At 39.9% G+C, this 144,179-nt stretch overlaps 4 protein-coding genes and 1 long non-coding RNA gene across 5 annotated transcripts; 2 read left to right on the top strand and 3 right to left on the bottom strand.

The window, feature by feature from the left end:
- Nucleotides 1-27,683: 27,683 nt before the first annotated feature.
- Nucleotides 27,684-35,352, top strand: LOC104086895 (uncharacterized). Its single transcript, XM_009591242.4, has 7 exons — nt 27,684-28,929; nt 31,191-31,430; nt 32,088-32,177; nt 33,945-34,094; nt 34,210-34,334; nt 34,753-34,882; nt 35,018-35,352. Exons 1-7 carry the CDS (start codon nt 28,243-28,245, stop codon nt 35,141-35,143), a joined length of 1,548 nt encoding a protein of 515 aa, XP_009589537.1. The 5' UTR covers nt 27,684-28,242; the 3' UTR covers nt 35,144-35,352.
- Nucleotides 35,353-37,578: 2,226 nt separating this feature from the next.
- LOC104086896 (NAC domain-containing protein 96-like) lies at nt 37,579-40,865 on the bottom strand. Its single transcript, XM_009591244.4, has 3 exons — nt 40,712-40,865; nt 38,977-40,593; nt 37,579-38,010 (listed from the first exon to the last, which is right to left on the bottom strand). Exons 2-3 carry the CDS (start codon nt 39,466-39,468, stop codon nt 37,807-37,809), a joined length of 696 nt encoding a protein of 231 aa, XP_009589539.2. The 5' UTR covers nt 39,469-40,593; nt 40,712-40,865; the 3' UTR covers nt 37,579-37,806.
- Nucleotides 40,866-41,180: 315 nt separating this feature from the next.
- LOC138896463 (uncharacterized) lies at nt 41,181-42,612 on the bottom strand. Its single transcript, XR_011409635.1, has 2 exons — nt 42,474-42,612; nt 41,181-41,839 (listed from the first exon to the last, which is right to left on the bottom strand). It is a non-coding gene; the product is annotated as an uncharacterized lncRNA (long non-coding RNA).
- A 29,122-nt stretch (nt 42,613-71,734) lies between these two features.
- LOC138895493 (uncharacterized) lies at nt 71,735-76,097 on the bottom strand. The gene is made up of 3 exons (XM_070180184.1): nt 75,847-76,097; nt 75,603-75,687; nt 71,735-71,746 (listed from the first exon to the last, which is right to left on the bottom strand). Exons 1-3 carry the CDS (start codon nt 76,095-76,097, stop codon nt 71,735-71,737), a joined length of 348 nt encoding a protein of 115 aa, XP_070036285.1.
- Nucleotides 76,098-134,425: 58,328 nt separating this feature from the next.
- On the top strand, nt 134,426-135,079 carry LOC138895492 (secreted RxLR effector protein 161-like). Its single transcript, XM_070180183.1, has one exon. It carries the CDS (start codon nt 134,426-134,428, stop codon nt 135,077-135,079), a length of 654 nt encoding a protein of 217 aa, XP_070036284.1.
- The last annotated feature ends 9,100 nt before the right edge of the window (nt 135,080-144,179 follow it).

The following is a 144,179-nucleotide window of genomic DNA, read 5'->3' as shown; positions in this document are numbered from 1 at the left end:
ATTTGCGAGTGGAGTATTTTCTTAAATTTATATTTGACTGCGTCGCATGTATGATTCGCGAGCGGGAAAATTTATAGATGCATCTATGGTTCGCGTCGTTCGACCCTCGATAGTGCACAGTTTATTTTTATTGTTGGATCGGGCCATACAACCTCGGCATGACTTGCGCATGATTGTATTAATTGCTTCGGAAATTATAATAATTGATATTGCCTCATTGGCCTGAGATACAAACTGTTAAAATGATGAAAATGAATTTGGGAAAAACTTTTTGTTAACAAAAGAATTGTTTACTTACTTCATGATATCAGGCTTACAGTCGTTCTACGTGATCCATGCTTAATCATATCATTGGTATATTAATTATAGCCCATAGTAAGTATTTGAGTCGACCCCTTGTCACTATTTTTTCGAGGTTAGGCGGGATACTTACTGGGTACGCGTTGATTTACGTACTCATGCTACACTTGCTGCACATTTTTGTGCAGGTACACATATGTTTAGCGGCCTTGTGGGCGCAGAGGCGCGATTATGGCGGGGACTTAGGTGAGCTGCATTCTATACGGCGATCCGTAGCCAACAGAGTCTCCCTCAGAGTACTTACATTTTTCCTATCCAATTTGTATTCCGGACAGCTGTTGTATTTTATTCTACATTCCTAGTTAATGCTCATATACTTGTCACACCTGGTTTTTGGGTGATTATGGGTTGTCTTGTATTGAAATTGTTGAAAATATTATTATTTACTTTGTAAACTCTATCTTTTACTATTTAATTGAAGGAAAATATGATTTCAAAAGTAACAAAAGTGAGAACCCATTTAAGTATCCATTGTTGGCTTGCCTGACAGTGGTGTCCAATGCCATCACGACCTTTATGGATTTTGGGTCGTAACAACATGGTATCATAGCACTAGGTTCACTTAGGTCTCACGAGTCACGAGCGAGTCTAGTAGAGTTTTGCGGTTCGGTACAAAGACGTCTGTACTTATCTTCGAGAGGCTACAGGGCTGTTAGGAGCACTTCACTTTCTTGATTCCTCATCATGCGATTTGATTCCTTTGAGGATTATGTCTTCATTTCCTTCCTATTCGATCTTATGCGACGTGAAGCGCTGGTTATAAATCGGGAATTGAGGAATTTTAATGGTACTACAGATGTGGTGCAGGATATTACTCCCTGCGTAATTGATTGGGCTATTGTTGCGTCTTGTGGAAGGATATTCTATCAATTCAGCTCAATAGTTGTACTTGTGAGAACTTTGAGGCTATGCACAGGTTGCTATGATGCTCATGAGTTGTTATCGCACAGTATTGAGGTGATGGTAGGATGCTTGCCTATGTCTTGGGGCAGAGTATTATAAATGGTGCCGAGAAAGCGGTTGTCAGAGATCGCAGTGTGCAGTGGATCAGGATCGGATCGGCATTCCCGGTATTGATGGCTCGAGAAAGATGATTTTCGGAAGGGTTTAAAGTTGGTAGCGACCTATCGGTTCAAGTGATACGGAGGTAGATTTTGATTTAAGGAAACAACTAGGCAGCGAAGGATGAGGAAGGACATGTGGGAGGTGTATTGTGGTGGTTAAGTTCCTAGAAGACCATGTGTGAGAAACAGAAGTCGAGTAGTTGCTTAAAGGAGAGGGTTTGACCAAAGTGGGAGAGTGGCAAGGTAGCATATGGGTTACGGGGTAGGATAGCTACACGTCTTTAGGAAAGTTTGGAGTGATTTGGGATTTATGGTGGACAATGACTAGGTCTACAGACTTAATTTGGAATGTTGGCTGTTATACTGGGGGAAGATTGGATGCAACAGAAATGAGTTTGCCGATATGAAGAGGGATACAACATGACTTTGGATTGGAATGTATTGTCGCACCTTTAGTTGATGTCCATGAGGAGTGAACGGACTTGTACAGCTGGTGAACGAGCACGAGCTAAGGGTGGTTTATTGGCTTCGTGGTTATTGTACTCGGTGCAGCGTTGTTGGAGGATGTCGGTATAGAATTTCCACGGGTGGGTTATCTCCTGTGAGCGGGTTAGCGGTTGCGTGGTGTTGACGAAGCTCCTACGGAGAATTTCTACTGACTATCCAGGAAGAGGTCAAATATGTGCACGTGGCTAGTAATTCAGAGTATTCATGAAGTGTTTAACAGAAAGGATTTCGAGGAATTTGGCAGGTTGATTGTGCTAGATCATGTCGATGAAGGAAGAATCTTGGTGGGTTCCAGGTTTATGCAATAGTAGCTTCAAGATAAGTGGGAGAGTCCCACCGCCTACAGTTGGATTACATAATCGTCTATTTGTAAGATTTTTGGGGTATCGGCATATTGATGGGTTGTTACGACTAAGGAAGGAGAACATCGGTGGCAATTTGAGCAAGCGATTTGAGGAATGTGTGCTATAGTTGGCCTTATCGATTCATGCTCAGACTTTGGGAAGACTCAGGATTTATGCTTCGTGTAGAGGTGAGTTACAAGGAAGATGATTCGGCCAAGTGCTTCTTTGAGAGGGCATCCATGTGCTAGTGGAGCCTTGGAGTTGATTATATTCAGGACCAAGTCAAAGTGGGTGACTCTCAATAACGGCCCTAGTAGATTCAAAAGTTAAGGTGTGATGTCTAAGGATTTCGAGTCCATAGTATGGTTGAATATCGAGCTTTTGCAGCTGATTTTGATAAAGGAGTCTGGAGTGTTCTGTGTTATCCTTGGTCTATGGGGTATCATGAGAGGAAGGGGTACATGTAACTTTAGATTTATAGAAGAGTCATCAAAATGGGTATATCAGTTAAAGACACGATTATGCGCACAATGAGGGTATGAAATGGTTCGTGGCTTTTAGGGACAATGTGGTCTCGTGAAATGGGGTCACTCAGGATGAGTGCGGATTGAGTTCGTTATATTGATAAAGGAGCTGTTATTATTTCTAAGGAAGATCCAGAGTAAATTAGGAGAAGTCGGATTTGGTTAGTAATGGTTGAATTGGCATAATGATGGCAATGATCAGCTCCTTTGAAGAATTTAAGATTTAAAAGGTTTCATTTGAACTTCGTAATTTCGAAAAGAATTGAGGAATATTATAATAGCTTAAGAAATCTATATGTAACCGCGTCGCAGGTATGATTCGCGAGCGGGTTAATTTCCTTAAAACGTTTCAAGTTGAATTTCTATTATTTTAAAAAGAATCAAGAAAGAAATATGATTTAAATGTTAAACTTCTATTTGGCTGCGTCGCATGTATGATTCGTGAGCGAGGTATTTTCTTAAATTTATATTTGACCGCATCGCATGTATGATTCGCGAGCGGGGACCGTGTCGCATGTATGATTCGCGAGCGGGGAAATTTATAGATGCATCTATGGTTCGCATCGTTTGACCCTCGACAATGCATAGTTTATTTTTATTATTAGATGGGGCCGTACGACCTCAGTATGACTTGCGCATGATTGTATTAATTGCTTCGGAAATTATAATAATTGATATTTCCTCATTGGCCTGAGATATAAACTGTTAAAATGATGAAAATGAATTTGGGAAAAACTTCTTGTTAACAAAAGAATTGTTTACTTACTTCATGATATCGGGCTTACAGCCATTCTACGTGATCCATGCTTAATCATATCATTGGTATATTAATTATAGCCCATAGTAAGTGTCCGAGTCGAACCCTCGTTACTACTTCTTCGAGGTTAGGTGGGATACTTACTGGGTATGCATTGATTTACGTACTCATACTATACTTGCAGTATATTTTTGTACATGTACACATATGTTTAGCGGCCTTGTGGGCGCAGAGGCGCGATTATGGCAGGGACTTAGGTGAGCTGCATTCTATACGGCGATCCGAAACCAACAGAGTCTCCCTCAGAGTACTTACATTTTTTCTGTCCAATTTGTATTTCGGACAGCTGTTGTATTTTATTCTACATTCCTAGTTAATGCTCATGCACTTGTGACACCGGGTTTTGGGGTGATTATGGGTTGTCTTGTATTGAAATTGTTGAAAATATTATTATTTACTTTGTAAACTCCATCTTTTGCTATTTAATTGAAGGAAAATATGATTTCAAAAATAACAAAAATAAGAACTCATTTAAGTATTCATTGTTGGCTTGCCTGACAGTGGTGTCCGGCACCATCACGACCTTTATCGATTTTGGGTCGTGAAACCAGACTTCAGCAATTTTCAACATTTCCTCAAATCCAAATTTCAATCCAATTTCAATCTGTTTCAAACCCGAGGCCCCCGGGACCCGATCCAAACATACCAACACATTCCAAAATATGATACGGACCTAGTCGAAGCCTCAAATCACGCCAAACAACATCAAAATTACGAATCGACGATCGAAACTTTTCTTTAAATTTTCAAATATTCAAACTTCACCGAACGCGTCCGAATTACACTTAAACATTGCGGAATGACACAAAGTTTTACGCACAAGCCACAAATCACGATACGAACCTATTCCAAAGCTCGGAATCCCAAATGGACATCGACAATATCAAAATTCACTTCAAATCAAACTCAAAAAATCCTTGAACTTTAAAATGCCAACCTTCCATAATAAGTGCAGAAATGCTCCCGCACTACTCGATACTCAACCCGAACACACGTCCAAGTCCGAAATCATCATACGAACTTATTGGAACCTTCAAATCCCGATTTCGAGGTTGTTTACTCAAAAGTCAAACCTTGGTCAACTCTTCCAACTTTAAACTTCCAAAATGAGAATTTTCCTTCTGTAACCCCTCCGAACTTCCCAGAATTCAATTCCGAACATTACAAGTCATAAAATATGAAGTAAAGCTACTCTAGGCCTCAAATCGCCAACGACGCGCTAGACCTCAAAATGACCGGTCGGATCGTTATAAAAATGCACGACAAAATATAATTATATCCGATTAAATAACAAATCCATGTTTAAATCAAATCTAGAGCAATATCGTCACTCATAAAGTAATTTTCAGTTATAAATTGACTTATTATCACGTTTGTTACCGTTTCCAATAACAACTCAAGCTGCGTAAGAGTTAATATTATTGAAATTTCTCGATGAAATTTCTCCGGCAGCCTCTTGGCTCTTGCTGGAATGCAGAGTAAGGCTGCGTACAATATACCCTTGTGGTTTGGTCCTTCCCTGAACTCGCATAGCAGGAGCTTAATACACCTGGCTGTCTTTATAGTTTTCAAAAAGAAATTTTTACCTATATATACTACATTAGAACTTATTTACTCTCGCTGTTTAGATTTTAACTTATTTACAAGTTGATATACTGTCACACTTTCTTTTTTACCGGAGAATGGGCCAAATAAAGGAGTTTTTCTAATTTAAGTGATATTATTTAAAAATGGATTAATTTATTTTATTTTAAAGAGTCGCCACTTCAAATAAATATTTATGGTGTCCCGAGTCACTATTTATTTAAAATCTCAATTCAAGGAAATTGACTCTATTTAAGTATGCGAAACACAAAAGATCGGGTAAGAAATTTTATTTACCAGGGAGAAAGTGTGAGGCACTCCCGAATTCCGTGATTTTATCACGGTCGCTTTAATAGTTATACCTGACTTAACTAATTCTTGATATTTTATGTTCTAGGAAAATTTATGCACTTTTGCCTTAAACCGCTTTTAGTTGCTTGATAATTTGTAATTATAGAATTATCTTGAAACGAATCACGCGTACGTACATGTATTCATTTTGTTTGGTGTGTCAAGAATCATGTCACACGTACGTGTATAAAATTAATAATACTTTATTATTTTAAGATTGTTTTGTCAAAGTCGTACGAATACATACTTTGCCTTTAATTTGAGAAATCATAACTATGTCACGCGAACGTGTACATAATCACGATAATTAATTGTTTAACACGCACCTAGAGCATACTAGTGTATTCAGACTATTCCATATATTTTTCCTTTTAGATCCAAGACATTTATTTGTATATCATTACTTTTACCTATTACAATGACTCTTAAATTAGTTCGTGATTCATCTCTCTCCCTCATAATTGTTAGCACTCTTTTTATTTCTTGTAACGTTCTTGAATTAATTAGCAACTCGCATCACTTCCTCACTTATAATTATTTCTTGCTAATAGGCATAAAAATGTGTCTAGGCCTAATGAGTATACTTCTCGCGAACCCTCTTTGTTAAAATCGACATATAAATGCGAGCAGCAATTCGGCCAAAAATTCAGCCATGACATTTGTAAGTAATTAATGCAAAAAATAAGACAATAAATTGAAAATACAGTCATTTAACGATCACAGTCATAAAACCAATTCTTGACTCTAAAATAGGAAGCAGCAAACTAATCCAATTCTTGAAACTATTTCAAACAAAAATTATCCTAACATTATTTCAAGTCATTAAGAACTCACTTAAAGCACTAGTATAATATTCTACACATGAAGGATGTTAGCTTTTAGAAAAGAAATTCTCACATACTTCTAACCACATATCACAATACAATAAGTCAACTTAACTTACTTAAATGCCAAAGGCAGTAAGTAATCTTAACTAAAAATAATTAACGTAACTGTAATCACTCTCTTTTTACTTTTTTTTCTTAAGACTAAATAACTGACCCAATTAACAAGTTACAGAAGTGACTTAAGCTTACAAGAATATCTCTTTTTAAAAAACATAATAAAATTTTAAAAAAAAAACTTTACTAACAGGGATGAAGGATTTTCGACAGAAACTTAAGACCGACATTCACTCTTTGAGTTGAAATGCATTTTTATTTGAACCCATAAACATAATTTACTGAAAAATAAAAAGAAATGTATTTCTTTTTACATCACACCAACTTTATGTTAGATCTCAGTTTATGTTTGAATCAAAGGTGAAGAACAAGAGACGTGTGGCATTAGACAATTATTAAATACCAACTGTGATAAAGAAATGGAGATCCAAATAAAATTATTTATACTCCAGAAATTTTGCTAGAGAAAAATAAAGAAGACAAGGACATCAACCATATTTATCAGAATACTCGATCTCTTTTAATGGCTCTTTTTTCAAACCTTTACTTATAATAAACAATATTAAGAACGCCGAAACTAAATGTTAACACGACTAGAACTTCTCAAATTCTTATACCATAAAAATATTTTAAAAGATAATAGTAACATATCTAGCAATATATATAAGTCAAATATTAAAGAATCGGAGAGGAACCTTTTGCAAAGATCAACAAGATAACAACTACAATTAACTGATTTCAGAGTTAAAAGATGCTAACTCTTCAGCGACCTCAAACGAAAACCTCGACGTCAAAACTTCTTCAACTTGTTTGAACAATTAAAATAGAGAAAAGATCATGGGAAAGATAAAGGAATTCTAAAAAGAAAATTAAAGAATAACTCTTTCAAAATAAAACTTTTTTTTTACTGCAGGAATACTTCCGATCTCCCTCCCCCTCCTTTTTTCCTTTTCGATCGGAAAATTTATTTATTTAATTATTTACTATTTAATTTTCTGACCGAATCGGTCAAAAAACTTAATTATTTTATTATTCAAATTTGCGACCTATTCGGTCGAAAAATTACCTACTAAATCAATCGCAAATACCTAAACATTCAATGCGCCCCAGATTATCCATTTTGCGACCAATCCGGTTGGAAATTTTTGACTGTTTCGGTCGTAAATTGTTTGCGACCATGTGCTTTCCGATCGATCGTTTTCAGTCAGAAATCTGTCTGAAAAGCTCGATTTCCGACTGTAATGACCCGGTCGGTTATTTTGAGAATTTAAATCCAGTTCGGCGGCATAAAGTCTTGAGCAACTTTGTATTATGTGTTATAACTTGCGTGCGAGGTCGAGTTCAGTTACCGGATGATTCGGAGTCGATTTGGAAGAAGGATTCTAGTTTTATGAGCTTAAGCGGTAAGAGTTGACTGGAATTGAATTTTGTGTAAACAACTCTAAAATGAGGTTTGGATGGTTCTGACAGCTCTGTATGGTAATTTTGGTCTTAGGAGCATGTTCGGATGTTGAATCGGAGGTCCGTAGGTCATTTTAGTGTCAATTGGCGAAACTTGGAAATTTGAAGAAATTTAGAAAGTTTGACCGGGAGTGATCTTTTTGATATCGGGGTCGGATTCCGATTTTGGAAGTTGGAATAGGTCTATAATGTTAATTGTGACTTGTGTGCAAAATTTGTCGTCATTCCGGGTTGATTTGATTGATTTCGGCTCGAGTTTTAGAAGTTGAAAGATTTGAAAGATCCTAAGTTCGATTCTCGATGCGATTTATAGTTTCGATATTGTTTGATGTGATTTGAGACCTCGAGCAAGTCCGTGTTAGGTTATGAAACTTGTTGGTGTGTTTAGACGGGGTCCCGGGGGCCTCGGGTGTATTTCGAATGGGCTACGGGCCATTTCCTTCTATTTTGGGACTGTTGTTTTGCTGGTACCTGATTTCCTTAATTGTGTTCGCTTTAATATCTCCGTGTTCGCGTAGTGTAATTTTGGGGGATGAAATATTTACTCTTCGCGTTCGCATGCTTCTGTCCGTGATCGAGTAGGTCTGAAATCCCGTTCTTCGCGTTCGCGTAGCTCAGTCTTTGGGCCATCAGAATTTCCTCTTCGCGATCGCACATGTCTATTCGCAATCGCGTAGCATATTTTGGGTAGCCTTCATTTTTATTCTTCGCGATCGTGAGTGGTGTTCTGCGATCGCGATGCATTAATCACTGGGCAGAATATAAAAGTACTCTATTCCGAGGATTAGCCATTTTCAACATTTTTGGAGTTCTAGAGCTCGGTTTTGGGCGTTCTTTTTGGTTTTTCGAAAAAAATCAATTGGGTAAATGTTCTTCACCTAGAATTTATTATATTTCATGATTCTATCTTTATTTTTATCATTAAATTAGTGCTTTGAGTTGACGAAAAATGGAAATTTTCAAGAAAACTTTCAAAATGTAAAATGATGATTTGAGGGATGAATTGGTATCAGAATTTGATAATTTTGGTATGGTTGAACTCGATATCGAATGGGTGTTCGATTTTTATAATTTTGGTCAGGTTCCGAGATGCGAGCCCGGGGGTCGACTTTTGGGTTATTTTTAGTTTTGATAAAAAATTGAAGCTTTATTATCCGGAATAGTGTCTTATGAGTTTTATTTATGCTTTGAAGTTATTTTGGTGAGATTTGAGCCGTCCGGAGGTCATTTCACTCGAGAAGTTCATTTTAGAGTGTCGGCCTATCTTCTTTGAGGTAAGTATGTTGCCTAACTTTGTGAGGGGGGGGAGGGGGGGACTATCACTTAGGATTTGAGTCTTCTATGCTAATTGTATAATGTAAAATCCGTGTACGTGAGGTGACGAGTACGTGCCCGGGCTTATTTTTGGAAAGTTGACCTTTTAGGGCTCTTAGGTCCTTATGTTCACTAGATATGAAGTTGTTTCGCCATGATTGAGTTCCCTATTTACTAGTTTCACCTCTACGTGTTTTAATTGGAATTAATTGCTTCATGATCCACCCTTATTGCCTATTTGGCTCTTATGTGCCTTAACCAAAGTTGTTACCTCTTCTATTGCCATGATATCCCTCCCTAATCATTTTTTCTTAATTGAAATTATAATTATGTCTTATATAATTGTTCATCCTTAATTGAGGTTATAATTATATTTCTGTTGCGTACCCTTAATTGAATTTGCCGTATCTCTTTCGTAATTGCTCAACCCTAAAAGAAGTTTAGCTATCCTATATCTTTGTTAACTTATCCTTATTTGAAATTATTGACCCGTGATATCTCCCTTGTTGTTGAATTGTACTTTGTAGGATCGTTGTTTCATATCATCTCTCCCTTGTTGAGCTATTCTTATTGTGACTAGTATTCTCTATTGTATTTATTCTTTGTGAACTCGTTCTACCGTTTCTTTGAGATCAGAAGCTCTTGAGTTAGGTTACTTGCAGTACTTTTGTGTTATTGTCATTGTTGTTGTTGTACTCAGTATTGTGATGCACGAGGTCTCTGTCGTGCGGGTGCGGGTGTTATTGTGTTGCACGAGGTTTCTGTCGTGCTATTGTTACTATTGATATGTGCACATGCGGCGTGATAAGGCGGGCTATATATGTGGGTTGTGCATGTGGAGAGACAAGGTGAGAATATTATTATGCACGTGTGGCGAGACAAGGCGGGCATTTATTTATTTATTGCGCACGTGGCGAGACAAGGTGGGCTATGTCAGGGATTGATCTGTGATGACTTGTGATGGCTTGGGGGCGTTCTTGTGGTTTATATTTGTGTAGCGGCGTACCTACCTGTGTGAGCTTTTATCTTGTGAAAATTTGTGGGGAACATTCCTACGTGTTGTTCATTTCTCTATACTTACTAGTTGGCCTAAACTGTGTTAGAACACTTGCACAAGCATACACATAGTTAATCACTCCTATCGGTTTAAGAAGATGGTTCCTGAGATTATTGAGTATTTATACACCCTTCGTCTACTTGCCTTCTATGTGAGAATGGCTCTATTGGCACGTGAGTCGTCCGTGCAGTTACTAGTTGAAATGATGGCACAAGATGCCAAGTGTTTAGGGTTCACAAAGTTGGACCCGTGACTTGTGAATATTTTGAGGTATGGTACCTCGTGGAGATTATTGGATAAAACCTGATGTGAAAGTGGTTATTCTCATCTAGTTGCTACATGCCCTTCTTTAAATTGTGTTCACCGGATTGAGACTGTGTTCAGCTTACCCTACTGCGTTATTACTTGTTGTGTTCCGCTGCTAATTGTTGTTTCTATTTCTTATTGCAAGTACCATATTATCGTTGTCATTATGCGTAGCTTTATAGATATATCGTATTTTGTTAGTTTTACACTTATACTCGCTTAGGTTATTTAGTCCAGTAGGTGTCTTGACTGTTCCTCATCACTACTTCACTGAGGTTAGTCTTGATACTTACTGGGTACCGCTGTAGTGTACTCATACTACGCTTATGCACAATTTTTGTGCAGATACAAATATTTCGGAGTCAGTCGATTCGCTAGTTAGTTGTACGGATCTTGCTGCGGAGACTCAAGGTAAACCTGTTGCTACGTTCGCATGCGTCGGAGTCACCTTCTGACATTGTATTTGCACTATTTTATCTTTATTTCGAAATAGTTGTATTTAGAGATTTATTTTCTAGCAAACTCAGTAGAGTTTATGACTTGTACTACCGGTTTTGAGATTATAAGTCTTGTATGGAGATTTCTAATTTGCATTTGTCAATCATTATTTATTATTGTTGTTAAATGTTAGGCTTACCTAGTCCCTAAGGCTAGGTTCCATCACGACCTCCTATGGAGGGAGATTTGGGTCGTGACACCGCCTGATTTCCGGCCGTTTTAACTGTCGGAATTTAGTCATTTTCTAGTACACTCCTTACTTATATATAAAAACAAAATGATGGCTATCTAGTATGTTACGCGGTGCCTTCCTAAGATTCTTTAGAAGGGCGACGTAAGGCTAAGCAATCGACATCAGTGTGATTGTTATCCGCCAACTGAGGGGCCCTCCGTACGCTAGATTAGATTGTCAGTGTCGTACGGGAAAACCAATGTCATGAGAAACTGAGAGAGCAGAAAAGAGAATTTAGAATGAAAGAAAGCTTGATTGCATTAATGAAAGCTATTACAGAAAAGCAATACGGTGTCGGGGGGAGAGACACCAGTACAGAGAATGTTTTACTTGCTAGAAAGTTTGATTGCTTGATCCCCTTTAATAATGCTTAAAAAAATAAACCAAAGTTACATAACTTGACCTAAATAAGCTGTAGAAGCACACTTAAAGAAAATGCAGTAAAACTACTATATATTTATAATGAAAAGGACTTAGTCTTCTACAAGGTAGAAACAGGTCCGTTGGTAGCAACTTTGTCTGTAGCATCAGGGTCTGCGCGCGTGGCGCGGTTGGCGTCTGCCTGTGGCTGGGCGCTGGCGATGGCTAGCGGTGGGGCGACAGAGGCACATGCGCACTTGTCACTTGGAGCTGCCGAGACCACGGGGCCGACCGTGGCGCTGGGCGTTAGGAGGCTTGCCAGGATGCCACAGGGCGCGTCCAAGGAGTCATGGGGCATGGCTGGAAAGCTGCCCATGACATTCTCCCCCACCTGAGTTGGTGATGTCCTCGACACCTTACTTGCAAGATAATCATCAAGTAGGCTCTTGTAGGCTTTGAGGTTTGTTCCCCTCTCCCAGGTATTCTCCTCTGCATCACATCCCTTCCATTTCACCAAGAACTCTTGGTGATCTTTCCTTGAGGCGTGAATCACTCGATCATCAAGAATAACTTCAACACGCCTTTTCCCAGTTGAATTGGGGACTCGAATACTGGGTACTGTGAGTTGGATCCGTGAAGGATCGTCCATATCTTCCCGAAAAGGTTTCAAGAGACTGACATGGAAAGCGGAATGGATTTTCCACCAAGCTGGGGTATCCACCCGGTATGTAACTTTTTCAATACGCCTTTCAATGGACAATGGTCCAATATATTTTTGCAATAGGCGAGGGTCATGGACCCCTGCAAACAAGTACCGCTTTGGGATTTTGACCATCACTTTGTCTCCTACTTGGTATTCAACAAAGCGACGATTTTGATCAGCATACCTCTTCATCCGCTTTTGGGCTATGACAAGATAGCTCTGCACTATCTCCAAATTTTGCTTCCATTCTTTTGAGAAGCTAGCAACTTGAGGAGATTTTGACATGTTTGGTGCATTCACGGTGTGTGGGAGTAGCGGTTGTTGTCCGGTAACAATTTCAAAAGCGCTTTTGTTGGTACTAGAGCTCTTTTGTGAATTGAAACACAACTAAGCAGCATCCAGAAGCTTCACCCAGTTCTTCTACGATCCGGTTATGAAGTGGCGGAGATATTCCTCCAGCATGCCATTAAATCGCTCTGTCTGGCCATCAGATTGCGGATGAAAACTTGAGCTATGACTCAATTTTGACCCGAGACACTTAAAGAGTTAGGTCCAAAAGTTGCTAGTGAAGCGTGAGTCGCGATCACTAATGATGTCTTTAGGCAGGCCCCAATATTTGACGACATGAGAGAAGAAGAGTCGAGCTATTTCTTCTGCTGATATATATTACGGGGCTGCTATAAAGGTAGCATACTTGGAAAACCGATCCACCACAACCAGGATAGTTGTGAGATCTCCAACCTTGGGCAATCCGGTGATGAAATCCAGGGAAACACTTTCCCAAGGTCTTTTTGGGACAGCTAGTGGTTCCAAAAGTCCTGCTTGCATCAAGTGGTCCGACTTATCCTTCTGGCATACTAGACAAGTCTTCACATACTAAGCAAAGACATCTGTCATTTGAGGCCAATAATCTGCACAGCGAAGTAATGCCATGGTGTGTTCTTCACAGGGATGACCGGACCACAAAGTATCGTAGCATTCTGCCAGAAGATTCCTTCGCAAATCTCCTCCTTTAGGAACATAAAGTCGGTTCCCCTTCTCCTTCAGGAAACCAACTTCTATGTAGAACTGGCGAGTCTTGCCCTGTCCTACTAAATCAACCAAATACTGAGCAGCAGGATCCTTGATGAGTAGATCCTGTATCTGTTCTTTTATGGTGGTGGTTACTTTACTCCCTCTTAGGGTGGCGAGTAGGCACACTGATGCTAGATCAGCTCTCTGACTAAGCGCATCAGCAACATGATTAGTCTTCCCACTTCGGTACTCTAGGTTGAAGTGAAATTCCACTAGGTCTTCCTGCCACCTAGCCTGTCGACTATTCAGCTTCGGCCGGGTCATGAAATGGCTAACAACTGTGTTGTCTGTCTTGACCATGAACGGGGTTCCCAGTAGATAATGCCTCCAAAGGCGTAAACAATGAACGACAACCAATAATTCTTTCTCATGGGCGGCATAGCGCCTCTTTACATCCTTTAGTTTTCGGCTCTCGTACACTACGGGATGCCCTTCTTGTAGCAAGACTCCACCAAGGGAATAGTCGGAGGCATCCGTTTGTATCTTGAATGGCTTGGCCAATTCAGGGAGAGCCAAGACGGGGATACTAGACATAGCCGCTTTCAATGCGTTGAAGGCCTCTACTCGCCTTGGTCCCCAATCCCAGGGTGTGACCTTTTTGAGAAGTTCTATCAGTGGTACTGCAATGAGGGAGTAATTTTTCACAAATCGCCGATAGAAGTTGCATAGGCCAAGGAACGACCTCAAGGCGTGTATATCGTTAGGCGACGGCCAATCTGTGATGGCCTGAATCTTTTGATGGTCCATCTTGATATGCCCTTCCGCGATGACATGTCCGAGGAAGTCAATTTGTTTCTGAGCAAAGGAGCACTTGGATAGCTTCGCATATAATTCGTGCTCCCGCAATCGGGCTATGACCTTCTGTAAGTACTCCAGGCGTTCTTCCAGTTTCTGGCTATATACCACAATGTCATCCAACTATACTACCACAAATTCGTCAATGTATTCTCAGAAGACTTGGTTCATCAAGGTGCAAAATGTGACTGGCGTATTAGTTAAGCTGAATGGCATAACCAGGAAGTCGTACGACCCATATCTTGTCATGCAGGTCGTCTTATATTCATCACCTTCTACAATCTGAACTTGCCAATAACCCGTCCTTAGGTCTATTTTGGTGAACACTGTCGCACCACCCAGTCTGTTGAATGAGTCTACCATTAGCGAAATAGGGTACTTGTTCTTCATGATGATTTTATTTAGAGTCCGATAATCCACATAGAGCCGTAAAATGCCATCATGTTTCTTTTGGAATAGCACAGGGGACTCGTTTGGGGACTTAGAGGATACTATGATCCCTGTGTCTAGCATTTCCGTCAATTATCTCCGAAGCTCGGTGAGTTCGAGGTGTGACATTCTGTACGGAGCCCAGGCAGGTGGCTTCGCACCCTACACTAACTCAATCTCATGGTCCATAGTGCGCCTAGGCGGGAGTCGCTTTGGCATATCTTGTGGCATGATGTATTCAAATTCCAGTAGCATCTCCTTCACTGGTGCAGGAATGGGACCCGAGGAGGGTTCTATATATTCAATGCAGAGGGTAGCCAGGAATGTGGGTTCATGTCTTTTGACCCCCTTCTTCAACTGCAAGGTCGAGATGTTCTCGGCGGCCAGCTTCATGGGCATGCACGGAATAATGCAGGGCTTGCCCCATTTGTTCCCATTATCAGTAGCATGTCTGCATACGGTACGGGCATGGTGTTGGTTTGCCTCAGGAATTCCAACCCCACTATCAACTCGAAGTCATCTATGATCACCACGTGCATGTTGAATTTTCCTTCATAAGGGCCAAGCTTCACTGGTACTTCTTTGGCTATTCCACCCTCTGGCTAAGGAGGTGAGTTGATAGCCTTGACATGACCTCTGCCCTTTCCTACAACTAGGCCAAGGCGCTCCACCCGAGTCGAGGCTAAGTAGTTGTGGGTAGCACCCGTGTCTATCATCGCCCGAATGGGCTTGCCATTTACCTTCATGTCGACGAACATTAAGGTCCTCTCTTGATTAAGAGGAGTCCTCTCATTTGCCTTTTTTTTCCCCTTTCTTGGCGATTGGGCAGGGGTCCTTCTTCTTACGGATAACAACACTGGTTCCCGCTAAGGACTCAGAAATAGAGCCAACAATTACATTAAATACAACTACTGGTTCGGTCTGGTCTGCATCATCTGCGTCGTCATCCGTCCCATCATCAAAAGCTTGATGAGCGTTCATCTGTGCATGTGGGCATTCATTATTCCAATGTGGTCTGCCACAATGACGGCATCCTGAGGGGGGTTTCCTCCCCCGATCGTTGTTGTTAGATGCAGTGTTAGTACTTCCTGAGGAGGGAGCCTTAGATTTGGTTGCACTACAGTCTCCTCCACTTCTGCTAAGGCCACCACTGTTCGGCTGACCCCCTTTGTATCCTCCTCGGATAGGTTGTTGAGGCCTGTCCTTCCGGGCTTCCACTTTATAATTCTCAAGGCACTCTGCTACTTGGATCGCCTTAGGTAACGTGTCTACCCTTTGTCTTTACAATTCCATGCGGGCATAAGGTTTCAACCCTTCCAGGAAGGTGAAGAGTTTGTCTTTGTCCCCCATGTCACGGATGTTCAGCATAAGCGCAGAGAATTCTCGCACTGATTTGGTCTGGCGGAGCTCCCGTAGCTTTCTCCTTGCATTGTACTCAACATTTTCGGGGAAGAACTTTAGGCGTATGGTTGCCTTCAGTTCTGCCCCTGTCTCGAGGGTATCTTCACCGACCTTGATGGCTTCATATTTCACCCGCCACCAGAGTTTGGCATCGCCCTGAAGATACATGGCAGCAGTTGCTACCTTCTTAGCTTCTTCTAAGCCCCCCACGGCATCGAAGTACTGTTCGATATCGAAAATGAAGTTTTTCACTTCTTTGGCATTCCGAGCTCCACTGTATGGCTTTGGCTTAGGAATTTTTAGTTTTTGTGCCACAGGGGCGAGGTTCACAACACCCCCGATTTGGTTTCCGCCTCCTCCAAGTAAGCCTTGTAAAGCAGCATTCACAACGTTGAGCTGGCCTGTCAAGTTATCTATAGTTTGTTACATGGCAGTCACCTTGTCTGCCTCTTGTGCCTTGTGGGCTAAATCCTCGGTACGCTCCTGTTGGAGGACCTCGAATTTACCAAAAAATTTGGCTGCCTCTATGGCTGCCGTGTGCCGATCTCCTTCAGAGTCGCGACTGATGTTTTCTATGTCAACTTCGGCCTGGAGCAATCTGTGGTCTAGGTCATCCAAACTTTGCACTAGGTTGGTCTTTAGGTCAGTCACCATTTCCACGATGGGTCGTAATACGTCAACCGTCTCCTCAAGGATCGCGATGCGATCCCCATGATTCACCATGGTCAGAAATGGTGGTAATTGCAATGTAATCCATCGTGTGATGTCGAGCCTAGGCTTTGATACCAACAGTTATGCGACGCCTTCCTAAGATTCTTTGGAAGGGCGACGTAAGGCTAAGCAATCAATGTCAGTGCGATTATTGTCCGCCAACTGAGGTCCCCTCCGTACGCTAGACTAGATTGTCAGTACCGTATAGGAAAACCAATATCATGAGCAACCGAGAGATCAAAAAAGAGAATTGAGAATGAAAGAAAGCTTGATTGCATTAATGAAAGCTATTACAGAAAAGAAACACGGTGTCGGGGGGAGAGACACCAGTATAGAAAATTATTTGCTTGCTAGAAAAATTTGATTGCTTGATCCCCCTTAATAATGCTTAAAAAAAAATAAACTAAAGTTACATAACTTGACCTAAATAAGTTGTAGAAGCACCCTTAAAGAAAATGCAGTAAAACTACTCTATATTTACAATGAAAAGGACTTAGTCTTCTACAAGGTAGAAACAGGTCTGTTGGCAGCAACTTTGTCTTTAGCATCAGGGTCAGCGCGCGCGACGCTGTTGGCGTCTGCCTCTGGCTGGGTGCTGGCGATGGCTAGCGGTGGGGCGACAGAGGCACATGCGCGCTTGTCACTTGGAGCTGCCGAGACCACGGGGCCGACCATGGCGCTGGACGTTGAGAGGCTTGCCAGGACGCCACGGGGCGCGTCCAAGGGGTCATAGGGCATGGCTGGAAAGCCGCCCATGGCATCTAGTCTTATGCAAAGATCTGACATGGGGAACGTGGGATTGAGGTCAAGTAGAAAAATTAGAACGTGAGGGTGTGTTGTTGGTGTAGAGTGATGTGAGGGGAGTGAGAATCATGGGTGAGTGAAATCTCTTTTGGGATGAAATTTGTTGCAAGTTTTTGTGGAAAAGTGGCATGAATTTAATTGCCTCTTCTGTCTTTTTTTTTTCTTTTTTCTTTTTTTAATAAGTAAAGTAAAAATAAAATTCTAAGACAAGAATATTATTCAACTAACTTTAATAAGAAATCTAATTATTTACATATAATTTAAATAATACTAAGAAAAATACAATGACTTACTTATTAAAATTCTAATTAAAAGAAACCAAATATTTTTTTTTTTGTAAATTTTCTTCTATTTGAAAAAATAGGAATAAACTTATACTCTAAGAATGTGAGTTTTGTTTTTTGTAGTTTTTTATAAACTCTACTAAAAGTGAGATAAAAATTTAAAATATCAAGATTAGACATAAAACATATATTTACACTAAAATAGTATAGAATTTGGGTGTGGTAAAAATTAGTTGTTCACATATACAATTTATTAATTATATAAAAATTAGTATTAATGAGTATCCCTTTATATTAGGAATTGAATAGAGAATATTAGTTATTTTTCCGTCCCTTTATACTTGCTCTCTCTCTCTCTCTCCAATTTTTCTTGCTTCAATGTTCTCTACATTTTATCCTTTCATATTGTATTGAGTTTTAATGGAATTCATCAATGGATTTTAATCGTTTTATTATAGAATTTTAACTTAACAATTTTTTTTTCATGTTGCACTATTGGTGTTCATTTGGAATTTGTTAATAAATAAATTTTGAATGTGTTTGACTCTCCATCATTGATAGCGAAGCTTTGAATTCGGATTTGGAGTTTTAAAAATATTATTTGTTTGGATTGAGTGTTGTTGCAAACGATCAGGAATATTCTTTAGAGTTTTATAACTTAATTTTGATTACGGTTGGTGAAGATTAGAATTGATTTTGGTTGGATTTTAGATTGAAACCCAGAGAAGAAGAAGAACACGTGACATACAAAATTGTATTAAAAATTTATTAAAGTTGTATGTAAATTATATTTAAATTATATTTTATTGTAGTTATATTTTTTTTATTTGAATGTTGTATGAAAGTTGAAAAGTAGTTGCATAATATATAATTTGTATTTAAGTTACAATATATTTTACATAAAATTATTGATATATATCAAAATTGTATTAAGAGAGAAAGTTTTGATTGAAATTTCAGTGAGTAAGAAGAACACACCACATACAAAAAGATATACAAATCATATAAAACCAACATACAAAAGACATATTGTATACAAATTTTATGAAAATTACATTTAAGTTGTATTATAATTGACAAAAATAATATATAAAAATTATAAATAAATTATCAATAAGTTGTATATTATATAATTAGTTAAAATTTAGTTTATATGTTGTTGTAAAGCGTACAATCCCTATTCAAGAAGTATCCGTGCCAAATTTTACTTACATTAGTACTCAAGATTATGCCAAAACACTATTCTTCTCATATCTTAATTCTTATCCTACATCTCGCAAAGTTACCTATATCACCAAATTTTATATCCAATCAAACGCTGGAAAATGATTCCAAAAAACATTTCCCGCTAAAAACGTCCATATCAAATGCACCCTAAAGGTAGAACATTAAGGGTGTGTTTGGTACGAAGAAAAATATTTTTCGAAAATGTTTCTCAATATTCTCATATTTGGTTTGCTTAAATATTTTGAAAAATATTTTTCTCATGAACTCATTTTTCTCTAATTGGAGGAAAATGTTTTCCCTATCAAGAGAAGGAAAAATATTTTCCAAAACTCTTTTTCAACATTCCCCACCCTATTTCTCATCCCACCAACCCACACCCCCACCCACCAAGTCTGGTCGTTAAAGCCAACCCACCCACCCCTATCCCCCACCCTTAATAAAAATATTATTAATAGTACTTTCTTTTCGTGTTATAGATAGATTTTTTTTTTCATTTCAACAAAAGAGTATTTTTTTTCATGATATAAAAAAGTATTTTTTTTTTCATTTTAACAAAAAAGTACTTTCTTTTCACGATATAGAAAAAGTATTTTCTTTCATTTCAACAAAATAAGTATTTTCTTTTCATGATGTACAAAAAGTATTTTCATTCATTTAAACAAAAAAATATTTTTTCCATTTCAACATTTGAGTATTTTCTTTTCATGATGTAGAAAAAGTATTTTTTTTTATTTCAATAAAATGATTACTTTATTTTTATGTTGTAGAAAGATTACTTTTGTTTTCAATCAAAAAAAGAGTATTTTTTTTAGTTATGGGGCATAAATTTCAATCTTGCTTTGGGTAAAAAAATAAAGCAGCACATTAGTTCCTTTGGGTTTGTGTGAATTTTTAGAAGATAATTAAATTGATATAGAAAATAGAGTCCTGAAAACGTTGGGTATTTGGGGAAGGGGGTGTCACGGCCCGAAATTTTCACCCTCGGGACCATGATGGCGCCTAACATTTCGCTTTCTAGGAAAGCCAAAATTTCTAGCCATTTTGTAACAATACAAATTAAATAATAATCAAGAACTAAATAAATTGATATAGAGTGAGAAAATCATACAACCGCGATATCTAAATACAATCCCAGAACTGGTGTCACAAGTGCACGAGCGCTAGAATAATACAAATAATAGTCTGAATGAAAGTACAATTGTCTGAAATGGAATAACAGCTAGAATAAGGTAGAAGGGGACTTCAGAGTTGCGAACGTCGTGCAGCTGTACCTCAAGTCTTCGAACCGGCAATCAATCCGAGTAATCTACTGACCGCCGCTAGGACCGACTCCAAAATCATCACAAGAAGTGCAGAGTGTAGTATGAGTACAACTGATCACATGCACTATGTAAGTGTCGAGCCTAACCTCAACGAAATAGTAACGAGGCTAAGGCGGGTCACTTATAATAACATGTACCCAGTATAATAATAATAACAGGAAAGGAACACATGAAAGTAAGGCAGTTAAGTTATGAAAATAAATTCAATCCGCGAAATCGGTAAAACCAGAAACACCAGTACTCAGAATATCGTATGAAAGCACAGAAAGCTAACAAAATACAACAATGATGAATACAAAAGACACAATCCGTTGCAGCGCGCAACCTGATCTCACCGTACAAACACAATCCTCCCTTATTTCACCATATCAATATCAAGAATAACACGTAAAATCCATTACGGCGCGCAGCCTGATCCCACCATATAATCAGAATCAATATCATAATCCTCCCTTATTTCACCATATCAAATCACATATAAAATCCGTTGCGGCGTGCAACCCGATCCCACCATATCAATATCAATCCTCCCTTATTTTACCCGTTGCGGCGTGCAACCTGATCCATAAACAAAATCAATAAATGTAATCAACTCAATAACTCAAATCATAAAAATCTCTACGATTAAAGAATATGAAAGCAACGCCATAAAGGAACCTCGTACCAAATCAAGAGATGCTATAATTAACACAAAGTAACAAGGCAAGCCAAAGATATAACAATTAAAGTGTACAAATAAGACAAGTAAGGCAAGTAGCAATTAATCATGGAACCATGGAAGAAACAAACATTTCAATACAAGAGTACTAGATGACAAGTAACATGTTAAGGCATAGAAAGGAACTAAGACATGTAACAGTTAAGGCATGGAATGAGATAATTAATGAAATATGGGAAAGCATGAAAACAATTATTTTGACGGCGTATATACACTCGTCATCTCGCATATACATCGCTACACATGTAACTTACATAGCACATAGCTCAAGGGTTACTGATTCCCTCAAATTAAGGTTAGACCCAACACTTATCTCGCTCCGCAATTAAATCAAAGCTCAACCGGGGCCTTTCCTTTAAAATCTGCCTCCGAGCCAACCAAATCTACCCAAAATCGACTTAATATCAATAAAACATGCTAGGGAAATCAATTACAATACATAAACTTAAGATCTTTACACTTTTCCAAAAAGTCAACCCCAGGCAGGCTTGGTCAAACTCGAGATTCGGACCAAAATCTAATTACCCATTCACACGAGCCAGGTTATATAATTAGTTTCGAAATCCGACCTCAATTTGAGGTCTAAATCCCAAATTTACAAAAATCCCTAATTCTACCCAAATCCCTAATTTCTACCATGAAAATCATAGATTTGATGTTGAAATCTTATGAAATGTAATAGGTAATTGAAAAGAAATAGATTAACGTCACTTACCAATACATTTAGGAAGAAAGTCTCTTAGAAAAATCGCCTCTAGGGTGTTTAGGGTTGAGAAAATGTGAGAAATGAGCTAAGTCCCGTTTTTTCCTCTTTTACCCACTTGCGGATGTCGCAATTGCGAAGAAGAGGTCGCAAATGCGAACCCTTCTCAGAAAGCCAGTCGTCGCAAATGCGACACTTTTGGTCGCAAATGCGAACTTAGGTCCCTCGCATATGCGACCAACACTTCGTAAAAGCGAAGCAGTATCCAGTAGCCAGTGGTCGCAATTGCGACCATAACCTTCGCAATTGCGAAGATGTAGAGTCCACAAATGCGAAGAACTTCTCGCAAATTCGAAGTGTACCCAACCCAGCCCATGCTCGCAAATGCAAATCATTGTTCACAAAAGCGAGGCTTGCATTTGCGAGCCAAACCTCTCAATTACGAGATATGCAGATCACAGAAACAAAAGATGCACCAGCTATTTCCAAAGTCCAAATATCGATCCGTAGCCTATCCGGAACTCACCCGATCCCCTATGGCTCCAAATCAAACATGCACACAAGTGTGATAATATCATACGAACTCGCTCGCATGATCAAATTACTAAAATAACACCTAGAACTATGAATCGGACACCAAAATGAATGAAATTTTCAAAGAAACTTAAGAACTTTCCATTTTACAACTAAACGTCCGAATCATGCCAAATCAACTCCGTTTTACACCAAACTTTGTAGACAAGTCATAAAAACTGAAATGAACCTATACCAAGTTCCGGAACCGAAATTCGAATCCGGTAGCAACAAAGTCAATTTACGGTCAAATTTATGAATTCTTTAAACCTTTAAATTATTAGTTTTCAACAAATTATATTAGATCAAGTTAGGGACTTTCGAATTCGATTCCGGACATATGTTGTCACGCTCCAAACTCAGGGAGCGCGACCGACGATCAACCGAGTGAACCCGGATGAGCAAGCCTATTAGATTTCCTTCTACCCAAATTCATGCATGAATAAGGATAATACATATTTTCGTTAATTAGACAGTAGGGAAATCATGTACACAATACTAAACCATTTCATTAGTTACCTTATTTAATAATTCTCAAAAAAAATACACACACACCTTCATGGTTCAAAGTGGAACTAGTGATTTGATCATAACACAACTTATTTAACATTCCCAACACCCATATGCAACCCACACTTAGTCTACGGAGCCTCTAAAAATACCAAAGAGTACAATGATATTGTCGGCAACAAGGCTCCGGCTATACCTCAAAACATGATAACTCATACGAAACAAGAGATGCACAACCCCAGAATGAGATAGGGCTCACCAAGTCAGCTGGGAAGAATGAGCACTGCTATCACTGGTCAATATCCTCCGTTATGGAATCACCTGCATCCATTAAAGATGCAGCGCCCCTGGCAAAAGGGACGTTAGTACATATCGAATAATACTAGTATGAAAACCAATCACTAATTTAAGAACTCGAAAATACAATATGAACATGATGAACCAGGGTGACAATAGAATAGCATAGGTAGCCGGTTAGCCCAAATCAAGCTTATCAAGAGCTGTCATTAACATTTATAGAATTCAAGATGAGATCCTATGTAACCATTTTCACACAAAGCGATCGTGCCGCCTTACTCCAATGTATGCGGGTGGAGGTGTAAATACAATACCCATTTTTACACAAGAGGTCGCGCCGCCTCACCCCAATATATGCGGGTGGAAATGCATCAACGATACTAATACCTATACAAAGTGGCCATGCCGCCTCACCCCAATATATATATGTGGGTAGTGGTGCAATAATAATACCAAAATCATACACAAAGCGGCCTTGCCGCCTCACCCCAATATATACAGGTGGAGGTGTAACCCCAATCACATTCTCTACATAATTTGGCATAATAGTTTTCCACATAAATCACGACTTGAAATCATAACACGTAGATACACAATCCATAGTGTGGAACAAATCTTCAATTTATAATACAATATCATGAGAGCATTTGAAACGCAAATTAAATATATATCTTTGTCACAAAACTTATTCAGAATACTCAACTTGTAATAAATATCTTGGAACTTATAAGGATATTGGGGTTCCAATTCTTAAAGAAAAGTTTAGCCAACATACATCAATTGAGCTTCCTTAAACTCTAAAATGATCCGGAATTTTTAGTAACTTCAATCTATTTTAGAAATATAACAAATTGAACCAAAATTAGGAAGATGATCACGGTTCTAGCTCGTTTGAGCATTTTATCAAACACTAGGTGTGCATTAAGATTTCAAGGTCTTTTTATGGAGGATTCAATCATCCCACAACCCACTCTTTACTATTTTTATCTCACAATCTTCCTACACCCTTGATAACACATGCATGCAAAATAAACAACTCCTATACTCAAGAATTATCTTGTTAATTACCCATTCTTATGTAAATTTTGAAATTAAGGACTAGGGTGTAGAATCTTACCTCTAGGATGAAGACCTAGTGAGTTTTCCTTGTTAATCTTCAAAGATTTGAGCAAGAATTTATGGATAATTTGTTGAAGATCACTCTCCCACTCTAAGAATCTCTCTCTCTCTCTCTCTCTCTCTCTCTCTCTCTCTCTCTCTCTCTCTCTCTCTCTCTCTCTCTCTCTCTCTCAAAATGTCAGGTTTTAGCTCAAAAATGGACTATGACATATGTTTTAACGAAATAGGATCGGGTTTAGAAACCCTAAAAATGAAGCCCCGGGACAGGATCTGCTATGCAACCGCAGAATGGATATGCGGTCCGCATATCGGCCGCACAATTTGGTGCCAAAAACTGAAAAAAAACTGCCTGGGTCTGCGGTCAATATGCGGCCCGCATACCTATTCTGCGGTCGCATGATGCGCCGCAGAACCTCCCTCCATAAAAACTCCAAGGCTGATTGTGCGATAAAAGTGTGGCCCGTAAAATGGTTGTGCGGTCGCATAACTCGCCGCGAAATTGACATAAAAAATGGCCCAAACAGTTGCTTCACTCTGCGTCCATTCTGTGGCCGCATAATGGGCTGCAGAAATGCCCAACCCTGCAAAATATTTTCCTTCAACTCCCCAGCACACTGTTCAATCCAACTCGCCGCGAAGAATTTCTACTATTATTAACCTCTACGCCTACCCCAGCATCACGGAACCCTATTTCTTTTGGGAAAAATTTCACGGGGCCTTACATACGTCCAACTCCCAAATCACAATACGGACCCATCGGGACCGTTAAAATACTGATCCGGGTCCGTTTATACAAAACGTTGATCGTAGTCAACTCAAATGAATTTTAAAGCACGATTTCACATTTTCATATAAATTTTTCCGGAAAGAGACAGGGATTGCGCACGCAAATTGAAGAAGGCTAAACAGAGCTATTCGAGGTTTCGGAACACAGATATGAAGGGTAAAACTATAAATTACCTATCGGGTCATCACAGGGGGAGCAAGGAAACATGTGGACTTGGAGGAAGGGGATGCGGAGAGTAGCATAAAAAAATATTTTTCTAAAAAAATATTTTCTACTATCTAACTAAACACTAGAAAATATTTTTCGAAAAATATTTTTCACTCACCAACCAAACAAGGAAAAATAAGTAATAAAACCACTCATTTTCCATAAAAATATTTTCTAGTCCTTTGTACCAAACACACCCTAAGTAATGTTTGCGGTCTATTTAGCAAGAACCATTTAATTTATTTAGCCCCCCGCAAAACTTCAGTCCCTTTGCAGTTTGCACTATTGACAAAAACCATCAAGATAATATGATAATCAGTAAGTTTTATGCAATAAAAATCCAAACTTTGAAGCTAAACGTCTAATTTATATTAAGAGTGATAATCCAAGATGATTAAATACCTTAGAACAAGATATGATCAATTGAAATGCCAAATTCTTAAGTGTCTAACTAAATCTTTTAATTTAAGATACTAATAATGAATTATACATGGAGAGAGACGGCGGAAAATAGGGAAAGAGGAGAGGAGAGGGAAAAAAAAAGTTGTAACTGAATCCCCTATTCAAGACACTGATAATAGATTGTATATAAATTGTAAGCAAACCTTATTTCGGGCGGATAATATACAAAATTAGGATAATGTTGACACTGTATAGCCGCTCTCAAAATAATAGCCGACAAATATAAATTATATATATATATATATATATATATATATATATATATATACAAAAATTATATAAATTTTATATACTTTTTTTGCTACCAAATCTAAATAGTTTGTGGTGCGGCTTAAAAGTGAAAAAAGCGAAAGAAAAAATCCCTTCCAGAAAAAAGCATAACAAAGCCTGCGTTGTTAGCAATCCACGGTTTTTGACTAAAAATGGCGTGGGGTAGCCACTATTTAAGGTGGTATTTATTTTTTATCCAACAATTCTAATGTTGAACAAAAATAGCCACTACTCTATTAAAATTAATATGAAAAGATATTTTTATCCTTTTTTCCATTTCTTTTCTTCCCAAACCCTCGCTTCTCTCTCGATTAAGGACAGAGAGGTTGAAAATGCACATGATAATGTCCGTCGGCATGGTTCAGGAAATAGGAGAAGTGTTGGTCTTCTTGATGCTTTTCTAATACCAGGAGTGATTCCATTTGCACTGTGTCTTTTCTTCTCAAAGTTGGTAGCATACACATTTTTGTACTGGTTGCCGTTTTACCTTAGTCAAACAGGTATACCAATAGAGAATTATACCAATAGAGAAACTTATATCATTAGAATTTGGAGGTACAAATTCAGATTGCGGAGTTAGATGTGTCAAGGACAGTTGGTCTTGAACTTAGAGTTGGAAGTTCAAAAATTAAGGATACTTGGTCCTTAACTTAGAGTTACAAACACAGAAATTAAGAACAGGCAGTCCTTAACTTAGAGTTACAAGCACAAAAATTAAGGATAGCTAGTCCTGAACTTCGAGTTCCAAGTTCAAAAGTTAAGGACATGTAGTCCTGAACTTAGAGTTACAAGTTCAAAAGTTAAGGACATGTAGTCCTAAACTTAGAGTTACAAGTTCAAAAACTAAGGACAAGTAGTCCTTAACTTAGACTTACAAGCTCATAAATTAAGGACAACTAGTCCTGAACTTACAGTAACAAGCTCATAAGTTAAGGACATTTGGTCCTGAACTTAGAGTTGGAAGTTCAAAAATTAAGGACACTTGGTCCTTAACTTAGAGTTACAAGCACAGAAATTAAGGACAAGTAGTCCTTAACTTAGAGTTACGAGCACAGAAATTAAGGACAGGTAGTCCTGAACTTCGAGTTTCAAGTTTAAAAGTTAAGGACATGTAGTCCTGAACTTAGAGTTAAAAGTTCAAAAGTTAAGGACAAATAGTCCTAAGCTTAACTTAGACTTACAAGCTCATAAATTAAGGACAGCTAGTCCTGAACTTACAGTAACAAGCTCATAAGTTAAGGACACTTGGTCCTGAACTTTATGAACAGAAGGGTATTTTCGTCCGGACGGGTAAAGTTTATTAAAGTAGTGGCTAAAGTCTAAAGACATTTTAAACAATGGCTTAAAAGTAAATACATGTCTTATTAGTGGCTAACTGTGCACTTTCCCGGTTTTTGACTACGGCCCAATAGAAAACTGTAGGAAGGCCGGATGACGACATTTGGGGCCCATAAGGCCCACCTCGAAAGGATATTTCTTTCAGAACCACAAGGCATTATCGCCACCGACGTGGCATTAAACAGTGAAGGGTGTGCGCACTACGCACCCTATTAGCTACCAAAACCCCAAAACATATCTTCCCACTGGCCACGGCCTTTTAAATTTTACACTCTTCAAAGCTAAAAGAATAGTATCAAGTTTTCACACGTCTTTGATGAGCTCATACTTGTCATCTTTACGTTTTTCAATTATCTCCGTCAAACCCTAACAACTTCTATTCCGTCCCCTTATCTTTAATCTCAAATTACGAATCCGCAAGTTTTAGTCATTTGTGGGTCCTAATTTGCAAATTTTACTATTTGGGAGCATCTCCGCGGTTGAAAACGGTTCAATTTGAGCTCATGAGCTAAAGCTGAGTTCTAGAAGCGTCGCTGTTCCTGGTAACTTTCTGGAATCTTCTATTGATAGTTGGTAAAACCTGAGATATACTGTTACTTATGGAATCTAAATTACTACTTATGAATTTGATGAGTAATCTAGGTCAGGCGAACAACGTGATTGTTTAAGTTGTTCTAGATGCTTGTTACAGTTGTACTACCGTTTGATATACCGCTTTCTTATAGAGTGAAATTTTAAGGGCTAATTTGAATATCCAGAAGAAAATTTATTTTGGTGAAGTTTTGGAAATGATGTCTGTGGAGAGATCATTTGAAGCATGGGAAGAGGTGCAAAGACATGGGCAAGACTTAGCTGATAAGCTTGCGCAAGGAGTCACTGGTTTGATTCAGTCGCATATTAGTCCTCCATCGTTTTCGTGGCCTGATCCACAAAGTTCCAAGCTTTTTGATGTAGAGTTGATTAGTCAAAGTTTCATTCCGAGGGATTTTGGGATAGCTGTGGATAACACTGCAATTTCAGGGGTTTCCGCGATTTTTGATATTGGGAACAGATTAGGGCAGGCTACCAAACTTTTTGATGTCGAGTTGCCAAGTCAGAATTTCATTCCAAGGGATTTTGGGATCGGTGTTGATAATTCAGCGATTACAGGGGTTTCATCAATTTTTGATATTGGGAACAGAATAGGACAAGCTGGAGCAGACTTCGGGGCTTGCTTGAATGGAATGGTTCAGCAGTTTGTCAGGAAGTTGCCAGTGCCTTTTCGGCAAGACGAGAAATTAGGGGTATCTATGATGGCGGGGACGGATAGCCATAGAGCTGATCTGGGTATTACATTGCAGGAGGATTTGGGGTCGTTGGCCGAAAGATTTAGGGGATATGGGAATGCTGAAAAGGATTCAGCTGATGATAGGCCAGGCGAAGAAGAGTTTTTTGGTGTTAATTTGAAGGCATTCAAAAATTTTGGCAGATCACAGGTAAATTTTAGTGAAACACAAAAGGTTTATGTTCGTGTCAAGTCACGTATATGAATTTCTTGCTTTGCAATTATAAACATTTGGTTGATGCAAGAACCTAACAAAGACTTTTGCACTTAGAAGCTACTTTTGCTGCAGTATTTAAAAATATAAGTTTCCATATGTTTGTTCATTGGTAAAAGCTAGTAAATGTAACATAGGTTTTGCACTTTGAAGATGCTTAAGCTATAATGGTGTGGGAAAATGAAGATCTCAGGATTTTTGTACTTTGAATACAAGCATTAGGAAATGTAAGGTGTCTTACGCATAATTAGGCTTTCAATTTTCCGAAATGTTAGTGAGGTGGTCCTCTTTTAACATATAGGTTAAGTGCTAATAGTGAATATGATAAGGCACGAGACCTATAGAAGGGGTTTTATGTTTTCCTAGTTTCTCCGAGGAAAACCGCGGAAAATCCTATGAAAGGAGCTAAGAGCAAACCCTGAAAGTTCTGTAAAAAGAACATGAAACCAACGGCAAAATATTATGGAGAATAACAGGTGGATAGTTACATACTGATGTTTCCAATTCCATTTGAAAAAAAAAAAGGATTAAGGAGCTCTAGTCCTAACCAAACAAGGAATCCTTGTAAATCAAGAAACAATTTAAAGGGACAAAAATAGTTTAAATAAATGCTAAAATGATTTTAAAACAATCATCGAGAGGTTATATATAACAGATAAAACGAAATTTAAAACCTTAGGTGATGTTTGGTTGGGAGTTAAGTGGAAAAAATAATCCCTAGAATCCAGATAAAAGTTCAACATTGTATATAGAATGTTTGGTTTCATTTTTTCTTTCTCCATAAAACTTAGCATTATTTATACAATGTTCTATTGTAAGTGTTCTTTTCTGCATAACTATACTTGCATAAGTCATGTGGAGATATATGTAAGAATGTGGAACTAGAGCTTATGAACTAGTGAACTATAATCTCTGCTAATTTGCGTTTGTGGCCTCTATTACTCTTTTACATGTTTATTGGTTTGCTTGCGGCTCACGGCTGGAAGTTTGTCGCATGTGGCCAATGACTCATGTGTTATCCACATATAGCCAAAAGTTTTATTGAACAAAATTTATAAATGTCTACAAGTCGTCGGACACAAAATGTGAGAACTAGATAATGAGGTATAAAATACAAAACATTCCATAGTTGGGCAAGCAAAAGTGTCATTTCTTGTGTATTGCTTATTTTTTAAAATGTATTGGTTGGAGATGTTTCCTTCATCATCAACTAAAGGTTGGCGGCTTAGGTTTTTATTTAATATTTTTATATTTTCACATTATAGAGAAGAGTGGGTTGCTCTAGTGGTGAGCACTCTCCACTTCCAACCAATAGGTTGTGAGTTCGAGTCACCCCAAGAGCGAGGTGGGGAGTTCTTGGAGGGAGGGAGCCGAGGGTCTATCGGAAACAGCCTCTCTACCCGAGGGTAGGGATAAGGTTTGCGTACACACTACCCTCCCCAGACCCCACTAGTGGGATTATACTGGGTTGTTGTTGTTGTATATTTTCACATTATACTGCTTTTATATTCCAAGAAGAAAAACTCATACTTCAATCTTCTGAAACACTACCTTCCATATGAGTCTTGTAAGTCTAAAAAGATTTATTGTCACTTGCCGTTACTCATATGGCTTGGTTTTTAGGAATATAATTTTGAGTGCTTTTCTTATAATAATAATCATTCATTTACACACTCCCCTCCCAAGAAAATGTTCAGTATTGTCGATCTGGTAGGATAAGCTCAAAGCGTAATTAAAGAATGGGCTCAGTAATGGAAGGCACAATGAAGAAAAAAATAAAGGTTATATATGTAATGATGGAAAAAATAACTATAGTAAAAAAAAACAATTATGTGAACAAGCTAATTGAAATACTATAATTAAGTGAAATAGTTGAGGTAAGAACTAAGAAGCACTTGAGTTTAAAAACCAATTTAAAATTTTGATTGAGATGAAAAAATGCAGTCTTAAGTTTCTTATCCAATTTTAGTTACTAGTTTATTAAATCACTAAATTCCTTTTCTTAAATAAGTAGCATTTCATGTATACCCTCCTTTTTAGCCATTCCTTCCCCTTTTATAAGATTGGGGCTTTGAGGCCAGTTGTGGAGGATACTTGCTCTAAACTTTTGTAGGTTCACATGTGATGGGAAAGATGTTGTGATTTATGTTCCTCTATTATGAGTTTTGAGATCTTACTACCTTGATCTCCAAGTGCAGGGTACGATCAATGTTTCATCAACATATGAAAGTAGGACCAGAAATGTAGAAAGTTCTGTGGTTGCCAGAGGAGATTTATGGAGAGTTGAGGCATCACAGGGCAGTTCCACATCAGGAAATGAAAATTCTTCCCTGTTCCTTGTCCAGCTTGGACCAGTACTTTTTGTCCGTGATTCGACATTACTTCTGCCAGTTCACTTGTCTAAGCAACACCTTCTTTGGTATGGCTATGATAGGAAGGTATGCAAACTGCAACTTTTGAAGATTGTTTGCATTAGAAGTCTTTCAATACTTTTGGGAACCTGAGGGAAAGCGGGTGATCATACTGGTTGTTTTGTAGCTTGTTTTGCTATACAGACACAAATTAGTTATTCATGATAGTGTAGCTTGTGTTGCGTGTAATTGTTGAATCCGATGTCTCAATTGATTGGCTGGGAAGCAGTAGGGTAGCAATATGAATATAGCATCTCTAATAACCGCATGGTTGTAAATGAATTGATCATTTATTTGAAATTCAGATTCAACTGGAAGCATCCTGTGAAGTACTTTTATATTTGGTTACTGTTTTGCCACTACTGCTCCTTTCGCATTGAAGAGAAAACTTAAAATTAGTTAGTGTTGCAGCGTGAAAATGAAGGCGTATTTGGAGTTGGGATGGGTAATGTCTTTATAGTCTATTCCACTTAGAAATTTCACATACTGGTGATGCAGACATTAACAGTAAGATTTTAGATTGTCTGTAGTGTTGATGTTGTAGAGGTCAATTCTCAGGATGATTCTAGTCTCTTATTAAATATAATGATTTCTTCCTCCCCTGAACTAGACTCATTTTAACTTTTTTTTGTGTGCACAGTAATTACGTTAATATACTTAATGTCTCTATTGATCAATGGACAGCGTGGGATGCATTCTCTTTGTCCAGCTGTGTGGTCAAAGCATCGAAGGTGGCTGCTTATGTCAATGATCTGTCTTAATCCTTTGGCCTGTGTAAGTGGAACTTTATATTCATGTAAACTACTGGTATTTCTGCTAATTTGGTTGAATTTGCTGCTGTTTTACCTTTCTTCTAAGTTTGTCTACCATGTTTCCACATAGCTTTTTCTTTATTAGGGAATATTTTTTTTTTGAGGAATCTGTATTAGAGAATTTTACTTTTCTTTAACTGTATGCTAGCTGCAGTCATAGCAGGTAATGTTCCTCTGGCGGCCATGCTTTATTAGGTCTTTAATTGTGTCAATGTCTTTAATTGTGTCAACTGAGATGTGGTCTTAAGATGAAATCAAACCAATACAAATCAGAAATCCACTATCTTTGCTCTCTCTTATCCTTCCTTTTCGGCTTTTCCTTCCATGAGGCACAGAGAGGTTTGGAAACTGGAAAGCTTGTGCAGTTCTTAACCAGGGGCTGAAGCTTTGGTGTAATCTTAGTCAGGGTGCTTTTTGTCCACTTTTCCTAATGTGTATCCCTTGGAATCTACCTTATTGTAGTACACATGGCGTTCACAGGATGATCATTGAGGCGCACTTATGTTTTCTGCGTGTTGTTCACAGGGTTGCGACCCATGACTCTATTGTGAATATGTTTGGGTTCTGAGAGCTATTACTCTTGTTTATTCTTGTTATATATGTTTAAGGGCTCTGTTAAAGGTTATAAGGTGCAGTTGACTGTTTTCTCTTTTTACTTATCGATTTGCTTATTGTGCACGAGTCTTGCTGCTTAGGCATCTCTCCTCCTGGCTCTCCTATCCTTTCCCCCATATTTTCGGCTGTTTGAAGAGCATAATAATATTGCATTGCATTTTCATTTGCCTAATAAAAGGCATACTCCACATTCTTCAGACCTGAGTGTACTTTCTTTTCTGATAAACTTCATTGGTAGGTGGGAAAGTCCTCGTATACAAGTTGTATATGCAAAGTAGAGAACCTGCACCAGTATATGGTTCTCTATAAAAAAGCACCTATAAAGCCAATAATGCCACTTCTCTAAGTGTTTACTGAGAGATCGTACTTCTCCAATATCCCCAAGTCGCTAATTGAGCATTTCTTTTTGCACCTCTTGTGCCATCAAAATGAGGAATGCTCATTAGAAAAGAACGAAGAAGATTGGAGTTCATCAATGACTTCAGAAATGCGACAGTGCAATTGTAGCATTTCAATTAGTATTAGTCATTTGTGGATCCTTCAATGAATATTCCCTTTTTTTTTCTGTAAGTTCCTTCAATAGATATTCTACTGGAGTATCTTCGACTTGATCTAAGAATTTAATTATTAACTCTGTACCCTCCTAGGTATGTTTAACTGTCTTAAATATTTGAAGGCCTGGGAAAAACAGTTAGTCTCAAGATAATTTCTTAACCTTGATGATTTCCCAGTGCTAAATTTCTGATGCTGCTTTGCATTTAGCACATGCTTGTGAAAGACTTGGTGATTGGAGTAAACTTCGGAACCCTGATATTTTTATTCAGGATGGGGTGTTGAAGTATTAATCTTCAGTAACTTGTCTGTTGTTGGTCATGCTAAGTTTAACACAAGCAAGAACATGTAACATAAGTGAGCACGGAAATTTCTCTTTTGCAGAAAATTTTAGTTTTTTTTTGGGTAACCGCGTAATCTGTTTTTTCCAATTTTGAACTTGTGGGGTATGGGCCCGCCGATTTAAACTCAGATGCTTTTCTTCACTGTTGCTTTTGTGGATTTGGAAGCTTAATTACTCAATGTATTTTGTTGCTTAGCAACTTACTCTTTATTTTTGCAGTCGTTTATGGACTTGCAATTTCCAAATGGTCAAATAACTTATGTGGCTGGGGAGGGCGTTTCCACCAGTGCCTTTTTACCTCTATGTGGAGGTCTGCTCCAAGCCCAGGGTCAATACCCAGGGGAGCTCAAGTTCAGTTTCTCTTGCAAGGTGAGGTGCATGATGCAAGGAAGTATTTGACATTTGATGACTTCTGTACTTTTTTCAGCCACCTCATCAACTGTTTTATTTAAGATTAATATACTTTTTCTCTTATTATATGCAGAATGAATATGGAACGTGCATTATGCCAATGATGCATTTGCCTGACAAATCATTTAGCTTTGGGGTCACCCAGGCTTTAGCTTGGAAGAGATCTGGTCTCATGTATAGGCCAACCATTCAATTAAGGTAATACTGGTTGATTCATATTTGTTAAGCACTGAACTTTTATGCTATTGTGGTTTGCTGTTCATGGTGTTGGCACCAGCATCCAATGGTGAAGTGGCACTAGCAATATGGAGACGTTTACTCCACAATTGCGGAGTTTTTTCATTAGAAGTTCTCTATATTTTTATGTAAGGCTTCCACTTTCAATTGCCATAGCAATTTCCTGGTCTCTTCTCCATTATATGTGACTTGCTTGTGCGAGTTAGCAATTGTGTTCATAGCACTTGCATTCTGCTTACATGTACAGTAAGTTATAGTTGTCTTCATCTCTCTTCCTTTTTGATGAAGTATTCTTCATCTCTTCCTTCTTTCATGTTGATAACTACTTTTTGTTAGTATCAACTGCCATCTAATCATTTCTTTTTGGCTATGGTATCAGTGTATGCCCGACATTTGGTGGGAGCAGCCCTGGTTTGCAGGCAGAAATCACACATTCTCTAAAGGAGGAATTAAGTGTGATCTGTGGTTGCACAGTTGCAAGACATTCTTCTGCCTATGCATCGTTAGCTGTGAGTCACTTCTGATCTTTTTTCTTTTCTTTTCCTTTTTTTTTTGTGGGGGGAGGGCGGGGGGGGGGGGGGGGGGAATTAAGTTAATTATATTCTTTTATTTTGACATATTGCCTTTTTCTTGCGCAAATGCAGCTTGGGCGATCAAAGTGGAATGGAAATGTTGGGAGTTCAGGGTTGGTTTTCAAGGTTGAAACCCCTCTTGGCAACACTGGCCGTTCTTCTTTCTCCGTTCAGTTGAACAGCGGGATCGAGTTCTAATCCTTTCCATGCACCAATAGATCCCCCCTCCTGCGGAAAAGTCGCATAATACTGCAATCAACTGTAAATAGCTTATACCCTTCAGTATGGCAATGAAGGATTGTTCTGTGTATAGTTCCTTTAAAGCTTAGGTCTCTTTGGTGATGTTATTATGCTTTAATGGCCAAAAAGGGGAATTTGATCGTTAATAACATAGTATTTCCGGTGTCTGTCTTTTATTTATTTTTCAAATTTTGCTCGTCGTACCAATTTTGTGCAAGGAGGGGCGTGGTAGAAATTGGATCCTTTATGTTACAATTTAACTGGTTGACTCCTTTTGCTCCAAATTAACTAGTTTTTTATATTTTATTTTTCAGGTTTTAATGAAATTGTCTAAAAAGAAATGTTTACCTTTTGTTTTATTTTTCGATTGTCAAGAAATATGCTGGAGTTCATTTTTCTTTGGTTTCAGATTTACTTCTATTTTAAACATAGAAGTGTTTAAATCTTAAAGTAATGGTAAATATTTAAATTAAATGAGGCGTTAAATGGTAATAAAGTTAGATGAATTTGTCGAGTATTCACCTGCACAATGTATAGCCATTAGATTGAAATATGAATTTAGTTTGAACTATTGATTACTAACTACTATGTTTTTTGTAATGACACTGGACCGAGATGTTTGAAGTTGGCATATTGGACCGAAATATTTGAAGTTGGTAAAGATTCAACTTAAGGACAATTTTTCCCAGTGTTGTGTCTTCTCTTTGTTGTTGTGCCCAGTACCCCCCTGCTATGTTTCTGGATTAATTTTGGTCAACCAGGAGAGGAGCTTAGACTTTAAGATATAGTACCACAGTTACAGGGGCTCGCCACTCTAAGGTAGAATTAAGCAGCAGCACATTTTTTTCCAACTTATATTAGCTCCTAATCTAATGCATGAAATTGCTTCTGCAATAAACTTCCAGTTTTCCTTGGTGGCGGACTGCACGTGTTCCGACTATGGAGGTTGCCTATTTTATAATTAATAACCGCCAAGCCAAATATACCCCTGTACTTTCGAAAATGGTCTAAGAATATCCCTCGTTATACTATTGGGCTATATATATACGCTTTCCGTCATACTTTGGAACAAATATACCCTTATTTTGGATGGAGTGCCACGTGTCAGCACCAGATGAAAATGACCCATTTCTTTTTTTACCCGATCCGTTTTAAAAAATTCACCACCCGACCCGTTTTAAAATTCAGTTTTTTTAAAGCATATATTTTGTAAAAACTGAAAAAAAAAAGGAATTTGCAAAATATATATTTTTAAGTCTTCAGTTTTTTTAAAGTATTCTTTTTGTAAAAACTAAAAAAAAAAAAAATTTTAAAAATGCTTTAAAAACTGAAAAATATATATTCTGTAAAAACTGAAAAAAAAAGAAATTTGCAAAATATATATTTTTAAGTCTTTTCAGTTTTTTTTATAGTATTTTTTTTGTAAAAACTGAAAAATAATATTTTTTTAAAAAACTGAAAAAACAAAGACTCTCCTAAAGCAGTGGACTACATATGCATTAGTTTTTAAAAAATAAAAATATTTTGCAAAATCTTTTTTTTTCAGTTTTTACAAAAACAATACTTTAAAAAACTGAAAAATATATATTTTGCAATTTTTTTTTCAGTTTTTACAGAATATATATTTTTCAGTTTTTAATTTTTATTTTTTTTCAGTTTTTACAAAAAAAGTACTTTAAAAAAACTGAAAAGACTTAAAAATATATATTTTGTAAATTTTTTTTTCCCCCCAGTTTTTACAAAAAAAAATTTCAGTTTTTACAAAATATATGCTTTAAAAAAAACTGAATTTTAAAACGGGTCGGGTGATGAATTTTTTTTAAAACGGATCGGGTAAAAAAAAATGGGTCGTTTTCATCTGGTGCTGACACGTGGCACTCCATCCAAAATAAGGGTATATTTATTCCAAAGTATGACGAGAAGGATATATATAGCCCAATAGTATAACGAGGGATATTTTTAGACCATTTTCGAACGTATAGGGGTATATTTGGCCCTTTGCCGATTAATAACCACGATGGAGAGGGAAGAAGAAGAAGCAACAGCCACTGTGCTTTTGTCTGAAGTTCCTCTCTTCGGGCTAAATTTTAAATATTATAAAAACAAATTGGTCGGGCTTAAATAGGGATGTTCAAAGCGGCTACTTGGTGCCCGTCCCACATTATCGTTATTTTGCGGAATTTGCCAGCGAGAATTGGTCGCAGAAACAACAAAGATGGTCTCTTATGGTTTGGGGGTAGGTTTAATATAGTTCATTAAATAGACTCTTGAATAATTTTGGTTGTTTGGGTTTGTCAAAAATAAGATATTTAGATTCTCCGTCAAATAGTTAATAAACGAGAATTATGAAAAAAAATATTTAACTATTCAATACCCAGGGAAAACAGTATACTTGATGTAAACGGAAACAAGCATTTCCGCAAAAATTAGAGAGTTCTTGTCCCGTACATAAGTCTGACATCGATCTATATTCTCGTTACTATTGAAAATGTGTAAATTTGCACCAACTGGTGCTTCCTTACAATTTTACGCACAACTATGGTAAGTATAATCATTCGAATTAATAGGCTAACATAAAACAAAAAATACGGCTAAAGTGGTAGGTAAGCCTATCCATGAAACTACTTTCCGCTGGCAAACTGCATCCGCATCTTTAATTTTGCAACATCATCAATTGATAAATTAGGAAATTTGGTGGAGCCATCAGTAGGATTCATAATTGCCTCGAGCTCTGCAGCTTCAATGCTCTCTTTTCTGGCAATTGGATCGTCTTTAGCTACCTTTCTTTTGACTCGGCAAAGTACATAATTATCTTTGTCGTATCCCTGAAAAAAGAGATTCAAGTGTCTGAGTAATTTAGCATAATATATGTATGATCATGACATTGTTTATTTAATTAATATTTTTAGTTAACAGCTATTAATATTATGATAAACGTGCGAAAAAAAAAGAGATTTTAGAATATTAGAAATTATTTTCTGGAAATATGTTTGGGGATAAAGAATGGACTATTTAATAAGATTGCGAACTAATTAAATACTTCTTAAGAAGCTAATTAAAGAAGAATTAACAAGCTAAGCTTTTGAAAAACTGAGTTTGAAAATCATTAAAAGAAACTTTCTTAATACATAAACAGCTCAAACAAAAATTTTTAATTAGAAAAACTCAAAGATTGAGTTTGCAAACTCAGTTTTCTCAGATCATCAAACGAATGCCACCTCAAAAAATAAAAAATTCAGCTAATTGCTGTTGGTTTTCTGAAAGATTTAAAAAGATTTCAAAAAATTCTCCTTTTTTTGTTGCAAAAAAATGGTTAAACAAAGCAAAAGCTCAAAAATTGCGATTGCAAACTCTGACATAATCACCACCTAGCAAAATTGAACTCCAAAATATTTGGGTTAAATTAAACCTGGATTATAATTGAACAATACTAATGTCACCTCTCCCCAAACCAAACATTCTTTCCCATGCAAGCAAAACATACATTAAAACAGCACCATATATAGAACAAATTAACTCTGTGTGTCTCAATTTATGTGATACCTTTTGGATCTCGAGAGTAAAACTTCTTAATTTTGATCGTGAATTTCGACATAAAATTTTTAAATCTGTTGAAATAAAATTACATAATCGAAAACTACGCTAAAAGTACCAAAAGTCACAATAATTAATAATTCAAAAAATTACAGCCAAAGAGAACTAACTCTCGAAATTCTAATGGTGTCACATAAATTGGAACAAATGGAGTACGTAAAAGAGGAGTAATCAAGAAATTATGAATGTGAACTTACTCGAGAACGTTGATGTAAGATCTTCTTGACCTCATCAGTAAGAGAATATTCTTTCATAAGCCACTGGCCATCTTGAGGTGAACCTGAATTCTGGTACCTTAGGCTTCTTTTATATCCCATAACTGAACCTTTTTCACTACACACAGGTTTCCCTTTGTCTTGAGATTTCCAAGAACCTTTACCTACACTTCGAATAAACCTTGAATTTTCTATCTTTTTTTTCTTCAACTCCGTGAAAAAATATAAAGTCCTCTCTTTTCTATCTTTAAAAACAACCCATGGTTCTTTGGAATAAAGATCTTCTTCTTCAATTGGAATTAATTCAGGTAAACGTCCCTTTAATACATACTGTAAAAGATATTTCACCAATTCTGTATCTGTTGGGTGAAATCGAAATCCCTCCGTATGTACAGAATTTTCAATGCACAACTCTTTTTCTTCTCTTTTAATGTTGTGCATAATTGTTTGCGAGGTGCTAGGCAATTGAGACATGTCTAGAAGATTTATTTATGGAATAAGGGGAAGAGGGAGTACTGTGCATGGGTGTATTTATAATTGACGTGAGTTGGCTACATTTAGTAGTTTGTGTTGTTTTATAATTCGGAGAGGACTAGGAAAAGTTAATTTAAAATCCTGTTAGGTTTAAGAAACTTAATTTTGGACAAGCTATTACTAGTATAAGTTTGTGTTGTCTTATAATTCTGAGAGGACTGGGAGAACCCCAAAACCTTGTAATGGTAGGAAACCGCCATTATTTGGTCGTCGGCATTTTATATATATACATGGTAATTATTTTTGAAATTGGAAAGAGGATCGTAAAGTTGGAAAGCAGACTTACTAGGAAATAAGACTTACAAATGGGCGTCTCAGCTGTAGAGACGTAAATATGGGCTGGCTGGGATGGTTGGACTAAGTTTTTTGGACCCCATATAAGAACAAGGTTTTTCTAAATTGGTCCAAGTAAGCTCACGGGCCACGACTCATGAGGCTTTATCGAGGTTAGGCCAGTCCGTGCCAGCGGGCCTAATAAAATATATTTAGCTAAAAGTATAAAAAGTAAAAGGAAATTGGAAACTAAAAATAACAAGAAGAGTAGCACAAACTCAAAATCCACTTAGCCCATGATATTTAAATATCAAAATCTTAAAGTTTAAAATTTAAATATAAAGTAAATTTATTAAAATTATGAAATAAGTAAATAATAAAATTCTAAATTTCTTGAATCCTAAAAAGAGCCTGCAAGCAGCAAGCAACAACGACTTTTCAGCCGTTGCACGCTAGCTTATAGTTTAGGGGTATAGTAGGGGTGCCCCTTTCTCAGGGGCATGAGTACACTGCTTTCACACTCGAACTCTTCTACTGACCCCCCATTTTCCGCTTTTCTTTCTTTCATCTTCCGCATCTTTTGAGCATATTCAGCTTCCAAAATTCCTGGAGTCCATATGCTACGACATTATCACAGAAAGAAAATACGGCTAGTAGATAACTATTTTGTTATTGTAGAAAGCGATCAGTTCTTTTGATCTTGTTGATCCTTCTCTCCTCTTGCTCGACGAACCAACTTCAGGCCTTGATTTGTCCTCCGCAAGGAAGGAACGAGTCGGTTCCCCTTTCCATCTTTCGGTAACATAAAGAAAATAGATTCAAATTGACAAACCACCAAAAGAGTGAGAAAACAGGAGCACGTGTACATTAAGTCATGTGCAACAAACAAAGTACAAGGATAGCATCGTACCCTCGTAGTCCTCAATCTTTGGCACATCTGGATCGGCATCGACAAAAACTCACTCGGTCTACGCGTCTACGGGGCACCATACTTACTTTCTATTTTTATGACCAGAAATTTTTCTTTATTTTCATATTAAATTGTTCTCTGAACTTTTTATCAATATGAGGTGATCGTAACTCTACTGAATTCCTGACAGCAAACGAGCGGAATACTTGACCCAGGAAATTTTTCGAGAAAGAGGGATCTCCGAGATTCATGGGAGATATGTGTAGCACTCTCTTGTGACAAGCGGGTTCAAATGTGCTTACCGAAGATAATATGACAGTGTTGTTAAGCATGAGACACTTTTATTTGCTTATTTTCGGGCGACAAACATGTACTTTCACATGCATACTTGATTTGAGTAACGTTGAAAATTGTTTTAATTACTTTAACGCAAAATCTCTACCGACTCTGGTTTGTGTAAATTCACATCGTTTAAACTATTAAAGTCATACTTTTATTACTCATTATCATTCATTCTTGACAATAAGAAATACAAGGAGAGGCAACAATAAGCTTAATAAAGTGAAGAAAACATGCAATATTCTTGAACAACAAACTATATTTCCAAATAAGATCAATCTCTCGTCTGATATGCTGAATCCACTACCACGAAATCTTGTTCTTTTGGGCATTCCTTTTCGTTCTAAGAACTGTCATTAGCCTTTTTCCTGGTAAAAGCACAGGCCGACAAAATATCAAAGCGAAACTTAGTTGAGTCAAGAATAGCATAATCCCAATCCATACAAAAATAGTTCTTCTCCAAAGCCATATAATTCTCTTTATATGAGGAAGCTCTGATTCCACATATAAGACGGCTGCATATATTTCAGGTATACCTGCGCCTTCTAGTTGGTACTCAGCTCTTTTTTCAAGAATAACTTTAAAACATGCTGTAGGCTCGAAACCTTCTGTGAAATCGTTGATGACAAGTTTCAAATTCTGGACTTCTGATTGAAAACCAGTAACAAGAGGGATGCTTTTTATTGCGGTTTCGACAATTCGGATTGGTTGGCTTTTGAATTTTAACATGCTTGGATAGCTTGAGGTTGCTGTTACTTTGCCATCTGCTGACAAGCAGTCCACCCTTACCTTCAGGGGCAAAAGCCAGAGGTTCAGTTATACATGGATTGTAATGCAGGAACTGTTTCTAGTTAAATATTTTCAAGGTAAAAGAAGAATGAATCTCAATAGCGTGACGACATTTTTATTATTTTATATTTTAAATCAGGTATTTTGATACTCATATTCTTATTCCAAATCCTATTTTGCAAAAAAAAAAAAAAAGGTTCCCGCATAACTTATGCAGGTATTATTTATATATGCGTAACACAAAAGAAACAATCAAACAATGCACTATGTAATTATATTGAGTTTAATGCAAAGATTAAATCTCTTATTGCACGCACCAACTAAAACAGGTCATAAGCATCTTTTTCTATAAGAATAGACAATAGAATTGTATATTTTTAGCTGCTTCCAAAAATAATATCCGACGAAATATATATTTTTTGATTAATATAGTGATATGTAGTACAAATTTGAGATGATTTTGTTAAGAAAAATGACTTCTGCCCTAATATGAGGGGAAGTCGTTTGAAAAAATTTTCTCGATAAAAATATTTTCCCGTAACCAAACACTAGAACATCCTTTGAAATATATTTTCCTGTCAATACCAAACGCACCCAAAAATTAAAAAAACAGAAAGAAAAAAGGCAAGAGTACCTGGAAAATCCCAAGCTTTCTGTTGTACTCAGATTCAGGCATGGTTAATGAAACAATAAGCTGCAACTTGTGATTATAAGGTATGGGCCTGTCTACAATTTTTGGTTTGGAAATCAAGGGAGTAGAGAGAGCAGCAGCTGATGCAAGCGGTACAAAAGCAACAGGGCTAGTTTTTGTGTAATCAAAATTCAACGTCTTTGTTGTCTCAATTGGTTCTTCCACCAAACGTCTCATAGTAACTCCACTTATCACAAATCCCATTACCAACAAACCAACCAACAAAAAACAAACATAGACTGCCCAGAACAGAGCCCAACAAAACCTTACTGTCAATTTCAACACAGATTTTTGTGCCTTAATCTGACAGAATACAAATGACATCAAACTTAACCAAGATTTCGTGCCAAGATTCATCAGCTGCTTCTTTAATTGCTCTTTGGCTAATGTTAGTGTTTGAAATGGTAAGGTCAAGATCATTATCCAATAGTTCATTAAAGAAATAGGAAATGTGAAGAGTCTTACCAATAGATTCATTTGAAATCCAACTAGTTTGAGCATCATTACTGTAAAAAATGCAGTGAAATCGAACGATAATTCAGTGTTATAACTTCCTGAAGGACAAGAGTTAACCACTTTTGGCATATCAAAATGCTCTTTACATGACTCAATTGCACATGATTTATTATCCTGAAGAGGTGATTTCCCTTTGTTTCTCCTTTTTTCACGAGCAGTCTCTTCGTCGGTCCATGAACTTAAGCTGGAGCATGAAAATGGTTTTTGAGATTTTCGAACCATTAAAACCTTTTCAGCTCCGAGAAGCAAAGAATACTTCATCAAATTCATGAGAAAATTTGGTGATTTTTTGTGATCTTTGCAACTTAATCCAAGAAAATTACTATCAATGCCAACAGCATTTTCACAAATTCTTGCTTGTTCATCCATTGATATAATAGGGAAGATGAATTCAAGAATTGGATAGTGAAAAAAGAGGTGACAAAGAGGGACTTCCCTGTGAAAATTGTTACTGATCGCAAGAGGCCTATATTTTATAAGGAAGAAATCAATAATTTTTATTTTCTTGGAATGCTAAACAAATGGAGGGTTCACATTGGTAGATTTGCTAGTTGCATTAGCCAATGGCACAATAAAATAAATTTGGTACATTGTCTTCTGATGACTGGAATTCTCAGCTCAACTTTCATTGTCACTGCTTCAGGATAATTTATGCTGCAGTGTGACACACATATCGACATGCCCGCTTAATTCCCTGGAAACTTAGAAATCAATAGTTAAAGGTTAAACCGAAACAAATAAAGAAAGAAGAAAACATCATAGTAAGAGAATTCATGGAAATTTTATTTGGTTAATTATTTTTTACTACAAGCCTTGGAGTATATTATAATTATATTACTTCTATCTAGGTAGAATATAGTCCAAAATGTCAGATCTTTTATGGCAGTGGCACGCACACCCAGAGAAATTGTGACTTTCCGCATCTCAAGTTTCTTTTGTATTTTTGGCTGGATGGGAATCCATAACATATACTACCTTGCATTAAATTTTATTTAAAATATTTACAGAAAATAATTAAGGTTACAAAAGCACAAAGCAATGGCTATAAATGCTGTCACATAATTAAAAATATGGTACAGTTTCTATTTTTCAATCTTTTTATATGAATGGTAAATCTTTCCAATTCACTTTAAATGAGATAACTCACGCAATTCAATATGGTTTCAAAGATATGATGAATCTCTGCCTACACGGTACTGTTATAGGTTGTTTACAATTTGATATTTACAATATGGAATAGTAATCAAAATTTACATCTAATAAGGATAATATGTACTACTTTCAAAATGATCAATGGTTCATATCACAATTTCTGATTTTTTTTCCTCTTTTCTTCTTTTTTCTTTAGAGAAGCGAAACGATCTAACTTACAGCTTGTTTGGATGGTTGTTACCCATCGTTTTATAATGTATTATATCGTATTATATTGTATTGTATTGTACCGTTTTATGAATATAATGTTTGGATAGATTGTATTGTTTGCTGTTGTTAAATAATATTTTGTTGTTTGGTTTGACTGTATTGTAATGTATTGTAACTAATAAGTTTACTAAAATATTCTCAATTATTTAAATATTAAATTTATTAAGAATTACGCATAAAAATAATTTAAGAAAACCTCTTTCTACTAATTTATCACCATATATGTCTTTAACTATCATTAGAAAAAAAATTAAGAACTATGATAAAGAAAGGAACGAGCATGGCAGAACAAAGTGTAACGACCCGACCGGTCATTTTGAGCTCTAGCGCGTCGTTCGGCGGTCTGAGGCCTTGAGTAGCTTCACTTTAGGTATTATGACTTGTACGTGTGGTCGGAATTGAATTTCGGGAAGTTCGGAGTTGATTTGGAAAGAAAATTCTAATTTCTGAAGCTTTAAGTTGGAAGAATTAGCTAAGGTCTAAATTTTGAGTAAACGACCTCAGAATCAGGATTTGAAGGTTCCAACAAGTTCGTATGATGATTTCGGACTTGGGCGTATGTTCGGGTTGAGTATCGGATCACCCGGGAGCAATTCAACGCTTATTATGGAAGGTTGGTATTTTAAAGGTTTAAGGAATTCTTAAGTTTGACTTGAAGTGAATTTTAATGTTATCAATGTCCCGTTTGGGGTTCCGAGCCTTGGAGTAGCTTCGTTATGTCAATTATGACTTGTGTGCAAAATTTGATGTCAATCAGACTTGATTTGATAGGTTTCGACGTCGAATGTAGAAGTTTGAAGTTCTAAAGTTCATTAAGCTTGAATTTGGGTGCGATTCGTGGTTTTAGCGTTGTTTAATGTGATTTGAAGGCTCGACTAAGTTCGTATTGTATTTTTGGACGTGTTGGTATATTTGGTTTAGGTCCCGAGGGCCTCGGGTAGATTCCAAATGGTTAACAGATTGAATTTAGCTTTATGAAAATGCTGGTGGCAGCATATCTAGTGTAACCGCACCTGCGAGGTTTTGGCCGCAGGTGCGGCCAAGCGTGGTTGGGGCTGGGGTCGCAGAAGCGAGCAGGTGGACCACAGAAGTGGAGTCGCACGTGCGGCTGTTCGATCGCAGAAGCGGAATGGTTAGGGAAGGCTGGGACCGCAGACGCGGTCGAGTTCCACAGAAGCGGGACCGAACATGCGCATGAGGAGCCGCATAAGCGAAGGCACAGAAGCGGTGGAGGGGCCGCAGATGCAGAGATTTAGGGGCCTGAAGGGAGCCGCAGAAGCGGACTCTGTGTCGCAGAAGCGGAGCCGCAGATGCGAAAGGACGACGGACAGTAAGGTTTTTGTAAAGAAACGGGATTTGGCCATTTTTCTTCCATTTTTCACTTGGTTGGGGAGATTTTGGAGAGCTTCAAGGGGGGGATTTTCATCAAGCAATACAAGGTAAGTGATTTTCACCTATTACAAGTTAAATATATGGTTTGTATAAGGACTTAAATGTGGAAATTAGTAGAAATTGTGGGGTTTTGATAGAAAACCTAGAATTTGGTATTTTTGGAATTTGAGCACGAAATTGGACATGAAATTTGGAATAAGTTATATATTTTAGTTCGTGGTGTTATGGGTAAAGTTTACCTTTAAAATTTTTTGAAATTTGGGCACGTGGCTCGAGGGTTGAATTTATAGCCTTTTCGAGCGGAGTTGGGAGTTTATTTAAATTGATTAATTATGGGTATTAGAGTATCTTTTAATTGGTTTGCACATTGTTTGAATAGTTTTGGATTGACGGGCTTTGGTTTGAGGTGTTTGAGGGGCGTTGGAGCTGGTTATGGAACTTCGGAGCGAGGTAAGTCTCCTGTCTAACTCTGTGAGGGGAAAACTACCCATAGGTGATGTATTTCTTATGTGTTACTTGTTGGGGGGTCTACATACGCACTGGGTGACGAGAGTCCGTGCGTAGCTAGATTCATATTATGTCCGGGTAGACTTAGGTTTCCGCTATGCTATAACTACTCTATTTGAGTTGTCTCTTGCCTATTGAATCCCTTCATATTACATTGCGATTTGAGACTACACTTGTGTAGTGTGATAGACTTTCTATTGTAGAGATTCGACGGGCTTCATGATTATCCACGAGATAATTGTACTCCTCTAACGAATTTCTCCTATGTTATGCGTTCTCACCGAAAGGTTTCCCTTAAAAATTTATAACTCACACGTCTATTTGTGAGTGGGGTTAAGGACCTGTCAAAGCTTCTTATTCTAATAGGATCGGGCCATTCGCCTCGGCAGGATAGATACATCTATGGTTCGTGCCGTTCGACCCTCGACAGTGTGTACACTATGATGGATCGGGCCGTACACCACGTCAGGATTTATGTACCACACTCTCATGGGAGCGGGCCGTTCTCCTTGGCAATAAAATGAATGTATCTATGGTTTGGCAATGTTATGATGGATCGGTCCGTACGCTTCAACATTTCTATAAACTACTCGTATGAAATCGTGCATAATAATTGGCAAGAAGCCAACATATTTGTGAGCTTTTCCTGATTGAACTATGATGATCTATCCGGGAAGGTCCATTATATATACTCTGATTGAGGAGGTAGCTACTAGCTGAGAGTTTGAGTTATTGCCGAGAGGAGAATTGTACCACGTATTATACTTTTTACTTCATTTACTTTCTATGATTTACGTGTGTTACTTCTACTGTATCTGTCTTATTGGACCACTAGTAAGTATCGATATCGACCCCTCGTCACTACTTCTCTGGGGTTAGGCTAGATACTTACTGGGTACGCGTTGATTTATGTACTCATACTAGACTTGCTGCACTTTTTGTGTAGGTACACATATGTCCGGTGGCCTTTGGGCGCAGAGGCGCGACCATTTCGGGGACTTTACCGTGAGCTGCATTTCATGTTACGATCCGCAGTCTACAGAGTCTCCATCAGAGTTATTTTTATTTTTCTGTCTAACGTGTATTCCAGATAGATGTTGTATTTTATTATATTTTCTAGTTGATACTCATGCACTTGTGACACCGGATTTTGGGGGTTCCTACTGGTTGTTCACTATTGTAGTGTGTGTAAATTCTATTTTACACCATTTCATTAATAAAAAATATGATTTTAAGGTACTAGAAAGAGTAATTAAATTGACTAATCACTGTTGGCTTGCCTGACGGCGGTGTTAGGTGCCATCATGACCACTAGTGGATTTTGGGTCGTGACAGCTTGGTATCAGAGCTCTAGATTCACTTAGGTCTCACGAGTCATGAGCAAGTCTAGTAGAATCTTGCGGATCGATACGGAGACGTCTGTACTTATCTTCGAGAGGCTACATGGCTGTTAGGAGAATTTCCCTTCTTGATTTCCTCATCGTGCGGTTTGATTCCATTGAGGCTTGTGCCTTTATTTCCTTCCTACTCAATATTATGCGACGCAAAGCTGGGCATCAAGGAGTTGTAGTGGTACTGCAAACGTGGTGCAGGATATTTTTCCCTGCGTGTTTGGGAAGGCTATTATTGTCGCCTTGCGGAAGGATGTTCTTTTGTTCTAGCTCAGTATCTGTATTTTCTATGGTTCCGAGACTATGCACGGATTGCTACGATGTCTATGCATTGTTATAGCATAATATTGGTGTAATGGTAAGGTGCTCGTTTATGTAATTTAGGTAGTGAATGGCTTGAAGAGAGGATTTCTCAGTGCATGATTAAGGGGGTTCAACATTTAATTCCAGTGGAGGAAAGGCAATCAGACTATAGATGTCCATTATTGGTTGATAAAGTAACGAGACATGATATTTTTGAGCGTGGTGGAATTTTCATTGTGAGGCGGTGTCGCCATCCTTGTTTGAACACATTACAGTTCGTCGGTGTTACGGTCTATTTGGATTTTGCCTTCGGGGCAGAGTGTTGTGAAATGGTGCCTGGGGGGTGGTTGTCAGAGGTAACGGGATGCAACGGTTCAAAATTGAATTGGTATTTCTAATGTTGATGGCTCGAGAGAGATGATCTTCGGAGAGGCTTAGAGTCGGTAACAATCTATTGGTTCAGGTGCTATAGAGATGCATTTTGGATTTGATGCAGCAACTGGGCAACAAAGTATGAGGGAAGACATGGCAGTAAATATTTCACGGTGGTTGAAGTACTAGCAGGTCAAGTATGAGAAGTTGCTTAAAGGAGATAGTTTAACCTAAGTAAGAGTGGTAGATCAACACATGGATTCTGTGGTAGGATAGCCGCGTGCCCTGAGAAAGTGTAGAACGGTTTGGGAATCGTGATGGAAGGTGATTTGGCCTACGAATTTTATTTGGAGTAATGGTTGCTGTACGAAGAAAGATTGAATATGGCAAAAAGGAGTTTGTTTGAAATGAAGAGGGGTGTGAAGATCTGATTATCATTTCAGATGCAATATGACTAGAGTTCGGAAGGTATTTTTGATCTTTCAGTTGATGTCGATAGGGAAAGAGCATACATATACAACTGGTGGGCGAGCATGAGCTCAGGAGAATTTACTGATTAGGTGGTAGTTGTACCAAGTGCAGCGTCATGGGAAGATGTCGGTAAGGAATTCCATAGGTGGGTTATCTCCTGTGAGCAGGTTAGAGATGACGTTATGTTGATGAAGCTTCTACGAGGAATATTATTTGCTACCCGGTAAGAGGTCGAGTGTTTGACTGGTGATTCAGGATGTTCATAAAAATCTTAACAAAAGACTTCGAGAAGTCTGGCGGGTTAACGGTGCGAGATCATGATAATTGAGAAGGAGGAGTTGTTGTGGGCTCTGCATTATGTGATAGTAGCTTAAAACTAATTGGGGAGCCTCACCATTTACGATTGGATCGCGTGGTTGTCTACTTGTGTGGTTTCTGTTTATCAGTACGTTGGCAGATTATTTATGACTAAGAAGAGGAAATATCAGGGGTAATTCAACAAAGAACTTGATGTACGTGTGCTATATTCGGCATTATCGATGCATGTTCAGGTTTTTAGGAAGACTCGAAGCTTATGCTTTTGTGGATGTGATGTATAAGGAAAAGAGTTCAGCCGTTTGCTTCTTTGAGAGGGTGTTCATGTGCTAGTAGAGCGTTGGAGTTTGGTCATATTTGGGACCAGGTCAGAGTGGGTGACTCTCGACAATGGTCTTAGTGGATTCAAGAATTTAAGTGTAGTATTAGAGGAAAGGAAGAAATAGCTTCAGACTTGCGAAAGGTCTTGCAGAATGGGTGCACCAGTTGGAGATGCTATTGTCCGCCTAAAGAGGTATGAGATGAGTCATGGGTATTGAGATGATGTGGTCTCGCGATTTGGGTCGCCCGGGATGAGTGCGGATTGAGTTCGTTATGTTGTGAATAGAGCTATCATATTTCTAAGTCAGGTCAAGGGTAAATTGAAAGAAGTTGGATCAGTTAGTAATTGCTGAATCAGCATGATTGTGGCAAGGATTAGTTCCTTTATTGTGTAAAGTTATACATGTGGTTTGTGGTTGTGCGTGCGGGCTTGACAACCATCATGACCTGATTGATTTGGGAGGTATTTGATTCAAATGGCTTTGTTGTGTAAATGGATTCCAGAATAGTTATGACGGTTTAGATCACGGTTTGAGGTTGTATTTTATGCGGTTTGGGAATTCAGTTGTGTGTCGCATGGGCTCTTCGGAAATGAGCTAAGTGAAGGGTTTCTAGCCGATGAAGTGTTATTCTGCTGGTAGTTTAGGGGTTATGATGAATTCGTGTATTCTCGCGTAGCGGCATGGGAATTTGAAAGTTAAGGACCAAGGTTGCAGTTCGGTGTTGACAAGAACGTTACGAGCTCGGATGAGCCGGGAAGAATTAAATGTTCAAAGTAAGCTGACATTATCCTAGAGTCGCCTGGGAATAGTGTCCTGTGGAAGGAGCATTGTGTATTGATTTACGGATTCTTGATCTTCTTTACAGAATTAGTACAGTTGGTGGTATGTATGTGCATACTTGGTTACATGGGCAGAAGGTCGTGGGAGCGTACCCCACGAAGAAATTGTATGAGTATGACATGCTAGTCACTTGATGGTTAAAGATCGAAACCAAGTACGAAGATTTTTGGTACTATCGTTAATGTGAGGGTTATGCCTGTAAGGCGCTCTATTCCTTTGGTTGTGAACTGTGGGGGTTGTGCTGGATTGAGCCGGCTTGATTATTTGCACGTGTGTTGTGGTCCCGTGTAGCTTGTGGTGTCAGATGAGCAGGATGGCTCTCGAGATGCAGGTCATTTATCGCACCTTAGTCGTGCTTGGGTTTTTGTGACGTATTGAGCTACCCATCTCCCCGGAGTTGTATTTTTTCACTTGGCGTGCTTGTGGCCGATATTCGGTATTCCGTAGGTAGAAGCATTATGGCTTGAAGGGTATGTTCTTATTTATTATTGTGAGCGGATCGGATGGCACGCCGCCATGGGTATGTTATTTGGATCAGGTTGCACTCTGCAATGGTATCATGTTTGGATCAGGTTTGCTCGCCGCAATAGTGTTATGTTGAGTATGGTTCCCTATATCTATTCCTGCATATTTTGTTTCTCATCCTCTGAGAAGGATTCATCGCATCTGTTCGACCGTTTTATTCGTTACGTGAGATTGATAATTCTTTTCCAGAGTTCGTTCCTCCTTATGTGTCATATTCGAGCTGTAGCTTGTTGGTGCATTGATGGCGTCATATGAGATTTGAGTCAGCGTTTAAGGCGTCTTATTGCCTGAGAAACTTGTACAGGGTAAGACGATATTATTGGCCCTAAAATTTGTGCAATCAGATTTATATAAGGTACATTAAAAGGAAAATATCGTTATTCAGTTCAGAATGAGGTAATGGTTCTTGTCAGGAGGAGAGACTCCATGAATTATTGATTCGGCAGGTGGTTATGAGTTTCTACACGTCTTTTTCATCGTGGCAGTATTGCGAGATTTGGAACAAGATTTATATGCGTCATGAGATGTATTGCGGGCACCAGATTAGTGAAATTTCAGCTATTGTGGTCGGAGGATGTTATTATGGGCAACCGACTTATGTAGTGCATGGTGTGATTTTATCATAGATGCATGATCATGTTTTGGTACAGTGCGTGGTGATTGGTACGGTGTTTGTGTGTTAGAATCAGGCCTTGTAAAGAAATTCGGAAGTTGGAACTTGATTTTAAAGCTTGTTAGCTAAGGTTATAGGGAGGATTTTCTGTCTCACTCGAGCTAATGTGTCCAACCAGAATTTGGTGGCACGGGTAGGTGCACAAGGTGTTGGACAATAATTTTGGACAACTCTGGAGAAGTCCTTAGCAAGTTCGAGGACGAACGTATATTTAAGTGGGGGAGAATGTAACGCCTCGATCGATCATTTTGAGCTCTAGCCCGTCGTTCAGCGGTTTGAGGCCTTGAGTAGCTTCACTTCAGGTATTATGTCTTGTACGTGTGGTCGGAATTGAATTTCGGGAAGTTCAGAGTTGATTTCGAAAGAAAATTCTAATTTCTGAAGCTTTAAGTTGGAAGAATTGAATAAGGTATGACTTTTGAGTAAACGACATCTGAATCGGGATTTGAAGGTTCCAACAGGTTTGTATGATGATTTCGGACTTAAGCGTATGTTCGGGTTGAGTATCGGATTACCCGAGAGCAATTCAGTGCTTATTATGGAAGGTTGGTATTTTAAAGGTTTAAGGAATTCTTAAGTTTGAATTGAAGTGATTTTTAATGTTATCAATGCCTGTTTGGGGTTCCTAGCCTTGGAGTATCTTCGTTATGTCAATTATGACTTGTGTTCAAAATTGGAGGTCAATCGGACTTGATTTGATATGTTTCGGTGTCGAATCTAGAAGTTTGAAGTTCTAAAGTTCATTAAGCTTGAATTGGGGTGCGATTCATGATTTTAGCATTGTTTAATGTGATTTGAAGTCTCGACTAAGTTCGTATTGTATTTCAGGACGTGTTGGTATATTTGGTTAAGGTTCCGAGGGCCTCGGGTGGATTTTGGATGGTTAACGGATTAAATTTGGCCTTATGAAAATGCTGGTGGCAGCATATCTGGTGTAACCACACCTGCGAGGTTTTGGTCGTAGGTGCGGAGCCGAAGAAGAGACCAAGAGGGTCGCAGAAGCGGCCATGCGTGATTGGGGATGGAGTCGCAGAAGCGAGCAGGTGAAACGAAGAAGCAGAGTCAAACCTGCGGCTGTTCGATAGCAGAAGCGGAGTGACTAGGGAAGGCTGGAACCGCAGACGCGGTCGAGTTCCATAGAAGCGGGGCCGCACCTGCGTATGAGGAGCCGCAGAAGCGCTGGAGGGGCCGCAGATGCGGAGATTTAGGGGCCTGAAGGGAGCCGAAAAAGCGGCTCATGTTCCGCAGATGCGAAAGGACGCTGGGCAGTAAGGTTTTTATAAAAAAAAATGGGATTTGGCCATTTTTCTTCCATTATTCACTTGGTTAGGGCGAATTTGGAGAGCTTCAAGGGGGGATTTTCATCAAGCAATACAAGGTAAGTGATTCCCACCTATTACAAGTTAAATACATGGTTTGTATAAAGATTTAAACGTGAAAATTAGTAGAAATTTTGGAGTTTTTAGTAGAAAACCTAGAATTTGGTATTTTTGGAATTTGATCACGAAATTGGACATGAAATTTGGAATAAATTATATATTTTAGTTCATGGTGTTATGGGTAAAGTTTACCTTTGAAAATTTTTAGAATCCGGACAAGTGGGCCCGAGGGTTGATTTTATAGACTTTTCGAGCGGAGTTGGGAATTTGTTTAAATTGATTAATTATGGGTATTAGAGTATCTTTTGATTGGTTTGCACATTGTATGAATAGTTTTGGATCGACGGGCTTTGGTTTGAGGTGTTTGAGGGGTGTTGGAGTCGGTTATGGAACTTCGGAGCGAAGTAAGTCTCCTGTCTAACTCTGTGAGGGGGAAACTACCCCTAGGTGATGTATTTCTTATGTTTTACTTGTTGTGGGGGGATACGTACGCACCAGGTGACGAGAGTCTGTGCGTAGCTAAATTCATATTATGTCCGGGTAGACTTAGGTTTCCGCTATGCTATAACTACTCTATTTGAGTTGTCTCTTGCCTATTGAATCCCTTCATATTACATTGCGATTTGAGACTACACTTGTGTAGTGTGATAGACTTTCTATTGTAGAGATTCGACGGGCTTCATGATTATCCACGAGATAATTGTACTCCTCTAACGAATTTCTCCTATGTTATGCGTTCTCACCGAAAGGTTTCCCTTAAAAATTTATAACTCACACGTCTATTTGTGAGTGGGGTTAAGGACCTGTCAAAGCTTCTTATTCTAATAGGATCGGGCCATTCGCCTCGGCAGGATAGATACATCTATGGTTCGTGCCGTTCGACCCTCGACAGTGTGTACACTATGATGGATCGGGCCGTACACCACGTCAGGATTTATGTACCACACTCTCATGGGAGCGGGCCGTTCTCCTTGGCAATAAAATGAATGTATCTATGGTTTGGCAATGTTATGATGGATCGGTCCGTACGCCTCAACATTTCTATAAACTACTCGTATGAAATCGTGCATAATAATTGGCAAGAAGCCAACATATTTGTGAGCTTTTCCTGATTGAACTATGATGATCTATCCGGGAAGGTCCATTATATATACTCTGATTGAGGAGGTAGCTACTAGCTGAGAGTTTGAGTTATTGCCGAGAGGAGAATTGTACCACGTATTATACTTTTTACTTCATTTACTTTCTATGATTTACGTGTGTTACTTCTACTGTATCTGTCTTATTGGACCACTAGTAAGTATCGATATCGACCCCTCGTCACTACTTCTCTGGGGTTAGGCTAGATACTTACTGGGTACGCGTTGATTTATGTACTCATACTAGACTTGCTGCACTTTTTGTGTAGGTACACATATGTCCGGTGGCCTTTGGGCGCAGAGGCGCGACCATTTCGGGGACTTTACCGTGAGCTGCATTTCATGTTACGATCCGCAGTCTACAGAGTCTCCATCAGAGTTATTTTTATTTTTCTGTCTAACGTGTATTCCAGATAGATGTTGTATTTTATTATATTTTCTAGTTGATACTCATGCACTTGTGACACCGGATTTTGGGGGTTCCTACTGGTTGTTCACTATTGTAGTGTGTGTAAATTCTATTTCACACCATTTCATTAATAAAAATTATGAGTTTAAGGTATTAGAAAGAGTAATTAAATTGACTAATCACTGTTGGCTTGCCCGACGATGGTGTCAGGCGCCATCACGACCACTAGTGGATTTTGGATCGTGACACAAAGCGGGGGTGTTCAAACCGAACCGGAAAATCGCACCAAACCGAAAAGTCAAACTAAACCGACTAAAAAACCCGATTAGGTTTGGTTTGATTTGGTTTGGTATTAAGTAAAAAACCTGAACCAAACCGACATATAAATTTATAATTTTTATATATACTTTATTAGAACTATGAAGTGCATATATTTTTATTCACTTTAAATAATGGCTTGTACCATCACTTTCTTATCATGTGTTATTGAAATGCGTCATTCTCTTTGTTCTTTCATATTCATATGTCAAGATTTTGAATTTGAAATGGTATTTCGATAATTTTAAAATTAAATAGAATATATCATTATTTAGGTTTCATATTAATTTTTATGTTTATTATTAAATTCGGTAAACCTTGAAAATGTACATCCACGAAATATTATTGTTAGAGGACTAAGAAAATAACTATCATGTGTTACTATAAAAATTCTCCCATAAGAATATATTAGTTGATCATATGATTTTCAATTTTTAAATTTTTATTAAACATATTTACTTATCAAAACTTTATCTATAACTTTAACAAAGTAAGATTGAAATAATATTCATGTAACAAAAAAACTCGAGAAACCCGAAAAAATAACAAAACCAAACCAATCTAAACCGATATAGTTGGTTTGGTTTGGTTTTGATAAAACCCGAACCAACCCGGTCGATGTACACCCCTAGAAAAAGGGAACAAAGAATTGGAGTTAAAATAATTAGAACTGGAGTTAAAATCACATTAGGAGAAAAAATGAAACAAAAAGAAGGCAAAACCTATACCTTTTATGTTGGAGTTGGAAGCGGCAGAAGTTTTGGAAAAAAAAGGGACTACGACAAAGTAGGTTATAGGTTGGAGGTTTGGAGTTAAATTTTTTTAAAAAAGTAAAGCGTTAACTTGAATTATGGAGTGATAAGTTAGGGCATAACTGGAAAGAAAAATAGGAAACAATCCCACCACACCAAATCAATTGTTTCAAAAAATGGGACTTTTCATTATTTCGGAACAATGGATTTAACAATATAATACAACTAATATAAACATTGTTTTGGAATAACACTACAATACGATACAATGGGTAACAACCATCCAAACAAGCTGTTAGTAGCTAGGTAAATTTTACAAATAGTCATATAAATATAACTTTTTTCATCAAAGTCATATAACTATATTTTCTAACATAAAAATCATAAAACTTTCCCCTACTCACATAAAAGTCACAATTGCCGAAAAATCTAACTTTCTGATGTAGTATTTTCTCACTTCATATTTTCTTTTTTCGATCTATTAAATTTTACTCTATGTGTTAAACTTTCTCCTACTCACTTTAAGTAACAGTTCTAAATTTGGTCCTAAGGGTATGAAACCACAGATTATGTGTTATGTGATTGGTTTTGAGGTGACACACATACTAGGTGACGGGTGTGTGGGCATACACCATAGGAATTATGACTTGGTCAAATTTCATGGAACTGTATAGTTTAATAATCTGTTGATATCCATGCATTCTCTACGTGTTAGAGAAAAATTGAGCTGAGACTCGTATTAAAAATCATGCTTAGACATATGCTGTTATTATTGGTACCCACTGGGGTCATTTCTATGGTTGAATTATATGTTTGGATTGTAATATCACACTCAATCATGTTCATTCATATCATATCATATCTCAGTCTCTGTTGCTATTTATTGATACATCATATTATCATTTTTGGGCTGATTTTCATGACATCTTAAGCCCGAGAGACTGGAGAGGTTGATGACTGAGTGAGGCCGAGGGTCTAATTATGAGGATATTTATGGGATCGAGCTGCGCGCCGCAACATATTTCACTGTTATATGCCATGATTGGCTTGATATAATGCTTGGGCTGAAGGTGCCCCTTCGGAGTCTGTACACACCCCTAGTGAGCGCATGTACCTACTGAGTGCGAGTGCTGAGTGCTGAATGATTGTGAGGAATGAGTGACTGTGAGGAAAGAGTGACTTTGAGGTTGGAGTAACTGTAAGGTTGGAGTGAATGGGAGGACTGAGTGACTGTTACTCTGAGAGGATGTATTGATTTCATTATTTGCTGCATTTCAACTGTCATATATCACTATTTTTGGAAATTTTGGAAAACAATTATTTTCTATTTCGGTCAAACTTGATATGAAATTTCAGTGAAATCTTAAATGTTGAACCTGAGAGCATGCCTACTCTTTTATATTGAAAAGTACTGTATTTGGACTTAGCTGAGAAGCTCGTCACTACTTTCAGTTCTTTATTTATTATTGTTACTTACTGAGTTGGTTGTACTCATACTATACACTGCACTTCGTATGCAGATCTAGGTGATCCCAGATACAGTGGGTGTTTATTCTTTTTCACAGTCGATTTTCCTGATATTCAGAGGTAGCTGCCATATTTTGCAGACCTTGTCTCTCCTTCCCTATCTCCTTGTTTACTGTATTTGGTCTTAGACTATTATAGACCGTATTTTTCAGACTTGTAATGTATAGATGCTCATGTACTCAGTGACACCTGGTTTTGGGAGTGTTTTTATCGGTATTTGCGAGACTTGTGTATTGTGTTTAAATATTATATTTTGAAACTTAAAAGAAATTGTGGTTTATTGAGGTTGTCGGCTTGCCTAGTATCGAGATAGGCTCCATCACGACAGGTTAGAATTTTTGATCGTGACAAGTTGGTATCAGAGCCTAGGTTACATAGGTCTCACGAGTCATGAATAGGCTTAGTAGAGTCTTGCGGATCGGTACCAAGATGTCTGTACTTATCTTCGAGCGGCTGCCAAACCCTTAGGAAAATTTCACTTTCATGTATTCTATCATGCATAATTGATTCAGCTTGAAACATAATTCTTTGAATTTCTTCCATGCATTCGTATGCACATGTGAGCACTCAGTATCAACTGTGTATCACTGGTTTATGATTCCATGAATGAGGTTCAAGATGAGTATTCTGTGTTTTGTTGGTGGGCCAGTCTGGAGGACTTGAGGCCGGAGTTAGACCGCATCTTAAGCTCGATAGTTTCGGTTGTGAGAACCTGTGCAATTTGACTTATGCGTTCGGTATCATTCCTATGAGTGGAATTTGTGGCTCGATGAACGGTTGAATAACTATATGATAAGTATGATGTGAATGTGGGATGTGTTCAGATGAGTTAAATGAGACAAATAAATTTTACTTGTGACTCAAGAGTTTGCTATTGGGCACTTGATTCCTGTTTTGATGTGACGTACATTCTTGAGTTGTTAGTGCGCTGAGGGATCTGTCATGTTGTTTAATTATGGAGCGAAGTAGATTTTCATGTCGTGTTGATGAGTTCAAACTCAGAAATATTAAGTGATTCTGTGGTAATTGCGGCTGCGAACGGGTATAACAATATGCCAATTTGAGGCTAAGCAGGTGGGTTATCTCCTGCGGAGTAATCTACATAGGTGTGTTCCTTATAATGTTGAGTGGGGAGTTTCTTTTCTACCAGCTAGGCGTATGTGTTGAGATTTGAATTTGAATCCTGTTGAGAAAGTTGACTTGACTATCACGAGAATAAATGCGAACTTAGCGGATGATTGGGGTATTTTATGGTGAGTGTTGCGTAATTTTGAGAAGAATTTTTGTTGAACTGACTGCAGTATTATGGCAGTAATACAGTATGATATTGTGAGTTATGGAGTGTTTTGTTGTATGGCTTTGAGCCAAGTGGGGGAGCCTGCTATTGACAATTCAATTTCATGGATATATGTTAAATTTTAGTTTTGGTCTGAGGCATACTTGTGGGTTAGTTAAGACTTGTAGAGGTAGAGATCGAGGATGCCCCGGGTAAGAAAATTCCTAGATACGGGTTATATTGCACTTTATGAAAATATATAAATTATGGAATGATTAAGTTGTTATTTTTAAGGATGTAGTGCGCACGAAGTATGAATTTGATTGGTCATGTTAAGGCAAGGTTACTTCTTTAAGTGTTGATTGTGCTAAAGGAGCACGTGCCTTTCGGCCCATTTGGGCGGAACAAATAAGATTTGAGTAGAGTGGATGACTCTCGAGAGGTATCTAATGGATTCAAAATATATATGTGTCAATTAAAAATTTTTCAAATTGGTATATCACTAGAATCGGTTACTTACACTAGATTGTATCGGGACGTGCAATAATCCTGTTTGACTATGGATTCTACATTTCAGTATAAGAAAGGAAAGAGGAGCAATTTTAAATTCACATAAGGTCCTTAAGAGTGGGTGTCTCGGTTGTGGTATTTATGAAGGTGCTTAAGAAGAATACAATGGCTTATGGGACTTAGGGCGGTATGGTTTTATGTTGGGATGTATTGTATTGAGCTTTGGATATGGATCGTAATGTTCTGACAAGGAGAAGTGTCAACTTGAGGGTAATTCAGAAGTAACTCGACGAAAATAGGACAAGTGGGTAGTAGGCTAGACCAGTATGGTAATGGTATGTTCGGTTTTATTGGGATAATTATGATGTGGTGAGACTTTACAGATGTTTCAGTGGAAATATTGTTGGGTTTGGTGAACTGCGTGGTTTGGTCGAGTTAGAGGAATTTAGTTTTGATAGCCTGGTTATGTGCAAATGAATTTGAAAGTGTTCTTGATCGTTTCTACCATGGTTGGACTAAATATTTTCTACCGGTGTGGGAGACATGTTGTGCATTGTGAATTCCTCATGGACGAGAGAAAATGGAAGGTTTCTAATTGATCGGGTATGTAGTATGCTGGTGACTCAGAGTTAATAAGGAGATTTTTGTGCTTGTCACATGATGGCATAATAGCTGTGGTGTATTGTGCGGGATTAAGACTTACATGTACAAGGTGGCAGTTCATTTTGTAAAGTAAGACCACGAATTATGGACAAAATGGTCAGTTTCAGATGTTTAGACGGATATTATAGCTACTCGGTAATCCTTGAGAAGAGTGTGCATTTTAAAAGGGGCATTGTGTTTTGACTTTCGGATGTCATCGGTATTACGTTACTCACCTGGCTAATATACTGCTGATATTCCATTTATTGCTATGTGGCACGAGAGGAAATGTGGAAGTATTCCTCATGCGATGATCGTGCGTGAAAGATATGTTAGTCATTTGAGTGTTGGAGTTGGGATCAGTCACGGTGATTCCTGTGTTCTATGAATGTGGAGACTAGGGGTTCTCTGAAGCATATTGTTTCTGGGTTGCGGCCTGTTTGAGGTGAGTATTTTATTTTAACTCAGTGGAGGCATTAGTTGCCTTTGTGATGACTACGCGCTACGAGTGCGTACATTTTATATATATATATATATATATATATATATGTGTGTGTGTGTGTGTGTGTGTGTGTGTGTGTGTGTGTGTGTGTGAGGTTTGAGCCCATGTGCGGGCATCAGAGCAAGTATTCAGACTCGAGAAAATATTTAGACTATGATATGCCTAGAGTTGATAGTTAAGCGTAAAGTTATGATGTTTCTTGTATTCGTACCTTTGTTGAGAACTATCCACACTATACTTGAGGTTACAAAGAGGCTAATTCCCTGAATAAATTGGGTAGTTACTATTTCTGCGTTCACCTGCCGATTTGAGTTGTGATAGCACACTTTGCACATGCCTACTCTATGGCGTGATATTTATACCAGTCCAGGAGCATATGAATTTTATTTCATTTACCATAAACATGTGTACTTATTTGATTGCTCCTATATGATATGCTTGGACTGGAGGCCTGTGACCATGCCAGGCGGATTATGTTATTGGCACGTGAGTTGTCCGTGCGGATCCATATACTGATATTATTGGCATGTGAGTTATCCGTGCGGGTCCAGATAATTATACAATAGCACATGAGTTGTCCGTGCAGGTTGATCTTAATGTGAGCTCTAGGAGAGCTGGTTACCGTTATTAGATTTGTGTGTCTTGGTTTTACCATGTATGGTGAGCTCATAGCATGTCGGCTGTAGAAGTGCTTGTTGAACTTGCGAAACGGTTCTCTTCTTTGAAACATTTTCCATTTTTGGGTACACGGATTGCGCCATTTGTGGCTTGAATTAGATTGGTGTGCAATGTTTATGGGATAGTTGTGTGTAATAGTATATGGTCATTGGACCTAGAATGGGTACTATCAGGTTTGATTATGGTATATTTGGGAGGATGACATTGAAAGTCGGCTTAGAAAGTGATTTTGGTTCTGGTTGGGGCAAGATAACTCCATGACTTGATGATCTGATAAGAGGTTATGAGATTCCACGTGTTTCTTTTATTATCAGTAGTGTACGAATGTTTTGGAACAAGGTTATGTGGGATGTGGGGTTTAATATAGTACTTGGTTGGTTTGGAGTAGTTACCGAGATCAGAAATGGTGTTGCGAGTATGCGAGATGTGTGATATATCATGTGATTACATCGTGAGTTATGGATATGGCTTGATACAGTTTTTTTGGACTTATACAGCGTGTGGATGTGAGATTCGGGTCTTGAAAAGAATTCAGGATGTTAAAAACCAGGCTCCAAGGTTTTTGGGCTAAGGTTAAATTAATGATTTTCAGTTATGTTGTGTTGTCAGGCCTATATAGAATATGGTGATGTGGGATCACCTCCGGGTATGTGCGTGGTTAGTTGGAATAATGATTCAAATATTTAGGAACAACCCTTAGCACGCAACTTACATCACAGTTTTGGAGGGCAGTATAACGAGAATTAGGTACACAGGTTCAGCTGGGTATAACATTTCCCCCACAGACGGTCGGACAGTCTGAGCATACTATTCAGATATTAGAAGATATGCTACGCGCTTGTGTTATAGATTTCGCGGTGTTCTTGCGATCCATTTCTGCCACTGAAAGAGTGTGCTTACAATAATAACTACCAATCGTGCATTCAGATGTCTCCTTATGAGGCTTTATATGGGAGACGGTGTCGGTCTCCGGTAGGTTGGTTTGAGCCGGACGAGACTAGACTATTGGGTAATGATTTGGTTCAAGATGCTTTGGAGAAGGTTAAATTGATTCAGGAGCGGTTTCGCACGGCCCAGTCTAGATAGAAGAATTATGCTGACCGGAAGGTCCATGATGTTTGTTACATGGTTGGGGAGAAGGTTCTGCTCAAGATTTCACCCATGAAGGGTGTGTCGAGGTTCGGGAAGAAAGGCAAGTTGAGCCCTCGATATATTGGGCCTTTTGCAATACTTAAGAAGAATGGAGAGATGGCTTATGAACTTGCTTTGCCACCTAGTCTATCAGGTGTTCATCCAGTGTTCCATGTGTCCATGCTCCGAAAGTATGTCGGGGATCCGTCTCATATTTTGGATTTCAATACAGTGCAACTGGACGGTAATTTGACTTATGATGTGGAGCCGGTGGCTATTTTAGACCGGCAGATTCGAAAGCTGAGGTCAAAGAACATAGCATTAGTGAAGGTACAGTGGAGAGGCCAGCCAGTCAGAGAAGCTACTTGGGAGATTGAGCAGGATATGCGGAGCAAATATCCACACCTATTTGAGACTCCAGGTATGATTATAAACCCGTTCGAGGACGAATGTTTGTTTAATATGGGGAGAATGTAACGACCCGGCCGGTCATTTTGAGTATTATAACCCCATCCTTCTATTTACTACTCAAGTTATTCTTTACATTTGTTTTATGACTTACCGGGTTAGTTGGTTCGGGTCCGGAAGGATTTCGGAGTGAAATGAGACACTTAGTTTCATAATTGAAAACTTAAGATGGAAAAGTTGACCAGCTATTGACTTATGTGTAAACGACCTCGGATTTGAATTCTAATGATTCAAATAGCTCCGTATGATTATTTTGGACTTAAGAGCGTGTCCGGAAAATTATTTGGAGGTCCGTAGTGGAATTAGGCTTGAAATGGTGAAGGTCAAATTTTTGGAAAGTTTGACCGGGGGTTGACTTTTTGATATCGGGGTCGAAATCCGATTCTAAAAGTTTTAATATGTCAGTTATGTCATTTATGACTTGTGTGCAAAATTTGAGGTCAATCAGACTTGATTTGATAGGTTCCGGCGTTGTTTGTAGAAATTAGAAGTTTCAAAGTTCATTAGGCTTGCATTGGGGTATGATTCATAGTTTTAACGTTGTTTGATGTGATTTGAAGGCTCGACTAAGTTCGTATGATGTTTCAGGACTTATTGGTGTATTTGGTTGAGGTCCTCGGGGCCTCGGGTGAGTTTCAGATGCTTAACGGATCGAATTTAGATTTGGAGGAGGAGCTGAAGCAGCTGGGCATCTGGTGTGATCGCACCTGCACGAAAAATAGCCAAAGGTGTGAACTCGCGGAAGCGAGGCATGCGACACAGAAGCGGAAATACATGGGCTGGACAAGCACCACAGGTGCGAAGAAGTTTTTCGCGGGTGCGAAGACCGAAGGCGCAAAGAAATCCATCGCAGGCGCGGACATCGCAGGCGCGAGAGTTTTGCCACGGGTGCGAAGACCGTAGGTGATAGAGTTTTTCCGCGGGTGTGAAGAAATCATCGTGGACACGAAAACCCCTGGGAAGTACAAAAACAGAGGGGTTCCGAGCTTTTGCCATTTTTGGGCATTTCAAGCTCGGGTTGGGCGATGTTTGAGCAAGGTTTTCACGGGAAAACTTGAGGTAAGTCCCTTGTGATCATTTCTACTCCATAATATTGAATTATAATCGAATAATCCGACTAGATTACATGTTGTTGAGGTGTAAATCGGGGGTTTGGACTTAGGGATTTGAAAATAAGATCTGAAGATTTGGAGGTCGAGTTGAGGTCGAATTTTGGTAAAATTGATATAGTTAGACTCGTTGTTGAATGGAATTTCAGAATTTGTAACTTTTGTCGAGTTTCGAGACGTGGGCACCACGAGCGACGTTTGAGCTAAATTTCGGATTTTTATGGGAAAATAGTATTTTCTTATGGAATTGATTACAGTAAATTTTATTGACTGACCAAATTATTTGTGGCTAGATTCGAAGCGTTTGGAGGCAAATTCACGAGGCAAAGACATTGCAGAATAAAAAATTACATGATTTGAGTAAGTAACAGTTCTAAATTTGGTCCCGAGGGTATGAAACCCCGGATTATGTGTTATGTGATTGGTTTTGAGGTAACACACATGCTAGGTGACAGGCGTGTGGGAGTGCACCGTAGGAATTATGACTTGGCCAAATTCCATAGAACTGTATAGTTGAATAATCTGTTGATATCCATTCATTCTCTACGTGTTAGAGAAAAATTGAGCTGAGACTCGTATTAAAAATCACGCTTAGACATATGCTGTTATTATTGGTACCCACTGGGGTCATTTCTGTGGTTGAATCATATGTTTGGATTGTAATATCACACTCAATCATGTTCATTCATATCATATCATATCTCAGTCTCTATTGCTATTTATTGATACATCATATTATCATTTTTGGGCTGATTTTCATGACATCTTGAGCCCGAGAGACTGGAGAGGTTGATGACTGAGTGAGGCCGAGGGCCTAATTGTGAGGATATTTATGGGATCGAGCTGCGCGCCGCAACATATTTCACTGTTATATGCCATGATTGGCTTGATATAGCTCTTGGGCTGAAGGAGCCCCTCCGGAGTCTGTACACACCCCTAGTGAGCGCATGTACCTACTAAGTGCGAGTGCCGAGTGATTGTGAGGAATGAGTGACTATGAGGAAAGAGTGACTTTGAGGTTGGAGTGAATGGGAGGACTGAGTGACTGTTACTCTGAGAGGATGTATTGATTTCATTATTTGCTGCATTTCAGTTGCCATATATCACTATTTTTGGAAATTTTGGAAAACAATTATTTTCTGTTTCGGTCAAACTTGATATGAAATTTCAGTGAAATCTTAAATGTTGAACCTGAGAGCATGCCTCTATTATATTGAAAAGTACTGTATTTGGACTTAGCTGAGATGCTCGTCACTACTTTCAGTTCTTTATTTATTATTGTTACTTACTGAGTTGGTTGTACTCATACTACACCCTGCACTTCGTGTGCAGATCTAGGTGATCCCAGATACAGTGGGTGTTGATTCTTTCTCACAGTCGATTTTTGGAGATTCAGAGGTAGCTGCTATGTTTCGCAGACCTTGTCTCTCATTCCCTATCTCCTTGTTTACTGTATTTGGTCTTAGACTATTATAGACCGTGTTTTCCAGACTTGTAATGTATAGATGCTCATGTACTTAGTGACACCGGGTTTTGGGAGTGTTTGTATCAGTATTTGCAAGACTTGTGGATTGTGTTTAAATATTATATTTTCAAACTTAAAAGAAATTGTGGTTTATTGAGGTTGTTGGCTTGCCTAGTATCACTACTAAAAAATCAGGTTTTAATGACGGACAAATTCTGTAGCTAAACAGAAAAATTCATCGCTAATCTCATTTAGAGACGAATTAGCGATGGATTATTAAGAAATTCTTCTAGCTACGAGCGTTTTAGCGATAGATTAGTAACGACGTTCGTAGCTAATTCTAGTTTTTTTTGTAGTGTATCGAGCTAGGAGCCATCATGACTGATTAGGATTTTGGGTCATGACAAGTTGGTATCAGAGCCTAGGTTACATAGGTCTCACGAGTCACGAGCAGGTTTAGTAGAGTCTTACGGATCGGTACGGGGACATTTGTACTTATCTTCGAGAGGCTGCCGAACCCTTAGGAAAAATTCACTTTCATGTATTCTATCATGCAGAATTGATTCAGTTTGAAACATAATTCTTTTGAATTCTTTCCATGCATTCGTGTGCGCATGTGAGCGCTCAGTATCAGTTGTGTATCACTGGCTTGGGATTCCATGAACGAGGTTCAAGATGAGTATTCTGTATTTTGTTGATGGGCCAGTCTGGAGGACTTGAGGCTGGAGTTAGACCGCATCTTAAGCTCGGTAGTTTCGATTGTGAGAACCTGTGCAATTTGACTTATGCGTTCGGTAGCATTCCTATGAGTGGAATTTGTGGCTCGATGAGCGGTTGAATGACTATATGATAAGTATGATGTGAATGTGGGATGTGTTCAGATGGGTTGAATGAGACAAATAAATTTTACTTGTGACTCAAGAGTTTGCTATTGGGTACATGATTCCTGTTTTGATGTGACGTACATTCTTGAGTTGTTAGTGCGTTAAGGGATCTGTCATGTTGTTTAATTGTGGAGCGAAGTAGATTTTCATGTTGTGTTGATGAGTTCAAACTCAGAAATATTAAGTGATTCCGTGGTAATTGCGGCTGCGAACGGGTATAGTAGTATGCCAATTTGAGGCTAAGCAGGTGGGTTATCTCTGCAGAGTAATCTACGTAGGTGTGTTCCTTATAATGTTGAGTGGGGAGTTTCTTTTCTACCAGCTAGGCGTATGTGTTGAGATTTGAATTTGAATTGTGTTGAGAAATTTGACTTGACTGTCACGAGAATAAATGCGAACTTAGCGGATGATTGAGGTATTTAATGGTGAGTGTTGCGTAGGTTTGAGAAGAATATTCGTTGAACTGACTGCAGTATTATGGCAGTAATACAATATGATATTGTTAGTTATGGAGTGTTTTGTTGTATGGGTTTGAGCAGAGTAGGGGAGTCTGCTATTGACAATTCAGTTTCATGGATATATGTTAAATTTTAGTTTTGGTCTGAGGCATACTAGTGGGTTAGTTATGACTTGCAGAGGCGGAGATCGAGGATGACTCGGGTAAGGAAATTCCTGGATACGGGTTATATTACACTTTATGAAAATATATAAATTATGGAATGATTAAGTTGTAATTTTGAAGGATGAAGTGCGCACGAAGTATGAATTTGATTGGTCGTGTTAAGGCAAGGTTACTTCTTTGAGTGTTGATTGTGCTAAAGAAGCACGTGCCTTTCGGCCCGTTTGGGCGAAACAAATTAGATTTGAGCAGAGTGGATGACTTTCGAGAGGATTCTAATGGATTTAAAATGTATATGTGGCAATTGAAATTTTTTTGAATTTGTATATCACTAGAATTAGTTACTTACACTGGATGGTATCGGGACGTGCGATAAACCTGTATGACTATGGATTCTACATTTCAGCATAAGCAAGGAAAGTGGAATAATTTTAAATTCACATAAGGTCCTTAAGAGTGGGTGTCTCGGTTGTGGTATTTATGGAGGCGCTTAAGAAGGATACAATGGCTTATGGGACTTAGGGCGGTGTGGTTTTATGTTGGGATGTCTTGTAGTGAGCTTTGGGTATGGATCGTAGCGTTCTGACAAGGAGAAGTGTCAACTTGAGGGTAATTCAGAAGAAACTCGAATAAAATAGGACAACTGGGTAGTAGACTAGACCAATATGGTAATGGTATGTTCGGTTCTTTTGGGATAATTATGATGTGGTGAGACTTTACAAATGTTTCAGTGGCAATATTCTTGGGTTTGGTGACCTGCGTGGCTTGGTCGAGTTAGAGGAATTTAGTTTTGATAGCCTGGTTATGTGCAAATGGATTTGAAAGTGTTCTTGATCGTTTCTACCATGATTTGAACTAGATATTTTCTACCGGTGCGGGAGACATGTTGTGCATTGTGAATTCTTCATGGATGAGAGAAAATGGAAGGTTTCTAATTGACAGGGTATGTAATATGCTGGTGACTCAGAGTTAATAAGGAGATTCTCGTGGTTGTCACATGATGGCATAATAGTTGTGGTGTGTTGTGCGGGATTAAGACTTACATGTACAAGGTGGCAATTCATTCTGGAAAGCAAGACCACGAATTATGGACAGAATGGTCAATTTCAGATGTTTAGACGGATATTATAACTACTCGATAATCCTTGAGAAGGGTGTGCATTTCAAAAGGGGCATTGTGTTTTGACTTTCGGATGTCATCGGTATTACGTTACTCACCTGGTTAATAGACTGCTGATATTCCAATTATTGCTATGTGGCACGGGAGGAAATGTGAAAGTATTCTTCATGGGATGATCATGCGTGAAAGATGTGTTAGTCATTCGAGTGCTGGAGTTGGGACCAGTCACGGTGATTCCTGTGTTCTATGAATGTGGGGACTAGGGGTTCTCTGAAGCATATTGTTTCAGGGTTGCGACCTCTTTGTGGTGAGTATTTTATTTTAACTTAGTGGAGGCATTAGTTGCCTTTGTGATGACTACGCGCTACGAGTGTGTACATATATATATATATATATATATATATATATATATATGTATGTGTGTGTGTGTGTGTGTATGTGTGTGTGTGTGTGTGTGTGTGTGTGTATGGTTTGAGCCCATGTGCGGGCATCGGGGCAAGTATTCAGACTCGGGAAAATATTTAGACTATGATGTGCCTAGAGTTGATGGTTAAGCGTAAAGTTATGATGTTTCTTGTATTCGTACCTTTGTTGAGAACTATCCGGACTATACTTAAGGTTACAAAGAGGCTAATTCCCTGAATAAACTGGGTAGTTACTATTTCTGCGTTCGCTTGCCGATTTGAGTTGTGATAGCGCACTTTGCACATGCCTACTCTATGGCATGATATTTATACCACTCCAGGAGCATGCGAATTTTATTTCATTTATCATAAACATGTGTACTTATTTGATTGCTCCTATATGATATGCTTGGACTGGAGGCCTGTGACCATGCCCGGCGGATTATGTTATTGTCACGTGAGTTGTCCGTGCAGATCCATATACTGATATTATTGGCATGTGAGTTATCCGTGCGGGTCTAGATAATTATACGATAGCACGTGAATTGTCCGTGCAGGTTGATCTTAATGTGAGCTCTAGGAGAGCTGGTTACCGTTATTAGATTCGTGTGTCTTGGTTTTACCATGTATGGTGAGCGCATAGCATGTCGGTTGTAGAAGTGCTTGTTGAACTTGAGAAAATGATTCTCTTCTTTGAAACATTTTCCATTTTTGGGTACACGGATTGCGCAGTTTGCGGCTTGAATTAGATTGGTGTGGCATGTTTGTGGGATAGTTATGTGTAATATTATATGGTCATTGGACCTAGAATGGGTACTATCAGGTTTGATTATGGTATATTTAGGAGGATGACATTGAAAGTCGGCTTAGGAAGTGATTTTAGTTCTGGTTGGGGCAAGATAACTCCATGACTTGTTGATATGATAAGGGGTTATGTGATTCCACGTGTTTCTTTTATTATCAGCAGTGTACGAATGTTTTGGAATGAGGTTATGTAAGATGTGGGGTTTAATATAGTACTTGGTTAGTTTGGAGTAGTTACCGAGATCAGAAATGGTGTTGTGAGTATGCGAGTTGTGTGATATATCATGTGATTACATCATGAGTTATGGATATGGCTTGATACAGTTTGTTCGGACTTATACAGAGTGTGGATGTGAGATTCGGGTCTTGAAAAGAATTTTGGATGTTAGAAACCAGGCTCCAAGGTTTTTGGGCTAAGGTTAAATTAATGATTTTCAGTTATGTTGTGTTGTGAGGCCTATACAGAATATGGTGATATGGGATCACCTCCGGGTATGTGCGTGGTAAGGCGGAATAATGATTCGAAGGTTTAGGAACAACTCTTTGCACGCAGCTTACATCACAGTTTTGGAGGGCAGTACAACGAGAATTATGTAAACAGGTTCTGCTGGGTACAACATTTCACCTTTAGATGGACGGACAGTCCGAGCGCACTATTCAGATATTGGAAGATATGCTACGTGCTTGCGTTATAGATTTCGGGGGTTCTTGGGATCAATTTATGCCATTGACAGAGTGTACTTACAATAACAACTACCAATCAAGCATTAAGATGGCTCCGTATGAGGTTTTATATGGGAGACGGTGTCGGTCTCCGGTAGGTTGGTTTGAGCCGAGTGAGACTAGACTATTGGGTACTGATTTGGTTAAGGATGCTTTGGAGAAGGTTAAATTGATTCAGGAGAGGTTTCGCACGGCCCAGTCTAGACAGAAGCGTTATGCTGACCGGAAGGTCCGTGATGTTTGTTACATGGTTGGGGAGAAGGTTCTGCTCAAGATTTAACCCATGAAGGGTGTGTCGAGGTTCAGGAAGAAGGGCAAGTTGAGCCCTCGATATATTGGGCCTTTTGAGATACTTAAGAAGAATGGAGAGGTGGCTTATGAACTTGCTTTGCCACCTAGTCTATCAGGTGTTCATCCAGTGTTCCATGTGTCCATGCTCCGAAAGTATGTCGGGGATCCGTCTCATATTTTGGATTTCAATACAGTGCAGCTGGACGGTAATCTGACTTATGATGTGGAGCCGGTGGCTATTTTAGACCGGCAGATTCGAAAGCTGAGGTCAAAGAACATAGCATCAGTGAAGGTACAGTGGAGAGGCCAACCAGTCGGAGAAGCTACTTGGGAGATTGAGCAGGATATGTGGAGCAAATATCCACACCTATTTGAGACTCCAGGTATGATTATAAACCCGTTCGGTTTTTTAAGGGAAATTAGTATTTTCTTATGGAATTAATTTCAATAAATTTTATTGACTGAATCGAATTATTTGTGGCTAGATTCGAGGCATTTGGAGGCAAATTCACGAGGCAAAGACATTGCAGAATAAAAAATTACACGATTTGAGTAAGTAACAGTTCTAAATTTGGTCCTGAGGGTATGAAACCCCGGATTATGTGTTATGTGATTGGTTTTGAGGTGACGCACATGCTAGGTGACGGGCGTGTGGGCGTGCACCGTAGGAATTGTGACTTGGTCAAATTCCATGGAACTGTATAGTTGAATAATCTGTTGATATCCATGCATTCTTTACGTGTTAGAGAAAAATTGAGCTGAGACTCGTATTAAAAATCATGCTTAGACATATGCTGTTATTATTGGTACCCACCAGGGTCATTTCTATGGTTGAATTATATGTTTGTATTGTAATTTCACCCTCAGTCATGTTCATTCATTTCATATCATATCTCAGTCTTTGTTGCTATTTATTGATACATCATATTATCATTTTTGGGCTGATTTTCATGACATCTTGAGCCCGAGAGACTGGAGAGGTTAATGACTGAGTGAGGCCGTGGGCCTAATTGTGAGGATATTTATGGGATCGAGCTGCACGCCGCAGCATGTTTCACTGTTATATGCTATGATTGGATTGATATAGCGCTTAGGCTGAAGGAGCCCCTCCGGAGTCTGTACACACCCCTAGTGAGCGCAGGTACCTACTGAGTGCTAGTGTCGAGTGCTGAGTGCTGAGTGATTATGAGGAATACGTGATTGTGAGGAAAGAGTGAGTGTGAGGTTGGAGTGAATGGGAGTGCTGAGTGACTGTTACTCTGAGAGGATGCATTGATTTCATTATTTGCTGCATTTCAGCTGTCATATATCACTATTTTTGGAAATTTTGGAAAAAAATTATTTTCTGTTTCGGTCAAACTTGATGTGAAATTTCAGTGAAATCTTAAATGTTGAACCTGAGAGCATGCCTACTCTTTTATATTGAAAAGTACTGTATTTGGACTTAGCTGAGAAGCTCGTCACTACTTTCAGTTCTTTATTTATTATTATTACTTACTGAGTTGGTTGTACTCATACTACACCCTGCACTTCGTGTGCAGATCCAGGTAATCCCGAATACAGTGGGCGTTGATTCTTTCACATAGTCGATTTTTCGGAGATTTAGAGGTAGCTGCCATGTTTTGCAAACCTTGTCTCTCCTTCCCTATCTCATTGTTTACTGTATTTGGTCTTAGACTATTATAGACCGTGTTTTCCAGACTTGTAATGTATAGATGCTCATGTACTCAGTGACACCAGGTTTTGGGAGTGTTTGTATTGGTATTTACGAGACTTGTGGATTGTGTTTAAATATTATATTTTCAAATTTAAAAGAAATTGTGGTTTATTGAGGTTGTTAGCTTGCCTAGTATCGAGATAGGCGCCATCACGACAGGTTAGGATTTTGGGTCGTGACACAAGCATAGTGAAATAAATACTCAAAAATCATTAAGTGTCTACTAGGAAAAGTTTCCAAGACCTGGTGTCACAAGTGTATGAGCTACTAGTAGAATACACAAAACACTAAACTACTGTCTGATATAAAGTAGACAGATAGTAAAATACAAAAGAAAGACTTCGGGTGCTGCAGAACGGCTCGGAAGGAAGCTCATCGCTAAGTCTCGATGTATCAAGAGTGCGCACCGGGGTGATGTCCAGATGCGCCTGCCTCAGATCCTTCAGGTTAGTGCAGAAGTGTAGCGTTAGTACATAAACAATTTTTACCAAGTAAGTATCTAGTCTAACCTCGAAGAAGTAGTGACAAGGGGTTGACTGCGACGCTTACTATGGGCTAACAATAAAATACCAAAATTTTAAATAAGCATGAGTTTTGTAAACAACCATAAATCTCCATAACAAGCGATAAATAAATAATTTCTTTCACTAATAATAAATCCCAAGTCAATTTCCATCATTTAAATAATTGTAACCTCTCAAGCCAATAAAAATCATATAAAGAGGATTAGGCTCCAAGTATTATTACGCACGATTTATGCCGAGGTCATACAAATCGATCCAAAATATATGTATACACTGTGTGCACTGCCGAGGTTCGAACGACACGAACCATAGATGTATCTATTAACCTGCCGAGGAGAACGACAAACTCACATGAGAGTAGAGGATATTTACCTCACTCGCAGAAATACTTGCGATGCGAGTGAACATAGAATTATCAGAGTTATTATAAAATCCTTCAATTCTTCCCAAACATAAGAAATCCAACTAGAGACTTTAAATATTAAAATCCTTAATCTCAGCTCATTTCGAGACAATTAATGTGCGTAACCAACGTAACAGTGCAAACAAAGCATGGTGTAAGCCTAAGGCTACCCGGACATCACATAGAATATAGCTACGCACGGACTCTCGTCACCTAGTGCATACGTAGCTCCCCACACATATAACTCGCAATAAAAATACACCTAAGGGGATGGGTTTCTACCACGACCCAATTTCTCCTATAGGCCGTGATGGCACCCAATGTTACCGCTAGTCAAGCCAATAGTGAACTAACTACGTGATTGTTTCTTTTAACAATTTAGAAATATTTGATTTTTAATTATGGAACAAATAGGATGTGAAAAAAATGTCATAAAAGTGAGTAATAGATAATTTAAGAGTAAATAAGAGGATATAAATAATCAAAATCAGCATGTGTCTACTAGCATAATTTCCAAGACCTGGTGTCACAAGTGTATGGGCTACTAGTAGAATATACAAAAACACTACATTATTGTTTGAAGTGAAATAGACAGAAAATAAAAGCAAACGGAAGACTTCGGGTGCTGCAAAACGGGCTCGGAAGGCAGCTCACCGCAAAGTCTCGTGGAATAAAGGGAGCGCGCCGGGATGATAACCAGATGCACATGCCTCAGATCCTGCACGATCAGTGCAAAAGTGTAGCTTGAGTACATAAACAACATGAACCCAGTAAGTATCTAGTCTAACCTCGAAGAAGTAGTGACGAGGGTCGACTTCGACACTTACTATGGGCTACCAATAAAATACCGAGATTTATTATTAAGTATGAGCTACATAAATGAAGCCGAAAACTCAATAACAAGAAATAAATAAACAATCCTTTCACTAGTAGTAAATACCAATTCAATTTGCATCCTTTAGCAATTTAACCACCCACGCCAATGAGAACAATATCAAATATAATTGGGCTCCAAGTATTATTTCACACGAATTATGCCGAGGTCATACGACCCGATCCAAAATATAAACATATATACTGTACATTTTCGAGGGTAGAACGACACGAACCATAGATGCATCTATTCTACTGTCGAGGCATTCGGCCTGCTCCACAAGAAGAGAAATACTTTATGAATAACTGATTCAAAGATTATTAAGAGGCTAATATTCAAAGAAGCGCAAATTCTTATTAACGGCCAAGTAACCCATCCAAAAATTCAAGTAAATGAAATTCTACCTTTTACAATTCCTTTATCAAGTTCCAATATGACTTAAGCACTTATATTAACTAGTAGGGTGCAAACATCGCAAGTATAACATTATTTGGGTCCTAAACTACCCGTACATAAGCATAAGTAGTAGCTACGCACGGACTCTCGTCACCTCGTGCGCACGTCACCCTCACAAATAGAAGCACATATTAATTCAAAACACCTATGGGATTAATTCCCTCTTACAAGGTTAGAATACAGACTTACCTCGTCTCCAACCTTACTTTTCGGTCCACAAATATGCTTTAAACCCTAAACTCGGTGCCAAACGACTAGAAACTAGTCAAATGTTATATAAAATAATCAATACGTGCTCAAAAGTTCATATTCTAACTATTAAAGTGATTACCTAATCCCAATTGAAGAATTCCTAAAATTCATCCCCGGCCCCACATGCCAGGATTCGAGAACTTTTCGAAGAAAGTTGTTACCCATAACCTCACGAACTCAAATATATAATTTTCACTAAATTCCATAACCATTTTCGTGGTTAAATCCCAATTTTATCAAAAACCTAAGTTTTTCATCTAAGCCCATGATCTCACAAATTTTACATGTTACATCTACCCATAATCTATGTATTTAACTCAAATTGTGTAGAAATTACTTACCTCAAAGTGTTAGGTGAAAACCCCTCTCTAAGGGTTCCAAAAATCGCCCAAGGAATGAAATAAATGAGCTCAAAATGCCTAAGTCCCGTGTTAAATGAGGTTCTGCCTTCTGCGATTTTGCACCTGCGGAGGGTTGGCCACTTTCCGCGGCTCCACATCTGCGGAAACATCATCGTAGATGCGGCCCTTTCCCAGTGGCCTACTTTCGCTTCTGCGGGTCCGCTCCTGCGATTCACATGCTGCACCTGCGGCTTAGGTCGCTCCTGCGGTTTCTTCTATCGCACATGCACGTTCGCAGGTGCGCACGCCCACCCGCATCTGCGGTTCTTGGGTTTCTCTTCCTGGGCCGCTTCTGCAGATTCTTGCTCGCTTCTGCGAGCTCACACATACGGCTAGCCCTCCGCAGGTGCGATTACACCAGAAGCCTGGTGCTTCAGCTTCTGCCCCTAAGTCCAAACTTAGTCCGTGCCTAGTCCGATTGACACCCGGGGCCCCGCCCAAACATACCAACAAGTTCAAAGTCATAAAATGAACTCGCTCGAACCCTCGGAAAGCATAAAACAACACCAAAACTAAGAATCACACCTCAAACCAAATTGAATCAACTTAGAAACTTCAAGTTCTTCAACTTACTCTAAGCGCGCCGAAACATACTTAAACTACTCGGAATGACACCAAAGTTTGCGTGCAAGTCTTAAATCACCATACAGAATTATTCTAGGGCTCGAAATTCCAAAAGGACCTCGATAACACCAAAACCTACTCCAAACCAAATTTAAAGAACTTTAAAACCTTCAAATAGTTAACTTTCACTATTAGGCGCCGAAATGCTCCCGGGTCATCCAAAACCCGATTCGAACATACGCCCAAGTCCAAAATCATCATACAAACCTATTGGAACCATCAAATCCTGTTTTCGAGTTCATTTACTCAAAATGTTGACCGAAGTCAAACTTAGCCTTTTAAACCAAACTAAGAAACCAAGTGTTCCGATTTCAACCCGAACCCTTCCAAATCTCGAACTAACCATCCCAGCAAGTCATAAAACAGTAAGAGAACATACATGGAGTATTATTTATGGGAATGGGGTTCTAGAAAGAAAAATGACCGCTTGAGGCATTATATTCTCCACCTCTTAAACAAACGTTCGTCCTCGTACGAGTGTAGAATCATACCTGAAGTGCCGAATTAGTGTGGATATCTGCTCCGCATGTCCTCCTCGGTCTCCCAAGTCTTCTCCTCGACTAGTTGACCCCTCCAATGAACCTTTACTGCCGAAATCTTCTTGGACCTCAACTGGCGAACCTGCCTATCAACAATGGCAACTGTCTCTTCCTCATAACCCATGCTCTCATCTAGCTGGACCGTGTATAAGTCTAACACATACGACCTGTGGACATGATACCTCCAGAGCATAGACACGTGGAAATCCGGATGAACTCCCGATAGACTGGGAGGCAAAGAAAGCTCATAAGCAACCTCCCCAACTTGTCTCAACACCTGAAATGGGCCAATAAACCTTAGGCTCAACTTGCCCTTCTTCCCGAACCTCATGATTCCCTTCATAGGCGAGACCTTTAGGAGGACTTTCTCATCCACCATAAATGATAAATCACGCGCCTTCTGATCTGCGTAACTCTTCTGCATAGACTGTGCTGTGCGAAGTCGCTCCTGAATCAACTTTACCTTTTCCAAAGCATCCTTCACCAAATCAGTACCATATAACTTGGCCTTGCCGGTCTCAAACCATTCGATGGGTGAACGACATCGCCGACCATATAAAGCCTCAAATGGAGCCATCTCGATACTAGACTGATAACTGTTGTTGTAAGCAAACTTGGCCAAAGGCAAGACTAGATCCTACTACCCTCAAAAGTCAATCACACATGCTCTGAGCATATCCTTCAGGATCTGAACTATCCGCTCCGACTACCTGTTGGTCTGTGGATGAAAGCGGTGCTGAGCTCTACCCGGGTCCCCAACTCATTCTGTACTGCCCTCTAAAAATGTGAAGTAAACTGAGGGCCTCTATATGATATGATGTAAACATGCACACCATGCAACCAGACTATCTCCTAAATATAAATTTGGGCCAACCTCTCTGAAGTATACGTGGTCACAACCGGAATGAAGTGTGCCGACTTGGTCAACCTGTCGACAATGACCCAAACTGTATCAAACTTCCGCAAGGTTCGCGGCAACCCAACTACGAAGTCCATAGTAATGCACTCCCATTTCCACTCAAGTATAGTCATCTGCTGGAGTAGGCCACTGTAACGACCCAACCGGTCGTTTCGAACATTGTAGCCCTATTCCCCCATTTTCTGCTCTTTTTGTATTCTACAGCTGTTATATGATTTACCGGATTAGTTGGTTTGGGTCCTGAGAGAATTTAGAGTGAGTTGAGACACTTAGTCTCTTAATTGAAAGTTTAAGTTGGAAAAGTTGATCGGATGTCGACTTATATGTAAACGACCTCGGATTTAAATTTTGATGGTTCCGTTAGCTCCGTTGGGTAATTCCGGACTTAGGAGCGCATCCAGATTGTGATTTGGAGGTCCGTAGTAGAATTAGGCTTGGATTGGCGAAAGTTGGAATTTTGGAAAGTTTGATTGGTAGTGGACTTTTTGATATTGCGGTCGGATTCTGATTCCAAAAGTTGTAATAGGTTCGTGGGGCCAATTATGACTTGTGTACAAAATTTGAGATCAATCGGACATGATTTGATAGGTTTCGATGTCGTTTGTAGAATTTAGAAATTTCAAAGTTCATTAGGCTTGAATCTGTTTGTAATTCGTGTTTTTGATGTTGTTTGAGGTGAATTGAGGATTCTACTAAGTTTGTATCATGATTTAGGACTTTTTGGTATGTTTGGTTGAGGTCCCGAGGGTCTCGGGTTGATTTCGGGTGGTTAACGGACTTAGTTTTGAGTTGGTGGAGTAGCTGAAGTATTACTGCTACTGGTGTAACCGCACATATGGAGTGGGCACTGCAGGTGCGAGCCCGCATAAGTGGGATTTGTGGAGAAGGCAGTGTCACAGGTGCGATGTTCCTTCTGCACCTACGAGAAGGCAGTGGTCACAGGCTGTTTCCGCTGAAGCGGACAAAGGGCCGCAGAAGCACCCCCTCAGGTGCGAGACCTGGAGCGCAGGTGCGAGCCCAGTGAGTTAAGTGGTTTCCGCAGAAGCGGTCCCGTAGGTGCGGATAAGTGGCCGCATGTGCAAAAAGCCTGGGCAGAATGTTTAAAAACAAGGGTTCGCGATTTTAGTCTCATTTCAACATTTTGAACTCGGACTTGGGCGATTTTGGGAGAGGATTTCGAGGGGATTTTTGAGGTAAGCTTCTTGTACTCGTTTTTGATCCATAATCTTGTTTCCCAATTGTTTTCCCCACCTAGATTGTGTGGTGTTGAGGTGAAATTTGGGGGTTTGAGGCTAGGGATTTGGAGAATGAATTTTGGGGATTTGAATGGCCATTTAGTGTCAGAGTTTGGTAAAATTGGTATGGTTAGACTCATGGCTGAATGGGCTTTCAGGTTTTGTGACTTTTGTCACTTTTGTCGGATTTCGAGATGTGGGCCTGGGGCCGGGTTTGAGCCGATTTTTGATTTTTGCTATAATTTAGTACTTTTCTTGTGGAATTGATCCCTTTAGCCTATGTTGATTGTATTGTACTACTTTTGGCTAGATTCGGGATGTTTGGAGACAGATTTAAGAGGCAAAGGCATTTTGGAGTATAGTTTTGCCCGGATTGAGTTAAGTAACACTTTCAAATGTAGTTCTGAGGGTTCAAAACCCCGAATTATGTGTTATGTGGTTGGTATTGAGGTGACGCACATGCCAAGTGACGGACGTGCAGGCGTGCACCATGAGAATTGTGACATGGTTGATTCCACGGCACCGTATAATGATTCTATATTGTTGATATCCGTGCGTTTCTCATGTGATAAAGTAATTGAGCTGTCAATCATACTAGATATCATGTTTAGGCTTTGTGCCGGTACTGTCGGGACCCATAGTGGTCATTTCTTGCTGTCACCTTACTGATTTCATTGATATTACGTACTCAGTCATATTCATTCATTTCATATCATATCTCAGTCTGAGTTGTTATTTATTAATACATCATATCATTGTTTCGTGCTAGTTTTCATGACTCTGTGAGCCCGTGAGTGAGACTGGAGAGATTGATGACTGAGTGAGACCGAGAGCCTGATTATGAGTGACAGTTATGGGATCGTGCTGCACACCGCAGTGGTTATACTGATTTTATGATAGCGCTTGGGCTGTAGGAGCCCCTCCGGAGTCTGCACACACCCCCAGTGAGCGCGATTAATATTATTGAGGGATGAATCTTCCCTGGACATGGGTCTTGTCCGAATCATTTGATACTTAGTGATGGATCTTCTCCACGGGCCGAATTTGTCTTCCTCGGTACTGGGTGACTGATGGTTAGTGATGTATATATTCCGGGATGGATCTTCCCTAGGCCGCATGGTCCATATACAATATCGAGTGGTTGCACATTTGAGGGTGTGAGCACATGAGGCTGTCAGTATGGTGCATCACATACAACATGTGCATTGGCATGTAGAAGTAGAAGAGTTATATTCTTTACATTGTTCGAAACTTGATCTACTTTACTGTTTTGAACTATTTATTTATTTCGGAAGCATGCCTACATTTCTACAGAGTTATTTCTATTTTTAACTATACTAGTTGAGTTCGTCACTACCTTTCAGTCCAAAGGTTGGACTTGTTACTTACTGAGTTGGTTGCACTCACGTTACTCCCTACACCTCGTGTGCAGATCTAGGCGTTTCTAGTCACGACGACTGTTGATTGAGGAGCCAGATCCAGGAGACTATCGAGGTAGCTGCATGGCGTTCGCCGGCCTTGGCTCTCCTTCTTTATCTCTATATGTATTTCAGTTTTTATTTCCTAGACACTGTAGTGGACTGTATTCTGGTTTAGATGCTCATGTACTCTGTGACACTCCAGTTTTGTAATGGATTGTATCATATTTTGGATATTTATGTTTTCAAAAATGCTTTCCTTAATTATTAAATTGCTTCCTTCTTTATGTTTAAAGTTTTTTCGGTGTTGAGATATTGAGTTGTGGCTTGCCTAGTTCCATGATAGGCACCATCATAATGGTTAGATTTTGGGTCATAACAAGTTGGTATCAGAGCCTAGGTTACATAGGTCTCACGAGTTATGAGCAGGTTTAGTAGAGTCTTGCGGATCGGTACAAAGATGTCTGTACTTATCTTTGAGAGGCTGCCGAACCATTAGGAAACTTCATATTCTTGAATTCTTGTCGTGCGAATCTGTTGATTCTAGTAACTAAACTTCTGTTGTTCTATTCTCTCACAGATGGTGAGGACACGTACTACAGGGCAGGGTGGATATCCACAGTACCACCAGTCAGGGCCGCGAGAGGCCGAGTACGCGGTAGAGGCCGCAGTAGGGGCAGAGGTGCAACTCGCACAACAGCTAGGGAAACACCTACAAATACACCCGTTTCCCAGTTTAGGAGCAGGTTCCAGTTGTGGATGAGCCTGTGGGACCAGCTCAGGCACCACCTATGCCCATTGTGATTCCAGGCCTTCAGGAGGCCTTAGCTCAGGTTCTGACAGTTTGCACCAGCCTTGCTCAGGTGGTTTCGGCTCAGGACGCACCTGCCACTTCCTAGGCCGGGGGAGGTACTTAGACTCCCGCCGCCTGTACACCCGAGCAGGTGATGCAGGGACTCCAGACACCGGGGGCACTACCAACCCAACATGTGGCACCTGCTCAGGCCCATGAGGTTCCTGTTATGATTGATGATTAGAAGTGAATACTAGAGAGGTTTGGTAGGATTTGGCCTCCATCCTTCAGCGGGGCAGAGTCGGAGGATGCCCAGGGTTTCTTGAATAGATGTCAGAGGATCCTCCGTATAACAGGTATTCTGGAGACCAGTGGGGTCTCGTTCATTACTTTTCAATTTACTGGAGCTACCTTCACCTGGTGGGAGGATTACGAGAGGCGTAGGTCAGTCGGTGCAGCGCCACTTACATGGAAGGAGTTCTCCGTTCTCTTCATAGAGAAGTATGTGCCGCAGTCTCACAGAGAGGAGCTACATAGAAAGTTTGAGCAGTTACGTCAGGATGATATGACTGTGACGCAGTATGAGATGCGATTTTCTGAGTTAGCCCGTCATGCGGTTTGTTTGGTTCCCACTGATAGGGGGAGGATCAGGAGGTTCATTGATGGCCTCACATTTTAGCTGCGGGTGCTTATGACTAGGGAGGGGGTGTCTGGTGCTACCTTTGTTGAGGTTGTTGACATTGCTCGGCAAATAGAGTTGGTCCGCAGCTAGGAGCGGGTTGATAGGGAGGCCAAGAGGTCTCGTGGATCAGGTAGTTTTGGTGGTGTTCCTTCTAGAGGTCAGGTCCACCATGGTAGGGGTCGTCCCTATAGGCATGCTCCGACGACTTGTCCAGTTTACCGTGGTGTATCATATGGCCATGGTTCTCATAGTTTTCAGCGGGGTCACTCATCTCTCAGTGCCCTTCCAGCTCAGAGTTCGTCTCATGCACCATCAACTGAGGGTTTATCTATGTCGGGTCCTTCTAGCACTTATCCCAGTGCTCCCTTCAGTCCCCACCGCCTTTTGCAGGGAGAGGTTGCTTTGAGTGTTGAGATTTGGGCCATATCAAGAGGCATTGTCCCCGCCTTTTGGGAGGTTCATCTCAGCAGAGGAGTCAGCCTTCGACTTCAGCACCAGTTACTTCACCACCCGTCCAGCCAGCTCGGGGTGGAGCTTAGTCAGCTAGGAGTCGCCCTAGAGGGGAAGGCCGATCAGGTGGTGGTCAGACCCGTTTCTATCACTCCCTTCCAGACCAGATGCTATTGCTTCAGACATAGTGATCACAGGTATTGTCTCAGTATGTCACCGAGATGCTTCTGTATTATTTGACCCTGGTTCCACCTATTCATATGTATCATCATATTTTGCTCATTATCTGGATATGCCCCGTGAGTCTTTAGTTTCATCTATTCATGTATCTACGCCGGTGAGCGATACAATTATCGTGGACCGTGTGTATCGGTCGTGTGTAGTGACTATTGGGGGATTGGAGACTAGAGTTGATCTCTTGCTGCTTAGTATGGTTGATTTCGATATGATATTGGGTATGGATTGGTTGTCTCCATGTCATGATATTTTGGACTGTCACTCTAAGACTGTGACGTTGGTGATGCCGGGGCTACCACGAATTGAGTGGCGATGTTCTTTAGACTATGTTCCCAGTAGAGTACCTTCATACTTGAAGGCCTAACGGATGTTTGGGAAGGGCTGTTTATCTTATTTGGCCTTTGTGAGGGATGTTAGTGTTGAGACCCCTACTATTGATTCTAATCCGGTGGTGCGAGACTTTCCAGATGTGTTTTCTGCAGACCTGCCGAGCATGCCGCCCGATAGAGATATTGACTTTGGTATTGACTTAGTGCCGGGCACTCAGCCCATTTCTATTCCTCCGTACCGTAGGGCACCTGTTGAGTTGAATGAGTTGAAGGAGAAGCTTTAGGAACTCCTGGAGAAGGGGTTTATTAGGCCTAGTGTGTCACTTTGGGGTGCACTGGTTCTGTTCTTGAAGAAAAAGGATGGCTCTATGAGAATGTGCATTGATTATAGGCAGTTGAACAAAGTCACAATCAAGAACAAGTATCCTTTGCCGAGTATTGATGATCTATTTGACAAGCTTCAGGGAGCGAGGGTATTCTCCAAGATTGATTTGAGGTCGGGGTATCACCAGTTGAAGATTCGGGACTCATACATTCTTAAGACAGTTTTCAGGACCCGTTATGGTCATTATGAGTTCCTTGTGATGTCTTTTGTGATGACCAATGCCCCAACATTGTTCATGCATCTGATGAATAGTGTGTTTCAGCCTTATCTCGACTCGTTTGTTGTTGTATTCATTGATGATGTCCTGGTGTACTCTCGTAGCTAGGAAGAGCATGCCCAACATTTGTGAATTGTGTTACAGCGGTTGAGGGAGGAGAAACTTTATGCCAAGTTCTCCAAGTATGAGTTTTGGCTCAGTTAAGTGGCGTTCTTGGGACACGTGGTGTCTAGTGAAGGTATTCAGGTTGCCCCGAAGAAGATAGAGGCGGTTCAGAGTTGTCCCAGACCATCCTCAGCTATAAAGATTCAGAGTTTTCTTGGTTTGGCTGGTTATTACCGTCGCTTCGTGCAGGGTTTCTCGTCTATTGCATCGCCCTTGACCAAATTGACCCAAAAGGGTCCTCCTTTCAGGTTTTCGGATGAGTGTGAGAAGAGCTTTCAGATGCTCAAGATTGCCTTGACCACAACTCCAGTTCTAGTTCTACCATCAACTTCTGGTTCTTATACAATATATTGTGATGCTTCTCGGATCAATATTGGGTATGTTCTGATGCAGGAGGGTAGAGTGATTGTTTATGCTTCATGCCAGTTGAAGCCCCATGAGAAGAACTACCCTGTTCATGATTTGGAGTTGGCTGCCATTGTTCATGCGTTGTAGATTTGGAGGCACTATCTCTATGGTAGGCCTTGTGAGGTATTTACTGATCATCATAGCCTCCAGTACTTGTTCAAACAGAAGGATCTCAATTTGAGGTAGTGGAGATGATTGGAGCTGCTAAAGGACTATGATATTACTATTATGTATCATCCAGGGAAGGCCAATGTGGTGGCTAATGCCTTCAGTAGGAAGGCTGTGAGTATGCGTAGTCTTGCTTTTCTTCCCATGGGAGAGAGACCTCTTGCAGTTGATGTTCAGACCTTGGCCAACCGGTTCGTGAGATTGGGTATTTCGGAACCCAGCCGGGTTCTCGCTTGTGTGGTTTCTCGGTCTTCCTTATTTGATCGCATCAGAGAGTGCCAGTATGATGATCCTCATTTGCTTGTCCTCAAGGACATGGTTCAGTATGGTGATGCTAGAGATGTGACTACCGGGGATGATGGGGTAATGAGGATGCAGGGTCGGAATTGTGTTTCCAATGTGGATGGGCTTCGTGAGTTGATTCTTGAGGAGGCCCACAGTTCGCGGTATTCCATTCATCTAGGTGCCGCAAATATGTACTAGGACTTGAGGCAGGACTATTGGTGGAGGAGGATGAAGAAGGACATAGTGGGGTTTGTAGCTCGACTGTCAGCAGGTAAAATATGAGCATCAGAGACCGGGTGGCTTGCTTCAGAGGTTAAAGATTCTATACTGGAAGTCAGAGTGGATCACCATGTATTTCGTAGTTGGCTCCCACGGACTTCGAGGAAGTTTGATGCTATTTGGGTGATTGTGGATCGGCTGACCAAGTCCGTGCACTTCATTTCGGTGAGTACTACTTATTCTTTAGATCAGTTGGCTGAGATTTACATCAGAGAGATTGTTCGTCGTTACGATGTGCCAGTTTCCATCATTTCAGATAGAGGCACGCAATTTACATCACAGTTTTGGAGAGCTGTGTAGTGAGAGTTGGGCACTCAGGTTGAGTTGAGCACAACATTTCACCCTCAGACGGACGGACAATCCAAGCGCACTATTCAGATATTGGAGGACATGCTCCGCGCTTGTGTCATTGATTTTGATGGTTCATGGGACCAGTGTTTGCCGCTCGTGGAGTTTGCCTACAACAACAGTTATCAGTCAAGCATCCAGATGGCCCCATATGAGGCTTTGTATGGGAGGCAGTGTAGATCTCCGGTCGGTTGGTTTGAGCCCGGTGAGGCTAGGCCTTTGGGCACAGACTTGGTTCAGGATGCATTGGGCAAGGTTAAATTGATTAAAGAGCGGCTTAGCACGACATAGTCTAGATAGAAGATCTATATCGATAGGAAGGTCCGTGATGTGTCTTACATGGTTGGGGAGAAGGTTCTGTTGAAGGTTTCACCCATGAAGGATGCTATGAGGTTCGGGAAGAAGGGAAAGTTGAGCCCTCGATTCATTGGGCCTTTTGAGGTGCTTCAGAGGATTGGGGAGATGGCTTATAAGCTTGCCTTGCCACCTATCTTGTCGAGTGTGCATCCAGTATTTCATGTTTCTATGCTCCGGAAGTAGATCGACGATCCGTCTCATGTTTTGGATTTCAGCATGGTTCAGCTGGATGGTGATTTAACTTATGATGTGGAGCCGGTGGCTATTCTGGGCCGGCAGGTTCGGAAGTTGAGGTCAAAGGATATATCTTTAGTAAAGGTGCAGTGGAGAGGTCAGCCGGTTGAGGAGGCTACTTGGGAGACCGAGCGAAAGATGCGGAGCAGATATCTACACCTATTCGTGACTCCAGGTACGTTTCTCGACCCATTAGAGGACAAACATTTGTGTAAAAGGGGGAGGATGTAACGACCCGGTCGGTCGTTTCGAGAGTTGTAGCCCCGTTCCCCCATTTTCTTCTCCTTTTGTATTCTACAACTGTTATATGACTTACCGGGTTGGTTGGTTCAGGTCCAGAGAGAATCCAAAATGAGTTGAGACACTTAGTCTCTTAATTGAAAGCTTAAGTTGGAAAAGTCGACCGAATGTCGTCTTTTGTGTAAATGACCTCATATTTGAATTTTGATGGTCCCGTTATCTCTGTTGGGTAATTCTAGACTTAGTAGCGCGTCCGGATTGTGTTTTGGAGGTCCATAGTAGAATTAGGCTTGAATTGGCGACAATTGGAATTTTGGAAAGTTTGACTAGGAGTGGACTTTTTGATATTAGGGTTGGATTCCGATTTCGAAAGTTGCAGTAGGTTTTTGGGGTCATTTATGACTTGTGTGCAAACTTTGAGGTCAATCGGATGTGATTTGATAGGTTTCAGCGTTGTTTGTAGAATTTGGAAATTTTAAAGTTCATTAGGCTTGAATCCGTGTGTAATTCGCGTTTTTGATGTTATTTGAGGTGAATTGAGGATTCGACTAAGTTCGTATCGTGATTTAGGACTTGTTTGTATGTTTGGTTGAGGTCCCGAGGGCCTCAGATTGATTTCGGGTGGTTAACGGACTTGGTTTTGAGTTGGTGGCGCAGCTGAAGTATTGCTGCTACTGGTGTAACCACACCTGCGGAGTGGGCACCGCAGTTGCAAGCCTGCAGAAGCGGGCTAGGTGGAGAAGGTAGTGGGTGCAGGTGCGATGTTCCTTCCACACATGCGAGGATGCAGATGCAGCAAGAAGGGCGTAGGTGCGAAGTTTGAAGGTTTGGTTGTTTCGGTAGAAGCGCCCCCACATGTGCGAGACCTAGAGCGCAGGTGCGAGCCCAGTGACTTAAGTGGGAAGCGGAGGAATAACCGCAGAAGCGGTCCCGTAGTTGCGGATCAGTGGCCGCATGTGCGAAAAGCCTGGGTAGAATGTTTAAAAACAAGGGTTCGCGATTTTAGTCTCATTTCTGATTTGAGCCGATTCGGATTTTGGCTATAATTTAGTATTTTTTTTGTGCAATTGATCCCTTTAGCCTATTTTGATTGTATTGTACTACTTGTGGCTAGATTCAAGACGTTTGGAGACCGATTTTAGTGGCAAATGCATTTTGGAGTAGAGTTTTGCCCGGATTGAGGTAAGTAACACTTTCAAACTTGTTCTGAGGGTTCGAAACTCCGAATTATGTGTTATGTGGTTGGTATTGAGGTGACGCACATGCCAAGTGACAGGCGTGCACCGTGAGAATTGTGACATAGTTGATTCCATGGCACCGTATAGCAATTCTATATTGTTGATATCCGTGTGTTCCTCATGTGATAAAGTAATCGAGCTGTCAATCATGCTAGATATCATGTTTAGGCTTTGTGCCGGTATTGTCGGGACCCATAGTGGTCATTTATTGCCGTCACCTTACTGATTGCATTGATACTACATACTCAGTCATATTTATTCATTTCTTATCATATCTCAGTCTGAGTTGTTATTTATTGATACATCATATCATTATTTCGGGCTAGTTTTCGTTACATTGTGAGCCCGTGAGTGAGACTGGAGAGATTGATGATTGAGTGAGGCCCAGAGCCTGATTATGAGTGACAGTTATGGGATCGGGCTGCACGCCACATTAGTTATACTGATTTTATGATAGCGCTTGGGCTGTTGGAGCCCCTCTGGAGTCTGTACAAACCCCTAGTGAGCGCGGTTGATATTATTGAGGGATGAATCTTCCCTGGACATGGATCTTGTCCGAAGCATGTGATGCCTGGAGATGGATCTTCTCCACGGGCCGGATTGGCCTTCCTCGGTACTGGGTGACTGATGGTCAGTGATGTATATATTCCGGGATGGATCTTCCCTGGGCCGTATGGTCCATATACAATACTGAGTGGTTGAGAATTTGAGGGCGTGAGCACATGAGGCTATCCGTAAGGTGCATCACATACAACATGTGCACTAGCATGTAGAAGTAGAAGAGTTATATTCTTCACATTGTTCAAACTTGTTCTACTTTACTGTTTTGAACTATCTATTTAATTCAAAAACATGCCTACATTTATGCACATTTATTTCTATTTTTAACTGTACAGGTTGAGTTCGTCACTATCTTTCAGTCTAAAGGTTGGACTTGTTACTTACTGAGTTGTGTGTACTCACGTTACTCCTTGCACCTCGTGTGCAGATCCAGGCGTTTCTGGTCTTAGCGGCTGTTGATTGAGGAGCCAGATCCTGGAGACTATCGACGTAGGTGCATGGCGTTCGCAGGCCTTGACTCTCCTTCTCTCTCTATCTATATTTCACTTTTTATTTCCTAGGCACTATAGTGGACTGTATTCTGGTTTAGACGCTCATGTACTCTGTGACACCCCAGTTTTGGGATGGATTGTATCATATTTTGGATATTTCTGTTTCCAAAAAGGCTTTCCTTAATTATTAAATTTCTTCCGTCTTTATGTTCAAAGATTTTACTGTGTTGAGATATTGAGTTGTGGCTTGCCTAGTTCCATGATATGCTGCATCACGACGGTTAAATTTTGGGTCGTGACAGCCACCTGGCCTCTGGTGCTCATACTTAACCTGCTGCCAATTTAGACACCTCGTAACATACTCAACTATGTCCTTATTCATCCACCGACACCAATAATGCTGCCTCAGGTCACGATACATCCTAGTAGCACCTGGATAAATAGAATACCGAGAACTGTGTGTCTCCTCTAGAATTCTCTCCCTCAAGCCATCGACATTAGGAACACATAGGCGATCCAGGAGTCGCAGAACACCATCATCGCCGATAGTAACGTCCTTGGCACCACCCTATAGTACCGCCTATCTGAGAACCAACAAGTGCAGATCATCACACTGACGAGCCTTGATCTGCTCCAACAGTTAAGACTGGGCAACGACGCATGTAAGAACGCGACTGGGCTCTGAAATATCCAACCTAACAAGTCTGTTAGCCAAGGACTGAATGTCCAAAGCTAATGGCCTCTCCTCTGCTGAAATGAATTCCAAGCTACCCATAATCCCCGCCTTTCTGCTCAAGGCATCCGCAACTACATTTATCTTGTCCAGATGGTAAAGAATGGTAATATCGTAGTCCTTTAGTAACTCAAGCCACCTGTGCTGCCTCTAATTGAGATTCCTTTTGTTTGAACAAATGCTGCAAGCTGCGATGATCAGTGTAAACCTCACGGGACACCCCATAAAGATAATGTCTCCAAATCTTAAGAGCATGAATAATCGCGACCAACTCTAAATCATGTACAAGATAATTCTTCTCATGGGGCATCAACTGACGTGAAACATTTGAAATAACCCTCCCCTCCTGCATCAATACACAATCCAAAACAATGCATGAAGCATCGCAGTACACACTATACATCCCTGAACCAGAAAACAACACTAACACCGGTGCTGAAGTCAAAGCTGTCTTGAGCTTCTGAAAGCTCGCCTCACAATCATCGGACCAATAGAACGGAGCACCCTTCTGGGTCAATCTAGTCAAAGGTGCTGCAATAGATGAAAAGCCCTCCACAAACTGATGATAATAACCTGCCAACCCCAAACAGCTCCTGATCTCAGTCGCCGTGGTAGGACGAGGCCAACTCTGAACTGCCTCAATCTTCTTGGGATCCACCTTAATACCCTCGCCCGATACAATATTCCCCAAGAATGCCACATAATCTAACCAAAACTCACAGTTGGAGAACTTAGCATATAACTTCTATTCTCGCAAGGTCTGAAGCACCACTCTCAAATGCTGCTCGTGCTCCTCCATGCTACGCGAGTAGATCAAGATGTCATCAATGAAGATGTCATGACTCAAAAATCACACCTATCGTGATGGCGCATATCCCAATACTAGGCAAGCCGACAACGTCAATAACCTACAATTTCTTTTAAATATTGAAAACATAATAATTAACTTGTTAAGGGAAAAATCCCACAAATACTGAATATAAATATACTCCCAAAACCCGGTGTCACTGAGTACATAAGCATCTATACATCACAAGTTTGGAAAACACTGTCTATAATAGTTTGAAACCAAACACAGTAAACAAAGAGATAGGGAAAGAGAGACAAGGTCTGTAAAACACGGAAGCTACCTCAGAATCTCCGAAAAATCAACTGTACGAAAGAAGCAACACCCGCTATGTCCGGGATCACCTGGATCTACACACGAAGTGCAGGGTGTAGTATGAGTACAACCAACTCAGTAAGTAACAATAATAAATAAAGAACTGAAAGTAGTGACGGGCTTCACAGCTAAATCCAAATATAGTAATTTCCAACATGAAAAGGTAGGCATGCTTTCAAGTTCAACATTTAAAACTCCACAGTAATTTCATATCAAATTTGATTGAAACAGAAATAATGTCTTTCAGAGTTTTCCAAAATAGTGATATATGACAACTAAAATGTAGTAATAAAGGAATTAATGCATCCTCTCTGAGTAACAGTTACTCAGTCCTACCATTCACTCCAACCTCACAGTCACTCTTTTCTCATAGTCACTCATTCCTCTCAATCACTTAACACTCGGCACTCGCACTCAGTAGGTACCTGCGCTCACTAGGGGTGTGTACAGACTTCGGAGGATATCATTTAGCCCAAGAGCTATAACAAGCCAATTATGGCAAAATCAATGAAACATGATGCGGCGTGAATCTTGATCCCATAAATATCCTCCCTAGACCTCACTCAGGCATCAACCGCTCCAGTCTCTCGGGCTCCCAGAAATCATGATAAGCAACCCAACAACAATAATATGATGCATCAATAATGAACAAGAGAAACTTAGAGGTAATATACAAGTAAAAATCGTGACTGAGTATGAAACAACAATTTAGCAGATAATTCAACATGTGCACGACCTCTGTGGGTCCCAACAGTGTCAACACATAGTTTAAACATGATTTATAAATCAATTTCTCTGATATGTGGAAAATATACAGATATCAACATATTATTAAACTACACAGTTCCATGAAATTGACCAAGTCACAATTCCTACAGTGTATGCCCACACGCCAGTCACCTAGCATGTGCGTCACCTCAAGACCAATCACATATCACAAAAATTCGGGGTTTCATGCCCTCAGGACCAAATTTAGAAATATTACTTATCTCAAACCGTGTAATTCTTTATTCTGCTATGCCTTTACCTCGCAAATCGGCCTCCGAACGCCTTGAATCTAGTCACAATTAATACGATTCAGTCAATACAAATTATTGGAATTAATTCCATAAGAAAATACTAATTTTCCAACAAAATCCGAAATTGCACCCAAAAATCGCCCGTAGGGGCCTCGTCTTGGAACCCAACAAAAGTTGCAAAATATGAACGCACGATCAACCACGAGTCCAACCATACAAAATTTACCAAATTCCGACATCAACTCGACCCCAAAATCTCAAATTCTTATTGTGAAATCCCTAGGCCCAAATCCTCTAATTTCACCTCAAAAACATGTAATCTAGTCGAAATATTCAATGATAATCCAATATTATTGACTAACAATGATCACAAGTGACTCATCTCAAGATTTCCCACGAATTCTCTTTGAAAAATTGCCCAAAACCATGCTTGAAATGTCAAAAATGAGAAACATCCCGGAACACTCATCTTTTAACACTGCCCAGGCATTTCCACACCTGCAAAGCCTGGGCTTGCACCTGCGCATCCGCTTATGCGGTGCCTTTCCCGCTTCTGCGAAAACCACTTGGTTTCCCCCATTCCGCACCTGCGCTAAAAATCTCGCACCTGCGGCTGCGCTTCTGCGAAGCCCTCATCGCGCCTGCGACCACGCAGGTCTGGAATATGCTTCACTCCTGTGACCACTGTCCACCCCAAGGCCTGGCCGCTTTTGCGCTTCACTCCTCGCACCTGCGAGCCAATTTCTACAGGTGTGATTGCATCAGTAGGCAGCAACAAGTTCCAATTGTTCTAAGTCCAAAATTGTATCCGTTAACCGTCCGAAACTCGCCCGAGGCCCCCGGGACCTCAACCAAATACACCAACAAGTCCTAAAACATTATACAAACTTAGTTGAGTCTTCAAATAAGATCCAATAATGCTAAAAACACGAATCACACATAGATTCAAGCCTAATGAACTTTGAAACATCCAATTTCTACAAATGACGCCGGAACCTATCAAATCAAGTCCGATTGACCTCAGATTTTGTACACAAGTCATAAATGACATAATGAACCTATTCCAATTTTCAGAATCAGATTCTGACCCCGATATCAAAAAGTCAACTCCCCGGTCAAACTTTCCAAAAATTCAACTTTCGCCATTTCAAGCCTAATTCCACTACGGACCTCCAAATCAATATCCAAACACGCTCCTAAGTCCAAAATTAGCCAACGGAGCTAACAGAACCATAAAAATTCAAATCCTTGGTTGTTTACACATAAGTCAACATCCGATCAACTTTTCCATCTTAAGTTTTCAATTATAAGACTAAGTGTCTCAATTCACTCCGAAATCCTTCCGGACCCAAACCAACTAACCCGGTAAGTCATAAAATAAGTGTAAAGCATAAATTGAGCAGTAAATGGGGAAACAAGGTTATAATACTCAAAATGACCGACCGGTCATTACATTCTCCCCCTCTTAAACAAACGTTCATCCTTAATCGGGTTTAGAATTATACCTGGAGTCTCAAATAGGTATGGATATTTGTTCCGCATCTCCCGCTCAATCTCCTAAGTAGCCTCTCTGACTGGCTGGCCTCTCCACTGTACCTTCACTGACGCTATGTTCTTTAACCTCGGCTTTCGAATCTACAGATCTAAAATGGCCACCAGCTCCACATCATAAGTCAAATTACCGTCTAGCTGCACTGTACTGAAATCCAAAATATGAGACGGATCCCCGACATACTTCCGGAGCATGGATACATGGAACGCTAGATGAACACCTGATAGACTAGGTGGCAAATCAAGTTCATAAGCCACATCTCCAATCTTCTTAAGTATATGAAAAGGCCCAATATACCGAGGGATCAACTTGACCTTCTTCCCAAACCTTAACACTCCCTTCATCGGTGAAATCTTGAATAAAACCTTCTCCCCAACCATGTAAGCAACATCACGGACCTTCCTGTTGGCATAACACTTCTGTCTAGATTGCGCAGTGTGAAGCCACTCCTGGATCTATTTAACCTTCTCCAAAGTATCCTGAACCAAGTCAGTACCCAATAGCCTAGTCTTACCCGGCTCAAACCAACCCACCGGAGACCGCCACCGTCTCCCATATAAAGCCTCATACGGAGCCATCTGAATGCTCGATTGGTAGTTGTTATTATAAGCAAACTCTGCCAGTGGCAGAAATTAATCCCAAGAACCCCCAAAATCAATGACACAAGCACGTAGCATATCCTCCAATATCTGAATAGTGCGCTCGAACTATCCATCTGTCTGAGGGTGAAATGCTGTATTCAACTGAACCTGTGCCCAATTCTCACTGCACTACTCTAAAAAACTATGATGTAAACTGTGTGCCCCGATCTAAAATGATGGACACTGGCACACCGCGCAGGCGAACAATCTCCTAGATATAAATTTCATCCAACCGCTCCGAAGAATAATTAGTACCAACTGAAATGAAATGCGCGAATTTGGTCAACCGATCTACAATCACCCAAATAGCATCAAACTTCCTCAAGGTCCGTGGGATCCCAACTACGAAGTCCATGGTAATACGCTCCCAATTCCACTCCGGAATTTCAAGTCTTTGAAGCAACCCGCCCGATCTCTGATGCTCGTACTTCACCTGTTGACAATTTAAACACCGAGATACAAACCCAACTATATCTTTCTTCATTCACCTCCACCAATAATGCTGCCTCAAATCCTGATACATCTTCGCGACACCTGGATGAATGGAGTATCGCAAACTGTGAGCCTCCTGGAGAATCAACTCACGCAAACCATCTACATTAGGCACACATAGCCTGTCATGCATCTGTAATACACTGTCATCCCCAATAGTGACTTCCTTCGCCTCACCGTGCTGAACCGTGTCCTTAAGGATAAATAGATAGGGGTCATTATACTGACATTCTATGATATGATCATAAAGAGAAGACTGAGAAACCACACAAGCCAAAACTCGACTAGGCTCGGAAATATCCAATCTGACAAACTGGTTGGCCAAGACCTGAACATACAAGGCTAAAAGGCCCCTCTACTACCGGTAAGTATGCTAAGCTGCCCAAACTCTCTTCCTTACGACTAAAGGCATCGGCCACCACATTGGCCTTTTCGGGATGATAGAGAATGTTGATATCATAATCTTTAAGCAACTCCAACCACCTCCGCTGTCGCAAATTAAGATCCTTCTGTTTAAACAAATGTTGTAGACTCCGGTGATCGGTATAAACTTCACAATGGACACCGTATAAATAATGTCGCCAAATCTTCAAGGCATGACCAATAGCTTCTAATTCAAGGCCGTGAACCGGATAATTCTTATCATGTACCTTTAACTGTCTAGACGCATAGGCAATCACCCTACCGTCTTGTATTAGCACTACACCGAGACCAATGCGCGGCGCGTCAAAATACACAATATAAGACCCTGAACCTGTAGGCAACACCAATATTGGGGCTGTAGTCAAAGCTGTCTTGAGCTTCTGAAAGCTCTCTTCACACTCATCCGACTACCTGAAAGGAACACCTTTCTGGGTCAATTTAGTCATAGGCACCGCAATAGACGAGAAACCCTCCACGAAGCGACGATAATAACCGGCCAAGCTGAGAAAACTCCGAATCTCAGTAGCTCAATATGGACTAGGCCAACTCTTAACTACCTCTATTTTCTTCGGATCCACCTTAATTCCTTCACTGGACACTACGTGTCCCAAAAATAGCACCGAACTAAGCCAAAACTCACACTTAGAGAATTTGGCATACAGTCTCTCCTCTCTCAGCCTCTGTAATACAATACCCAAGTATTGTGCATGCTCCTCCTGGCTACATGAGTACACCAGGATATCATCAATAAATACTACGATGAATGAATCAAGATATGGCTGGAATACACTATTTATCAAGTGCATAAATGCTGCTGGGGCGTTGGTCAGCCCAAATGACATCACGAGAAATTCATCGTGACCATAACGAGTCCTGAACGCCGTCTTGAGAATATCCGAATCCTGAATTTTCAACTGGTGATACCCGAATCTTAAATCAATTTTGGAGAATACCCTCGCTCCCTGAAGTTGGTCAAATAAATCGTCAATACGTTGCAAAGGATATTTGTTCTTGATTGTAACTTTGTTTAACTGCCTGTAGTCGATGCAAATCTACATAGTAACATCTTTCTTTTTCACAAATAGAACTGGTGCACCCCAAGGTGACACACTAGGACTAATAAACCCTTTATCAAGAAGTTCCTGAAGTTGATCTTTTAATTCTTTCAACTCAGCTGGTGCCATACGATATGGAGGAATAGAAATGGGCAGAGTGCCCGATACCAAGTCAATACCGAAATCAATATCCTTGTCGGGTGGCATACCCAGATGGTCTGTAGGAAATACATCCGGAAAGCCTTGTACTACCGGTACAGAATCAATAGTAGGAGTGTCTGTATCAACATATCTCACAAAGGCCAAATATGATAAACACCCCTTCCCAACTATATGCTGGGCCTTGAAATAAGAGATTACCTTGTTGGTAATATAATCTAGAGAACCTCTCTACTCAATCTTCGGTAACCCCGGCATCGCCAACGCAATAGTTTTTGCGTGACAGTCCAGAATAGCATGACATGGAGACAACCAATCCATACCCAAGATTACATCAAAATCAACCATACTAAGCAATAATAGATCAACTCTAGTCTCCAGTCCCCCAATAATTACCACACACGACCGATATACACGGTCCATAATAATAGTTTTGCCCACGGGTGTAGATACACGAACAGGTGAAATCAAGGACTTAAGGGGCATATCCAGATAATGAGTAAAGTATGATGATACATACGAAAAAGTAGAACCAGGGTTAAATAATTTAGATGCTTCCCCGTGACACACTGAGACAATACCCGTGATCACTACATCTGAAGCAATGACATTTGGACTGGCAGGAAAAGCATAAAATCGGGCTTGACCACCACCTTATCAGCCTCCCCCTCTTGGGAGACCCCTAGTTGACTGACCCCCACCCCGAGCTGGCTAGACGAGTTGCGAAGTAACTGGTGCTGAAGTCGTAGTCTGATTCATCTCCTGTACTGGACCTCCCAGGCGACGAGGACACTTCCTCCACATATGACCAAACTCCCCACACTCAAATCAACTCCTCGGTACTTGTGGTGGTGAGGGCTGAATCGTGCCTCGAGAACCAGAATAACAACTAGAAGCAATGAGTGCAAATGAACCCTGAACTGAAGGAGCACGGGATGAACTCTGGGCTGGAAGGGCACTGAGAGATGACTGACCCTGATGAGAACTGTATGAACCATGGCTGGATAATGCACCATAGTGAACTGGATGACCCGCCTGAGCGTGTCTGTAAGGACGACCCCTGCCGTGGTAAAACTGACCCCCTGAAGGAACACTGCTGAAATCACTCAATCCACGAGGCCTCTTGGCCTCCCTCTCTCCTAGCTCCTGGCTACAAACCATCTCTTTCTGCCGAGCAATGTCAACTACCTTATTAAAAGTAACACCATACACCCTTTCCCGAGTCATAAGTAACCACAGCAGATATGTGAGGCCATCAATGAACCTCCTAATCCTTTCCCTATCGGTGGGAACCAACCAAACTGCGTGATGAGCCAATTCAAAATAATTCATCTCGTACTAGGCCACAGACATGCCATCCTACCGAAGCTGCTCAACTGTCTGCGCAGCTCCTCCCTACGAGACTGCAGCACGAACTTCTCCAAAAAGAGAATAGAGAATTACTGCCATGTAAGTGGTACTGCACCGATCGGCCTATGCCTCTCATAAGCCTCCCACCATCTGAAGGCAGCCCCAGAAAACTAAAAAGTAGTGAACGAGACCCCACTGGTCTCCAGAATACCCGCTGTCCGAAGCATCCGCTGGCACTTATCCAGGAAACCCTGAGCATCCTCTGACTCAGCACCACTAAATGATGGAGGTCGAAGCCTCCCAAATATCTCAAGTATCATCTACTCATCATCTGCCATAACGGGGACTACCGGGGCCTGAGCAGCTGCAACTGGCTGGGTTGGTAGTGCCCCAGGTATCTGAATTCCCTGCACTACCTGCTCTGGAGTACAGGCAACAGGGGTTTGAGTACCTCCCCAGGCCTAAGAAGTGGCTGGTGCATCCTGAGACGAAACCACCTGAGCAAATCCAGTGCAAACTGTCAATATTTGAGCCAAAGCCTCCTGTAGGCCTGGAATCTCAATGGGCACAACTGGTGCCTGAGCTGATCCCGCCGGCTCAACTACATCTGGAATTTTCTCCTGAGCTGGAGCAACTAGTGGTGCTACAGGTTCTGCTCTAACTGTTGTACGAGCGACACCTCGACCTCTACCTCGGCCTATATCACGGCCCCAGACTCTCGCGACCTTAACTGGTGGCTGACCGTCCGATCCTGTAGTACGTGTTCTCACCATCTGTGAGAGAATAGAATAACAAAATTTTAGTTTCCAGAATCAACAAGTTCGCACGACCGAATACAAGAAAGTGAAATTTTCCTAAGGATTCGGCAACCTCTCGAAGATAAGTACAGAAGTCTCCGTACCGATCCGCAAGAGTCTACTAAACCTGCTCATGACTTGTGAGACCTATGTAACCTAGGCTCTGATACCAACTTGTCACGACCCAAAAATCACACATGTCATGATGGCGCCTATCCCAATACTAGGCAAGCCGACAACATCAATAACCCATAATTTCTTTTAAATATTGAAAACATAATAATTAATTTTTTTAAGGGAAAAATCCCACAAATACTAAATATAAATATACTCCCTAAACCCGGTGTTACTGAGTACATGAGCATCTATACATCACATGTTTGGAAATATGGTCTATAATAGTCTGAGACCAACTACAGTAAACAAGGAGATAGGGAAGGAGAGACAAGGTCTGCGAAACACGGTAGCTACCTCAGAATCTCCGAAAAATTAACTGTGTGAAAGAATCAACACCCGCTGTGTCAGGGATCACCTGAATCTGCACACGAAGTGCAAGATGTAGTATGAGTACAACCAACTCAGTAAGTAACAATAATAAATAAAGAACTGAAAGTAGTGACGAGCTTCACAACTATGTCCAAATACAGTAATTTCCAACATAAAAAGGTAGGCATGCTTTCAAGTTCAACATTTAAAACACCACAGTAATTTCATATCAAATTTGACCAAAATAGAAATAATGTCTTTTAGAGTTTTCCAAAACAGTGATATATGACAGCTAAAATGCAGCAATAATGGAATCAATGCATCCTCTCAGAGTAGCAGTCACTCAGTCCTCCCATTCACTCCAACCTCACAATTTCTCTTTCCACACAGTCATTCATTCCTCTCATTCACTCATTCCTCTCAATCACTCAGCACTCGGCACTCAGTAGGTACCTGCGCTCACTGGGGGGTGTGTACAGAGTACGGAGGGGCTCCTTCAGCCCAAGCGCTATAACAAGCCAATCATGGCAAAATCAATGAAACATGCTATGGCGTTCAGCTCGATCCCATAAATATCCTCACAATTAGGTCCTCGGCCTCACTCAGTCATCAACCTCTGCAGTCTCTCGGGCTCTCAGAAATCATGATAAGCAGCCCAACAATAATAATATGATGCATCAATAATGAACAAGAGAGACTGAGAGGTAATATACACGTAAAATCGTGACTGAGTATGAAACAACAATTTAGCAGATAATTCAACCTGTACACGACCTCTGTGGGTCCCAACAGTGTCAACACATAGTTTAAACATGATTTATAAATTAATTTCTCTAATACATGGAAAATATACGGATATTAACAAATTATTCAACTACACAGTTCCATGGAATTGACCAAGTCACAATTCCTATGGTGCACGCCCACACGCCCGTCACCTAGCATTTGCGTCACCTCAAGACCAATCACATATCACAAAATCCAGGGTTTCATACCCTCAGGACCAAATTTTAGAACCGTTACTTACCTCAAACCGTGTAATTCTTTATTCTACTATGCCTTTGCCTCACAAATCGACCTCTGAACGCCTCAAATCTAGTCACAATCAATACGATTCAGTCAATACAAATTATTAGAATTAATTCCATAAGAAAATACTAACTTTCCAACAAAATCCAAAATTGCACCCAAACATCGCCCGTGGGGACCACTTCTTGGAACCTGACAAAAGTTACAAAATATGAACGCTCGTTCAACCACGAGTCCAACCATATAAATTTTACTGAATTCCGACATCAACTCGACCCCCAAATCTCAAATTCTTATTTTGAAATCCCTAGGCCCAAATCCTCTAATTTCACCTTAAAAACATGTAATCTAGTCGAAATATTCAATGATAATCCAATATTATTGACTAACAATGATCACAAGTGACTTACCTTAAGATTTCTCGTGAATTCTCTCTGAAAGATCGCCCAAAACCGCGCTTGAAATGTCAAAAATGAGAAAAATCCCGGAACCCTTGTTTTTAAACACTGCACAGGCATTTCCGCACCTGCGGAGCCTGGGTTTTACCTGCACATCCGCTTTTGTGGAAACCACTTGGTTTCCTCCATTGCGCACCTACGCTCAAAATCCCGCACCTGCTGGTGCTTTTTTTCGAAGCCCTCATCGCGCCTGCGACCATGCAGGTGCGGAAAGAGCTTTGCACCTGTGACCACTATCCACCCCAAGGCCTGGCCTCTTCTGTGCTTCATTCCTCGCACCTGCGAGCCAATTTTTGCAGGTGCGATTGCATCAATAGGCAGCAACAAGTTCCAATTGTTCTAAGTCCAAAAGTTTATCCATTAACCGTCCGAAACTAGCCCGAGGCACCCGGAACCTCAACCAAATACACCAACAAGTCCTAAAACATCATACGAACTTAATCGAGTCTTCAAATCACATCAAATAACGCTAAAAACATGAATCACACATAGATTCAAGCCTAATGAACTTTGAAACTTCCAATTTCTACAAACGACACCGGAACCTATCAAACCATGTCCGATTGACCTCAAATTTTGCACACAAGTCATAAATGACATAACGGACCTATTCCAATTTTCAAAATCGGATTCTGACCCCTATATTAAAAGTTCAACTTCCCTGTCAAACTTCCCAAAAATTCAACTTTCGCCATTTCAAGCCTAATTCCATTACGAACCTCCAAATCACAATCCGGACACGCTCCTAAGTCCAAAATCACCCAACGGAGCTAGCAGAACCATAAAAATTCAAATCCGGGTTCGTTTACACATAAGTCAATATCCAGTCAACGTTTCCAACTTAAGTTTTCAATTTTGAGACTAAGTGCCTCAATTCACTTTGAAATCCTTCTGGACCTGAAGCAACTAACCGGTAAGTCATAAAATAACTGTAAAGTATAAATTGAGCAGTAAATGGGGGAACAAGGTTATAATACTCAAAACGACCGTCCGGGTTGTTACAGAAGACAATGACAAATGAATCAATGTACGGCCTGAACACCTTGTTCATCAAATCCATAAATGCCGCTGGGGCATTAGTCATACCGAAAGATTTTACTAGAAACTCATAATGGCAATATCTAGTCCGGAAAGTAGTTTTCGAAACATCCGAATCCCAAATTTTCAACTGATGGTATCCCGATCTCAAATTGAACTTAGACAACACCCTGATACCTTGCAACTTGTCAAACAAATCATCAATACGCGGTAACGGGTACTTGTTCATAATGGTAACTTTGTTCAACTTGCGGTAATCAATGCACATCCGCATAGTCCCATCTTTCTTCTTCACAAATAACACTGGTGCACCACAGGGCGAGACACTTGGTCTGACGAACCCCTTTGCTAATAGCTCCTCAAGTTATACCTTCAACTCCTTTAGCTTTTTTGGAGCCATGCGGTACGGTGGGATAGATATAGGCTGGGTACCTGAAGCCAAATCAATACAGAAATCGATATCATGATCTAGTGGCATGCTTGGAAAATCAGAAGGGAACACATCGGAGAACTCCTGGACTACGGGCACCAAATTAATTGCCGGAGCCTCTACAGTAGTATCCCGAACGTAAGCTAGATAAGCTAAACAACCCTTCTCAACCATATGTTGAGCCTTCAGAAAAGAGATAACCCGGCTAGATGCACTGACAGACGAACCCTTCCACTCCAATCTAGGTAACTCTGGTATCTCCAAGGTAACAATCTTGGCATGGAATTCAAGGATGGCGTGATATAGAGATAACCAGTCCATGCCCAGGATGACCTCAAAGTCGGTCATATCAAGCAACAAAAGATTCGCTCTAGTCCCATAACTACAAAATGTGACAACACAAGACCGATAGATCCGATCCACAACAACAGAATCGCCCACTGGAGTGGAAACATAAACAGAAGTACCCAGGACTCACGAGGAACGTCCAGTAAATGAGCAAACATAGATGACACATATGAATAGGTAGACCCTGGATCAAATAATACCAAAGCATCCATACCACAGACAGAAATAATACCTGTGATCACAGCATCTGAGGCCACTTCATCTGGTCTGGCCGTAAAAAGTATAAATCTAGCTGGAGCGCCTCCTGACTAGCCTCCACCTGCCTGGCCTCCACCTTTATGATGACCCCTACCCACCTTCCCTCTGCCTCTGGGCGGCTGGACGACTGGTGCAGCTACTGGTACTGTAATCATAGGCTGAGAACCTTGCCGCACTGCCTTGCCCCGAATCCTGGGGCAAAACCTCCGCACATGGCTGAGATCCCCGCACTCGAAACAACCTCTCGGTACGGTGGACTGCTGACCTGAAGTATGACCCTGATGGCCTGAATACCCACTGGAGGAACCTTAAATAGCTGGTGGGTGGTAGGAACTCTCTGGCATGGCGCTAAAATATGGTCGCACTGGAGCACCCCGAGGAGGCGACGGTGCTGGATATATGGGCCGGCTAGGCTGACCTCTCCAGAACTGACCTCTTCCCCCAGACGGGGCACCACTGAACCCTCCGGAATAATGGAATCGCTTGTCCCGCGGCATCTACTCTCAGCCCTACTAACGATAACCCTCAATCCTCCAAGTTATCTCCACAACTAGCTGGTAAGAAGTCCCCATCTCAACCTCTCAGGCCATGGTGGCCTGAATACCTGAGTGCAACCCTGCAATGAACCTCCGTACTCTCTCCGCCTCAGTAGGAAGTATCATAAGCGCATGGCAAGACAACTCAAAGAATCTCACCTCATAATCGGTCACTAACATTTAACCCTCCTGGAGCTGCTCAAACTGAAAATGCAACTCTTCCCTCTGAGAGGGTGGAATATACCTATCTAGAAAGGTACGCGTGAACTGGTCCCAAGTCATAGGAAGAGAACCTGCGAGTCTGCCAAGGAGATAATACTACCACCATCTACGGGCCCTGCCCTCCTGCTGGAAAGTAGTAAAGTCCACCCCATGTGACTCCAATATCCGCATGTTGTGCAGTCTATCCCTGCACCGATCAATGAAATACTGGGGATCCTCATGTTGCTCACCTCTAAAGATATGAGGGTGTAGCCTGGTCCATCTATACAAAAGCTTCTGCGGCTCATTGACCATAGCTAGTTTGGGCTCAGGCATAGTTGCTACCACAGGCTGGGCTCCGCCCATGAGTAGTGTGCTCGGGGTTTGATATACGGTAGCTGCATGCCCAAGAGTCTGAGCAGTGGGGGTCTGTGCTCCCCCTCCCGCCTGAGATATGGCTGGGTCTGCTGGAACTAAACCAGCATGAGTCATAGTGTCCATGAACCGTAGCATACAACCCATGACCTCGTGAAATCTATAGGGGCTGGCTCTGCTGCAGGCACCTCGCCCTACTCCTAAATAATAGGATCCCCTACTGGATCTGCTGGTGGCATAGCTGGAGCAACTCTGGGACGTCCTCGTCCCCTACCTCGGGCCAGTTGCCTCCCCCAGCCTCTACCTCGGCCTCTAGCAATAGGGGAAATAGCTCCTCCCAGGTCTGGAACATCTGCTGTATGCGTTCTCACCATCTGTGAGAGAATAAGAGAAAGATTCTTAGTAAAACATCAATTGCACGATAGGAGATGGAGAAAGCAGAACGGGCTCGGGAGGCAGCTTACCGCAAAGTCTCGTGGAATCAAAGGAGCGCGCCGGGATAATAACCAGATGCACCTGCCTCAGATCCTGCACGATCAGTGCAGAAATGTAGCGTGAGTACATAAATAACATATACCCAATAAGTATCTAGTCTAACCTCGAAGAAGTAGAGATGAGGGGTCGACTTCGACACTTACTATAGGCTAACAATAAAATACCGAGATTTATAATTAAGCATGGGATACATAAATGAAGCTGAAAACACAATAATAAAAAATAAATAAATAATCCTTTCACTAGTAGTAAATCCCAATTCAATTTCCATCATTTAGCAATTTAACCGCCTGCGCCAATGAAAACAATATAAAATATAATTGGGCTCCAAGTATTATTTAGCACGAATTATGCCGAGGTCGTACAACCCGATCCAAAATACAAACATATATACTGTGCACTGCCGAGGGTCGAATGGCACGAACCATAGATGTATCTACTCTACTGCCGAGGCATTCGGCCTACTCCACAAGAAGAGAAATACTTTATGAATAACCGATTCAAAGATTATTAAGAGGCTAATATTCAAAGAAGCGCAAATTCTTATTAACGGCCAAGTAACCCATCCAAAAATTCAAGTAAATAAAATTCGACCTTTTACAATTCCTTTATCAAGTTCCAATATGATTTAAGCACTTAAATTAACAAGTAGGGTGAAAAAATGGCAAGTATAACATGATTTGGGTCCTAAACTACCCGGACATAAGCATAATTAGTAGCTACACACGGACTCTCGTCACCTCATGTGCACGTAGTCCCCACACATAGAAGCACATATGTCACGACCCAATTTCACCTAAAGGTCGTGATGGCACCCAACACTACAACTGTCATGACCCAAAATCCATAAAAGTCGTGATGGCGCCAGACTCCACTGTCAGGCAAGCCAACAATAAATACTTAATTGGGTTCTCATTTTTGTTACTTTTGAAATCATATTTTCCTTCAATTTAAATCGTAAAGGATGAAGTTTACAAAATAAATAATAATATATTTAAAATTTCCAATACAGCACAACCCAAATCCTCCCAAACCCCGGTGTCACAAGTGCATGAGCATTAACTAGGAATGTAAAATAAAATACAACAGCTCTCCGGGACACAAATTGGACAGGAAAACTGTAAGTACTCTGAGGGAGACTCTGTTGGCTGCGGATCGTCGTATAGAATGCAGCTCACCTAAGTCCCTGCCATAATCGCACCTCTGCTCCCACAAGGCCGCTAAACATATGTTTACCTGCACAAAAATATGCAACAAGTGTAGCATGAGTACGTAAATCAACACGTACCCAGTAAGTATCCCGCTTAACCTCGAAGAAGTAGTGACGAGGGGTCGACTCGAACACTTACTATGGGCTATAATTAATATACCAATGATATAATTTAAGCATGGATCACGTAAAATGGCTGGAAGCCCAATATAATGAAATGAGTAAATAATTTTTTGTAATAAGAGATTTCCAAATTTCCTATTTCATCATTTATAAATTTATCTCAGACCAGGGAGACAATATTATTATTTATAAATTTCAAGGCAAGCAATACAAGCATATGCAAATCATGCCGAGGTCGTACGACCCGACCCAACATAATATTTAAGCTGTGCACTGCCTGAGGGTCGAACGTCACCAACCATAGATGCATCTATGTAATCTACTGAGGTATTCGGCCCATTCCATAAGAGATAACACATTCAAACAATCAATCAAGAATTCATCAAGGGGCAATTATCTAAGGAAAAGGCAATATCTCTTTTAAAAGTCAAGAAAACGATGTCTAGCCTTTTAGAAATTTATTTACAAAGTTCGCTATGATTTAAGCATTTTAAATTGACAACAAGATTGCAAATATTACAAGTAAAGCATGCTTTTGGGTCCTAGACTACCCGAACTTAAGCATAATAGTAGATACGCATGGACTCTCGTCATCTCGTGCATACGTAGCCCCCACAAATAAGAGCACACATTGATTTGTTTCACCTATGGGGTAAATTCCCTCTTACAATGTTAGAAAGGAGACTTACCTCGCTCTGAAGTTTCATAGGCTTCCGATCCCTTAAAACAACTCGCATTGATGCTCAACGCCCCAAAACTAGCCAATAATTATGCAAACCCATTAATATATACTCAAATACACAATATAATCTAATTTATAACAATTTTTAACCCCGATCGAAAAGTCGATAAAAATCACCCTCGGGCCCACATGCTCGGATTCCGAAAATTTTCGAAGATAAACTTTACCCATAACCTCACGAATTCAAATATATGGTTTATTCTCAATTCCATGTCCAATTTCGTGGTAAAATTCCAAAATACCAAATTCTAGGTCTTCTCCCAAAACCCCCACAACTCATACTAATTTCCATGTTTAGATCCTTATACAAACCATGTATTTAACTTATAATTTGTGGGAATCACTTACCTTGGCATTGATGACGAAGAATGAGCTCCAAGCTCGCTCCAAGACCGACTCTCATGGAGCAAATGAGGTGAAAATGAGCCAAGCCCTCATTTTTAAAAGACCCACTGCCCAGCCACGTCCCTCGCACCTGCGGTCAAGTAGCCGTACCTGCGGCTTCGCAGGTGCGAGAAACCTTCCTCTTCGCACATCCCAAAACACATTACGAACTTAGTCGAGACTTCAAATCACATCAAACAATGTCGAATTCATGAATCGCACACCATTCCAAGCTTAATGAACTTTAGAATTTCAAACTTCTACATTCGATGCCGAAACCTCTCAAACCGCGTCCGATTGACCTTAAATTTTGCACACAAGTTACATTCAACATTACAGACCTACTCTAACTTCCGGAATCGGAATCCGGCCCCAATATCAAAAAGTCTACTCCCGGTCAAACTTCTCAAAAATCATCCAAACTTTCGCCAAATGACCTCAAAATGACCTACGGACCTCCAAATCCACATCCGGACCCGCTTCCCTTACCAAAATCACCATACGGAGCTATTCCGAGGCTAGGAATCCCAAACGGACATTGATAATATTGAAATGCACTTCAACTCAAATTAATGAAATTCTTCCGAAATGCCAACTTCCATAATAGGCGCCGAAACACTCCTGGGTCATCTAAAACCCGATCCGAACATACGCCCAAGTCTAAAATCATTGTACGAACCTGTTGGAACCTTCAAATCCCAATTCCGAGGTCGTTTACTCAAAATCAACCCTTAGTCAGATTCATCCAACTTTAAGCTTCTGAAATGAGAATTCTCTTTCCAGATCAACTCCGAACTCCCTGAATCTCAATTCCGACTACGCGTACAAGTCATAATACCTGAAGTGAAGTTTCTCATGGCCTCAAACTATTGAACGACGCGCAAGAGCTCAAAATGACCGATCGTGTCATTACAACATATTAATTCAATTCACCTATGGGGTTAATTCCCTCTTACAAGGTTAGAAAAGAGACTACCTCATCTCCAAGCTTACTTTCCGGTCTACAAATGTGCTTTAAACCCTCAACTCGGTGCCAAACGACTCAAAACTAGTCAAATGTTATATAAAACAATCAATACGTGCTCAAAAGGTCATATTCTAACTATTAAAGTGATTACCCAATCCCAATTGAAGAATTCCTAAAATTCATCCCTGGCCCACGTGCCCGAATTCTGGAAATTTCTTCCTAAAATTCATCTCGGGCCCACGTGCCCGAATTCTAGAAATTTTCGAAGAAAGTTGTTACTCATAACTTCACGAACTCAAATATATAATTTCCACTAAATTCCATAACCATTTTCGTGGTTAAATCCTATTTTTATAAAAAACAAAACCTAGGTTTTTCATATAAGCCCATGATCTCACAAATTTTACATGTTACATCTACCCATAATCTATGTATTTAACTCACATTGTGTAAAAATTACTTACCTCAAAGTGTTAGGTGAAAACCCCTCTCTAAGAGCTCCAAAAATCGCCTAAGGAATGAAATAAATGAGCTCAAAATGCCTAAGTCCCGTCTTAAATGAGGTTTTGCCTTTTGTGATTTCTGCACCTACGGAGGGTTGGCCGCTTCTGCGGCTCCGCATCTGTGGAAAAGTTATCGCAGATGCGTCCCTTGCCCATTGGCCCACTTCCGCTTCTGCGGGTCCGCTCTTGCGATTCACACGCCACACCTGCGGCTTAAGCCGCTCCTGTGGTTTCTTCTATCGTACCAGTGCATTCGCAGGTGCGCACGCTAACCTGTATTTGCGGGTCCTGGGTTTCTCTTCCTGGGCCGCTTCTGTGGATTCTTGCTCGCTTCTGTGAGCTCACACCTGCGGCTAGCCCTCCGCATGTGCGATTGCACCAGAAGCCTGTTGCTTCAACTGCTGCCCCTAAGTCTAAACTTGGTCCGTGCCTAGTCCGATTGACACCCGGGGCCCCCGGGGCCCAAACATACCACAAGTTCAAAATCATAAAATGAACTCACTCGAACCCTCAGAATGTATAAAACAATATCAAAACTAAGAATCACACCTCAAACCAAATTGAATCAACTTAGGAACTTCAAGTTTTTCAACTTACTCCGAGCGCGCCGAAACATACTTAAACTACTCGGAATGACACCAAATTTTGCGTGCAAGTCTTAAATCACCATACAGAACAATTTCCGGGCTCGGAATTCCAAACATACCTTGTTAACACCAAGACCTACTCCAAACCAAATTTAAAGAACTTTAAAACCTTCAAATAGTCAACTTTTACTATTAGGCGCCGAAACGCTCCCGGCTCGTCCAAAACCTGATTAGAACATACACCGAAGTCTAAAATTATCATACAAATCTATTGGAACCGTCAAATCCCGATCTCGAGGTCATTTACTCAAAACGTTGACCGAAGTCCAATTTAGCCTTTTAAACCAAACTAAGGTACCAAGTGTTCCGATTTTAACCCGAACTCTTCCAAATGCGAACTGACCATCCCAGCAAGTCCTAAAATAGCAAGAGCACATACAGGGAGTCCTATTTATGGGAACAAGGTTCAAGAAAGCAAAATGACCGGTTGGGTCGTTACAGTTTTCCTTTTACAAGGTTAGGCAAGAGACTTACCTCGTTCTCAAGCTTACTCTGTGTAACGACCCGACTGGTCATTTTGAGCTCTAGCGTGTCTTTTAGCTGTTTGAGGCCTTGAGTAGCTTTAATTCATGTATTATGACTTGTACATGTGGTCAAAATTGAATTTCGGGAAGTTCAGAGTTGATTTAGAAAGAAAAATATTTTAATTTTTAAAGCTTTAAGTTGGAAGAATTGACTAAGGTATGACTTTTGAGTAAACGACCCCGAAATCAGGATTTGAAGATTCCAACAGGTTCGTATGATGATTTTAGACTTGAGAATATGCTCAGATTGAGTATCAGATCACCCGGTAGCATTTCAGCGCTTATTATGGAAGGTTGGTATTTTAAAGGTTTAAGAAATTCTTAAGTTTGACTTGAAGTGAATTTTAATGTTATACTTGTACGGTTGGGGTTCCGAACCTTGGAGTAGCTTTATTATATCAACTATGACTTGTGTGCACAATTCGAGGTTAATCGGACTTGATTTGATAGGTTTCGGCGTCGAATGTAGAAGTTTGAAGTTCTGAAGTTCATTAAGCTTGAATTGGGGAGCGATTCGTGATTTTAGCATTGTTTGATGTGATTTGAAGGCTTGACTAATTTCATATTGTATTTTGGGACGTGTTGGTATATTTGGTTAAGGTCCCGAGGGCCTCGGGTGGATTCCGGATGATTAACTGATTGAATTTTGCCTTATGAAAATGTTGGTGGCAGCATATCTGATGTAACCGCACTTGCGAGTTTTTGGCCGCAGGTGCAGAGCCACAGAAGCGGCCAGGCTTGATTGGGGCTGGGTTCACAGAAGCGAATAGGTAGACCGCAGAAGAGGAGTCGCACCTGCGGTTGAGCGATCACAAAAGCAGAATGGCTGGGACCGCAGACGCGGGACCGCATCTGTGCATGAGGAGCCGCAGAAGCGAAGGCACATAAGCGCTGGAGTGGTCGCAAATGCGGAGATTTAGGGGCCTGAAGGGAGCCGCAGAAGCAGACTCTATGCTGCAGAAGCGGTTCATGTTCCACAGATGCAAAAGGACGCTGGGCAGTAAGTTATTTTTTATAAAAACAGGATTTGGCCATTTTGCTTCCATTTTTCACTTGGTTGGGGCATATTTTAGGGAGCTTCAAGGGGATATTTTCATCAAGCAACACAAGGTAAGTGATTCCCACCTATTACAAGTTAAATACATGGTTTGTATAAGGATTTAAACATGAAATTAGTAGAAATTGTGGGGGGGTTTTGCTAGAAAACCTAGGATTTGGTATTTTTGGATTCTGATCACGAAATTGGACATGGAATTAAGAATAAATTATATATTTGAGTTCATGGTGTTATGGGTAAGATTTCTTCAAGAATTTTCGGAATCTGGGTATGTGGGCCCGAGGGTTGATTTTATCAATTTTTTGAGCGGAGTTGGGAATTGTTTAAAATAATTAATTATGGGTATTAGAGTATATTTTGGTTGGTTTGCACATTGTTTGAATAGTTTTGGATCGACGGGTATTAGTTTGAGGTGTTAGAGAAGCTTTGGATCCGATTATGGAACTTCGGAGCGAGGTAAGTCTCCTGTCTAACTCTGTGAGGGGAAAACTACCCCTGGGTGATGTATTTGTTATCTGTTACTTATTGCGGGGGCTACGTACGTACAAGGTGACGAGAGTCCGTGCGTAGCTAGATTCATGTTATGTCTGGGTGGACTTAGGCTCACACCATGCTATAGCTGTACTACTTGAGTTGTTTCTTGTCTATTAAATTCCATTATTTTACGATGTGACTTGAGACTAGACTTTTGTAAAGTAATGGACTTTCCATCGTAGAGATTCGATGGGCTTCATGATTAGCCTCTATATAATTGTACTCTCCTTACGAAATTCTCCCGTGTTATGCGTTCTCATCGAACAGTTCCCTTAAAATCTATAACTCACATGACTATTCGTGAGTGGGTTCGAGGACCCGTCAAAGCTTCTTATTCTAATGGGATCGGGCCGTTCGCCTCTGCAGGATAGATACATCTATGGTTTGTGCCGTTCGACCCTTGACAGTGCGCACACTAATGGTATCGGGCCGTACGCCACGATAAGATTTATGTACCACACTCTCATGGGAGCAGGTCATTCGCCTCGACAATAAAATAGATGTATCTATGGTTTGGAAATGTAATGATGGATCGGGCCGTCCGCCTCCACATTTCTATGAAATACTCTTACGAAGTCCTGTGCAATAATTGGCAAGAAGCCAGCATATCTATGAGCTTCCACTGATTGAACTATACCGACATATCTGGCAAGGTCCATATTATATATACTCTGATTGAAGAGGTAACTACTAGCTGAGAGCTTGAGATAGTTTTGAGAAGACAGCTGCACCACGTATTTACACTTGTTAATTTTGTTTATTTATTCTGAATCACATCTGTTTACTCCAACTATATCTGTCTTATTGGACCTCTAATAAGTGTCGATTCGACCCCTCGTCACTACTTCTTTGGGGTTAGGCTAGATACTTACTAGGTACGCGTTGATATACGTACTCATGCTACACTTACTGCACTTTTTTGTGCAGGTACTTATATGTATGATAGTCTTTTGGGCGCAACGACACGACTATTGCGGGGAATTTACCGTGAACTGCATTCCATGTTACGCTCCGCGGCCTACAGAGTCTCCATCAGAGTTATTTATATATTTTCTGTCTAATTCGTATTCTAGACAGATGTTGTATTCTATTATATTTTTTAGCTCATGCTTTTGCACTTTTGATACCGGGTTTTGGGATTCCTACTATTGTTTGTCATTACAGTTCACATAGTTATTAACATTTCTCCCCTGCATATTCCATTTTTATACTATTTAATTAATAAAAGTTATGATTTCAAACTACTAAAATGAGTGGTTAAATTGGCGAATCACTGTTGGCTTGCCTGACGGCGATGTTATGCGCCATCACGACCTTTAGTGGATTTTAGGTCGTGACACTCCCGATCCACAAATATGCTTTAAATCCTCAACTCGCTGCCAAACGACCCGAAACTAGTCAAATGTTATATAAATTAATCAGTACATGTTCAAAAGTGTATAATTTAACTATTAGAGTGATTACCCAACTCTAATTGAAAGATTCCTAAAATTCACCCCGAGCCCACGTCCCTGGATTTCGGAAATTTCGAAGATGAATGTTGCCTGTAACCTCATGAACTCAAATATTTAATTTTCACTTAATTCGATAACCATTTTCATCAAAATCTAGGTTTTTCACCTAAACCCATAATTTTCATAATTTTATATGTTAAAATCTACCCATAATCTATGTATTAAAGTCACATTGGGTAGGAAGTACTTACATTCAAAAGCTAGGTTGAAATCCCCCTCTTGGTAAAGCAGCTCCACCCACGACCGTTAGATCTTGGGTACGAGTCACGCTGGAGGGGAAGTGTGAAAATACTATAGATCCTCCTAATTTGGGAGAGAATTTATTAAAAAAATAAAAAATTCCCCTCTTTAAAGCTCCAAAATTGCCCAAGGATGTAATAAATGAGCTCAAAATGGCCTAAGTCCCGATTTAAAACAAGACACTGCCCAACTGCCCCTTTTTCGCGAACGCGGAACGGGCCTTGCGTTCGTGAAGGTAAAATGCCCAGGCCCAGAAAAACTTGGCAATTGCGAACGCGACAAGGGCCTCGCGAACGCGGAGGCTTATCTTCCCTTCCCTACGTGAATGCGAGGGCACCTTCGCGAACACGAAGAACAACGGTGCCACCCCCACCCAGCTCGTCTTACTCTTCGTGAATGCGGGCCACATCTCGCGAATGCGAAGCACAAAATTCTCCCAGCCAAATTCCTTCATCGCGAACGCGAGGGTCCTTCCGCGTTCGCGAAGAAGGAAACCATAAATGAAAAATCTATTTTTTCCAACTTAGCTCCGAATGGTTCGAAACACACCCGAACCACTTGGGACCCCATCCAAATGCACCAAAAAGTCCATAAATATAATACAGACCTGCTCAAACTCTCGAAAGGTGTAAAATAACAACAAAATTAAGAATCGCACCTCAAAACTAAATTGAATCAATTTATGAACTTCAAGTTTCCAAATCGCTTCGAAAGCGCCGAATCATATTTAGACTACCCAGAATGATACCAAATTGTGCGTATAAGTGTTAAATTACCATACGGAACTATTCCCCGGATTGAAATCCCAAACGGACCTCGATAAAACCAAATCCTACTTCAAACCAAATTTAAAGAACTTAAAAACCTTTAATGTGCCAACTTTCACTATTAAGCGCCGAAACGCTCTTGGGTCATCCAAAATCTGATCCGAACATACGTCCAAGTTTGAATCATCATTCGAACCTATTGGAATAGTCAAATCCCAATTCCGAGGTCATTTACTAAAAATGTTGACTAAAGTCAAACTTAGCCTTTTAAGGCCAAACCAAGGAACCAAGTGTTCCGATTTCAACCCGAACATTTTCAAATCCTGAACTAACCATCCCCACAAGTTGTAAAGTAGTAAAGCACATACATGGAGTGTTATTTATGGGAACAGGGGCCTAGAAAGTAAAATGATCAGTCGGGTCGTTATATATATTACATCGGAAAGTTAGTTTTTTCGGCAATTGTGATTTTTGTGTGAGTAGGTGAAAGTCTTGTGATTCTTTTTATTACAAAAATATAGTTATATGCCTTTGGTAAAAATAATTCATTATTATATGACCATTTGTGCAATTTACATATACAATCACAAAAGTCAACCTAACACCTTTACCTACCCAATCAAACAAGTATAAGCTATTGTCAAATAAAATGGAAGGGAGTAATATATACGTGTATGGAAGTATATATGAGCGATTTTTGTAACAAATGATTGGTGGATTTGTTTTTGTAGAAAATTGTTGATATCTTATGAAAATAATTTTCCTGATGCGTATTTGTTTAAAATGTTTTATAGAAATTTTCGTTTAATTATTTTTCCTTACAATATTCTTTTAATTCAATGAAAAGTTTTGAGGGTGCTTTTCTAAGGAAAAAATCGTTTTTTTTCCCACTAAGAAAACACTCACAAAATTTTAAAAGCTAGAACAATCCAAATGTTGTGATATTTTCAAAATAAATTAGTCCAAGTGTCATGCCTTAAACCAAGTGTCACTATGCATGAAAAGAAATATTAGAGTGGAAATTTGCAAAGGGATTTAAGGACAAGTATATGGACACTTGTCTATATTTAAATTATTTATAAGCTTATAAATAGGCACTCATTCTCTAATGATGATGGATCAGAAATGCTTCCTATTTCTACTTCCTCTCTCCCTTACGCCTATGTTCTTTCTTTCCTTTAATTTTCTTTCCAATTTAGTTGGTCTTATTCCTTTTTTCTTATTAGCTGGATTTATAAATTAATATTTTATTAATTTCTGTATCCTCTAAATAAATAGAGTTAGGCTTGTTTAATCCCTGAGAGGCATTTCACACTGATTAAATAGTTTCTTAGTACAGTGCCTAGCACGACTCAAGCCAATTGGTGTATTTCCGCTCACAAATAATATTATAGAGGTATTGTTGTCATTTCTCCGTTGTCATTTTCCAACAATCTAAGAAACTATGGCAAGTAATACTACTACAGAAAGTTTTGATGGTGCTACCAATTTTGGTGTTGTCTCCGCTGTTACTGTTCCAGCTGTCCTTCCAGATATTTATGGTGTTGCAAATACGTTATTGCATCCGCAACTTTGGCAGACACTAATGTCAAAACACAGTTATGCGAATAGACATGGTTACATATCCAATGCTAATATTAAAACCTTCAAGAAAAATTCACCTCAATGGAAGAGAAGAGTTGTAATAAATGATAATCTCGCTAAGTCAAAATTAAATTTGACTAAAACGGATAATATAGTTATTGCAGTCATTTTCAAAATAAATAATGTATCCAATGTGAGAGATTGGGTGATAGACTCTGGTGCTACTAGGCACATTTGTACAAATAAAAATGAATTTTTGTCTTACACCCAAATTGAGGAAGGAGAAGAAACTATTTATCTTGGTGACTCAAGAATAACTCGGGGTCTTGGGAAAGAAAAAATTCTTCTCAAACTCACATCTGGTAAAACTCTAGCATTGAGTAATGTATTGAATGTTCCTAATATACACACCAATTTGGTTTATGTGGGATTATTAGAAAAAGTTGGAGTGAAGGTTTCTTTCGAGAATGATGTGGTCATATTGACCAAAAATAATATTATTGTGGGTAATGGACTTTTATTTAGGCGATTTAAAGCAGACTATGACTAGATGTGGTAAAAGATATTATGTGACTTTTATTGATGATCATTCTAGATTTACTAAGTTGTATTTGCTTAGAAATAAAGATGCATTTAATGCTTTTATTTCTTATAAAACTGAGATTGATAATCAACTTAGTAGAAAAATCAAGAGAATTAGATTTGATAGAGGTGGAGAATATTTATCTTTAAATGATTTTTGTGAAAAGAATGGAATTATTCACGTAGTAACTCCGCCTTATTCACCCGAGTCAAATGGAGTAGCTGAAAGAAAAAATAGAACATTGAAAGAGATGATGAACTCTATGTTAGTTAGTTCTAATGCTCTTGATAATTTGTGGGGTGAAGCTATTTTATCTGCACGTCACTTACAAAATAGAATACCACATAAAAGAACTGGCAAAACTCTGTATGAATTGTGGAAAGGTTATAAACCTAACTTGAAATATTTAAAAGTATGGGGATACCTTGCTAAAGTCCTTTTGCCTGAACCTAAAAAGAGAAAAATAAGTTCTAAAACTGATGATTGCATGCTTATTGGATATGTTGAACATAGTGCTGCTTATAGATTTCTTGTTTTAAAAAGTGATGTGCTTGATTGTAATACTATAATTGAGACAAAGAATGCTGAGTTTTTTGAATATATTTATTCACAGTGATAAAATTTCTCATACACCTTTTGAAACAAATAATGAAATTACCTCTAACGAGGAACTGAGAATGAGCAAAAGGACTAGGAAGGAATATTTTTCTTATAAAAATGATTTTCAAACTTTTCTTGTTGATAATGAACCATCGAATGCTTTTGAAGCTATATCTTCTTCTGATACTGAATATTGGAAAGAGGCAATAAAAATAAAAATTGATTATATTATGAAAAATAATACATGAATTTTAACTGATATACCTCCTGGTGTAAAACCTATTGGTTGTAAATGAATTTTCAAAAAGAAATTTAATCCTAATGGATCTTTAGATAAATATAAAGCTCGGTTAGTAGCAAAAGAATTTTCTCAAAAATAAAATATAGATTGTTTTGATACATTTGCACTAGTGACTAGAATTTCTTCTATTCGAGTTTTAATTGCCTTAGCTTCAATCTGTAAGCTTTTTATCCATCAAATGGATGTCAAACAACCTTTTTAAATGGTGATTTAGAAGAAGAAATTTATATGGTTCAACCTGAAGGAGGTGTCATTTATGGACAAGAAAATAAAGTTTATAAATTAATTAAATCTCTTTATGGCCTTAAACAAGCTCCTAAGCAGTGGTATGAGAAATTTGAATAAGTCTTACCGAGAAACGATTTTTCTTCAGTTGAGGTGGATAAATGTCACGACCCAAATTCCCAACCTGTCGTGATGGCGCCTATCTCGATACTAGGCAAGCCGAAATTATCAATAAACCATAATTTCTTTTAAGTTTGAAAATATAATTTTTAAATACAATACATAATCCCACAATTTTTGATAGGAACACTCTCCAAAACCTGGTGTCACTGAGTACATGAGCATCTAATATGAATACAAGACTGAAAAAATACGATCAATAATAGTCTAAGACCAAAATACAGTAATAAGGAGATAGGAAAGAAGAGACAAGGTCTGCGAAACACACCAACTACCTCTGAATCTCCGAAAAATTAACTGTGCGAGAGAATCAACACCCGCTATGACCAGAAGCACGTGGATCTACACAAGAAGTACAAGGTGTAGTATGAGTACAACCAACTCAACAAGTAACAATAATAAATAAGGACTGAAGATAGTGACGAGCTACACAATTATAGTTTATTTTCAGTAATTCCAGCAAAGAATAGACATGCTTTCAAATCCGACAGTTTAAGTTAAATCAATTTTATACAGTTCAAGTTCATATAATTCGGATATAAAATTTTTCAGAGATTTTACAACAATGACAGATAGCAACTAAGTGCAACAACAAATGAAAAACAAGTACATCCTCTTAGGGAAACAATCACTCAACTTGTCACAACAACTCATCCATTCGGCTCCCAGCCCTCAGCACTCACACACTCGATGGGTACCCGCTCTCACTGGGGGTTTAAAAACTCCAGAAGGGCTCCTATAACCCAAGCGCTATAATCTGCACGGACAACTCACGTGCTACATGGACAACTTATGTGCCATGATATAAATATCTAGATCCGCATGGACAACTCACGTGCTGCACGGCCAACTCATGTGCTATAGTATAATATAAGGATCCGCACGGACAACTCACGTGTTGCACGGCCAACTCACGTACTATAGTATAATATCTCACAATCAGGCCTTCGGCCCCGCTCAGTCATAAAGCTCTCAGGTCTCTCGGGCTCTCAACAATCATGAAATCAGCCCAAACAACAATGATATGATACATCAATAATGAACAATAGAGATTGAGATAAAATAATCAAGTAAACTGTGACTGAGTACAAAACAACAATTTAAGTAGATAATTCAACATGTACACGACCTATGTGTGTCGCAACAATACCAACATATAGCCTAAACACGGTTTCTAACATGACTTATAGTCAAATTTCCACAACACATAGGGAACACATAACTATCAACAAGTTATTCAACTTTACAGTTTCCACGGGACGGACCAAGTCACAATCCCCTCGGTGCATGCCCACACACCCGTCACCTAGCATGTGCGTGACCTCCAAAATAGTCACATGACACAAAAATCTGGGGTTTCATACCCTCAGGACCAGATTTAAAACTGTTACTTGCCTCAAAACGTGAAATTCTTTACTCTGCTATGCCTTTGCATCGCAAATCGACCTACGAATGTCTCGAATTTAGTCACAAATAATTTGTTTCAGTCAATAAAATTTATTAGAATTAATTCCATATGAAAATACAATTTTTCCATAAAAATCTGAAATTTACCTCAAAATTTGCACGTCTCGGAACCCGACAAAAGTTACAAAATCCTGAAGCCCATTGAACCACGAGTCTAACCATACCAATTTTACTCCAATCCGATAACAAAATCCCATTCAAAACCCCAAAAATCTAACTCAAGAACACTTCATCTTCTTCCCCAATTTTCCACCCCAAATCACGAATTAGATGATAAAATCAAAGATACAATCATGGGATTTAATGAAAACCAAGTAAGAAACACTTACCCCAATTAGCTACGTGAAAATCCCTTCAAGAATCTCTCAAATGCGTGATCTCTAGCTCAAAATATGAAAAATTGGCTCAAACCCTCGATTTTGGATTTAACATTGTCTGCCCAGATATGCTTAATCGCGATCGCGGAAATGGCCTCGCGATTGCGAAGCACAAGCAGACTGCCCACACATTTTATCCTACGCAAACGCGAAATCACTCACGCGATCGTAGAACACTGCCTCTCAAACCTACGCGAACACGTTCATCCTCACGCGATCATCTAGAGTAATTGCCTCCTCTCATCTATTGCTCAAATCCTTCTACGCGAACGCGACCTCATCCACGCTTTCACGAAGCACAGCTTAATACACTTACGCGATCATGTTCCTTCCTCTATGAGCACCTAGAACAAAAATCACCCCTGCACCAAATAAGCTTACGCAATCGTGGATGGACTTATGCGATCGTGTATAAGGAAACCAGAAGAAAAATACCAGCAATGGTTTTAAGTCCGAATTTGATCCGTTAACCATCCGAAACTCACCCGAGGCCCCCAGTACCTCAACAAAATATACCAACAAGTCCAAAAATATTATACGAATTTAGTCGAACCCTCAAATCACCTCAAACAATGCTAAAACCACGAATCATACCCCAATTCAAGCCTAATGAACTTTGAAATTTCAAGTTTCCACAAATGACGCCAGAACCTAACAAATCAAGTCCGATTGACCTTAAATTTTGCACACAAGTCATAAATGACATAACTGAGGTATTCCATTTTTCAGAATTGGATTCCGATCCCATATCAAAAAGTCACCCCCCCGATCAAACTTTCCAAAAATTTAACTTTCGGCATTTCAAGCCTAATTCCACCACGGACCTACAAATAATTTTACGGACACGTTCCTAAGTCCAAAATTACTATAGGGAGCTATTAGAGTCATAAAAATTTAATTCCGACTTCGTTTACACATAAGTCCACATCCGGTCACTTTTCTAACTTAAAATTTTCAATTATGAGACTAAGTGTCTCATTTCACTCCGAATTCCTTCCTAAGCCGAACCAACTAGCCGACAAGTCATAAAACAACTGTAAAGCATAAATTGAGCAGTAAATTGGGGACAAGGTTATTATACTCAAAATTATCGGCCGGGTCATTACATTCTCCCCCTCTTAAATAAACGTTCGTCCTCGAACGGGTTTAGAATCATACCTGGAGTATCAAATAGGTGTGGATATTTGCTCCACATCTCCTGCTCTATTTCCCATGTAGCTTCTCCGACTAGCTGGCCCCTCCACTGTACCTTCACTGATGCTATGTTCTTTGACCTCAGCTTTCGAACCTGCCAGTCTAAAATAACCACCGGCTCCACATCATAAGTCAAATTACCGTCCAGCTGCACTGTACTGAAATCCAAAATATGAGACGGATCCCCGACATATTTGTGGAGCATGGATAGATGGAACAGTGGATGAATACATGATAGACTAGGTGGCAAAGCAAGTTCAAAAGCCACCTCTCCAATCTTCTTAAGTATCTCAAAAGGCCCAATATACCGAGGGCTCAATTTGCCCTTCTTCCCGAACCTCAACACACCCTTCATGGGTGAAATATTGAGTAGAACCTTCTCCCCAACCATGTGAACAATATCATGAACCTTCCTGTCGGCATCAGTCTTTTGTCTAGACTGCGCCGTGCGAAGCCGTTCCTGAATCACTTTGACCTTCTCTAAAGCATCTTGAACCAAGTCAGTACCCAATAGCCTAACCTCACCCGGCTCAAACCAACCAACCGGAGACCGGCACCGTCTCCCATACAAAGCCTCATATGGAGCCATCTGAATACTCAATTGGTAGTTGTTATTGTAGGCAAACTCCGCGAGTGGCATAAATTAATCCCAAGAACTCCCAAAATTAATGACACAAGCGCGTAACATATCCTCCAATATCTTAATAGTGCGCTTGGACTGTCCGTCCGTCTGAAGGTGAAATGCTGTACTCAACTGAACCTCTGTGTCCAATTCTTATTGCACTGCTATCCAAAAATGTGATGTAAACTGTGTGCCCCAATCTAATATGATGGACACTGGTACACCGTGTAGGTGAACAATCTCACGAATATAAATCCCAGCCAACCGCTCCGAATAATAATTTGTACCAACTGGAATAAAATGCACAGATTTGGTCAACCGATCTACTATCACCCAAATAACATCAAACTTTCTCAAAGTCCGTGGGAGCCCAACTACGAAGTCCATGGTAATATGCTCCCACTTCCACTCCGGAATTTCAAGTCTCTGTAGTAATCCGCCCGGTCTTTGATGCTCGTACTTTACTTGTTGATAATTTAAACACCGAGCTACAAATCTAACTATATCTTTCTTCATTCGCCTCCACCAATAGTGTTGCCTCAAATCTTGATACATCTTCGCGGCACCTGGATGAATAGATTACCGCAAATTGTGAGCTTCCTGGAGAATCAACTCATGCAAACCATCTACATTAGGCACACATAGCCTGCCCTGCATCCGTAATACACCGTCATCTCCAATAGTGACTTCCTTGGCATCACCGTGCTGAACCGTGCCCTTAAGGAAAAGCAGATGTGGATCATTATACTGGCGCTCTGTGATGCAAGCATATAAAGAAGACCGATAAACCACACAAGCCAAAACTCGATTCGGCTCGAAAACATCCAATCTAACAAACTAGTTGGCCAAGCCATGAACATCCAAGGCTAAAGGCCTCTCTGCTACCGGTAAGTATGCTAAGCTTCCCAAACTCTCCGCCTTACGACTCAAGGCATTGGCCACCTCATTGGCCTTTTCGGGATGATAGAGAATGGTGATATCATAATCCTTAAGCAACTCTAACCACCTCTGCTGCCGCAAATTAAGATCCTTCTATTTAAACTGATGTTGTAGACTCAGATGATCGGTATATACCTCATACTGGACAACGTACAAGTAATGCCGCCAGATTTTTAAGGCATGAACAATAGTAGCTAACTCAAGATCGTGGACTGGATAATTCTTCTCATGTACCTTTAAATTTCTGGATGCATAGGCAATCACCCTACCGTCTTGCCTAAGCACTGCACTGAGACAAATACGCAATGCGTCATAATACACAGTATAAGACTCTGAACCTGTAGGCAACACCAATACTAGAGTTGTAGTCAAAGCTATTTTGAACTTCTGAAGGCTCTCTTCACACTCATCTGACCACCTAAACGGAGCACCTTTCTGGGTCAATTTAGTCATAGGCGATGCAATAACTAAGAATCCCTCCACGAAACGATGATCATAACCGGCGAAGCTGAGAAAACTCCGAATCTCAGCAACTGAAGATGGTCTAGGCCAATTTTGAACTGCCTCTATTTTCTTTCGATACACCTAATTCCTTCACTAGACACTATATGTCCCAAGAATTCCACCGAACTAAGACAGAACTCACACTTAGAGAATTTGGCATACAATCTCTCCTCTCTCAGCCTCTGTAATTGTCACGACCCAAGCCGATGGGCCGCCGCGACGGGCACCCGGTACCTTACTCAACCGAGTATCAGCATAACGTATCTTTCTTATTACATCATCATATACATGTGATATACATGTCTAATAGGCCAACATCATCATTTATAAACTCAAAACACAGGCTGACAAGGCCGTACAATCTTTTACGTACACGACATATGTCTACAAGCCTCTAAGAGTACATAAATGTCATAAAGGTTGGGACAGGGCTCCGCCATACTAATAAGTACATGTGCTAATCATACTGACCACATAAGCAACTCCGGAACAAATGGAGTGCACCAACATCTTCCGCTGAGCTGATCGCCTACTTGGAGGACTCTCGACCTGTCTATCGAGACCTGCGGGCATGAAACGCAGCGTCCCCAGGCAAAAGGGACATCAGTACAAATAATGTACCGAGTATGTAAGGAATGAAAATCAGTAAATAATAGACATGAGAGAAACATGTAGTAAACGACTCGACATGTACGCCTGCATAGCTCTGTGAATCAATTCTTATAATGTCATGCATATGCGTATAAATGTCATACCATGCATTGATATATGCGTTCATAACATCATCAAGCCTCTGAGGGCATCCCATCATATTATTTCGGCCACTGTGGGCAAATCATTAATGTATACCAGCTGATCAGGTGGTGGTGCGTATATAACGCCATAACCTTTTTCCATATCCCATATACATATAATATACATATATACACGTATATAACACCATCTGGTCATGGGTCAATGTATATGTATAAATGCATAAAATGCATAAGAAATACGTTAATAATATTTTTTCGGAATGTCATAAAAATAATATGCCTTAAGAAATACGTTAATAAGATTTTTTTCTCGGAATGTCATAAAAATAATATGCCTGTCGGATAAATTTTATCAAATATATATTTTTCTTAGACCCATGAACATAAGATATAATAATAATTCACATGGGGAATCAAGAATATAGACACCCCTAATATTTTTATGAATAGAGTCGTTTATGGAAACTGTGCGTTTGCTCGTTTCTTTTTGTATCATTTGGATCATGCCAAAAAGAAAGAAGGGATAGCCTTAATATACTTGGAGTAGGGAAAAATACATATGATGTTCTTGGAAAAGGTAGCACCGTATTCCCTTAGAATCGCAAAATCTTACGTTGCTAATGTGTAAATAATTCTCGTTGGAATTGTTGAAACTTGTAGGAATCACGTTGCTTAATGTAAGGTTTAGAATCTAATTTGAAGTGTTTGAAAATGAGAAATTGAAAACTTATCAGAATGGCCAACGTTAGTGTCACTGATATGGAAAATATTGGAATGAAATGAATGTGTAAGGAATTTAGGAATCTGATTGTTGAGAATGAAATGTTACTTGTAGTTAAAATCCTAAATGAAGTGTCTTGAAATCCATACATTAGGTTGCCACCTAATCCCAAATGACCCTTAGTCATTTGTTTGGTTAACTCCTTGCTGCCACGTGGGGGTGGGGGTGGGAAAATATTAATTTTTATCCACTTATTAGGTAATTAGGTAATGTCCCGTTACCCGATAATTAATCAATTACCCGCATAATTAAGAATTGTCTCAAATTACTTAAAATTATATTCATTTTTAATATACTTTATACGTCATACTATCACGGTCATATGGTACCTTATATGGTACTAGTCCATAAATATCGGGTATTATAGCTCGGACCGTATTTATCCCAAATAAGCAACCTTTAACGAAACGCATTTTCTTTAATTCGTGTATCCTTTACCCTTCATGGCACTTACTTATCACTTGTTATAAATATTATAAATACGTTAATCTCAAGATAATCTCATCCCCGAGTCTACGTCGATTAGCTGAAGGCGAAACTTTAACATACGAAAATGAGGGATGTACCATCTCATTTTCGAGCTTCTATCAATTTACTTATGCTGTACTTTCACGTACGAAAATATGGGATGTAACATCATTCCCCCGTTTGGAACATTTCTCGAATGTTGACTGACGCACTTATCATTTTCATAACTTATGTCTTTCGAATACTTTAATATTCTCCTTGCCATTTAGGCAACTATTCTTTGAGTAAATCCAAAGGCCAGGGCATCCCCCCCCCCTTTTAGGCCCCTTTCTCACATCACGGTCTGTGGTCGGAATTCTTCCAATCTCGTAACTCTTGTTACCTTTCGCCATGTATCCCGTAGGACTTTTTCCTTGCATGTGCTCCTATGCGACTCTTCCTTTAAGCTTTTAGCCAATCTCTAGGCCTCATTTTGGGAACATATACAGAACTTGACAAGATGTCCCTTTGGACATCTATAGGTGTACTGAAGTTTTTTGCTCCGTACTTTGTCGAACTTACGAATATTGTTATACCTTACTTCATGGTCCCGATTATCCACCGTGTGACTTTACTGCATCTAGGTAGGTCATACTATACCAAAACTCTTACCTTGGTTTTATTATTATCGAGGTCTTCTATCCAATTCCAAGTTACACTCTCACTTCTTATCATCGATGTATAAATCCAAGTCCTTCAATGCTTCCTTATTATTGTTCATCTAAAGGATGGAATCTTTATCTCCTCTCATACGTTGGAACTTTATCCATCTATTTTTGATTTACCTCAATGTTGATCTACAATCTACCACTGATATCTTGAAACTTCTTATATAAAACATTGCCACTAGGGCTTATGTTGCATCGAGGAATATTCGAAGTTATTTTCCTGATCCACTTAGCGGCGATAATGTACTTCATAATCGTACTTTATAGCATCCCAATGTGACTCTCTTACGTAGGTATTTTAATCCTGTACAATTCATGAAATCCCTTCAAATCATCATCCAATCGAAGGTCCAAACATTATCCTTCATTTATCACAAGTATACCCTCATTTTACTACCAGGGCAACATTCTATCTCTTTTAAATACTATTAGTCTTAGACTCCTTTGAGTTCATTCAGGCTGAACTTTCTATAACTTAGAGAAACCATCAATGCTTTTGTCTTCATGGGCTTAATCCCGATAACTTATCCATTCTCGTAACCTTCTCACTTGCCATTCCTTATTCTTACTCATGTCTTTCCAAAACCTTGTCGCTCTACCATACTTTAGCTTATGACCTACACATATTCATTTATACTACTCGCAACCTTCCTTCAACTTGCTTGTACAATAGATTCACTTGAGTTATTCTGGAACATCAAGTGAGACATCGCATCATTTCTAACTCTTCTTTACTCTCGTAACTGGACCTCTCGATACCTAGAAATCCTCGACTGGAAGATATGTCACTAATGACGCCGCTATCATTCCTGGATACTGAATCCCCACGCTTTTAGCTTTCTATCCGCAGTACGAACTACTCCCAACCTTATGCATTTAAGTATCTCGTACGTTGTTCACTTTTACCTTACTTATCTTAAAATCTAACATCACATCTTCTATCTCTTTCACGACCTCCCTTTCACATAGGTATAATTCATATCCACAACTTGAAGTTGTATTATAATACTTGCACCTCTGGTGCACACACAATCCGGTGGGGGATTCATACTGACTTCTTATAAGGATGGTACTTTTCTTACTGGCTTTATCGTAGAGCCGTTATCGAATATGGCTAATGTACTATCTCTCTTGTATTTAAGAGTGATCCTGCAATGTTCTCAATCATGAGGTCTAAAATTTTCTTGGTCCAATAATCAGACTCCTGATTTACTGAGTTGATGTTACTCTTTAGTTTCCTCTTCCTTCTGATCAGCCTTCATGTAGGCTCAAACTATCTTCTGATATGCGGCTCTTGGGATTAGTTATTACTTTAGCCTTTCATGGGCGCTATGGACTATCAATGACACAATCTTCTAACAATTCAATCCTTTGTCTATGCCCTGAGCTCAATTATTTTCTTTTAACTTATACCGGAGTCTTCTATACCTATATGATTGTCAACACATATGCTGCATGTATAAAGCTCCGATCTCTTAAGTGCGTTCATAACGTACTCTGGGTTATTAATCGAATAATTCTGTTCGTTCCTTCTCAGCTTTCTTTAAATGTAAGCAATTACTTTTCCTGGTCTTTCTGCCCCCTTGTTGCGTGCATACTTAGCTTACCTTAGTGCCTACACATTGGAATTCCATACAACCCATATGATCTTGAATATTACTTCTGATTTTACTTCCCGTTCATTAGCCACAATAAGTGCCATTTTCTTATGGAGTGCATACAATGTTGTTGTGAGACTGTTATTATACGACCATTTGCTCCTTAGGTCACTGAGCTTAGGTTGAAGCCTTCTTCCTTACTTCCTCAGCTAGTCTTTCATTGTAGTATTTAAGGAGACCTTCTGGCTCTTGTAAAGTTGCAAGCTTGTTATATTGTATACTCGACGAAATTTATGATGTCCTTCCTCGCCTATAATTATCCGTAGTTACTTACCTCCACGCTCTTGTACTTGTAGGGTTACTTCTGGGCTGATACTTTGATTGTCTTCCCAGTGGCATTCTTTTTTATTTCTGTAACACTTACGATACCTTTGACTACCCCAACTCCTATATGAATATATCTCAAGTATTACAATGTCATATTTGCGAGACTGAATCCTTCATGTTGGGGTTCACTATGTTTGTCTTGCACGATCTGTTGATTTGTCTGTATCTTCTTGTCTAGCCATAATAGGCTCTTCCTGAATCAACAACTAACTACTCGTTGGCCCATTCTCATATCAATATTGCGTGTAATCTTTCTTGGGTTATTTCCTTTGTCTTAACTTACGTCTCGCACTGGCTCCTTATTTATTAATAACATCTCAGACAGGAACCCTTACTTCGTCTCCTTAACGTCGTATTTGTACAATGTTATGGAATCATAGCATATCTGTAGGATTTGAATAAGTGCAATCTCATCCCTTTTTCATTTTTTTATCGCATTCTTTTACCATTCCATAGTTACTAGAACCGCTTAATTCTGACTTAATACCACATCACTCCATATTCCCCCATTTAGGGGAGTACTAAGAATTGGAGCTATGATGATATACATATATATATTTTACCTTCTCATCTTTGGCATCTTTTCACATCATCGATGATCCTTACTCGCCTCGCGGCAATCCTTCTGTACCAAGGATAACAAAATTCCTCACTCGCGAGTGTGACACTTAGTGTAACTGGCACAGACAATCCCTTAAGCTTAATTTCACCCACCTTTCTTGCTTTAGGGAAGCGTCTTCCTAAATGATCTTTAAAGGGTATTCTTCTGTCGTCCATTCTATTATTGCCGGGATGCAATCTCTGAAATTCTCATGATGCCGACTATTACTCAGTACCTAGTTCATGTTTAGTTTATCTTGTTCATTAGTCCATGCTGATTTCTTATTACTCTGGGGTCTAATATTTCCTTTTGGTAATCACATTGGAGTCACAAACTTATTTTTCGAAGTGAGGATATGACTTTATGGCCTATACTCTTTGTTGTCTCAAGTCATGTCACCTCTCGTCCTTTCCTTCAGTTGATTATAGACTCTGTAATACTGTCATCTTTTTGATCTACCGTTGTCATCCATGTATCACATCTTACTCATAATGCTTCATTAACTCTCTTCTTATTTCCCTGCTAATATTTATATCTATCACTTTATTCTGAAAACTCGAACAAGACATTCTTTTGCTTTTAGCTCCCCTTGCTCCATCCATTAGATCTTGGGGGTGCCTAATATTCTCTCTTTACTAGGGATGGGAGCCATACTAAGGTAATATTTATCCCTTCAGGATTCCAGTGCCTATCTTTGAACAATCTAGTATTTATATCTAGCTATACTATTCTAGAGTGCACCATCTGAGTGTCTCACAAGGAGATCTATTAGCACATTTTCAATATCCTTCGAAAATGTCAACTAATGCTAAAACTCCATCCACCATTTTGGGTTACCTTAACCCCAGCTAGATCCTGACATTCTTGCCTTCTCTTATACTAATTATGTTAGCCCCCATAGGGCATAAATGAGATGGGTGTGGCCAATTGTACATACCTCTATTATTGTTGAAGGTAACCCAAAAGTCTTATATTCCACTGCGATAATCTTCATTAGCTGGGAAGCTCTTACCCTTTTTCATCTTGCTTCTTTTACTTGTTGAAACTTATATCTACCTCCTCAATCTCTCATTGCTTTTCACCATATAGGTAGATATTATTACCTTAAGGCTCCTTATCAAGAAGCTTACACACATGTTCGGCTGAAAACTTCACATTTACTCATCATAAACATGATGCAAAATCGAGTTCCTCTGACTCAACTCTTCCACAGCTATGTCTCTTACCAACCGTCTTTTTGGATGTATGTATCGTTGTATTCTGAATAAGATAGAGTTTAGGAAATTGATTTCTTACAACTGAGCTCTACCACACGATCTAGAGTAAGAAGAAAGAGTGACAGTCCTAAATGCCCTGTAGCCTCCTGCTTATAAGTGTGGTGCACAACACACCTATAACCAAGACTCTACTAGACATGGCTTGTAGACTCCCTAGGACAGAACTGCTCTGATGCCACTTTTGTCATGACCCAAGCCGATTGGCCACGACGGGCACAGGTACCTTACTCAACCGAGTACCAACATAACGTATCTTTCTTATTACATCATCATATACATGTGGTATACAGGACTAATAGGCTATCATCATCATTTATAAACTCAAAACATAGGCCGACAAGGTCGTACAATCTTTCACGTACATGACTTATGTCTACAAGCCTCTAAGAGTACATAACTGTCATAAAGGTCAGGACAGGGCCCCGCCATACAAATCAGTACATGTCCTAATCATACTGACCACATAAGCAACTCCGGAACAAATGGAGTGTACCAACATCTTCCAATGAGCTGATCGCCTACTTGGAGGACTCTCGATTTGTATATCGACCTGCGAGCATGAAACACAGCGTCCCCAAGCAAAAGGGACGTTAGTAAAAATAATATACCGAGTATGTAAGGAATGAAAATCAGTAAATAATATACATGAGAGAAACATGGACTACAAGACTCGACATGTACGTCTGCATAGCTCTGTGAACCATTATATTTTTATAATGTCATGCATATGCGTATAAATGTCATACCATGCATTGGTATATGCGTTCATAACATCATCAAGCCTCTGAGGGAATCCCATCATATCATTTTGGCCACTGTGGGCAAATCATCAAAGTATACCAGTTGATCAGGTGGTGGTGCGTATATAACGCCATAACCTTTTCCCATATCCCATATACATATAATATACATATATACGCGTATATAACGCCATCTGGCCATGGGTCAATGTATATGTATAAATGCATGAAATGCATAAGAAATACGTTAATAATATTTTCTCGGAATGTCATAAAAATAATATGCCTTAAGAAATACGTTAATAAGTTTTTCTCGGAATATCATAAAAATAATATGCCTGTCGGATAAATTTTATCAAATACATATTTTTCTTAGACCCATGAACATAAGATATAATAATAATTTACATGGGGAATCAAGAATATAGACACCCCTAATATTTCTATGAATAGAGTCGTTTATGGAAACTGTGCATTTGCTCGTTTCTTTTTGTATCATTTGGATCATACCAAAAAGAAAGAAGGGATAGCCTTAATATATCTGGAGTAGGAAAAAATTCATATGATGTTCTTGGAAAAGGTAGCACCGTATTCCCTTAGAATCGCAAAATCTTACGTTGCTAATGTGTAAATAATTCTCATTGGAATTGTTGAAACTTGTAGGAATCACGTTGCTTAATGTAAGGTTTAGAATGTGATTTGAAGTGTTTGAAAATGAGAAATTGAAAACTTTTCAGAATGGCCAACGTTAGTGTCATTGATATGGAAAATATTGGAATGAAATGAATGTGTAAGGAATTTAGGAATCTGATTGTTGAGAATGAAATGTTACTTGTAGTTAAAATCCTAAATGAAGTGTCTTGAAATCCATACATTAGGTTGCCACCTAATCCCAAATGACCCTTAGTCATTTGTTTGGTTAACTCCTTGTTGCCATGTGGGGGTGGGGTGGGGGTGGGGGTGGGAAAATATTTATTTTTATCCACTTATTAGGTAATTAGGTAATGTCCCGTTACCCGGTAATTAATTAATTACCCGCATAATTAAGAATTGTCTCAAATTACTTAAAATTATATTTATTTTTAATATACTTTATACGTCATACTATCACGGTCATATGGTACCTTGTATGGTACTAGTCCATAAATATCGAGTATTATAGCTCGGACTGTATTTTATCCCAAATCGGTAACCTTTAACGAAACTCATTTTCTTTAATTCGTGTATCCGTTACCCTTCATGACACTTACTTATCGCTTGTTATAAATAGCATAAATACGTTAATCTCAAGATAATCTTATCCCCGAGTCTACGTCGATTAACTGAAGGCGAAACTTTAACATACGAAAATGCGGGATGTACCATCTCATTTCCGAGCTTCTATCAATTTACTTATGGCGTACTTTCACGTACAAAAACATGGGGCGTAACAGTAATACAATACCCAAGTATTGTGCATGCTCCTCCTGGCTACGTGAGTACACCAAAGTATCATCAATAAATACTACGACAAATAAATCAAGATATGGATGGAATACACTATTCATTAAATGCATAAATGCTGCTGGGGCATTGGTTAGCCCAAAAGACATCACAAGAAATTTATAGTGGCCATAAGGAGTTCTGAATGCCGTCTTTAGAATATCCGAATCCCGAATCTTCAACTAGTGATACCCAGATCTCAAATCAATTTTAGAGAACACCCTCGTTCCCTGAAGCTTGTCAAATAAGTCATCAATACGCGGCAAGGGATATTTATTCTTGATTGTAACTTTGTTCAACTGCCTATAATCGATGCACATCCGCATAGTACCCTCTTTCTTTTTCACAAACAGAACCGGTGCACCCCAAGGTGACACACTAGGCCTAATAAACCCCTTTTTAAGGAGTTCCTGAAGTTGCTCTTTCAATTCTTTTAACTCAGCTGGTGCCATACGAAACAGAGGAATAGAAATGGGCCGAGTGCCCTGCACCAAGTCAATAGCGAAATCAATATCCCTGTCAGGTGGCATACCCAGCAGGTCTGCAAGAAATACATCCAAAAGGTCTCGCATAACTGGTACTGAATCAATAATAGGAGTATCTGCATCAACATCTCTCACAAAGGCCAAATATGACAAGCATCCCTTTCCAACCATACGTTGGGCCTTCAAATAAGAAATCACCCTGCTAGGAACAAGATCTAGAGAACCCCTCCATTCAACCTTTGGCAACCCCCGACATCGTCAACGTCACGATTTTTGCGTGACAGTCCAGAATAGCATGACATGGAGATAACCAATCCATACCCAGAATTACATCCAAATCAACCATACCGAGTAATAAGAGATCAACTCTAGTCTCCAGTACCCCAATAGTTACCACGCACGACCGATACACACGATCCAAAGTAATAATATCGCCCACCGCTGTAGATACACAAACAGGTGAAACTAAGGACTCACAGGGCATATCTTAAATAATGAGAAAAATACGATGATACATATGAATAAGTAGAACCAGTGTCAAATAATATAGAAGCCTCCCTGTGGGATATTGAAATGATACCTGTGATCACTACATCTGAGGCAACAACATCTGCCCTAGCAGGAAAAGCATAGAATCGGGCCTACCCGACACCTGATCGGCCTACTCCCTCTTGGGAGACCCCTAGCTGCCTGACCACCACTCGAGCTGGCTGGGCGGGTGGTGGAACTGATGGTGCTGGTGCTGTAAGTCTAGGACTCTACTGTGGAGCCCCACTTAATAGCCTAGGACAATCTCTCTTGAAATGACCAAATTCTTTGCACTCGAAACAACCCCTTCTCTGACGGAACTGCTGCTCCTGATAACCCGAAGAATTACCTGTAGAAGCCTGAGCGGACAAGGCATGATGAGAACTTTGCGCTGGTAGTGCACTGAATGAAGACTGGCCTGAGTGAGCATTGTAAGAAACGTGGATAGATGATGCACCACGATGAGCTGGACGACCCATCTGAGCGTGTCTGGAAGAACGACCCCTACCGCGGTAAAATTGACCCCCTGAAGGAACACCGCTGTATTTACCTGTACCACGAGGCCTCTTAGCCTCTCTCACTCCACGTTCCTGGCTACGAACCATCTCTATCTGCCGAGAAATGTCAACTACCTTATCAAAAGTAGAACCAGATACTCTCTCCCTAGTCATAAGTTACCCCAACTGATATGTAAGGCCATCAATAAACCTCCTAATCCTCTCCCAATCAGTGGGAACCAACCAGACTGCGTGACGAACCAACTCAGAAAATCGCATCTCGTACTGTGTCACAGATATGCCATCCTGACGTAACTACTCAAACTGTCTACGCAGTTCCTCTCTACGAGACTGCGACACAAACTTCTCAAAAAAGGGAACGGAGAACTAATGCCATGTAAGTGGTACTGCACCAACCGGCCTGTGCCTCTCATAAGCCTCCCATCATATGAAGGCAGCCCCAAAAAACTAAAAAGTAGTGAACGAGACTTTATTGGTCTCCAGAATACCCGCTGTCCGAAGCATTCATTGACACCTATCCAGAAAACCCTGAGCATCCTCTGACTCAGTACTGCTAAATGGTGGAGGTCGAAGCCTCTCAAATCTTTCAAGTCTCATCTGCTCATCATCTGCTATAACAGGAACTACCAGGGCTTGAGCAACTGCAACCGGCAGGACTGGTAGTGTCCCCGGTATCTGAAGTCCCTGTACTACCTGGTCTGGAGTACGGGCAACAAGGGTATGAGTACCTCCCCCCGGCCTTAGAAGTGGCAGGTGCAGCCTGAGCCGAAAGCACCTAAGCAAGACCAGTGCAAACTGTCAATATCTGGGCCAAAGTCTCCTGAAGGCCTGGAATCTCAATGGGTACAGCTGGTGCCTGAGCTGGTCTTATCGGCTCAGCTATATCTGGAATCTGCTCCTGAGCTGGAGCAACTGGTGGTACTACAGGTGCAACACCTCTACCTCTACCTCTACCACGACCCCGGCCTCTCGCGGCCCTAATTGGTGGCACTGGTGGCTGACCGTCCGATCCGGTAGTGCGTGTTCTCAGCATCTGTGATAGAATAGAATAACAAAAATTTAGTTTCCGGAATCAACAAATACGCACGACAGAATACAAGAAAGTGAAATTTTCTTAAGGGTTCTGCAGCCTCTCGAAGATAAGTACAAACTTCTCCGTATCGATCTGCAAGACTCTACTAAACCTGCTAATGAGTCATGAGACCTATGTAACCTAGGCTCTGATACCAACTTGTCACAACCCAAAATCCCAACCTATCGTGATGGCGCCTATCTCGATACTAGGCAAGCCAAAATTATCAATAAACCACAATTTCTTTTAAGTTTGAAAACATAATATTTAAATTCAATACAAAATCCCACAATTTCTAATACGAACACTCCCCAAAACCTGGTGTCACTGAGTACATGAGCATCTAATATGAATATAAGACTGGAAAAGTGTGGTCAATAATAGTCTAAGACCAAAATATAGTAATAAGGAGACAGGGAAAGAGAGACAAGGTCTGTGAAACACAGCAGCTATCTCTGAATCTCCGAAAAATCAACTGTGTGAGAGAATCAACACCCGCTATGACCAGAAGCACCTGGATCTGCACACCAAGTGCAGGGTGTAGTATGAGTACAACTAACTCAGTAAGTAACAATAATAAACAAACTGAAGATAGTGACGAACTACACAGTTATAGTTCATTTTCAGTAATTCCAGCAAAGAATAGACATGCTTTAAAATTCGGAAGTTTAAGTCAAATCAATTTTATATAGTTCAAGTTCATGTAATCCGGATATAAAAACTTTCAGAGATTTCACAAAAATGACAGATAGCAACTAAGTGCAACAACAAATGAAAAGCAAGTATAGCCTCTCAGGGCAACAATCACTCAACTCGTCACAACCACTCAACCACTCGGCTCCCATCCCTCAGCATTCACACTCAATGGGTACCTGCACTCACTGGGGTTGTACAGACTCCGGAGGGGCTCCTACAGCCCAAGCGCTATAATCTGCACGGATAACTCACGTGCTGCACAGACAACTCACGTGCCATAATATAATTATCTGGATCCGCACGGATAACTCACGTGCTATAGTATAATATAAGGATTCGAACGGACAACTCACGTGTTGCACAGCCAACTAACGTGGTATAGTATAATATCTCACAATTAGGCCTTCGGCCTCGCTCAGTCATAAAGCTCTCCAGTCTCTCGGGCTCTCAACAATCATGAAATCAGCCCAAACAACAATGATATGATACATCAATAATGAACAATAGAGACTGAGATAAAATAATCAAGTAAACTGTAACTGAGTATAAAACAACAATTGAAGCAGATAATTCAACATGTACACGACTTTTATGGGTCCCAACAATACCAACATATAGCCTAAACATGGTTTCTAACATGACTTATAGTCAAATTTCCACAACACATAGGGAACACATAACTATCAACAAGTTATTCAACTTTACAGTTTCCACGGGACGGACCAAGTCACAATCCCCTCGGTGCACACCCACATCCCCATCACCTAGCATGTGCGTCACCTCCAGAATAGTCGCATGACACAAAAATCTGGGGTTTCATACCCTCAAGACCAGATTTAAAACTGTTACTTACCTCAAAATGTGAAGTTCTTTACTCTACTATGCCTTTGCCTCGCAAATCGGCCTCCGAATGCCTCGAATCTAGTCACAAATAATTCGTTTCAGTCAATTAAATTTATTGGCATTAATTTCATATGAAAATATAAATTTTCCATAAAAAACCAAAATTTAGCTCAAATTTTTCCCGTGGGACCCACGTCTCGGAACCCGATAAAAGTTACGAAATCCGGAAGCCCATTCAACCACGAGTCTAACCATACCAATTTTACTCCAATCCGATAACAAAATCCCATTCAAAACCCTAAAAATCTAACTCAAGAACACTTCATCTTATTCCCCAAATTTCCACCCCAAATCACGAATTAGATGATAAAATTAAAGATACAGTCATGGGATTTAATGAAAACCAAGTACGAAATACTTACCCCAATCAACTCCACGATAATCCCTTCAATAATCGCTCAAATCCGTGATCTCTAGCTCAAAATATGAAAAATGGGCTCAAACCCTAGATTTTGGATTAAACATTGTCTGACCAGATTTGCTTAATCACGATCGTGGAAATGGCCTCGCAATTGCGAAGCACAAGCAGATTGCCCACACATGTTACCCTACGCGAACGCGGAATCACTCATGCGATCGCGGAACACTTACTCTCAAACATACGCGAACGCGTTCATCCCTATGCAATCGCGTAGAGTAATTGCCTCCTCTCTTCTATTGCTCAAATCCTTCTACGCGAACGGGACCTCGTCCATGCATCCGCGAAGCACAGCTTAATACACTTACACGATCGCGTTCCTTCCTCTGCGAACAAATAGAACATAAATACCAGCAATGGTTGTAAGTCCGAATTTGATCCGTTAACCATCTGAAACTTACCCAAGCCCCCCGGGACCTCAACCAAATATACCAACAAGTCCAAAAATATCATACGAACTTAGTCAAACCCTCAAATCACCTCAAACAATGCTAAAACCACGAATCATACCCCAATTCAAGCCTAATGAACTTTGAAATTTCAAGTTTCTACAAACGACGTCGAAACCTATCAAATCAAGGTCGATTGACCTCAAATTTTGCACACAAGTCATAAATGACATAACAAAGGCATTTTAATTTTCAGAATTGGATTCCGATCCCGATATAAAAAATTCAACCCCCTGGTCAAACTTTCCAAAAATTCAACTTTCGGCATTTCAAGCCTAATTCCACCACGGACCTCCAAAAAAATTTTCGAACATGCTCCTAAGTCCAAAATCACCATACAGAGCTATTGGAATCATAAAAATTCAAATCCGAGATCGTTTACACATAAGTCCACATCCGGTCACTTTTCTAACTTAAAATTTTCAATTATGAGACTAAGTGTCTCATTTCACTCCGAATTCCTTCCGAACCCGAACCAACTACCCCGACAAGTCATAAAATAATTGTAAAGCTTAAATTGAGCAGTGAATTGGGGAACAGGGTTATAATACTCTAAACGACCGACCGGGTCATTACAATAAATGTGTTTATACTAAAGTGGTAGACAATGATTATGTGATAATATATCTGTATGTTGATGACATATTTATATTTGATACAAGTTTAAATATTGTGCAAAGTACTAAATTATTTCTGTATGCTAATTTTATATAAAAGATCTGGGTGAAGTAAATACAATATTGGGAGTTAAAATTATAAGGAGTGAAGATGGAATAATGTTGTCACAAGAACATTATGTTGAGAGACTTCTTAAGAAGTTTGAATATTTTAATGTCACATTTGTGAGCATTCCTTTTGATGCTAACTCTCAGTTGAAAAAGAATAATGGTGATCCAGTTGCTCAGTCTAAATATACTTATATTATTGGGAGTCTGATGCATTTAATGAATTTTATAAGGACTGATATAACCTATGTTGTGTGTAGACTGAGTAGATATACTCATAATCCCAACAGAGAGCATTGGTCTGCATTAGCTAGACTAATAAAATATTTGAGAGGAACCGTGAATTATGGTATCCTATATAGTGGATTTCTTTCTACTTTAGAAGGATACAGTGATGCAAACTGGATCTCTGATTCAGATGAGACAAAATCCACTAGTTGTTATGTATTCACCCTTGGTAGTGGTGCAATATTGTGGAAATTTGCTAAACAGATGATCATAGCTAGATCGACTATGGAATTAGAGTTTTTAGCTCTGGAGTTAGCTGGTTCTGAAGCTGCGTGGCAAAGAAACTTCTTAGCTAATATTCCTTTAATAAAGGACGTATTGCCTCATGTGTCAATGCATTGTGATTGTCAAACGGCAATAGCTATTACAATGAATAAATCTTATAATTGTAAAAGTAGACACATGAAACTGAGATGATGTCATAAAACAACTGTTGAGAGATGGAATAATTTCTATTGACTATGTGAAGTTAGAGATAAATTTGGCCGATCCTCATGTGGGAAGAAAATTAATTCGTCAAACCTCAATAGAGATGGGGTTAAGGCCGACATGTTGTCAATAGAGATGGTAACACAACCTATGTGATTGGAGATCCCATAAAGTAGGTTCATATGGGTAATAACAAGTCAATATTAACACTGACACACTAAAAGAGAGTACTTAACTGCTACCAATTGAGAGGATGAGTTATAACTCTTAATGAATTCATATTCCTTATGGATGGTGTATTTAAAAGCAGTATGCACTTGATGAATTCATCTATATGAGAGAGGAGTGAGGCCGCTCCTATGAGATTTTGGCCTAGTCTCTAGAGCTCTCATGAATTACCAGGCACGTGCATGGCCTAGTGGCGCAAAACCGCGTTGAACATCAAGATTGTGATGGTCGAAATATGATTGATAAAATTTTTAACTTACAATAAGAATTATTGGTTCATAGAAATATTATATTTCACCAGTAATTCTGTGAGTTAAATTTTATCAGTTTAAGTTTTGTTCATAGTCCAAAAGACACCAAACCTATTGCATTTGGACCATACAAATCCAGCAAGTTTTATTATTCTATCCTTTTTATTATTTTGAAAATATGTGGGGGCATGTTGTGATATTTTCAAAATAAATGAGTCCAAGTGTCGTGTCTTAAACCAAGTGTCACTATGCATGGAAAGAAACATTAGAGTGGCAATTTGCAAAGGTGATTAAGGACAAGAGTATGGACACTTATCTATATTTAAAACTATTTATAAGCCTATAAATAGGCACTTATTCTCTAATGATGATGGACCAGAAATGCTTCCTGTTTCTATTTCCTCTCTCCCTTACGCCTTTGTTCTTTCTTTCCTTTAATTTTCTTTCCAATTTAGTTGGTCTTATTCCTTTTTCTTATTAGCTGAATTTGTAAATTAATATTTTGTTGATTCATGTATTCTCTAAATAAATTGAGGTAGTAGGCTTGTTTAACCATGGGAAGATATTTTACATTGTTGAAATAGTTTCTTAGGATAGTGTATAGCACGACTAAAACCAATTGGTGTGTTTTCGCTCACAAATAATATTATAGCAGTATTGTTATCATTTCCCCATTGTCATTTCCCAACACCAAATGTAATTTTTTGTGTGAACAGCTAAACATGATGGAGTAGTGGAATGAAATTTTCCTGGTTGAATAATGTATAAGTTTCAAATACATGTTACAATTTGCTAGTGATGGAGCAACTCCCTGTAACGACCCGATCGGTCGTTTTGAACATTTATACTTCGCTTGGTGGTTTGAGGGCATGAGTAGCTCTGTATAATGTAATATAACTTATGTGAATCATCAGTTTTGGTTTTCAGGTTATTCAGAATTGATTTGAAAGAATGATTCTCAGCTAGAATATTTAAATTTGAAAGCTTTGACCAAGTTTTAACTTTTGAGTAATCTGATGATTTCGTTAGCTCTGTTGGGTGAGTCTAGACTGAGGAGCACGTCAGAATTGTGATTTGGCGGTCCGTGGTTGAATTTGGCTTGAAATGACAAAAGTTAATATTTTGGAAAGTTTGACCGGGAGTGGACCTTTTGATATCAGGGTCGGATTCCAATTCCGGAAGTTGGAGCAGGTACTTAATGTTGAATGTGACTTTGTGCAAAATTTGAGGTCAATCGGACGTGATTTGATAGGTTTCACCATCAGTTGTGGAAATTTGAAGTTTCAAAGTTCATTGAGTTCGAATTGAGGTGTGATTCATCGTTTCAATGTTGTATTGTGTGTTTTGAGGCCTCGAGTAGGTCCGTGTTATGTTATGGGACTTGTTGGTATGTTTTGACAGGGTCCAGAGGGTCTCGGGCGTGTTTCGGATTGATTACGGGCTATATTTCTTCATGTTTTCAGTGCTGGTGTATTTTGATGTCTGGTGTCTCAGTCCTTCATCGTGTTCTTGAGGCGAGTGTCATGAATGCGTAGTGTATTCTGATGGAAGTGGTATTTTCTTCTTCGCATTCGGGAATATTGTCCCACGTTCGCGAAGAGTTGAGGAGAGTCACCTTCGCGTTCGTGCATGGGAGATCGTGTTCGCGTAGAGTTGAGCTGGGGGCTAGAGTGGAGGATCTTTCTTCATCACATTCGTGAGGCTTGTGCCGTGTTCACGTAGTTTCATCTCCAGTGTGTATCGCATTCGCGAGGCTTGTGCCGCGAACGCGTAGATCATTTTGGGTGGCTGGTTTTTTGTTCATCGCAAACGCGATGGTTATCCCGCGTTCGCGGAAGAGGATGTCTGGGCAGAGGTATAAAGTACTCTATTTCGGGGGTTTCGACCATTTTTGCATTTTAGGAGCTATGGAGCTTGGATTGAGGCATTTCTTGAAGCAATTTTCACCATATGAAGTGGGGTAAATGTTCTCTACTAATTTTTGATTTTATATCATGAATCTATCTTCGATTCTAGCTTTTGGTTGATGATTTTCAAAGAGGAAATTGGGAGTCTTGGACTAAAGTTCATAATACGAATTCTTGAGTTGTGAACATCGATTTGGAGTCAGAATTGAGTGAAATTAGTATGGTTGAACTTATAATTAGATGGGTTATCGGATTTTGTGAGTTTTGTCGGATTCCGAAACGTGGGCCCTATGGGTGATGTTTGGGGTGTAATTTCGAATTTTGTGGAAAATATTGGAGTTAATTCCTATAATTTTTGTGGACTGAATCAAATTAATTGTGGTAGACTCGAGCTGTTCGGAAGTTGTTACGCGTAGAATGAAATTTCTGAAACATTGTTTAGCTTGCTCGACATTGAATTCGTCTTGTTTGAGGTAAGTAACTCTTCTAAGATTGGATCTGAGGGTATGAAACCTGAATATATGTATTATGTGAATTGTTGGGAGGTGACACACATGGTAGGTGATGGGCGTGTCGGCGTGCACCATAGAAATTATGTCATATTTGTTTCCGTGGAATTTTGTAGTCAAATAATCTTGGCATTTTCTATATAGTTTTATGTGCTAAAGAAAGTGAACTGAGAATCATATTAAAAATCATGTTAAGGCTATGTGCCAGTGTTATTGGGACCCCCAGGGGTCATATTGTTGTGAATTATTTGTTTTAAATGAAAATTCATACTCAGTCATATTCATGTCATTACATATCATATATCAGTCCCTGTTGTTATTATTGATAAATCATATCACCATTTTTGGGTTATTTTATATTTTCATGACATCGTGTGCCCATGAAAGAGAGATTGGAGAGATTGATGACTGAGTGAGGCCGATGGCCTGATGTGAGGTATTGTACCTTAGCACGTGAGTTGTCCGTGCAGATTTTATTTATATACTATTCAAACAGACTATGTATTTATTTTATTTTCGCTTTGTAAACTCTATTCGTAGAAGCTCATGATTTGTACTACCAGTTCTTGGGGAAATGTATTGGTTTTAGATATTTTCTTTTAACTAATTGCCTTATTAATTGTCATTGGAATTGGATAGTTGGTAGTTGGCTTACCTAATGGGTTGGGTTAGGTGCTATCATGACTAGTTGGATTTGGGGTTGTGACAAGTTAGTATCAGAGCTCTAGGTTCATAGGTTCTACAAGTCATGAGCAAGTGTCTAGTAGAGTCTTGCGGATCGGTTTGATGACATCAATACCTATCTTCGAGAGGCTACAGGACATTTAGGATATACTTCCCATCTTTCTTTCCTTATCGTGCGGCATTGATTCACCTTGAAACGTAACTCTTTGAATTCCTTCCACGCATTCGTATGTGCATGCGAGCGCTCGATATCAGTTGTGCATCGACGACTTGTGATTCGCGAGATGAGGTGTGAGATGTGATTTCTGTTTGTTGATGATGGTCCAGTCTGTGGGACTTGAGGCCGGGTTTTGACTGTAGCTTGAGCACGTGCTTTTGGACTTATATGTCCGGTGGCATCCCTCTGAGTGGAATTTGTGACTAGATGAGTGGTCGGATTGCTATATGATGAGTATGATGTGACTATAGGTGTATACAGACAGATTGGATTTGACGAAAAAAGTTTGATTGAAATGTGAATTGGGTGTTTGATTTCCGCCTTGATTTGACGTAAAGTCTCGAGTTATGGGCATGTTGAAGGATTTTTCATGTTGTTTGGTTGCAGAGTGAGGTAAGTTTTCAATGTCGTAATATGAGTTCAGACTCGGGAAGATTAAGTGATTACATAATAGTTATGTCTGTGGAAGGAAATAGAGAGATGTCAGTTGAGGCAAAGCATGTGGGTGATCTCCTGCGGGGTGTCCTGAGGTTTGTGTGATCCCTATGTTGTTTTGCAGCAAGTTCTCTTTTACCATTGAATTATATGTGTTGCAATTTGGGTTTGGATCACTTATGAGAGTTGGCTTGACTATTACAAGGGTGAATGCGAGATTTGCAGACGATATGAGATATTAGATGGTTTGTGTTACATATGCTTATGAAGGATTTGGTCAAATTTCAGTGCAGGATTTTGGGCAGCAATAAAGTATGGGTATCATAAGTTAGGTTATGTATTGGTTAGGTTATGTATTGGTTTCAGTTGGAAGTATACTTGTGAACCAGTTATGACTTACAGAGGTTGAGATTGAGGATGACTCGAGCAAAGGGATCTCTTGATACAGGGTGTATTATGTTTGGTAGGTATATGGGAAACATTGAACAATTGAGTTGTTATCCGTAAAGGATGTAGTGTGCACGAAGTAGGGATTCACCCGGTTACTTAGGAGTGTGAATTACTTTCTTGGTTGTTGTTGTGCTAATGGGGCACATGTCGTTCGGCCCGTTTGGTCAGTTAGTTGAGATTTGAGCAGAGTGGAAGACTCTTGAGAATGGTCCTAATGGATTCAAGATTTAATGTAGCAATTGGAAATTTTCAAAATTTGTATATGGCTAGGATATGAGATTTTTTATTGGATGGTGTCGAGACTCGCAGTATTTATATATCGTTATGGATCCTACATTCAGTATAAGGAAGGTAAAATGAATAGCTTTAAATTCACAGAAGGTCTCTTCAGAGTGGGTATCTAGGTTATGGTACTTTTGGGGTGCTAAGAGAGCATTCAGTGCCTTATGAGACTTATGGCGGTGTGGCTTTATGCTAGGGTCTCGTGTGATGAGTTTTGGTTGAGGATTGTGGTATTATGGCGAGGAGAAGAATCAATTTGAAGGTAATTCAGAAGGAACTCGGAGAAATAGGACATCTTGGTAGTAGTTTGGATCGACATGGTGATGGGTAAGATCGGTTCTTTGGGTACTTATGACGTGGCTAGTATCTACAGGTGTTTCGTGGCAATGCTCTTAGGTTTTGGCAACCTGCGTGGCTGGGTTGAGTTAGAGAGATTCGATTCAGATAGCTTGGTTATGTGCAAATGGGTTTCGCAGAGTTCTCAATGGTTTTTACCAAGGTTCGAGGGGTATATTTCCTGCTGGCGTGAGGAGCATGTGGTTTATAGTGAATTTCTCTTGGATGAAATCAAATGGAAGGTCCTTGGCTAATTGAGTATGTAGTTGCTTGTGAATCGGAGTGGACTATGAAGTTCTCGTATTTTTCATATGATGGCATGGTATATACGGTGTGCTATGTGCGATTGAGATTTACGTGAGCGGGATCACAGTTCAGTTTTGAAAGGAAGGTCATAAAATTCTTAGGTAGCATGGACGGTTTCATATGACTAGGTAAATGATATTACTATATGGTATGGCTTGATGAGAGTATACATTTCAGGAGGGGGCAAGGTGTTTTGAGGTATGGATACTTCACGGGTACTACGACACTCTTCTGGTTGATCGACTACTGATATTCAAATTTTTCTATGTGGCACGGAAGAATTGTAGAAGTATTCCTCGTGGGATGATTGTGTATAAGGGATGAGTCAGACATTCAAGCGGTGGAGTTGAGATCGGATATGGTGATCTGTGGGTTCTATGGATTTAGAGACTGGAGTTCTTATGAGTAGATGGTTTTGTGGTTGTAGACTGTGCAAATGTAGCCAAGGTTATCCAGATGATAGAATGTGTTATGATTCAGTCATTGTGGACTTTTAGAGGTTATTTATCTATCTGTGTGTGACCCAAGTTGATTTGGGGGTACATTGGTAGACAAAATTAGGATGTATATTCTACACCGGGTCGGATTGAGGGATGTGCCATTCGGTTGTTGCCGAGCTTATTCGTGTTCTGAAGTGATCTGTGAGCTACTTTTCTTCACTACGAGGAGTTGTGATTCGTTGGTTATATGCATATATGGTGCGGTTCTACTTGGGCCATATGGCAGAAATTTTAGTGAGATGAGTATTTGGGTACTGCATGATTGATTGCGCGTTGGCTATGTTCTTTACGGATAGTGGTATCATGTTATTTTCTTTCTGTGGTTATGGTAATGCACTTTGGGTAATTGATGTCGAATTGCGCATGGTTATTGACTTTAGCAGGGTGGCTTTAGGTGTTTCATATGGACCAGTATTTGGATAGGGTCGCGTATTGCAACAGAGTTATGTGGAAATATGATCCTTTATGTAAAATTCATGTGTTATGGTTACGCGGTGTGTGATGGGTTCTTAGCATTGCGTCGGGGTGGTATCCGTCGAGCTTGCGGGATGGATTTTCTTGTGCGAATCATCCTCCCGATTGAGTACATTTGGAATGTTGCTATTTGGTGCACGGATTGCACGGGTTATGGTTTTAGATTGTATTGATCTGTCATGTCACTAGAGTGGTCGTGTTGGATGAGATGAGGTCGTTGGACCTAGAATAGATACTATCAGAATTTATTATAACATGTTGGAAGGATAATATCGAAAGTTGGCTTAGAAAAATTTGCTATAGTTCTTGTTGAAGGAGAGGGAGATTCCACAACTGGTTGATCTGATGAATGGTTATGAGTTTCTACGTGTTTCTTTCATCATTGGCAGTATACGAAGGTGTTAGAAGGAGGTTTTGTTTGATAAGAGGTTGATTACTGGCATTTGGTTTGTTTTGAGCGGCTACTGTGATTAGAAATTGTCGCTATGAATGTTTTAGTTATGTGGTATATCATGTGATTTCATCTTGGGTTATGGCTATGGCTTGATACAGCTTGATCAGACTTATACAGTGTGTAGATGCGAGATTTTGATCTTATAAGAAATTTTGGATGTTGGAAATTTGATTCGAAGGCTTGTGGGCTAGGTCTAATCGAGAAATTTCAGTTATGTTGTGTTACCGGACCTGTGTGGGATAGGGTGACATGGTATCACCCCCGGTTATGTGCATGGTAAGGTTATACGGCGGTTTGATGGCTTTGAGAACAACTCTGGACACGTTCAAGGACGAACGTATGTTTAAGTGGGGGAGGATATAACGACCCGATCGGTCGTTTTGAGCATTTACACTTCTCTCGGTGGTTTGAGGGCATGAGTAGCTCCGTATGATGTAATATGACTTATGTGAATCGTCGGTTTTGGTTTTCAGGTTATTCAGAATTGATTTGAAAGAATGATTCTCAGCTAGAAGCTTTAAATTTTAAAGGTTTGACCAAGTTTTGACTTTTGAGTAATTGACCTCGGATTGGATTTTTGATAGTTCCGTTAGCTCCGTTGGGTGATTTGGAGGTCCATGGTTGAATTTGGCTCGAAATGGCGAAAGTTGAAATTTTGGAAAGTTTGACCAGGAGCGGACTTTTTGATATTGGTGTCGGATTCTGATTCCGATTCCGGAAGTTGGAGCAAGTCCTTAATGTCGAATGTGACTTTTGTGCAAACTTTGAGGTCAATCGGACGTGATTTAATAGGTTTCAGCATCAGTTGTGTAAATTTGAAGTTTCAAAGTTCAGTGAATTCGAATTGAGGTGTGATTCATCATTCCGATGTTGTATTGTGTGTTTTGAGGCCTCGAGTAGGTCTGTGTTATGTTATGGGACTTGTTGGTATGTTTGGACCGTGTCCCGAAGGGATCGGGATTGTTTCAGATTGATTTCGGGCTATATTTCTTCATGTTTTCAGTGCTGGTGTATTCTGATGTCTGGTGTCTCAGTCCTTTATCGTGTTCGCGAGGCGAGTGTCGCGAACGCGTAGTGTATTCTGATGGAAGTGGCATTTTCTTCTTCGCGTTCACGAATATTGGCCCGCGTTCGCGAAGATTTGGGGAGAGTCTCCTTCTCGTTCGCGTATGGGAGATCGCGTTCGCGTAGAGTTTGGCTAGGGATGGAGTGGAGGATCTTTCTTCATCGCGTTCGCGAGGCTTGTGTTGTGTTCTCGTAGTTTCGTCTCTAGTGTGTATCGCGTTCGCGAGGCTTGTGACGCGAACGCGTAGAGCATTTTTGGTGGATAGTGTTTTGTTCATTGCGAACGTGATGGTTATCCCGCGTTCGCGAAAGAGGATGCCTGGGCAGAGCTATAAAGTACTCTATTTCGGGGGTTTCGGCCATTTTTGCATTTTGGGAGCTATGGAGCTCGGATTGAGGCATTGCTTGAAGGAAATTTCACCATATGAAGTGGGGTAAATGTTCTCTACTAATTTTTGATTTTATATCATGAATCTATCTTCGATTCTAGCTTTTGGTCGATGATTTTCAAAGAGGAAATTGGGGGCCTTGGCCTAAAGTTCATAACACGAATTCTTGAGTTTTGAACATCGATTTGGAGTCGGAATTGAGTGAAATTAGTATGGTTGAACTTGTAATTGGATGGGTTGTCGGATTTTGTGAGTTTTATCGGATTCCGAGATGTGGGCCCCACGAGTGATATTTGGGGTGTAATTTCGGATTTTGTGGAAAATATTAGTATTTTGATATGGAATTAATTCCTATAATTTTTGCGGACTGAATCAAATTAATTGTGGTAGATTCGAGCCGTTCGGAAGTTGATACGCGCAAAATAGAATTTCTGGAACATTGTTTAGCTTGCTCGACATTGAATTCGTCTTGTTTGAGGTAAGTAACTCTTCTAAGCTTGGAGCTGAGGGTATGAACCCTAAATATATGTATTATGTGAATTATTGGGAGGTGACGCACATGCTAGGTGACGGGCGTGTGGGCGTGCACCATAGAAATTGT

This window comes from Nicotiana tomentosiformis, chromosome 7, assembly GCF_000390325.3.
Source record: "Nicotiana tomentosiformis chromosome 7, ASM39032v3, whole genome shotgun sequence".
NCBI classification, from domain to species: domain Eukaryota; kingdom Viridiplantae; phylum Streptophyta; class Magnoliopsida; order Solanales; family Solanaceae; genus Nicotiana; species Nicotiana tomentosiformis.
This window is presented reverse-complemented; position numbering and strand designations above follow the sequence as displayed.

Coding starts and splice junctions, on each gene's coding strand:
- LOC138895492 (XM_070180183.1), top strand. CDS start 134,426: ATGTTGTCACAAGAACATTATGTTGAGAGACTTCTTAAGAAGTTTGAA.
- LOC138895493 (XM_070180184.1), bottom strand. CDS start 76,097: ATGGCTCCATTTGAGGCTTTATATGGTCGGCGATGTCGTTCACCCATC. Junction 75,688..75,846: donor CCTATGAAGGGAATCATGAG/GTTCGGGAAGAA, acceptor TCATGTCCACAG/GTCGTATGTGTTAGACTTAT.
- LOC104086895 (XM_009591242.4), top strand. CDS start 28,243: ATGATGTCTGTGGAGAGATCATTTGAAGCATGGGAAGAGGTGCAAAGA. Junction 28,930..31,190: donor AAAATTTTGGCAGATCACAG/GTAAATTTTAGT, acceptor CTCCAAGTGCAG/GGTACGATCAATGTTTCATC. Junction 31,431..32,087: donor GGTATGGCTATGATAGGAAG/GTATGCAAACTG, acceptor ATCAATGGACAG/CGTGGGATGCATTCTCTTTG.
- LOC104086896 (XM_009591244.4), bottom strand. CDS start 39,468: ATGTCTCAATTGCCTAGCACCTCGCAAACAATTATGCACAACATTAAA. Junction 38,011..38,976: donor TCTTACATCAACGTTCTCGA/GTAAGTTCACAT, acceptor CTCTTTTTTCAG/GGATACGACAAAGATAATTA.